At 52.1% G+C, this 138,748-nt stretch overlaps 3 protein-coding genes across 5 annotated transcripts in view; 1 reads left to right on the forward strand and 2 right to left on the reverse strand.

Moving 5' to 3' along the window:
- Positions 1 to 32,993: 32,993 nt before the first annotated feature.
- TMPRSS2 (transmembrane serine protease 2) lies at positions 32,994 to 69,170 on the forward strand. Of its 2 annotated transcripts, none has more exons than XM_034655405.1 (14): positions 32,994 to 33,169; positions 42,318 to 42,388; positions 44,274 to 44,496; positions 49,176 to 49,262; positions 49,987 to 50,106; positions 54,878 to 55,004; positions 56,132 to 56,242; positions 58,917 to 58,960; positions 60,710 to 60,881; positions 62,085 to 62,260; positions 63,300 to 63,395; positions 65,778 to 65,920; positions 66,268 to 66,420; positions 67,791 to 69,170. In XM_034655405.1, exons 2-14 carry the CDS (start codon positions 42,374 to 42,376, stop codon positions 67,800 to 67,802), a joined length of 1,479 nt encoding a protein of 492 aa, XP_034511296.1. In that variant the 5' UTR covers positions 32,994 to 33,169; positions 42,318 to 42,373; the 3' UTR covers positions 67,803 to 69,170. The 2 variants fall into 2 exon arrangements, with proteins under 2 accessions (XP_034511296.1, XP_034511303.1); XM_034655412.1 differs by lacking the exon at positions 32,994 to 33,169 and adding an exon at positions 33,181 to 33,328.
- Positions 69,171 to 73,672: 4,502 nt separating this feature from the next.
- MX1 (MX dynamin like GTPase 1) lies at positions 73,673 to 101,546 on the reverse strand. The gene is made up of 14 exons (XM_002925877.4): positions 101,392 to 101,546; positions 100,178 to 100,294; positions 95,601 to 95,793; positions 94,393 to 94,530; positions 91,755 to 91,909; positions 90,943 to 91,081; positions 90,219 to 90,417; positions 88,641 to 88,719; positions 87,178 to 87,300; positions 86,693 to 86,834; positions 83,610 to 83,768; positions 81,012 to 81,088; positions 79,356 to 79,601; positions 73,673 to 74,354 (listed from the first exon to the last, which is right to left on the reverse strand). The coding sequence occupies exons 2-14, from the start codon at positions 100,274 to 100,276 to the stop codon at positions 74,124 to 74,126; spliced, it is 1,980 nt and encodes a 659-aa protein (XP_002925923.1). The 5' UTR covers positions 100,277 to 100,294; positions 101,392 to 101,546; the 3' UTR covers positions 73,673 to 74,123.
- An 11,302-nt stretch (positions 101,547 to 112,848) lies between these two features.
- Positions 112,849 to 138,748, reverse strand: part of MX2 (MX dynamin like GTPase 2) — a 29,412-nt gene continuing 3,512 nt past the window's right edge. Inside the window, exons 2-14 of one of the 2 annotated variants that reach the window (XM_034655423.1) lie at positions 134,801 to 135,115; positions 134,062 to 134,254; positions 132,432 to 132,569; positions 130,156 to 130,310; positions 128,498 to 128,636; positions 124,589 to 124,787; positions 121,624 to 121,702; positions 119,542 to 119,664; positions 119,072 to 119,213; positions 118,078 to 118,236; positions 117,548 to 117,624; positions 116,060 to 116,314; positions 112,849 to 114,795 (exon numbers count right to left, since the gene is read on the reverse strand). In XM_034655423.1, the coding sequence (XP_034511314.1) occupies positions 114,565 to 114,795; positions 116,060 to 116,314; positions 117,548 to 117,624; positions 118,078 to 118,236; positions 119,072 to 119,213; positions 119,542 to 119,664; positions 121,624 to 121,702; positions 124,589 to 124,787; positions 128,498 to 128,636; positions 130,156 to 130,310; positions 132,432 to 132,569; positions 134,062 to 134,254; positions 134,801 to 135,049 (2,139 nt within the window). In that variant the 5' untranslated portion in view covers positions 135,050 to 135,115 and the 3' untranslated portion in view covers positions 112,849 to 114,564. The remainder of the gene's footprint in view (positions 114,796 to 116,059; positions 116,315 to 117,547; positions 117,625 to 118,077; positions 118,237 to 119,071; positions 119,214 to 119,541; positions 119,665 to 121,623; positions 121,703 to 124,588; positions 124,788 to 128,497; positions 128,637 to 130,155; positions 130,311 to 132,431; positions 132,570 to 134,061; positions 134,255 to 134,800; positions 135,116 to 138,748) is intronic. The other variant, XM_034655432.1, reaches the window with a different exon arrangement.

A 138,748-nucleotide genomic window follows, 5' to 3' on the forward strand; every position in this document is an offset into this window, starting at 1 on the left:
CCCCCCCGCCGCACAGGATCATCGTCCTCTCCTTAGGCATTTGGGTTTGCAACTTCTGTTCCAGGAATGGTTACTCGGGTCAGATTTCAAGTTTCAGGGCAGGGAGGGTGTCTCATTCGTCCCATGTCGGGCAAGAGGCTGTATGCCGTGGGTGCTCCATGTAAATAAATGCCTCTTGAATTAAAAAGAAGTGTTTGGACAAAGGTCACTGGGCTTCCACAGAAGCCCCAGGTAACCACCTTATCTTCCATCACCACCCAGTGCCTTCCCGAGAGCACGGTATCAGGTGACTCCGTAACCGCATGTACACTGGGGACTGGTGGGGCCTCCCCACTTCACTGTTAAGGAAGTAACCCCAGCAAACAATGACTTGATTTGTCCAAAGTCCCGCAAGTAACAGCATCACTGAGAAAAGAGTTTTGAACCCATCATGCTCCCAAGAGCTGACAGAGTTTCCAGATGTGAGATGCAGAATTGGCCCAGAGAAATAGAAGTCAGCAATTCTTTAAATTGGCCACAAATCCTCTAGATATTGCCAGTGTGTCCAAAAGACATTAATTTGGTGAGTGCATGAATTCTTCGTCTAAAATAACTGTGAAAATGAGCCATACTTGTATCTTTTAAAGGACTCGGCAATCCACGAAGTCTAGGTTTCCAGAACAGTCCAGCCCCTGAGTCTGCCTCTTTGCTTGTTGGCAGAGAACCCCTAGCTCAGTGGGTCTCCATCTTGGCTGCCCCTGCGGGGATCTGAGAGCCCCTCATTGTGGCCTCACAGCGTATGTACTAAAGCAGAACGTCAGGACATAAACCCCAAGCATTAAAACATCCCCAGGCGTTTCCGGTATGCTGCAAGACGGCCTCAGCTGCCTTCCTTCGTGGACTCACGCCACTGAACAGACCTTTCTCCTCCAGGCAAAGGTCAATAATGTAACAATCGAGTGAGAAAAATTCACCTGGCATAGAATGAAGCCAGAGAAATTAGATTGTCCAATAACTAGCTCGCCCAAACCAACAAAGTTATTGTGGAGGGTTCCCCCCCACCCAACGAGAGTCCATTGTATTAACTGACCTACTTTACTGATTCCCATGCTCTTGGAAGCCTCTCCTGGATCCATTTTCCTTCTTCCTCAAGTTTTTAGGTAGCATAGTGATTTCAATGCTGGCTGAACGTTGGACCCACCTCGGGAGACATGAATGAGCTGATGCATAGCTCTGGGTGTTGTCTGAGCCCTGAAATGTTTAAATTTCCCCCAGGGTGGTTTAATGGGCATCCAAGGTTGAGAGGAAAGCCACTGATTTTGTCTTTCTTTCATCAAAAGTCTGTGCTAAACTCTTCACTCTTTCTAAGTCTGAAGTCTTTCTTCTGTATTCGATCTTAATAGTAATTTGGTCCCTTGTGGAGGTTTGGATTGGAAGTCATTTTTCTCTGCCTTTTGAAAGTGTTAATTCACCACCTTCCACTATCAGTGTGCAATGTCGGGTGTTAGTGTAAGCATCATTCCCTTGTGTGGGTTGTCTGTCTTTTTTTCCTTCCTGGCACCCCTTAGATGTTCTCTCTGTCCCTGACGTTCTGCATTCTTACTGCAATACATCTGGCTGCATATCCTGCTTGCTCCTCGGTGCTATTTTTTTATTTGGAAAATCATGCCTTTCTTCAATTTTGAGAAATCGGCAGCTATTATAATTTGGATTCTTCCTCCACCCCTTCCTGTCATCTGTCACCCTGGAACTTCTAATAGATGCATGTTTCAGCATCTCATTTCATCCTTCGTATTATTCCATTCTCTTTCACAGTTTTCCTTTATTCGCCTGTCTCATGAGCATGAATTCCCTGGTACAATCTTCTATTTCACTAATTCTCTCTTTAACGGTGTCTATTGTAGAGTTAGTTGTGTTTCACTAAATCTTTTATCTCAATATTCCCAGTTTTTTTTTAAATTTCTAGGCTCTCCAATCAGTCATTTTTCACCCCACTTCTTGATCCCTAGCTGAGCGAGCTGTTTGTTTCTACCGTTACCCTTGCCTCTGTGTCTTTGAAGAGTGCTACAGTGAATTAAAGCCTTTTGATGATGGCTCCAGTGTTTGAATTTCCTCCGAGGCATTGTCTCATTTGTTGTACTTATTGGAAACGCTTTCAAGGCATTTATTTCTCTCCTGTGCTCTGGGACATTATTTTGCAAGCTCCTATTGTTCTGCCATGCAGTGCCTCTACTCTCTCCTATTACTGCTGGTAGGCTTACGATTAACTCCACCTGTGTCTCCACCCCTCCTCAAAGCCAGGAAAACTGTCTTTATCAAGAGCGATCAGTTGTTTGTTCACAAGAGGAAAGCCATAGCCCTGCTCTTTGTCTCCCAGAGTGAGCTGATTGCAGGCTCTTGCCACATGTGGGACACCACTGGTGCCCTTTTCTGCTTAGAAGTTGACATCCCGGTGACACTGCCTGTGTCTAGGCCTGGACACCAGTAGGCAGGTTGCTTTGGGCCCTTCTATGAGTTTGCTCATTCAATGTATAGCCAATATATATTTGTATATTTAGAATAACTGTATACATACAGTATTTTGTATAGGATGCTTTGGGGTGCCAGAAGGAGAAAAGCTAATTCAATGTGACTTTAAAGTAAGGAACTTTGCCATGTCATGCAGGTGCAAGCCTGGTACTACTTGGTCCAGTTGCCCCTCGATGTGTGAGAAAGCTTCCATTCACCCTTCCAGACTGCCTCCCAGCCCTCTCTGGGCTGTCTACCCCAGAAGCCTGCCTGGATGGACTTCCAGTTGAATTTTGCTAAGGACAAGCATCAACAGAAGATCCAAGTGGGAAGTGGTTGTGAGGTTGGGCATTTCATCTCCCAGCTGTCTCCTTGCAGGGACCCCTCAAGCTGGCTGCAGCCCCCACAGATGGACCCAACTCCTCAGAAGGCCGTCTTCACACAGCCTCTCTGCCTCCAAGTTCTGGGAAGGATCGTCTCTCCTTTCAGGACTTCAGGTGCAGAGGGCAGGACGGAACAGCTTCCCTCACTGCTACTAACTCCAAGTGGGCACTGTGCTTACCTCTTGTACACCTTTTAAAATGGATACATTATTAGACTCTCCCACATTATCCCGATTCCAACGTGCCATCTGCTGGGATTTTGCCTGGTTAATAAACAGTCACCGAAGATCAAGGTATTTTTGAGTCTCCAATGAGTCATCTACAGCGTGACCTTCCTCCTAACAGTGATTGGTTGTCAGATGACACCAGCAATAACTGTACATACACGTTAACATTCAGTGAGAAAGAAGAGACCATCCCTTCAAAGACCAAGGAGTCTTTTCCAGGGGCTGCCGACCAACCTCCCTTGATGTTTCATTGGCCAGAACCACTCAGGTGTCCATGCAGGAGCCAATTCTTGGCCACCAGAGAAAAGCCATGTATTGATTGACTTCCACTGTATGTTCAGACCCATTGCTATCAAGGAAGCTGCTATGATTGGCTTAGGTTTTCTAGCCCTGAGATCCATCCTCCAATCACAGGGCTGTTGCTACATAATGGGGCAGGGATGCAATGGGTGACAAGGAGTCATTCACCACATCTCCTAAGTTTGGAGAGAACAGAGGTCGACATGGTGAATCTGAGGGTGTATTTCCATGACAACGGCTTTTGCTTGGCAGTCCATAGAATTTTGAATTTTGTGGTTCTTTTTCTCTTTTTTTTTAAGATTTTATTTATTTGAGTGGGGGGAAGGGTGGAGAGAGAGAAAGAGAGAGAGAGAGAGGGACAGGCAGACTCCCTGCTGAGTGTGGAGCTGAACTTGGGGCTCGATCCCAGGACCCCGAGATCATGACCTGAGCCAAAGGCAGATGCTTAACCAACTGAGCCACCCAGGCACCCAGAATTTTGTGGTTCTTCTGAAGACACTTGTTATTTGAAAGTAATGGCTCCTAAAACATATGTCCTCAAATCCAGGACTACTACCAAGATGCAAAATTCTTTTGGTTTCCTTACCTAAAAGAGAATGACTATCACAGAGCATTGCCTTGAATGAGATCTTGTGTCCCATAAGGACATCCATATCAGGTGGGGAGGCAGCCAGCCAGGTTCAGGTATAGCTCTGGGACTGGCTCTTATCCTGCTCTGTCTGTGATGCAGTCTGACTGTGGCAGCATTCCAGAGGACCATTGTCAAAGGCTCGGGGGGTTGCTCATGATGGGTCCAATGCCAAGTGTCAGGTACCATACCCTCTCTCCCTTTCTGTGAAACCAGACCCGGAGACAGTTTTTATTTCAAGATCCGTCATTTACATAAGTTTCTTCATGAGGAGAGAAATGAGAATTTCCATGAACTACATCTGATCACTACATAAACCTATAAAAGGTGATTATATATATATGTCCAATGAATGAAACTTGTAATGATTCTTCACCCCCCTTCCTTCTTCCTTCCTACCCTTCTCCTGTCGGCAGTAAAATTTGAAGCCAATCCACTCTCTCCGGGTGAATCTTTTTTTTTTTTAAGATTTTATTTATTTATTTTTTTGACAGCGAGAGAGACAGCTAGCGAGAGAGGGAACACAAGCAGGGGGAGTGGGAGAGGAAGAAGCAGGCTCCCAGCGGAGGAGCCTGATGTGGGGCTCAATCCCAGGACTCCGGGATCACGGCCTGAGCCGAAGGCAGACGCTTAACGACTGAGCCACCCAGGCGCCCCTCTCTGGGTGAATCTTGACCTAGAGAATAAAATTGTTTTTTGTGTAAAAAGAAAACAAAAGATGACAGGAGCATGTACGTGTGTGTGCAAGCACACGCGTCTGTGTGCATGTGTGTGTTGTCATGTTTGTGCATATACACATGTGTGAGGCTGTGTGCACGCATATGCATGTGAGTGAGCATGCGTGAGATGGTCATGGGGCACATGCATGCACATGTGAAAGCATATATGTGTGTGTGCACACAAATTGTGCTCTCCACTGTGCGTAGATCTCCTGGGCTCCTAGAAATAAAAGATAATAATAAGATTTAAAGATTAGCTAACTCACAACTTTTTTTTATCTCAATGCACTTAATCAGAGCAGAAGACCCAGAGGTCTGCCATCATCTATCCGTTCACTCTGCAGCAGAGAAGGACTTGTGACCACAAGAGAGGTGAACAGAAGTAGATACTCAACTTGCCCTAGAAATGGATATGAATCCTTTAGTTATGCCTCCATTAGCAAAGAATATCAACCTATATATACTACTTGATATTAGAAACAACGCTCTATAAAACTTCAAATGATCCAATAATTCAGTATGCTTTCCTTGAGAGAATTTTGCAAACACTCTAATCTGTAGATTTGCAGGCAGCACGTTGTCCCCAGCGAGCTCCCCGAGCTTGAGTCTCCATCCATGCCTGCCTGGAAGGGGGTGGGTGACACACATGAACGCCAGTGGTACAGGGCTTAGTTATTAGAAAGTTCTAGACCAAAAATCCAACTGAGGCATTACTGTAACCAACAATCCAAAACCAGTTAAATTAAATTAACAATAAAATTAACCTCACAGCAATTGATAAGCAAAAAGCATAATAGTGACAACTAAAAGCCACTGATGATACCATGACATCAAAATCTTCAGCGATCGCAGTCACTGCTTATATCTCTCAGGGAAGTGGATCCCTCCCAAAAAGTATCATCCCCCAGAAAAGATTAGGTTACCTTCAGTTAAAGTCCGTATAAACTTTCTCATATTATAAGGCACTCTTACGTGCTTTTCAGACAATGTCTGTATTGTGAGGTATAACATCAGCTGCTTTTTTACAAAAGGCAAACTTCTTTTTCCTGGAAGCACAATGGCCTGAAATCACCCCAGTCCATGCTCAGCTGGGATGCTTTGAGTAGCCACCCGGTTGAATCACTGACAGGAGATAAAGAAGAAAAGATATTCAATGCGGATTGAATGATTGCAGAAGGTATGACCTCACACTCAGAGGACCCGGGTGTTAAAAGTAAGCTTTGCTTCAAGGCCACATTAAAAGCCATAGGGTGTCCATGTTACGCCAGCTCACCTGCAGAAGGAATGACAAAGAAAGTTGTTATGTAAGTACAGTTTGGGATAAAGTTTCTAGTGACAACACCTGCTCCCGTCAGCTGGCTGTAGCTCAAAGGAATCAGACAGAACTGAAGACCATAGGATGGAGAGCGGCTCAACCCGCGACTCGCACGCGCATGCGTAGAGCTCAACAGCACGGCTTTGTTCAGCGGGGCGTGGAAAATCAGCCCTACGGTAATTTGGAATTTCTTTGTATGATATCTGATTTTTTAATGAAATTAATAAATGCTATATTTTAAGTAAAGATTCAACTATTTAATCTGTCATTAAATCCTTTATGGATTTGAAAAGTCATATGAAGATGACTTCGGTGGCCCGTGTCCCTTGTCTTCAGGGACATGAGGCAACTTCGTGAATTTAACCAAAGTGGGAGGCACTCCGGGCGTCAGCACTGGTTACTGCTTTTGTATTTTCAGCAAATGAGCAATATGTTAATTGTTTCTAGTGCCTACAAGATATCAGTAATCCTTATTAATTCATTTCATAGGCCACAAGTAAATAGCCCACTGCTTTGCACAAAAATAAAAGTCAACATAATTATGCCTCTTTTTCAGATAAGAACCAAAAAAAAAAAAAAAAGTCTACTTCTTTCCACCCAACTTGGCTCCCCAAGGAGGGCCCCTCCTGTCCTCTGGCTCCTCTCCTTGAGGGACTGACCCCACTGGGGGCAGCTGTCTTCAAATTTTCCCTTGTATAACTTCTAAAGTATGTTTGCAAGATCATGTGTCCATTGTCCTTTCCAAACTGATAGCTAAACACAAGCATACATTTAATCAGTGAAGTATGGAATTCAGCCCATTGTGAATATTGACATTTTTCAGAAAACTTTCATCATCTTTGAAGTGTATCCAGTTGAGGGCACCTGGGTGGCTCGGTTGGTTAAGCGTCTGCCTTCCGCTCAGGCTCAGGTCATGATTTCAGGGTCCTGGGATCGAACCTCTTGTAGGGCTCCCTGCTCAACGGGCAGTCTGCTTCTCCTCCTCCCTCTGCTCTTGCCCCCCACCCCTGCTCTCTGTCTCACTGTCTCTCAAATAAATTAATTAAATCTTTTAAAAAAATATAGTGTATCCAATTGAATCTAAATAACCCAGCGATTTGACACCAAGAACCAGCTCTTCTCGGATCATCAAGAATTTTACGTGGATCCTTTTCTCTCTGAACTTGCATCTCCCCCCTCCCACCCCTAATGATGCCATCCCAGTATAGTATATTAAATACTGACAATGTTGAATTTTGCCTGAAGGTTAAGAAATCCCCTTCCCCTTTTGTGTCCCAATAAACGGTTGACTCCAAGGAATGACCTTCCTCACGTGACTTGGTAGGATCTATAGGGGGCCCCTGGTTTACCTGGGACAAGTTCAGGAACAGACCCCCAAATTCCCATTCTTTGCCTCATAAATAATTAGTTCAACTGCTCGTCCCCACTGATCCACTGAAACAAAATGCTTGTGAACAGAGTTAAGGTCCTTCCCTTCCAGGCCGGCGAACTTTGGGCTGAGTCGGCAGCAACCATCCCGAGAGTAGCAGGTGGGATCTTGCTGTCTCTCCACCACCTGGCTTCCCCATACCCTGTTCCTTCGAGTTTTGTCTACTCCTCTCTAGGAACAACCCCCCCCTTTGCCTGGCCCTTGAGATTCTGCCAAATCTTCAGTCAGCCTGATCTGACGATGGTCATGGTCCCCTCCCCTTGGCCAGGGTCCTTTTCCCTCCCTTGAGACTTTGTTCAAAGTCTCTCCTTACTAAAGTCCGGGTTGGTTTTTGATTTGACAATATATATTTACGGCTTTTTGAGTTAACCTGACATGCTCTCCTAGTAGAAAGTGTAATTTTTAAATTATCTGGGACATAGGGCACTGAGTATGGGATAATGGCCCTTGAATCGTAGTTGTCACCCTGATTAATGCACAGCTGGGGACAGTTATGTAGGTATGTAGTACAAGCTTTGACAGGATTGTAACTTCTAGCTTCCAGCCCGTGCTTCAAGCCCCAGAGTCTGATCCCAGTTCCTCACCTCTCCAAATGGCCCTGGGTGTCCGTGCCCCCCAGGAGCCTGCCCCAGGCCCTGCTGGCCAGGCTGTGGTTGCTGAGTGCTTGGTTTTCAGCCTACGTCTGTCTTCTCTTTACATGCTTCTTCTTTTAAACTTTCATTTATTTATGTATTGAGAAAGAGAGAAAGAGCAGGGGAGGGGCAGAGCAAGAGAAGAGAGGGAGAATCTTGAGCAGACTCCACGCCGAGCACAGAGCCTGACATGGGGCTCGATCTCACGACCCTGAGATCATGACCTGAGCCAAAATCAAGAGTCGGACACTCCACTGACCGAGTCACCCCGGAGCCCCTGTTTACGTACTTCTTGTTATTACCGTGTGCTCGAGACAAGGAAAACGTTTCAAGGTACCGGATACCGTAGCAGCTTCTCATTCCTTCTTATGTATGTATTTTTGCAACATTTGAACTATTTCAAATATTTATCTGCCCCTTTATTATCAGACAAAAATTCAAAATGCAAACTGGGAAGGTCATGGTCAGTCCTCACCTAACTTGACCCCCAACAGCCTCGTGACTGATCACTCCCCCGATGGAGCACGATTTCTCTTGGGTTTCTACGCCCCTCACCCCGGAGGAGTCCTGCTGGGGCTGTCGGCACAGCCCTACAGCCCGGGAGGGTCAAATAACAGGAATCTCTTCTGTTACAATCTGGAGGCTGGAAGCCTGAGACCCAGGTGTGAACAGGACTGGTGTCTCCTGTGGTCTCTCTCCGTGGCAGGCAGACAGCCGCCTCCTCCTGTGTCCTCACATGGTAGTCCTCTGTACATGCACCCCTGTGTGTCTGCATTTCCTCTTCCTCTGACACCAGTCGGCTTGGGCTGGGGCCGCCCTAACGCTCTCACTGTGACTGATCACTTCCTTCAAGGCCCGGTTTCCAAACAGTCACCTGCTCAGGTTCAGGGGCCAGGGTTCCAATGTATGACCTTGGGGGGTGGCTCACATTGCAGCTCAGGACCTCACCCTCGCCCGGTCTCCCCCTGCCCCATTCCGTACCCTCTGCCAACCCTCTGCCGCTACTGGCTTGAGGCTCAGGGACCCCACCCAATCTCAGGCTTTGCATTTGCTGTCTCCACCTCCGAACACAAATGATGCCCACATTTCCAGCTCCCCCCAGCCCTCTCCCCGGGGCTCCAGACTCAAGGCTTCAGTTCCCTCCCTCTCTGCCATCACCCCATGGGCCTCGAGTCCACACTGCAGATAAAACTTGTCCAAGCCTGAACACGTCACCTGCCCGCAGACGCTCTCCTTCTCCTCTAGGTTGATCACGACGCCCTCCCTCCAACAGGTCTGGCCCAAACCCTGCAGTCCAAACACCTGAGCTCCTTGCTCCTTCCTGCTCGCTCATCATTAGGGAAAAGCAATGAGCTACGGGTGCTTTCTTCTCGATTAACCAAATGAGGCTGCACAGAAATCAAGGCAGAGAGGCTTGTTATCGCAGACGGTGCCCAGAGGATGGGGTCTGGGCTCAGTCCTGTCTCCTGTCACCTGCAGAAGCAGACACCAGAAGGGCTTGGGGGGGCCAGGTGGAGGCCCTCCCAACGGGTCCGCACTGGCTCAGCAGCTGTCCTCTGGCAACAAGTTCAGCAGCTCACAGCCCTGCAGAGAGGCCGGCCTTTGCCCCAGAGCCTCGCAGCGGAGCTCAGAGTGGGGTCTTCCCGGGAGCCCTGACAGGGCGCTCACGTGGTCACAGCATTTTGCAAACATGGCAAAAGTGAAATATTTCGAGTGCGATCACGAGGACCGCAGTCTCTTTCTGCTCCCACTTTCCCTTTCTTCCAATTCTCTTGGTGATGCTACAGCCACCTCGGGCGTCTCTGGACGGGTGCTGAGGCGAGACCGGTGGGGGTACATTTCAGCTGGGATGAGTAATTTCTATGTTGTCTGCCGTCATGTGTAGGTCGTTTGTTGGTAACTGGAAGGGGTGGGGATGGCTTCCGGGGATGCTCCTACCACCCACAGCGCTGGTCAGTGATCCGATGGTGCCCGCACCCTACGTTCGTGGGCTCCAGAGGGACGGATCCAGAAGCTACCAGGCTGAGGAACGGCAGAAGGGTCCGTCCATTCCCCCCACAGAAACGCTGGGTTAAAACTGTGGTCATAAGAAGTAAGCAAAGCGTATGCACCCCAAAATGTCGTTAAAATGTTATTACAGAATTAACAAAACTCTTCGGTCGTTTTTCTAGGTTTATGAAGCTGTGTGATTTATGAGGGGTCGCTTTTTAGCATTCATCATTTAAGGTGGTTTCTTGTCTCATTTGAAAGAGATACCTGCTTCTGATCTGCTCTTGTATTTAGAATTTTGTGTCTTTTTTAAATTTTTTTTATTTTTAATGTGTAGAGCAATATTATTTTATTTTTTTAATAATAATTTTTTTAAAGATTTTATTTATTTATTCGACAGAGATAGAGACAGCCAGTGAGAGAGGGAACACAAGCAGGGGGAGTGGGAGAGGAAGAAGCAGGCTTATAGCGGAAGAGCCTGACGTGGGGCTCGATCCCATAACGCCGGGATCACGCCCTGAGCCAAAGGCAGACGCTTAACCACTGTGCCACCCAGGCGCCCCCAATAATAATTTTTTATTATATTCTGTTAGTCACCATACAGTACATCCCTAGTTTTTGATGTAAAGTTCGATGCTTCATTAGTTGCGTATAACACCCAGTGCACCATGCAATACGTGCCCTCCTTACTACCCATCACCAGCCTATCCCATTCCCCACCCCCCTCCCCTCTGAAGACCTCAGTTTGTTTCCCAGAATTTTGTGTCTTACTTCTTGAAGCCGGTCCTCCAGCTTGGATATGCTTTGGTGCCCGCACAATAGGGGCCGGCCCTAGAGGGCCTCTTGCAAACATGCACCGCCCTCTCCAGCGGCAGGAGATGCTCAGGCTTTGCGTAAAACAGGCTGTTTGTTTCTCCGTAGGCCAGTTTAGGCAAGAGCTTGAATACAGCAATATCAAAGAAAACAGCCCCAACTGGCCCCCGGTGGCCATGTCCTGCTGGTTGGGGTTGGGATTTTATGTTTGGGTCTGTGCTTTGGGTCAGCGCTTTCTTCTCTGTTTAAATTGCCTTCAGATCCATCACGACCTGGGACCACTGGGACAGTGAGGTAGGACTGGCAGGTCACAAGTCCCTGCATGACAGAGGGGGACACTGGCCAAGGTGGAGGCTCCCTCATTGGCAATGGGGGCTCAATCCTGGGGGCCTAGAACCCAAACCTGGATACCCCAGTCCTCGCCTGCATGCGTACCCAGTGAACATGGACATAGCCAGGGAGGGTCAGGGTCTGAAATTTCCAGCGACAGCCAAGATGCGTGCAAGGACATAGTCTCTCCTCCAGGCCCAGAGGAGGGTGCTCTCGAGCCCCAGGGGTTAAAGTCCCTCAGCAGGCGATTCTGGTCCAACTGGAAAAACCAGGCCAGGCCCCCGGGATGATTGCAGGCTGCCCAGTGGGAAGAAGAGATGTTTCCCCAAGCCAGTAGTGAGAAAAGGAGGTAAGAAAAGAAGCTGAATCGCTGGGCAAGTAAACACACACTACCCAGATTTCACTAGCAGAACCGGTCCCGGCGGGGGGGGGGGGGGGGGCCTGGGGCCCCCCCCCCGGGCACCCTCCCTGGCTGCCTGCCCTGGCTGAGGAAGGGTCAGGGCTCCCTCAGTCTCTTCTCCCTGCTCCCCTAACTCTTCTTCCTGTCTCCCAGCCGCCCACCCAACTCCCGGAGAGGACCGGTGACCCTGCGCCTCTGCTGTCTCTGGGCCTAGAAGTAAACTAGGGAATGTGAGAAACCCAAGCTCCTGAGTGAGGCTATCTGGGAGTTGGGGAAGGGGGTGACGCAGTCTCCAGGGCTCAGGCCTGGCCATGACTCTGCTGTCACCTGCTCCGGGGGCAGGCTGCTGGCCCAGCCTCGTGCCCACCCCCACATCTCACCCACCTTGATGGTGGTACTGAGGTGGGAAACACAGGCAGAAGGAAAATTATTGAATTTCCTTACTACCTACAGCCCATTGACAAGTCCTCGAAACAGGCAGGTGACCTTCCTCTAGGGACCTAACTGCTTCGATGTTAATACTTCGCTAAGGGCAAAAGGCAGTCTTAGCCCAACACCCCTCCCCCGCCCCCCCAGGATCCTGTAAGCCTACTTTAACGGACAAAAGTTCCTTTAGAAATTTCCTTTATCTCTAAACCCTCCAAGTGTACGGCCCAGGCCCACCGATATACATCTGAAGGGTCTCACGACTCAGGTTCTAAGATGGTAATAAATGACCTTTTCCCAACAACAGCTAGCCCCCTCAAGGTCCTGGAAACCTTGCTTCCAAAATTCCTTCGAGACTTACGCTCTCCCTAACCCCTTCCTGACTTGCAAATATACAGTGGGCCACTCCTCATGACCCGGGTGCAGCTCGTTCTGCCCATGGGTCCCGACCCCGTGCTTTAATAAAACCACCTTTTTGCACCAAAGATGTCTCAAGAATTCTTTCTTGGCCTTTGGCTTCGAACCCTAACGTCTTTCCTACATCAGGACTGCACAGTGCCCAGCCTGCCCATCAGCCCGTGCGGGAGACTTGGACTTCACTCTGCCCCCTCCCCTGCATCCTGGCCCAGCACCTGACCGCCGACGCACTCACGCTTGGCCTCATCTGTAATGACTCCTAGTATCTGCCCAGGATCTAAGGAGGTCACATTCAGGAAGCACCATCGAAGTCCTGAGTACAAGGTAAACCCTCTTACAACTTAAAAAAAAAAAAGATGAAACTTCGTGCCTTTGTCCGTTCAGGCAACTATGACATAGACTGGGCGCTCCAACAACAAACACTTCTCACAGTTCTGGAGGCTGGACAGACTGAGATCAAGGTGCCTGCACGTTCTGTGAGGTCCCTCTTCCCGATTCATAGATGGTCGTCTTCTCCCTGTAACATGGGGCCAGAGGCTGCAGAGCACAGCGGGGGCCTTGGCCATGAGGGCGTTGACCCCATTCATGGGGCTTCATCCTCATGACCTCCTGGCCTCCCAGAGCCCCTGCCTCCTGATACACTGGGGGGTGAGGATTTCTCACCTTGCAAATTTTGAGGGGGGACAGAAATATTTAGTCCATAGCATCTATGTGATTACATTCCCATTACAAATAACAAAATTTTTAATTTGTATATTTATTGTATTTATTTAATATCATTGGCATCACAGATTATATATTCCAAAAATATCGACCGTAAACTCTCCCTTCTCAAGTACTCCTCCTGTTGCTTTGTGCCTTTTGTTTGCTGCCAGTGAACGAGAATCAACATGGCACCCGGAAATTCCTTTATCTTCCCAAACTCCTCCCTGACAAAACGGTGCCTTCCCACTGGAAATTACATTAGTCTAGGGTTTGTAAAAATAAGAATGCACGTGGTTTTCCTTTTACCAGCTCTTCATTAAATTTTGGGAGGAGGGAAGACATTTCACACCTTGACATCAAGCTATCTTTGGCTAGGAGTCAAGCTTCATGTCTCCATCACCAGCGCCACGGTGAGATTATGAGTTTAAAGTTCATAAACAACCAGACGAGAATGCCCAGGTCCTCAGAATTGGACCACAGGCTTCTTTCCAAAGACCAGGACCTGAGTGTTGAGTACTCAGGCAGGCCATCCCGTTTGCTCCCAGCTGTAGTTCTGTGTCAAGCTATTATCACTATTATCCTGTAAAGATAGACTCTTCCCTTTCCTCTTTATCTTCTTGGTGGCCGGGGCCTGGAGAACACCTGTGAAGGAATTCCGACAGTTGCCAGATGCCATCCAAGTGTGGTGACGACAGGCTGGGTACCGTAGAGCCTGGTAAGTGCATGTTCTTGCTTTCTACTCCTGTGTCCCTTGATTGTCCCCATAACCCACTGTGTCAGCCTTGGAGGATTTCAGCCAATTTTCATGATTACATTTCATGAATGATGGTGCCAGGGCTTAAAACCAGTTGTCTGGGGTGCCTGGGTGGCTCAGTCAGTGAAGCGTCTGCCTTCGGCTCAGGTCATGATCTGGTCTGGTCCTGGGATTGAGCCCCACATCGGGCTCCCTGCTCAACAAAGAGCCTGCTTTTCTCTCTCCCTCTGCTGCTCCCCTTGCGTGTACGCTCTCTCTTTCTGTGTCAAATAAATAAATAAAATCCCCTAAAAAAATTAAAACCAGTTGTCTGACTTTAACCAGCTTGACCTGAACGCACCGGTCAGCCAGCCCCTCTCCAGGGAGCACCTAAGCTTCCCAAGCAAGAGTTAATTACCGGGATCAGAAGGCGACTGAGGGGCCACGGTGTGTGGCTTTTAGCTCCAGCGAAAGTGTCTCTCAGGTAAGGAACTGCTCTTTCAAAGACTAGAAATCATCCTGGTCATTCACTTTTCTCAGTTTGTGTCTCTCCCTGCTTCCCTTTCTATCTTCCACTGTTCCAGCCAGCCCAACCCCCACCCCCACGTCCACTGGGAGGCACCACAGGGGATTCTGCTCCCAACCCCTCCCCAAGCCTCCTCCAAATGCTCTCCCCTGCCCAGCACCCCCCCCCCGCCGCACCCCGCAGCCCCCTTAAGTCTGCAACAACGCCCCCAAGTGTCATCCAGGCACCTCGCACAGGTGAGGCTTCTCGAGTACGATCCCCACTCAGTGGTTTCCAATGCTCACATGTGTCATTTAAAAGGAGAGCCCGGGGGCGGGGGGGGGGGGGCGCCTGGGTAGCGCAGTCGTTGGGCGCCTGCCTTCGGTTCAGGGCGTGATCCCGGCGTTCCGGATCGAGTCCCACATCGGGCTCCTCGGCTGGGGGCCTGCTTGTTCCTCTCCCTCTCCCCTGCTGTGTTCCCTCTCTCGCTGGCTGTCTCTCTGTCACATAAATAAATAAAATCTTTAAAAAAAAAAAAAAAGGAGAGCCCGGCTGGCTGTCAGTATGACTTGCAAAATACAAGACTGATTATCAGTGGTGGATGTGGTCCCTTTGGCTACTTACTCATGGGACAGAATCTAAATCCTGTCCTCTCTGCATCTCTGTGCCAGGGGCGTCTCAGAGACAGCAGGCTGGGGACGAGGTGGGGAGATTTGTCAAAATATTGCTTCATGACTTGAAATGTAAACTTCACTGTCACAGTGTCAGTATGAAAGCCAAGTTGCAAACGTGTTGCGTTAAATATGCTATTTTCTTTTCTGATGATTTTAAAGTTTAAATTAAAGAAAAGAAAGCCAGCAAGACAGCAGCCTCAGGGGGCATATTGGTCTAGGTGGTCACCAGGGAGAACAGGAGGCTAGCTCCCGGGGAAGTCATAGTGCAGAGCTGACCCTCACCCTTCCAGACGAAACCCCACTCATCAGACAAGACGTAAAACCCTGCTCGGGGCAGCCTCCCATCTCCCGAGCCCCAGGGCAGCTGGGAGGGGGTGTACAGACTGCGTCTGGACCACCAGCATCAGCCTCACCCCCAAACCACCGGAGAAGGCTCTCAGAGGCAGGGCTCATGCATTTGCATTTTTTTATCGAGCTTTTTAGGTGATTCTCACATAGCATGAGATTGGAGGATGACTGGAGACCTCACACACTCATATGTCCGTGCAGAGGACCTCCACGACAGCACTTTTCCCAGTCTCCATGGGTGAGCAGCCCACTTCTGCTTTGTTTGTTTGTTTCAGCTGTATTCACACGTTTGATCGAATTCAGGTACAGTCTTGCCGGTGCCCAGCTATTTTATCTCCAACATGTGGCACTGGTCCCCTATGCCCTCATCCACTGTGAACTGACTTGCACAGTTTTACTGTCAGAAAGCAGCTGATCGGGGACCCCGAGTGGCTCAGTCGGTGAAGTGTCTGCCTTTGGCTCAGGTCATGATCCTGGGGTCCTGGAGTCGAGCCCTGCATCAGGCTCCCTGCTCAGCGGGGAGTCTGCTTCTCCTGCTGCCCCTTCCCACCACTCCTGCTCTGTTTCTCAAATAAATAAATAAATAAATAAATAAATAAATAAAACCTTAAAGAAAAAAGAAAGAAAGTAAGCAACTGAGCCAGAGGTGGCAGACTAAGGGAAGTAACCACAAGTTCTTATAGTCCAAAAGCCTAAATCCTTAGGAGAATGTTCTAGAAGCACCCTTCTGGAAGGCTGTAAAATGAAGGAGGAAGGGAATTTGCTTCAAGGGGGAGGAAGTTCCCTTTGCCAGAGCAGGCCTTCCTCCCAGCACTGCAGGGCCCATGGGGACAGCGCTGTGCATGCCGTGCTGGTGACGGTTTCACGTCATTCTCAGCAAAACCTGGAGGCTAGACGTGCTACCTAACGGCAGCAACCCCTTATCTCCAGCTATGCTCTGGGTTTGTGCCTTTCTTTCTAAACCATTGCAAGGTATTGAATTATAAGTTTTTGCATTGAAATGAGGAGATTCATTTGGTTTGAAAATTCGAGAATTAACTATCGTCGTCATTGTTGTTGTGATGACAAAACATTACCTTAAAAATAAATCCAGAGTTGGGAATCTTTGGGAGGATATAGAGCAATTCAGACTGAGGAAGGTGTCCATCCCCGGAAGTGCTGGAAGGACCGTTCTGGGAGTGTGTTTGCTGGACTGGTTTATATGCCGCTTGTCTCCATAGTTGGAAGCAAGTGTACAACCGAGAGAAAGAAGACCTAAACAACAAGGTGACTGAAATAAACAAACAGAAGCATGAAGAGGAAGCAAAACAAAGCAACGGACTAGAGAGGCAGACACAGTAAATTTGCTTCTGAGCTTCCTGGACGCCAAGGGCAAGGCAGGAGGAATGCTCTGAGTCCTATGGAGGGAGAAGCAGAGCAGCTCACCGTGGCAGGTGACGGTCCTTTCTGGAAGGACCCGATTCTGCACTGCCCCCCCCCCCGCCACCGGCATAGATAGGGCTGTGTGGGCTCTGGGAGAGCCGGCAGGAATGCCCATTCTCTACGCCGGGTGTTCCTTCTAGAAATAGTGTCTCAGGAAATCCTCTATGGTTGGAGGGGCCTTCAGACTGTGCCTCAGAAGGGCATGAAGTGTCACCTCCTTCTCTCGATCTCTCCAGACTCCAGCAACAGGCTTTTGTCACCAAGGGTCCCCTACAATTGCCTCCACCATGCGCCCCAGATCGAGTCTGGTCCTCCCGCATGCCACGGCCAGCTGCTTTCTTCTCCTTGGACCCTTTTGTCACTCAGCCTCCCAGGCGCTCCCTTCCCTGGGTCGGCCCCCATCCCACCTGATGACGGGCTACCCCTTCTCATTCTCCTTCCGTGGGTCCCCCTCACCCTCACACAGGGACCCCTGGGGCTCTGCCTGGCCTCTGGCTTTCAGTAGCATCTCTTTGCTGACCCCCCAAGTCTGTGTCCACTCTGTCCACTCCAACAGCGTACTGACCATCGACACTTAGAGGGCTAATGGCCATCTGTGTTAATTTCCCAGGGCCGCTATAACTTAATACCGCAGCCCGGGCAGCTCAAACAATTTTCTTTCTCACAGTCTGGAGGCCAAAAGTCCAAGATCAAGGTGTCGGCAGGGTTGGTTTCTCCTGAGGCCTCTCTGTTTGGCTTTTGGGTGGTCTTCTCTCCATGTCCTGAAATGGTCATCCCTCTGTATATCCAAATTCCTCTACTTATAAGGATGTGAGTCAGACAGGATTAGAACTGCCCTAAGGACCTCATTTTAACTGAATCACCCCTTTAAAGGCCCTATCTCCAAGCTCAGTCACTCTGGGGCCCTGGGGTTAGGGCTTCCCTATATGAATGGGGGAGGGACGTAGTGAGACAATTCAGCCCAGAGCAACATCTCAAAACTCAATACCCACGGCCGTGTTCTTGGTTTTATCCCCCAAATCTTCTTTCTGCATCCCAGTCAATGGCACCCCCGTGGCTCTTCAGACCAAAGTTGCTGGGGACCTCTCTGGCTTCTCACTGCAAGGCCCACGTTCATTTGGCTAATCCTGTCAGCTCTATCACCCGTCCCCAGACACCATGATACTCTGGGCACTGCTGGACGCACCGTCTCCAAGGACCCTCCTCACCTGCTCGGCTCCCCAACAATTCGCTCTTATCGCAGCTCTTAGTGCTCGTCCAAACACACGCCCGGTCGCGTGATTTCTCTGCCACCACCCAACTCAGAAACAACCCAAAACTCCTTGTCTTGCCCCAAGGTCCTGCATCGTCCGCCCCACTCCCAGTCTCTTATATTATATGGTTCTTGTCTCGGGCTGCTCCTCCTGGCCCCATGCCTACTCCTGCAGGGGCCTCTGCCTGGAAAGCTTTTCCTCTGGTAGATGCACCTGTTACCTCTCCTGTCCTACTGGGGGACTCCCCTGCCTCCGGTATGAGCAGTAGCCCAGTCCTATCATTACTCTGCCCCCTTGCCCTGGTTTATTTCTCTTTTTAGCCCTTAGCACCACCTGATTCTACGTATTTACTGTTTATGAGTTTCTGTCTTCTCTGATGCATTGAAAGCTGCATGATGACTCACAGTGGGCTCCTTCTGTGCCCCCAGCACAGGGCCTGGCATGCTACAGGTGCCCAGTAAATGTGTGCGGCCACCCCGCAGAGGAGAAGCAGGCATGTGGGAGTGGGCCCCCCCTTTAAGAGGTGAGGAGGGAACACAGAGAAGGCAAAGATGTCTCCTACTTGGCAATAGCTTCTGACCTCAACCTTCCAGGGAGACAGGGACTCTGGGACAGGCCACGAGGCATCAGGGGTTGCCCGGACCCAGCACCTTCTGAAATAGGTCATGATGGTTCCAAGCCTGTCCCATGAGGGCCAGCCCCTCAGAGGCCATCCCTTTTCCCTATGACCGGAGCAAGCTGTCAGGCAGGTCTTCCAAGTTTGAAAGAGAAGCTGGATTTTAATGTGAAGTTTCTCAATTTTAAACTGTTAGTTCAAATGGTTTTAGCATTCTGTTTCCAGTAAGAGACATCATACAGGGTTTAGCCCACTACAACCAACTGCTTTGTTGTAAATCAATCTGAAGTGGCTTGACCCATTTTTATTTATTTATTTATTTATTTATTTATTTATTATTTTATTATTTTTTAATGATTTTTTATTATATTATGTTAGTCACCATACAGTACATCCCCATATTCTGATGTAAAGTTCGATGATTCATTAGTTGCGTATAACACCCAGTGCGCCATGCAATACGTGCCCTCCTTACTACCCATCACCGTTGACCCATTTTTAAAGTGATTAATGCCTATACTTCTGGCCTCTAATCATATATTTAAGTCAAAGAACAATTAAGGTACAAAATCATGATTCAACTTTGCAGACCACATGGAGGAGAGTACTGCTATAGCGTTAGTTTCTCCTGTCTTACAAGACAGTGCGTGGACAGGCAGCCTCACGAGGGGCTCGCACAGCACTTTCATACGAACTGGAATAAATCACATTTTCCACAAGACATTTCCTGGTATCTGCCAGAAACCTGCCATGTTAAAACTGCCATACACATGACTACAAATGTAGAAGGCACTCCCCGGATTTGTGCAGTACGCAACCTGCACAGCCACACAGGACATCCCCAGGTATGGATGTCTTTGTCCAGCCCATCCTAGACCTAAACTGGTTTGAGAGTTGTCTGAATGCTCCCTTTCTTGGAAAAGATGACAACTTTTACTTGCCTAGCTCTCCATGGTTTGCAAAGTCTCTCTTCATTCATTGGCTAATTGAATCCTAAGCAATACAGAAATGTGTTATTATGCCTATTTTATGGATAAAGGAATTAATCTTCAGAGAATTTAAGCAATTTGCCTGTGAGATTCTGCAAGTACTTAGAGGCAAAGTGGAGTGCAAACCCCCATGCTCTTAACTAAGGCGTCCCTGAGGTCTGGGCTGCCTCACCTAGTGAGGTGGGGACGGCTTCGCCCTTTTCCTTTTGGCTGGTGGGCACTCTCACGCCCACTCGGCCCTTTAGCTCACTGAGCGGTGATCTCCAGTCCCTCCCAGGGCACACAGCCAGGGAGATAAGCGGGAGGGGGGGGAGGGGGGGGACGGAAGGTGAACAGTCCTTTTTGAAGTCAGTAAAGAAGGAAGTAGATTTTTGTTTTCTTCCTTCTTTATAGTGGAATAATTTACTGTTTTACAACCCACATTTTGTACCCAGAACTGAAAGACTTTTACAACTGGGAACATGACCACTGTTTTTTTCTTTATTACTTTGCTGAGTAATTTATCACTGTCCATCTACATAAAATTGTCCATTATTGTCAGTAGGCTTTCAGATAACTACCAACACACCAAGACAAAGACCAATTTATCAGTCCTGGTGATAAGGCAGAGCCTGGGAGTGATGTCTGGGAGAGGGGAGGCCAGGCAGGACCTACTGAGGCCTGGAAGTTTAGCTTAAGGCGGGGCCTTCAGGATGGGGTGGGGGATGGTTTGAGCCAAATTGGGTGTGAATCCCGCTACAACATTCAGACGGGTGGAAACAGCTGGGTGAGGAGTTTGAGGCAGGGATTCGAAGAATCTCAAGGTATAAACCGTTGCTACTTACCATTGAAGACTTGGTGGGCCTTCCCAGAGGCTTCAGTAATGAACCATCAAGACATTGGCCTGAGCCAGGGTCTCCTGGAATAGGGAAGTCATGCTACTGAAGACAGCAGAACGGTTAGATCTCATTAATGGAGACAGTGAGCTGTTTAGGGTGTGGGCCTGGGTGGTTTCCATGGTCATTTTTGAAAGGACAGATTCACTAAAGCAGTTACGGTTTCTGAAAACCAGAGAGAAAAAAGAGTATGTATATATATAGGGAGAGAGAGAGCGAGCTTGCACACACACACACGTGTCTATACACATACATACATATGAGCCCGTGTGCGTGCCTATTTAAATTGCGCTTAGCCTGTCCTAGATCCCCGAATGAATAGAAGGAGAAGCATTGAAGTCAAGATAAACTATGCTGTTTGTTGATCGGCTATGGTTCATTTTCTAAGTGGACATCGGTGTGACAACCAAGTTGCAATGTCCTCGCGCCTGAAGAACGGGACGGAGTAGCAGGGCCCGCTGCCAGCTGCTGGCTGCCCCAGACGTTGCTGCTCTGTTTTGGAGCACGTTGACCCATCCCAACACAGCTGTCACCCACTCCACATGTTACAGTGGCTCTCGTGGCTGGACGCTATTTCTCTGGGGAGAGAGATGTAAAGTTTTATGAAACTTTGGGCCAGCCATTACCAGGAAAGAGACAGAGAACAGGTACAGCTCCCTAAGTTGACTTCCTAACTCAGATTAGTGGGTTGGGGGGAGGGTGGGGCAGGAGAGGAGTGGGATGATGGTGGTAAATTCAGCAGCCGTACCACGGCCTTGCTCTGGAGGCTTTGGGAGTCCCAAATGTCCACTCAAAGAAATACCTTTAAAAAAAGAACTCTGAATTTTAGATCTGTAAGAACTTACTGTGGGGACACTTGATGGGCTCAGTTAAGTGATGGACTCTTGGTTTTGCTTCAGGTCATGATCTCAGGGTAGTGAGATGGAGCCCCACGTCAGGCTCTGTGCTCAGCTGGGAGTCTGCTGGAGATTCTCTCTCTTCCTCTGTCTGCCCCTCCCCCTGCTCCCTCACGCCCTCTCTCTCTCTCTCTCTCTCAAAAAAAGAACTTACTATGAAATATTTCTAATTCTTCTTTCTTTCAAAGAAAAAATTTATCCAGATCAACACCCCTTTAAAGACTTCTCTTTGTGAGGTGGGGGTGGCAGGAGGGCAAAGCTTCAGGGATCACATGAGGGGTTTGGTGAGACCCATTTCATCAGAGCAAACTTTCTGGAAATAGAATTGCATTTAGTAGTTAATACGTTTTAATTTCTGTTGATAGACCCTAGGTAATGTGCTGTTGGGGAAGAAAAATTTTCCATGAGCCTTCTGAAGTTCTTGTGGCTGGTGTAAGAATTAAACTGACATGAGACAGATTAACAGGAACAAATAAAATTTAATTTCATAACTATGGAAACCCCCCATATGAGAGATTCCAAGACAGAAAGGTAAGATGAGGTTATCTAGTGCCTCCTGAGCTGAGGAATGGGATAGGGGTCTGGGTTTCTAAGGGGAGGAGGGCACTTCACAGGGAGATGAGATGATGAGCAGATGTTTGGTAATCAGATGTCCGCCCTGCCCACAGACGGCTCACCCAGACAAATTTATCTCTATTTCTCTACTAATAACTCCAATTCTGGGAAAGACCCTCAACTTGTATTCTTCTATGTAGTTACAGGAGGGGCGAAAGTTTCTCTTGAGCCCACAGGGTCTCCGTTGCCCTCAGCTCAAAATAGTCTACATGCCAAAGGAGTGCATTTTGGGGAGACTTACTCTGACCCCCTTCAGTGCATTCTGAGATGAATAATAAAGCCTGCACTATTCATTTAAAAACAAATTTAATGAAATGATTAAAAGAAAATAAGAAGGATGGGAGAATATTTGCTATCCAAATGAAGCTGAACACTATTCCTGGCTTCTAACTGCTCCCCCCAACCCTACAAACTCCGCCCCTCCCTGCCCTGTACCTGAGTGGGGGAAGGGAAGGAGGCAGAAGCCAGAGGTGCAAATTCATCTCACCTTCCCTCTTAAACTTTTAAGGACGCCCCCCGGCCCTGAGGTCAAACCAGGGTCTTGGAGCTCTGATCCAGCCCACTTTCAAATGTTGTCAAATGTTTGTTCTTCCAGTGAAATCTGGTGCACCCAAGCAGAGGACAAAGGAGGGGACTCGGACCTGCCAGTGCCTGTCCTGTCTTGGTGCCCACCGCAGGCATCTCCATGCCCATACAGGAGCAGCCCTGCCCCACGTAGCTTGTCCAAGCACATGCAAAGTGAGGGCACCGTTCTCCCCATCGGGGGAGGGAGGGGAAGCAGCTCCTTTACATTCCCCGTCCCACACTGGAGCCACTCAATGCCTCTCTCTTGCCTCACCTTGAAAAGGCTGCCAGCCTGGCTTTGTACGTGTTTTCTGGTGCAGAGAACTTCCAGCCCCTCCCTGAAGAATCTGGACAAGAAGGGCAGCAGATCTGCTGGGCCTTGGTCTTCTGGAAAGCAGGACGTGTGAAAGAAAAGGTGTTGTGACAGTCATCCCCCCCTTGCCAGGTAGCCCCCGTATGCCTCTCCAGCCCCGACTTCTATCACCTGTCATTCAAAGCTCAAGAGGTGGGCTTGAAATAGAATTCTGAGGCTGACCTTTAACGAAGTTTGTTTAACCATAAATTGTTATTGTTAGAGCCAGTGCTGCATTTAAGACGACACTCTAAAGGGCACTGCAGGTACCCCGCTGGCATCTGCATTTCCTGGGCGCCTACAATGATGCTGTCAGTCACATCCAAAGTGTTGGCATTCAGTAATGTAATGTCAATATTAGTCTTGACACGATGAAAGCAAGTTTTTCATTCACTAACACCAACTGACCATATTCCACTGGGCCCCTGGGAGAGAGTAGATGGAGTGTAGACTGCATGGGCGAGGGCGGCCTTGGACGCTCCAGAGCAGGCATGCGGCTTGACAAGAAGCAGAACTTAGGACTCCCCAGTGGAGGTTGATAGTTCCTCCATCCAGAAGCTAATTCCAGAGTGGATGAATTAGAAATGGATTAATTCACATAGGTAGGAAATGAGTACCTTTATTTTATGGTTTTTAGAGCCACAGGTGCCATCTCGACAGTCTAGACTATGTCCCCATCGAGATGAGGGTGGGTGTTTTGCTAGGCGTGTTTTAGGAGAGGCGGTGAGTTCTGCGCGCTTTTCTAGCGGTGGTAGTGGAAGTGGGCGGGGGGAGGAACTGGGCAGGTGGCAGGTGCGGCGTGCTCTTCGAAACCGTTAACACGCTGTAACTCGCTTAACCAGAGCTGCATCTCTAGGAGACTTTACAGAGGAGACTGGGGCATCAAGAGGTCAAAAGGTTTCTGTCCTGTTCCGGGGTCTCTGGGAAGCAGGAGGTTTCTCAGGGAGTGTTACTGGGGTCGACGCTTCGGGGAGCGAAGATGGCAGAGTCAGGGAGAGCGAAGCATCGAGCTGTCGTGCCGTCACCCCTAAGGCGTCCTCCACCGTCTTGGGCAGCTTTGGCTCCCAGGGCGGCATCCAGGCTCCAGCAGACCAGCCGTTGGAGGCAGGCGGCCTCAGAAAGGGGCTGTGCTCTCAGGCCAGGCAGCTGTCTGCGGGGCAGCTGCGGATTTTGGGGGGGTGGGCAGGTGGGGGGATTAGGAATCAGGGACTGGGCCTCAGTGCAGGGGCCAGGATGAGCGGGCAGGCACGCATAGCCAGGAGCTGACCAGCATTATGTGAGGACCCACCCTCTTGGAGGCACTAGGCCGTGTCCCTGTCCGTTCATCCCTGTGAGGGGGTAAGGGGAGCCGTCCACGAGTACCCCGGCAGCTCAGGAATTCCTAACCTGTGGACGAGAGAAGACACCAAGCAAGAGAAAGGTCACAAAGTCATGCAAAAGGCCGGAGCGTGGCCTCCCCTCTCTGGCCTGGCTGGCCGGGGGGCGGGGGGTCTCCCAGGGAGTTAGTGGGATCCCTTTCCACCACCTCTGCTCTCTGTGACAGGACACTGGCCATCAAGGCCAGAAGACCAGGCTTGAGTCTAGCATGGAGGAGCGTGTCTGACCAGGACTCTGGTGAATGGATACCATACCCCGGCAAGCCTGGTACAGACCTGAGGCCAGAGATGCCCTGGTCTAGCCCAGAGAAGCCTGTCATCCCTCCCCCCAGCACTTCCAGGTGCCTCCCCCAGGTAACAGAGGGGGGCTCGGGCAGCTTGGCAGCAAGGAGAGCCCCCCCTCAACCCACTGGATCAAGGAAGTCCTCTGAGGGCAGAGTTGGGGGCCACCAGGACCTCTCAGGACTGCAGGGCAGGAAGCCTGGTCCTTCCTGCGGGACAGGCTCCAAGGGAAGCCATGGGACCACCAAATGCTGCTTCTTCCCTCCTTCTCAAGTGAAAATTTTTATCATGATTACCCTATGTTCCCTCCATCATTATGACTCAGGTGTGTTGGGGACAGTTAAAGTTATAACTTAACCTCCAGAGCCAGGCTCAAGGAAACTCACTGATCTCAGCGGGTGCACACCAGCCAGCACCCCATCCCACGTCCAGCCACATGGGGTGTCTCCCCCTGGAGGTGAGAACAGCTGGGAAGGAGGACCAAGTTCAGCTGCGTGGGACTCAGGGCATCCGAGGAGGCTGACAAAGGGACGTAGGAGATGAGAGGGGTTCCTCCCTCACTAACAGCTTTTGTGGGCTCCCCGTACTGCCCGGCACACCCCCTTTCTCCGGAACTGCCTGCCTCTGGGTACTGGAGCCAAGGGCCTTTAGGATTTGGGGGCTCTGGTAGCAGAACAGCCTCCCTGGCTGGAGGCCTACTTAGCTGCCCAAGAGACTCCCAGGACCAGAGACCCAGCTGTGGTCTCAGCACACTTGTGTGACCTAGGGAGCTCTGTGTCCTCCCGGAGACCGTGTGTCCTCAGCTGTAAAATGGGGATACCTAGGTGCCCATCTCCTAACGAGGTCACTGGTGATGTTGAATACCAGGTCATTATGATTTTCACTGAGCCGGAGACGCAGTGTGTGCTGAATCTTGGAGCCAAGCCTTGCAACTTCCTTCACTGGCGAGAAAGAACAAATAGTGAACATTTTTTCCTTGTTTGAACAACTGGGATGCGGATTCATCTGAAGAAGTGCTGAGACCAAGGTGTCTGCCTGACGTGGCCCATGGAGTGGGGGTGCTCCCCAGGAGTGGTGTGCAGGTGGGGTCTCACCCGACTCCGCAGGACGCACCCAACGTCCCGTGTGCAGGTTTTGGGTGACTGAGGTGCCTGTCACTCCTCCGACAGCACTTGGCTGCGAATAAATTCTGTGTCCACCTTTTCCCTCCATCTCACTGTGGGTACCAAGGGGTCTCTTGGACCTGGTTAACTCAACAACTAAAGGACAAAACTGGGGCGCCAGGGGGCTCAGTCAGTGAAGTGTCTGCCTTCGGCTCAGGTCATGATCCCAGGGTCCTGGGATGGAGCCCCGCATCGGGCTCCCTGCTCAGTGGGGAGCCTGCTTCTCCCCCTGCCTCCCACTCCCCCTGGTTGTGCTTTCTCTCTCTCTCACTCTCTCTCTGACAAATAAATAAATAAAATCTTTTAAAAAATAATAAAGTACAAAATTATCTTCTCCATCATAAATAGCGTGGGGGCAAGGGGCTTATTACAGGCAGACCACGAATCATTCCCATCCACAGACGTGCTTTCAGGGGAACACATTTAAAACCAGTCAATTTAATGGTTATGCGTACATTACTTTTAAAATTATGAAATATTCTATACATACAACAGAATACAAAACGAAGGTATAAAGAGAAAAGAAAGGGGACGCCTATGTCCTCATGGTCCCAGCTAACAGATTGTCACCAATACTAGACGGTCGGTCCACTCACCTCGTATCCTCTCCTGTTACACGCCCCCCATTCCCACTGGGGAAAACCACAATACCAGATCTGTGTTTGCCCATTTCTTTCTATGTTTCACGGTTTTAGTATGTGTATCGGTATATACTTCTGAGCAGTATACCTTCTAATGTTGAACGTTTAGATATTTATGTAAATGGAATCGTCTGCACGTGTCCTAGGACAACTTGCTTTTTTGCTCAACATTTTGTGGGATTTATTCCTGGTAATGGGTACAGCTGTGGTTTGCCCACTTCCGATCTTTTGAATACACCTGTACATAGGTATCCCCTTTCCTATTAGAAAGAACTGACCGGAGTTTCCTGTCAGTCTTTGGGTGGTTTCCAGGTTTCTGCAGTAGAAACAGTGCTTCTGTGAACATTCCCGTGGAAGTTTCTGGGCACACGTCAAGAGTGTCTTTAGGGTGCACGCGTTAAGTGGAATTTCTGGGTGAAAGGTTTAGCTATCTTCAACATGATACTGAAAAGGTTTTTAAAGTGGATGTAGCAATTTAAACCCTCCTCCTTTCTCGCCCCCTCCCTTCCAGCGGACTCTGTTTGGGCCATACATGGTATTGAGCGACTTTAATTTTTGCTAGTCTGGTGTGTGTGTGCGTGTGCGTGTGTGTGTGTATTTTCCAGGGGAGCGGGTAGACGACTTGAGACCATGCACTGAGGGAGCTGCCAACCAGCCCCTGCGTGCCCCTCATCTCTGCTTGCGATGGTGAAGCTTGAAGAGCCCAGGGCAAGGAAGGGTGTCGTCTTGCTCAGCTGGGGCCGCTCCAGCAATGTATCACAGGCAGGGCCGCTGAAACAACAGACGTTTATTTCTCAGAGTTCCGGAGGCTGAAAGTCCAAGGTGAGGATGCTGCCGGTTTGGTGTCTGGTGAGGACCTTCTTCCTGGCTTGCAAATGGCAGAGCTTCTTACTGTGTCATCATGTGGCCTTTCCTTGGGGCGTGAGCAGGAAGAGAGAGAGACAGAGCCAGTGAGACACACATACAGAGATCTCTCCCCCCTTCTTATACAGGCCATCATCCCTACCAAACACCAAGCCAGCGGTGACCTCATTTCACCTGAATTATCTGAAAGCCCTATCTCCACATACAGTCACATTGGGGATTAGGACTTCAACATATGAATTTGGGGGGGTCATAATTCAGTCAACAACAGATGTAAAGTGGGGGACAGCAAAGACAAGCTGGAACCCATATGCAGGGGCTGGAGCCCATGAGGCCAGATGGTTGCCCGTGACCTTGGTGAGGGTGTCCCTACAGAAGCTGGGGCAAGGGCTCGTTGTTGCAGAGCTAAACACACGCCCCTGGCCCAGGAGCTGGAGAAGCTGGGGACTCCGGGGGGAAAGGCCTGGTGACCGCCTCATGCACCGAGGTGTGTCAGCTGACCGGCAACACAAGACGGGTGCAAAAGCCAGTCCTGCTTCACTTCTGCCCTCCAGGTCCCCCAAGATCCCTCATGGTCCTACCCCAACCCCTTTGTGCACACAAAGTAGGGAGTTCTGATGAAGTCGTGTCATTGCAAAGCTACCACATCTCCTAAAAGTTCTAGCACTTTTATTTTCACATATGGTCTTTAATTCACCCGAGTTGACTTACACGTCCGATGTGACGTAGGATTCGAACTCCATCTTTTCTACATGAGCCTCAGTTTCCGTGAGACTTCTCCACACAGCTGTATGCCCCCTGTTAACACCTCACGTCTCCATACATACGTGCTTCTATGTCTTGGCTCCCTGTCCTTCCCCATTCGTGGTTTCTTCTTTTCCCCAGGCCAGGACCTTGTATAGCTTTTTATAATGAAGTCATCAGACTCAATCTCCTACAACTGGTCTTCTGAGACAGTTTATTTGGGAAGAATCCTGCCACGTCTATGCTTTCGACAGGTGTGCCTTGGCCCTTCGCCCTTTCGAGCTCTTGCATGTACATTTTCGACCAAGTTCATGGAGGAGCTCCAGCACAGTGTCAGAACTCTGGCTGCAATTACGTTAAATGTATGACCTCAGTTTGAGGGGATACCTTGTAATGCTTCAGCTTCTTTACATGAGTTGTATTTCTTTCTATTTGTTTAGTCTTTAATACCTTTCAGTAGAGGCTGATAATTTTCTCCCTAAGAGTTTTCACATATTTGGTAAGATTTATTCAAGATAACTTATTTTTTGTTGCCATTTAAGTGGTATACCTTTGTAGTTTTTTTTTTTCAACTTTTTGTGATGACACATTTCAAAGATGCAAAAAATCTGAAAGATTAGGACAATGAACCCATGTACACACCCCTCCTAGAGTCAACCACTATTAACATTTCCCCATAGGTGGCTTTTTTTTTTTTTGATGAGCCATTTGAAATTAAATTACAGACATCATGACACTTCATGCCTTAATATATCCACATGCCTCTTCTAAGAATGACGTTCTCCTACAAAATCACGCTACCGTTGTTACAGTAAATGATACATTTAAAAAGAACACTTCCAGTGGCTGGGTGGAATCATCTTCAAATAATGACTGACTGGTTTCTTCCCTTGTAATTCTCATCAGGTTAATCTCTCACCTTTGCTAAAATATTCCTTACAATGTTGAGTAGAACCCTAGCCACAATCCTTTCCATTTCACCATTAAGGGTGATAGTTTTGAGATTTTTCTAGATCTCCTTTATCAGGTAAGAAAGCTTCCTCCTATTTCATCTTTGCAAAGGACTTTTATGTTTTTGTTTAAATCACAGAGGCATGTTGAATTTTATTGAATGCTCTTTTCAAATATATTAAGATTGCTTTATGGTTTATGTGACTGTGTTAAATTCTACTAATAGATTTCTAATGTTAAAGCAATATTCTTTTACTGAGATCAATCCAGCTTGGTCATCATCTTTTTTGTAGAGTGCTGGGTTCACTTTGCTAATATTTTTAGGATTTTTACATTTACATTGACGAGTTGGATTGGCTTGTGATTTTCCTTGAACTATCTTTGCTATTTTAGGCATTGATACATAAGTGAATATTTTGTTTTTCGAATCCTTGGAAGAATTTTTGAAAGACTAGAATAATAAGTTTCTTAGCTGTTCCCAGGAATTAACCTAGAAAATCGTCTGGTCAATTATTTGGTGTAAGTGTCTATTTATGCCCATTAATAAAGTCTGCCCCTTGTGTTGATGAGGGAGCAGAAGGCTAGCTGAGGACAAAGCAGACCCCCCCCCACACACACCCCCAGATGGCATAGATGCGATATTCTTCCTGCACTCCTGGGGGTCCTAAAGCTAAGGAAAGGAAAAACAAATAGTTAACTTAGATCACAATCCTGTAAGACAGGAGTCCCCCTCATTTTACAAAAGTCTCAGCAATTTACAAGAACAAAGCATTTCTATCAATAACGTAGCTTTCAGAAGGGAATGTAGATACAATTAAATGTCCTTATAACCTGCAGCCCGTTGACAGATACTTGAATTGGGCAGGGTGTAATGCTCCTCCAGGAAACTCCCAACTATCTTCATGTTAATGTCTTGCTAGAGGCAAAAACAACCTTCACTTGACAATGGCAGGGCCTCGGGTATCCCGGCAGTCCTCTTTAGCATATGAAAATCCTTTTGAAACCTCCCTTTTTCTTACCTTCCCCAACTCCCAAGTATATAATCAGCCACGGCTCACAACCCCGGGGCAGCAGCCCTTTCTGCCCTGGGGTCCCTTCTCCGTGGCTTTCACAGACCACCATTTTGCACCAGACACGTCTCAGAATTCCTTCCTGGTGGTCGGCTCTGGGCCTCACCCCACCGAACCTCCCCTATATTCCAAAACCACATCAGTGTTGTTCACACCTTCTGTATTTTCACTGATTATTTTGTTTGTTCACTTGACCTTTGATGGCCAAGAGAGAAGGTGGTGGGTTTGTAAAGATCTTGGAATTCTATAAACGTCTGCTTTACACTTTTTTGGAAACTGCGTTGTTAGGGATAGGCAAGTCCACAACTACTATATTTATTTACTTTATCATTATAAGTGACTCTCCTTATTCTCAATAAAGCCTTTTCTTCTCGGGCCTATTTTGTCCATTATTAATACAGCCAAACCAGCTTCCCTTTACATATGTCCGTCCCACATATGTCTCATAAATAGCATAGCACACGCGTGTCTTAAAAAACTAGACAGTCTGATAATCTATGTATTTTTTTTCAAATCCATTCATATCAACTGGACAGTTTAGTCCGGTTCAGGGTACTTACAGGTGTCACGGTGGCTAATGTACTTTGCATACACTTCTCCATGTATATTTTGTGCTTTCTTTTTGTCCTGTTTTTTTCTGGGTTGAATCTTACTCCTCTTTCCCTTCAGCCTTTTTTGCTTCATTTTGTTTGTCCTCAGTGAGTTCTTTCCTTCTTATTCCATTTTTTCTTCTTTGGGGTTGGACATCATCAACAAATAACTCCATTTATTTTTAAGATTTTATTTACTTATTTGAGAGAAAGAACGTGTGAGAGAGAGTGTGAGAAGGAGAGAGACAGAGCATGTGCTGGGGTGGGGGAGAGGCAGAGGGAGAAGCAGACTCCCCGCCCGATGTGGGACTCGATCCCAGGACCCTGAGATCATGAGCTGAGCTGAAGGCAGACACTTAACGGACTGTGCCAGCCAGGTGCCTTTCTGCTAAGTATCTTTAAAAATCCTTGCTTCTAGGGGCGCCTGGGTGGCTCAGTCAGTTAAGCGTCCAGCTCCTGGTTTTGGCTCAGGTCATGATCTCAGGTCCTGATCTCAGGGGTCACGAGATCCAGCTCCGTATCAGGCTCTGGGCGGGCCGCTGTGATTCCTTCTTCACTTCCCCAGATACATACTCCCACTTGACTTTTGTGTCTGAGGATTTCCCAGGTTTTCCTGCAAATTCTGCTGTAATTTTAAAGAACGTTAACAATACATAGTCTAGCCAGCCTTTTTGGTTTTGTAGTGGATTTCAGGATATCTACTCTGCCATATGAACAGAACTCTGTTGCCTCTTTGTAACATATAATACTAGTATTTTGTTTTCATTACATCACAGCTACTCCCCTTGGTAAGCAATTCTGATTTTTCACTTGTATTCATGAAAGAAGTGGTAATGTGGGGTTAACTTCAGAGCCAATTTGATTCAGTGGTTCAACGATGCCAGGAAGAACTGGGTTTCTAGTCTTCTCTATGCTGTCATTGTTGATGGAGGAGGCTTCCTTATCTGGAGCTAGCTTCCTGGTGATGGAAAGACAGCGGTCAACAATTCCTAAGACTACTTGCTTCTTCCTTCGAGCACAAGGAAGTGGGTCTCTGCGAGTTCCCTTAGAAGAGGGAGAAAACCCCCCAAACCTCCTTCCCTAAGCCCCACATCTCACTGGCCATAAGCGGGTGGTATGTTTATTCCTGAAGCAGACATTCTGGCGGGAAATGAGATGAAGTTGCTGAGCCAGAGCCTGGCTCCATGCCCTCCTCTAGCGCTGAGGTCACGGGGGCTCCCCAGGGGGCTGGCCAGCTGCCGGGAGGTGTGTGTACTCCAGCAAAAATTCCGTGAAGCTGTCAAGAGAAGGAGAAATGCATGCTAAGCGCATAACCTGCAGAAGAGGGCTGAATATAGAGACACACGTGCCACTGGTGTGAAGGTGGACATCAGGGGGTTGCTGGAAAAACGGTGTCATTCCTAGACAGCTCCAAACACACCACCAGAACAGAAGTAAGAGACGTGCCGGGAGGACACAATCTGACCTCTCAGCTGTACGTGGTCTTCTACTAGGGACGGCCTGGACACCTGTGAAATAGGAGAGATGGGTGGGTCCCGGGCATACTGGGGATGGTCCCCTTTGCGGATCTAAGGGTGGGAGCCAAAAGACAGGGTGGGACAGAAGAAATTACTAGGAAAGCCCAGCTCCCAGGTCAAGGAGGCATGTGATTCGGAATGAATTAGGTTTTCTTCCTCTCCCATTTTATTGCAGAGCAATGCATGTTGCTTTGTGTGTTGCCAACAGCACTGGAAAGAGCTTCTGAAGGGCAGGGAAAAGCCAAGCCTTCTGGGCTAAGGGTTATCTCACCCCTTTCTTTTCCGGCGTCCCTTGCCCGCGGTGCGTGGGAAGACCTCAACCCCCTCCTGGGGGCGTCGGGAGGGTGGGAGGAACTTGGGAGCTGAAGGCAAAGAAAGGCTGGCCCAGGCAGGCTGGAGGGTCCTCGGCGGTGGAGCCGGGCCAGCAGTCCTCGGAGTCTGGGTCTGTGGTCCGGGAGTTCACGGAGCAGCGGGGCTCGCGGGGGACTCAGTCAGGGCTCTCCAGAATTCCCTTCCTTAATCCAAACTCGAAGCGCTCACAACAGGAGCGGTCCAGGGGACGAGGGGAGGGACACACGCTCCTCCCAGCCCTACACTGCCGCCGGGGGGTGGGTGGGGAACGAAGCCCGGGGCGTCACCGGGTCCCCCGAGCCGGCCNCCGCCGCCGCCCCCGCCCCAGCCCGGGGCCGCCCCGCCCGGGGCCGCCGCACCGGCCCGTCCCCTCCCCCTGCCGGAGGTGACCCGGGACTGCGTTTAGGGGTGTCGCCCTGGGCACTTGGATACCGCCTCCCGGGATTAAAGAGAGAGCCAGGGAGCGTCGGGGACTTCGGCGCCGGACAGAGGAAGACGAGCTCGGCGGGAGGAGGAGGAGGCGGAGGAAGAGGAGGAAGGGCAAGGGGCGGAGAGCGCCGGGCTCCGGAGAGCCGCAGGTAAGCGGCGCGCGCGGCCGGTTCTCCGTGCGGAGTCTGGGGTGCGGGTCCCAGGCGCGAAAGGAAGGATCTGGGCGCTGGGGGACACCCCAAGCGGCCCCCGCGCTGGGTGGCGGCGGCTGGACGTGAGGCCAGGTGTGAGCGGCGCGAGCGGAGCAGGTGCGTCCCCCGCCGGCGGAGGCCCTCGGTGGGGCTGGAGGGTGCGCCGCTCCGAACGCCCCTCTCTCCGGCCACCGCGCTGCTCCGGGTCCCTGGCTCTTTGATCCGAGTAGAAGTTGCCTCCGGGTCCCTCGGGGTCGGCCCCCTTGGCCAGAGTCGGCTCTTGGAGCTGCGGCCCGGAGCTGGGGACCAGGGGTGCGCCTCTTCTGGAGGACAAGGACAGAGAGTTGTCTATCCGTTTCTTTGTTTCGGGAAAATCTCTGCAGCGCCGGAGTGTTACCTGGACTCCTTCTGCTTCTTGGTTCCCTCCCGAGGTGGGGAGAAACTGGAAACTCGCTGAGATTCCGGGAGCGATACGGCCGGCGATACGGCCGGCGCGGCGGGGACGGCGGAGAAAGGCTCCCGGAGGGGCCCCGGGCGAGGCGCGAACGGCTCTGCGGTCGCGGGGAGGGACTGTCGGCAGCCCGGACCCCGGCGGTGGCGATCAGAGCCAAGCTTCCTGGGCACCGGGGTTCCGCAGGAGCCCGACCGGGAGGAGCGGCCCTGGCCCCGGGCGCGCGCCCCCAGCCAGGACAAGGCTGGACCCCAGGGCGCTTCCGTCCAACGCACGCCGTCCAGCGGGACTCGGGACGGTGGCTACGCGGCGGAGTGCACCAGCCTGGCAGTGTACGTCCTGCCCACGGCCCCACGGGCCCTGTGGAATAGCCTTACGGCCCCAGAGTTTGTGCGTTCCCGCCCCAGAGGGCGGCACTTGGGTGCCCGGAGCCCTGAGGGCACATCGCGGTGGCCCAGAATTGCGAAGCCCGAATCCCTTTCCAACGCACAGGCGGCGGGCCTGGTCAAGATGAATCCTAGTGGCTCGCAGCCCAAGGTCTACCGGGTGGGCAGGCGCCAGCCAGGGGCTCAGCCCTGAGACTGCGCACTCCTCCATTCCAACTGGCGCGGTGGTCCTGGGACTAAGATGGGGGCACGCAGGGGCTCGCTGTTCGTTGCGTCAGGGAACTGGCAGCTGTTAGAGGGTCACCCGAATCATGGAAAATTACAAAGGCTGCCAAGCGGAGTTTCAAGGTGTTTAGGAAACCCAAAGTGAGAGGAAGCTTGTTGACTTAGCCTGTGAGGTCAGGGAAGGTTCTTCAGGAAGTGAGGCGGGCGCCAGCCTACCCTCAAGGCAGGTGGCCTCTGGGAATGTGGGCAGAGATTACCCAGGCCCAGGAACCTGGGGATGCAGGCACCCAGGCTGCCCCTGCTGAGAGAGGGAAGCCTGGTCAGCCCCCCCTACCCAAGTCACTGGGGAGTTGCTTCTGTTTTCCCAGCTTTTCCAGAGGAGAGGCCTGCCTCCCTGCCCCCAGCGCAGCAGACCTTGTAGGAGGCTGGGGTTATCTGGAAAAGCAAGGGCACCGCCAGGCAAGCACACTTAAGCTCCCCAGTTGGGGGAGCCCCCTCCACCGTTGACTTGTGCGGGGACATCTGTCATTCAACACTTTCCCCTTTGTTTTTGTTTTGTGTTTTGCTTTTAAATATCAATGGGTGGGCCGGGTGGGCCGCATGGGCCTTTGTTCTTGGCCTCAAGCAACTTTCCTCTTTAGCATTTCCAAGGTCAGCCCTCTCCTAGCAAGGTTGTGCTGTTGCCAGAGGCCTGGAGACGGCTTGGAGCTCGGGTCTCACACCCTTGGCTGCTCAGCCTTGGGCTCAGTCACTGGTGTTGTAGGAGAAAATGTGGCCACGGTGGTATTGGAATAACAGCAAACGTGGATGAGACACTTTCTTCCAGCCAGGTGTCATTCCAAACTCTTTATAACATCCTTCACTTCACTGTGAGTCAACTGGGGCAGAGAGGCAAGATGCTTGCCCAGGGTCCTGTAATCCGTGGGAATCCACGGGGGCGAAGCTTGGCCATCTGGCTCCGTGGCCCGTCCTGTGACTGCCTTTTCCTCCAGGAGATTGGAATGTCACAGGTACCACTGTGGAGGGCCAGGGGAGCTGAGAACGGGGCCCAAGGAATCCTCATGCGGCAGGGGCTTGCTGGCGAGCCCGGCTGGTTCCCCCTGCCCACAGGCCCACCTGGGCTCTGTGCTGAATCTTCCAGAGTGACCTGGGCTGGACTGTCTGGGACTCCTTGATGTGGCACTGCAGAGGGCTGAGGTCCCTGGCTAATGGGGCGATGAGGGACGAGACTCGGGTCAAAACGTCCCTGTAGACAGTGCAGCCCAGACACATGCGGGCCTCCCAGGAAGTGAACACCAGGAATCCAGGCTGGTAGCACTCACTCTTTCCCATCCAAACCTGTGGCTGGAGTCCTGGGAGAGTTTTGTGATCATATGGGGTCATTGCCCCGGTTCCAGTCACTGCATCAGACTGACAGTGGAGCTCACTTCTCTGTTTTTCTAAGTCCTCCAGAAAATCTCGGGTTTGGGGGGCTGGGAGCCAAGTCCAAGCCTTGCTAATGGGGGCAGGAAATGGAAAGGAAATTGACTGGGTCGATTTAGTGGCCGGTCAGTTTTGGTTACTTAAGGATTGGAAGCTGGTCTGCTGGTGAGGTGGGTAAAGGGGGATCTGGAGAGGACTTGGGGTCTTCGTGCTTTCCCACCTCTGCTCTGGATGTCCTGGGGTCATCCCACTCCCCACAACTGCTGAGCCGTTGCTGCTCTTCCTTGCCCCCCCTTTCCAGGGCATCTGCAGGGACCCTCTGACATTGGGTCTGCCCCAGGACAAGTTGGTGGCCTCTGGGGATGGAGTGCAAGGGCATCACGTGACTCCCATCCTGGCTTGGTTCTGGGGACCCTAAAGGCCATCTCAGGGAGCCCTGGCTTGCAAGCGTCCAGCAGTAGTGGGCCTGGCTATGGAGGAGGGGGACTCGTATGCTCTGTGCCGTTGACCGTCCTGGTCCCAACTACATGCGGAATCCTGGGGAGTCGCAAAGGGCTTGGCTGATCAAACAGGCCATTTTAGGGGACAACCTAGAGGCAAGGCTTGCGGTCAGGAAGGAGAAGAGCCAGCCTGGGACTTGGTCTGTCCTGGCCACTGGACAGTGGTCGGGAGCAGAGGAACCAGGATGTGTGGAAATGTCACGGTCAGCCTTAGAGGCATCGAGGGAGAAAGACACTGATTTTCTGGTGGGGATGTGGGCAGTTACTTGGATTGTGAACAGTGTGGACTTTGAAGAGGGAAGGTGGCTCAAAGACATGCTTGTAGGGGTGCCCGGGTGGCCCAGTCGGTGAAGCATCTGCCTTTGGCTCAGATCATGATCCCGGAGTCAAGTCCTGGGAGTTCCACGTCCCCTGCTGAGCAGGGAGCCTGCTTCTCCCTCCCCCCACCCCCACCGCTCTCTCTGTTGGCACGCGAGCGCGCTCTCTCTCAAATAAATGAATAAGATCTTAAAAAAGAAAATAAAAGACAAGACATGCTTGTAGAGGTGAGTCCAGGAGGAAGACGATAGAGCTTGCTCTGGGTGAAAACTCTAGGCATTTCGTCGGTGTGGACAGCGCTCGGCGGTGAGGCATCACTGGGGTGTGTGTGCAGGGGCCGAGTGTGCAGAGATAGCACAAGAAAGCACAGAATGTTTGAAGGGCACAAAGTGTTGGCAGGCGCCACGGCTGAAGTCTGGAAGTTCATGGAAGTTCACGCAGGCGCAGAACTGACGAAAGGTTTGGGAGCCCATGTGGAACTTGAAAGAGGCCTCGACAGAGAAATATCTTCAAGTGAGAGCTGAACTGGGAGAAGAGACAGCCCGGGTTTCACGAGACCCAGAGCAGCGTCCCTCACGGCCGCTGCTCCCCAAGGAGCCTTCCTGGCAGGACACCACACCTGACCTCATTTCAACCCTTGTTCAGAACTCGGGGCGCGGAGCCTATGTTTTCTAGGGATGTCGGGTTTGGAGTTCGTTCTGCGAGTGTCTGACCACAGACAATAAATAAAAGATCATCCTGCCTGGCCCCCCAGCCAAAGCCCAGTTCTGTTCTAGAACATGCTTGGATAGCCCACCTTCCAGTATTGGATCAAATGTTTCTCACTTGGAAGAACTCTGTTCTCTCCAAGGTAACTCATCGATATTTAAACTTGCATTGTTGGAAATTTGGTTTTCCCGGGTTGAGTTAAAGCTGCCTTCCTGATCTTGCTGGCCCTATGGATCCTGCTTTCTTTCATCCTTTGGACTTGCACAAAAAAAGCTGAATCTCTTTTGCACGTAACCATCCCTTCGATACCGGCAGGTAAACCTTCGTTGCCATCGTAATGTCATTACTGTGTGCCCATAATGTGTTGGCAGTTGTGCGGGAAACAGACACTCTCGGTCCTCCAAACGACTCTGTTTACTGATTATTCCACAGATGGGCTGGGGTGAAGTCTTTAACCCTTAGCCATGGCCTTTGCACGGTCTCGGGACTCCTCCCTCCCGGAGGGACCTGGACGCCTCTCTAGTGGGCCTGTCACATGAGGTATGCAGTCAGTGTCGCACCTGCTGCTGTCACCCACATCCTTCCTGGGAAGCTGGTTTTGTCCAGGTGCGCGCTTCCCAGCCTGCCCTCTCTCTCAAATTCCATCTTACTCATTTGGCCTCTTGAACTCAAAAAATAGTGGAACACTTTCTTGTATGCTGCAGAGCTTAGCTTGAAAGAAAGCAAGAAAAAAGGACCCGACCCCATTCCTGCCCTAAACAGTTTGCAATCGCACTGGGACAATGAGGCATTCATAGCAAAAGAAACGTGGAAGATGCAGACAGCGCCTCTCCTGAGGTCTCCGTCTCTGTCTCTGTCTGTCTCTGTCTCTGTCTGTCTCTCATTCCGGTGTGAAGCACTGCAGAGGCCTTTCGTCCGATTGTCTTAGACTTGCTTATGTGGAACCGTTACTTAAACCCACCACTGCCCCGTACGGGCGTCTAACCGTGCTTAGTATCTGCAGCAGGATACGAAGGCATCTTTCCGTCTGATGTCATTTTATGCCGTGGTTGAGGCCTAAGGGGCCTCAGTGACCGCTTGTTTATTGGATGGGGAGTTTCTTTCTTTTTTTTTTTTTTTTAAAGATTTTATTTATTTGACAGAGATAGAGACAGCCAGCGAGAGAGGGAACACAAGCAGGGGGAGAGGGAGAGGAAGAAGCAGGCTCATAGCGGAGGAGCCCGATGTGGGGCTCGATCCCATAACGCCGGGATCACGCCCTGAGCCGAAGGCAGATGCTTAACCGCTGTGCCACCCAGGCGCCCCTGGATGGGGAGTTTCTATTGGCGTTGCTTGCTTTGGAGTTTGAAGCAGGGGTGACAGGGGTCAAGGATGGTGGGGCCTCGTCACCCTTTCACATCTCCATCACGCACACACACACACACCCTGCGTCTTGAAGGCGCCCAGTGGGGCTCCGTGCAGCCCTTGCTGGTGGTGTGCGGCGAGCGCAGCAGGGGCTGCGTTTTAAGGACGCAGGGGCTGCGTTATAAGGAAGACCCGGGGCCCCAATCTGTGAGATTGGCCTCATTTGCATCGGTTTGCTGGTTTTCAAAGGACATCTCCAGGACGTGCTTGCTGAGATCCCCACAGAAAAGGCTCTTGTGGTTGGAAAGAGCTTCGTCATGTCATGGGGCGCAGGCAGGTCTCCACTGCTCGGGACTGCTGAGCCGGGCCGGGCAGGTGCCGGGATGACTCAGCTCTGAAAAGAGGCTGGAGTGACTGAAACCGCCGTGTTGTGTTGTGTGACTCAAGTGGGCCGTTCCGTCCGTGTTGGCGCGGGAGCTGGCCAAGCACAAGGAGGGACGAGGAACTTGGTCACACATTTGCTCTTCTGTCATCTGAAGGAAAACGGCTTTGTTATGGCTGGCTTTCCGGAATCAGGGACAGTCATCCGTGTCCTCTAAGTGACAGGAAAGAGCATTTGAGAACCAGTGTCATCTCACTATCCCGGCGGTCTTGCTTTGTTCAAAACCCGGCTGCAGGGACGTACCTCACTGTGGAGATGCCTGTGGTTTTGTGTCTGTGTGATTTGTTTTGTTTTGTGTGTTTTTTTGGACGCACAACCTTATTTATGTAAATGTGTGTGGTTTTTTTTTTTTTAAGATTATTTATTTATTTATTTGGCAGAGAGAGAGAGAGCCAGCGAGAGAGGGAACACAAGCAGGGGGCGTGGGAGAGGAAGAAGCAGGCTCCCGGCAGAGGAGCCTGATGTGGGGCTCGAACCCAGAACGCCGGGATCACTCCCTGAGACGAAGGCAGACGCTTAACGACTGAGCCACCCAGGCGCCCCCAATGTAAATGCGTGTTTTGAACATGAGCCAGACCCAGTGTGGCCCCTGGTCGTGTTGGATGGTGGTCGTCCCTGCAATCCAGTCCCAGAGGAGGCACTTCCCCTTCCCTGCTTTCCGGCCAGAGAAATTACAGGCGGCCCGGCTCCCGTCTCCTGTTCCAAAGTCTGCAGAGGCCCATCTGGGCGCTCTGGGTGTTTCTGGCTCTAAGGTTTTGTGGGCCGTGGGATCTCTGGACGAGATAGGATTATCCCATGATTACTTCTGGGTCCTGTGGCTTTTACTGGACCGTTCATGGCCTCACCTGCCGGAGCGCCTTCCTTCCCTGGCTCCCTGGTCTCCTGCTGTCAGGGACCACGAATGAATAGGAAGCGTGGATTTCGAGCACTGCCCCATCCTTCCTTTCAGAGGGCTCTTAAACTGGGAACGCCGCCAGGGGGATCAAATTCTCATTTCCTGAAACTGCACCCAGACCTCAAACTGGTAGGACAGCTCAGAGGCGCGGGGAGTTGGAGACCAGAGGGCTGAGAATGTTTGCTCGGGCAGGATGCTTCGGAGAGTAACCTCAGGGGCGTGCTGCGATTTTCTGCCCCGCGTGGACTGGAGCGGAGTGGGGGACTGTCCTGACGTCTTTAAGGAGCAGACACAGGACAGGTGTATTAATAGGTGGGGACCACACTATTTAAAGGCTTACATGGTGACCCTCCCACCTGTATTTTGGACAGTTTTCTTTCCTCATACCCAGAAAGGTGTTGACTTTTTATTTAAACTTAAAAAAAAATCTCAAAGCTAGCAATATGAACTCATTCTTGTATTTTTTTTTAATTAAGTAGTCTCCATGCCCAGTCTAGAGCCCGACATGGGGCTTGAACTCACGACCCTGAGACCAAGACCTGAGCTGAGACTGAGAGTCGAATGCTTAACCGACTGAGCCGCCCAGTCCACCCCTTCATGCTTGTATTTTAGCTTTACGTGAAAAGTAAATAAGTGAGCTGGTGCATTTTTATTGTGACCTATTCATTGGAGGTTTCCCAAGATTAAAAAGCCAAACTCACATTTTTTATTTATAGCAAGTTAATGTTTTTTGTGGGTTTTTGTTTTTGGTTTAGCGAGTCCCATCATCATTGTGCTCTGGGGATAGAATGCAGCAAGTGGGCTTAGCTGGTTCTCTCGCGTTTAGCTCCACCGGCTTCTGAGAACTGGTGGACTTGGGACTTTGGGAGAAATACAAGATGCAAATCTGCAAGCCTGCAAATGCATATCAGTCACCCCCACCCCGCCCCCTGGAGGCAACATCTGTCGGCTTTATACTCACTTTTATTTAACAAAAAACATCGGCAGCACTCACCACATCAGGTCATTTCACACCCTGGCAACCCTGTAGTGGCGGCTCCTCTTAGCTCCTTTTGCAGATGAAACCGCTGAGGACCAGGAACACTGATGTGTCCCAGGTCCCAGGTCCCAGAGGTCATGGGCTTCACCACCGCACTGTGCTGCCTGCTGCCGTTTGAGCCCCGACTGGGTGCCCGGCACCTTACAGGTGGTGTGAAGCCCAGCGCTTTCTCATCGGGAATGTGGTCTTGTGGATGCAGGACCCGGAAGGCTGTTTCTTGAACTATTCTTTGATCATTCCAAGACAGCAGGGAGGGGCGGAGAGAAGCTCTTGTGCTCTCAGGAGGGAGAGTGATGCCAGAATGGAGGCATTCCGTGCTGATGGTTTTTCTAGAAATTACTGTTAACTGTTCACAAACATCTGCAAACAGATTTTACCGCAAACCTTAGAAACTGTCAAAATGGTTAGTTCTGGGGGCGCCTGGGTGGCACAGCGGTTAAGCGTCTGCCTTCGGCTCAGGGCGTGATCCCGGCGTTATGGGATCGAGCCCCGCATCAGGCTCCTCTGCTTGGAGCCTGCTTCTTCCTCTCCCACTCCCCCTGCTTGTGTTCCCTCTCTCGCTGGCTGTCTCTCTCTCTGTCAAATAAATAAATAAAATCTTTAAAAAAAAATGGTTAGTTCTGAAATGTTTTCTCTTCTGGGTTTGGGGTAGTACGTGAAGAAATGGGGGCATGTGGGTATTTTATGGAATTTTTCCCCCACGCGTTTGTTAAGAAGTGGGAGATTCCATGTGGCTTATTCAGAAAGTCAGGTGTGGTTTCCATCTGGTGCACAGTTCTGGACCACCTGCTCCACGCTGGGTGCCCACCCCTCCTCCCCGTGGACCGTCTGTAGGAGCGAGCAAGGGGCGTCTCATGGCCTGCTGTGGCTTCCCTGGGCCCCCTCCTTAAATCCTCACCCGAATGGGACCGTGCCCAACGCCACATCCATTTTTGTCCCAGCCTCCAACAGCTGCAGGCGCCGGCCTGATGATGCCACTGGGGCGTGACAGTGCCTTGAGTTAACCCCGGGTCTTTGCCCCCTTTAACTTCCCCCTAACATGAGGGTTGGTGACTAGTCACCTTGTGCCCATTTCTAGTCCCTTCCCTGTGTCCTCCGTTGCCAGAGGCAGCCTGGCAGACGTCTCGGCCGTGGCGAGAGCTCTGTTACCAACAGCCAGCCCTGGACCCCAAGGCAGGCGAGCCCCAAGCTCATTGCGCCTGCGTTGTGTGGGGAAGAGGCGGGCGAAGGTGAATTCCAAGGTGAATGGGGGAAAACTGCTATTTGCTCTGGAGAGAGCTGACTCTCGTCTAGAACGTCTTCTAGTTCTTTCTCCGTGTGTCTCCTAAGAACTAACTGGTATCGAAATCACACAGTCTTATCGTTCTTTCTTCTAGGTCATCTTGGACGTCCCACAGCTTTGCCATTACCTGATGCTGCTGATAAAATCAGGATGGCTTTAAACTCAGTAAGTGGTTAATTATTACCTTCCCAGTCTTTCCTTTGTTCTCTTATTCCCCGCTGTTATTTTCTGAAATGTGTTGGGCAGCATTTTAAGAGCTGGCTGCGGGGAACGCGTGTGCTCTGTGGGTGCTGGTCAGGGCGCTCTTTCTGTTAGAGTGGGTGGGAGCGGGTCAGGGTGCAGACACACAGCGGCTGCGCCCCCAGAGAGTGCCCCAGAACTGTTGGGTGGATATGGGCTATGCCCTGCTTACCTGGGCCTCTTCTCTTCCTGCCCCGTGGGTGAATTTTGGGGTGAGCTGTGGGGACAGCCAGGGGTGCAGGGGTGCTGGGAGGAAGTAAGTCCCAGGGAGGAACAGGAGTGTGGGGGCATCACTGGCTAGCACACCCCTGGGCAGCCCAACTTCCTCTTAAACCGGGGGAGGCCGTGATTGAATGTAGCATTGGGCTGACTGTCCCTCTCCCTGGATGCCCCCCGCCCCCAAAACAACTCTGGAGACAAATGCAGTTATCTTTGTTCCCATTATATCTCACTGGTTCATCTTATCCCTGGGAATGTGTGCATGCAATACAGGGTTGTGGTTAATAACCAACATTTTCCGTATCTTGTATCTGGAAAATAGCCCTTTTGCTTTTCCCTCTTTAGCCGTTGCTGGTTTTTATTTTCACTGGATCCATTTTAAACGTCATATCCCCTGCATAGGACTTTGCCGGGACAGACCGCTATGCCTGCCACCACCTTTTTGGGGTGGGACAGCATGTTCTTAGATGCTTCTGATAGAGACCAAACCCATGTGCTACTTTTCTTTGGCCTTTGGTGCCCTGTTTAGATTAGAGATTACACTGTTTCCCTTTCTGTCCACTGCTGTGGTTCAGAGTTACCATCTTTGGACTTGCGAAGGAGAGCTCCAGAGAGCTCCGGTGAGTTATTAAGCAGAGGTGAACTCTGGCAGCCAGCACTTGGCTCGTTCCTGTATAATCTCGCTTCCCTGGAGGCCTCATTTCAAATGCTAAGCATTGCGTTGCCTGGGCTCAGAATACCAGTCCTGTCTGAGACCACGGTCAACAAGAAGCAGGAGGAGAAATGAATGAGCGGGAAGTTTGAGGGGCACTCAGATAGGAGGGCAAATGTGGCCTCCCCGTGTGGCCTCGCCAGTGGGTGATTGAGGATGGCGGGAGCAGGGGACACGCAGGCTGGCCGGCGGGGTCCAGGGTGGCCAGCTGGGGCCTTGCAGGGGCAGCCAGAGAAAGCAGTGTTTAAGTGGGCAGAGGGCGAGAAGGGCATTCCAAGGAGATGGATGGGCCGGGATAAAAGCTGCCGCTGGGGCCATACCTCCACGGGGTGTGCGCAGAGACCCAGCGGCTACGGTGCCCTGGGAGCACCTCGTCGCAGCTGGACAGCCGTGGCTAACTCTTTAATGTCCCTTAGCAAAGGGTGATGCATGTCCTAAGGGAGGTAGAAAAGGAACTTTTAGAATAACACGTATAGTATGAACCTATCACTCACATTCCTCTCTGCAAAATGGGTCCATGTGTCACACCTGTGCCATCATAGGGGGACTGCTGTCATTATAATCTCCATCTCAGGGTTTGGATGTTGACTCCTGCCCAGACTGCTACACAAGTTTTCTTTAAATTTTTTTCTACTAAATCTCAGTGTTGACCATTTACTCTCTCTTCATTTCAAAAAATGGTCAGTAAACAAACAAATATAAAAACTGTTGACAATTAGTTGAAAGTTCTGGGTAGTTCTTAGTCCAGGTAAGTTCAGTGTTCAGCCCGACAAGAATCTGCAGCAGCGTTTTGGCCCCTTGTCTAAGTGTGACGGACGCACGCCTAACCTCTAGGGTACCTGGGGTTTTACATTGTTCACCTTCTCTTTCATTGTTCAGGGGTCACCGCCAGGAGATGGACCTTACTATGAAAACCACGGATACCAGCCTGAAAGCCTCTATCCCGCGCGGCCCGCCACGGTCCCGAGCGCCTACCCGGTGTATCCGGCCCCGTACTACCCGCCCACGGTGCCCCAGTACACCCCGAGGGTGCCGACGCACACTTCGACACCTGCCGTCCGCGTGCAGCCCAAGTCCCCGTTGGGGACTGCATGCACTGCAAGTAGGACACTTTTGCGTTTCTTTCCTACAGCAGAACTGGCGTGGGGGTCCGTGTTCTCCAGGGGGCTCTGTCGCTCACTGTCCTCCATCTGCTGGGGCTGGCCCCATGCCCTTCCCCTCTCCCTCGATGTCACACCTGTCACTGCCCCTCTCCCTCCTGCCTGGGGCCCTTGGAGAGCTGTCAGGCTGCAAAGCTCCTTCCTTCACTTTCCTTAACTCTCCTGTCCCAGCTTGACCTGTACCACCACCCGGGGTGGTCTTCCCGGCTGGGCCTCTCTACCCTGTGCTTGCCTGTGCAGCTTGTCGATGCATCACCCTGAGTGAATGGTAAGCTCCGATGCGGGAGTCACTTACCCACCCTTTGTTTGTGGCGCTGTTCCCTGGATACAGCAAGTCACATGTAAGATGCTGGACGAGAGCTTCACGCTCAGCGAATGAAGTGTGGTGTGGTTGGCACTTGGAAGTATGTCTGGGCTTTAAGGGTCTCGTGGACAGAGCAGAGAGGGCGTAGAGCAGGGTGAGGGCTCCAAGGACTGATCCCTTCAATGCCATGCACTTCTTTCTAACTCTGTTCAGCTCCTTTCTTCTTGAAGCTCTGCGAGTTTTTGTTTTTTCTTTTAAAGATTTTATTTATTTGAGAGAGAGAGCTTGCGCGCATGGGCAGGGGTCGGGGAGGGGCAGAGGGAGAAGCCGGCTTCATGCTGAGCAAGGTGCCCAAGGTGGGGCTGGATCCCGGGATGCTGGGATCATGACCTGAGCCAAAGGCAGACCTTCGACCGGCTGAGCTGCACAGGTGCCCCTCCCCTCCCAGCTTTGAGTGTAGCACTGGAAGTGTTGAGAACTGCTGGGTAAACTGGTCCGGCAGAGTACTAGTACAGTTAGTACTAGCACAGCTAGTATGAGTACTAGGGGCTAGACAATTAACGTTTTTGCTGACTGTGTTTTCTTCATTTTGGGAGCATGCATGTACACGGAGCGTGGACAGGTAAAGAGTAATATAATAAAGCGAATTTCCATGTGCTCCCAGCACATCAAAAAGCATAGAAGGGAGTTCTTAACATCTGTGCTGCTGGAAGCCCAGCGTGCCCTCCCCAGACCCCGGCAGCCCTTAATCAGCGATGTCACCGTTCTTCACTGATGTGGGCCACTGCGTCCCTCACTCTTCCAGAATGGCTCTCGGTCCTTCCTTCTCCCAGTCAACCTCTACTCTTGTTTATTCCCCCATCTCCTACCCCCCAGTCTCCCTCCTCCTCAGTCATCCCTTCCCCTTTCCTACATGGTTCCCTGTCTCCCTCCTCCACCCGTTCCTCTCTGATCAAGGCAGTCCTCGTCTCTGCGCTTGTGTCTGTCTGGTGGCGGTTGGGGAGGCTGAGACCGGTGGTTCTCAATTGGGGGTGATTTTGACCCCCAGGGAACTTGGCAGCGTCTGGAGACAGTTTGGGTTTGTTAAACCGGGGAGAGGCTGCGACTGGCCGCTCCTGGGTGCCGGGGATGCTGGTAACACCTGCAGGCACAGGACAGCGTCCCACAACCAAAACCACCCGGCTGAGCTGTCAGCAGCGCCGAGCCCCAGGAGCCCTGGTCTGAGGTCGTCATGGTAGTTGGAAGGAAGCCAGGGTGAAGAGGGTTCAGGAACCCGGACAGTGGTACCTGCCTCCCCAAAAAAAGAGAGCAGTGGTCAGAAACCAAGGGTCCCCTCTTGAGGCCAGCACATCCAAACGGCTGAGTTTCATACCCAGGCGGACAAGACGAGCCCACTTGCCTGACACCGACGTCTCCACTTTTCCAGGGGAAAAACCTGGTGATGGCAAGCAATCTATCAATCCCTTATCAGTGACTTCATGTGCCTACATGTATGGTTCTGCGTTCTAAAACTGCCCTTTCTACTCAAAAATTGCTTAGTGAACTTATCTTGCTGTTTTATTTTATTTTATTTTATTTTATTTTATTTTATTTTATTTTATTTTATTTTATTTTATTTTATTTGACAGAGAGAGTGCAAGCAGGGGGAGCAGCAGGCAGAGGGAGAGAGAGAAGCAGGGTCCCTGCTGAGCAGGGAGCCCGTTGTGGGGCTCAATCCCAGGGTCCAGGGGTCATGACCTGAGCTAAAGGCAGACACTTAACCAACTGAGCCACCCAGGTGCCCCCTACCTTGCTACTTTAAAAACCATTTTATTGACTTGTATAGAAATGTGAACATTTTATAAGTTTAATGTTTGGCCTTGGAAGCATTTTTTTAATTAATAAACTGTTTTTTAGAGTAGTTTTTGGCTTACAGAAAAATTGAGTACCACGTTCCCACATACTCCTTTCGCCCCCAAGTGTTTTCCATCATCTTGCGTTAATGTGCTGCACTTGTTACAACCGATGGCCAGTGTGGATACATTTTTATTACCTAAAGTCCATGGTTTTACATTAGGGTCACGCCCTTTTTGTTGTATATTCTGTAGCTTTTGACAGTTGTATAATGACATGTCCGTTGTTACGGTAGAATACAGAATGGTTTCAGTGCCCTCACGATCTCCCGTGCCCCGCCCACTCATCCCCACCTTGTTCCCCCGACACTTGGCAACCGCTGATCTTCTGTCTCCATCGTTCCGCTGTTTCCAGAACGTCGTGCAGCTGGAATCATGTAGTACATAGCCTTGTCGGAGCCCTGATAGTGTTCTGCAAGTTACTTAAAGAGCACGAATCCAGAAGAATCCATCAGGCGTACAAGGGCCACGTGGGCACTCCCTGTATCTATTTGTATAGAAACAGTCCTGAATGTTTCACACGGAGCCCCATGCGTTCACCTTTTCATGTCTGGGGTTTGGAGAACTGAAGGTCAGCGTCTGTGATGCCGATGGCTGGCCAGGGACACGGGGTAGGGCTGAATCAACCACAGATGACATTGGTCATGATGAAGGGACATGATCATACGTTGTAATGAAACGCAACACTGGCGCAGTTGCCAGTCAGCCCCTAAGTCAAGTCTGGACCGACCAGACCCTGACTGCAAGATGCCTGTGCACCAAAGGTAGGATCGGGGGTTCCCACTGCTTACGGGCTCCTTGTGAGAGCTGCTCGGGTTGCCATACGCTCAGTGAGAGGTTCAGAACACTTCATTTAATAGCTTTTAGCTCACCGGGTGCATTATGTTATCACAGACAAAATAACAGGAAAGCCCCCAAAGGAAGAAATTCTTTCATTGTTTAGGGGTCACCGACAGGAGAAATTCTCCTTGGCTCACGAGTCAGATTGGCCGTTTGGAATTTCCCCTGTGACTTTCCTGTGCCACTCGGCCCTGCCCAGCCCTGAGACCTATCCCTGGAGGCCCAGTTCTGATAACGTGGCTTGGTGGCACGTGGCTCTCCTCAGACCAGTGGCCTCCGCCTCCCCTGTGACCCTGTTGGGACTGCAAATTCACGCCTTCCCTCCCTCAGCAGACTGAGTTCCTGGTGATGAGGGCCAGAGACTGGGCAGCAGGCTCCCAGGCGAGTCCTGAGCCTGCCACAGTTTGAGAACATGGTAAAAAGATGAGAGCCGTGGCTTTGAGCCCGGATGGATAGGTCAGCCCCCGTCCACCTGACTCCAAGAAGCACAGAAGTGTACAGGGGGTGCCTGGGCTCCCCCACACTCCGGGACACCTACCTGGGTGTCCTCCTGTAAACTGGGGGGTGGGAGGGTCTGTGAATGCCTTCTCCCCTCCCTCCCCTCTGCCTCTCCCCGTTGAGGAAGGCCGCTCGCACCTGCCGTAGGGACTGCTGGGTGTGGTGTGCCTGGCGCTGGATACGGCTTTTGGCTTACACTCTGACCAGAAGTGACCTGTGGGTTTGTTGTGACTGGAGAACGTTGGTGACTGACTCCGAATGACTTAATTCTTACCTGAGAGTGAGCTCGGACAAGGGCAGATGTCAGCACTGCCCAGTGGCAAGTTCCACAGGGACGGGAATACCCCTGCCTCTCCAGTAGGGCAGCCCCTGGCCACACGGGGCTGCTGAGCATTTGAATTTACATAACTATGAATAAGTATTTAATAAATTTGGTGATAAGGAACTGAAGTGCAGACAGCCACACGTGGCTAGTGGCTGACGATGGGACGCTGTGGGTCCGCGGCGTCCGCTCCCTAAGCTGTCTTGGGTAAGACAATTTATTCTTTGAGCACCACTGCCAGGGAGGTGGTAGTCGGGGACATGATTACTGTTCTCCCCTGCTTGTAATCACCAAAACAAGGTATTTTCCCTCTTTTAGGCAACTTTTTACATGAATCATTTAACTATTCTAAGACCATACCTTTTTTTTTTTTTAAAGATTTATTTATTAATTAGAGAGAGAGCGTGGTGAGGAGGCCAAGGCAGGACTTGATCTCACGACCATGAGATCATGACCTGAGCAAAACCCAAGAGTCAGATAGATGCTTACTGACCGCACCAGCCAGGCACCCCAAGACCATAGCTTTTTAAACTTAACAGAAGTATAAGTTACTGCGTTTCATGGCTTCTGCTTTTGTGCTCCAAACTCAGTGCTCTGGGAGAGGTAAGACCTCCCCAGATACGTTCTTAAAATTTGAAGTCTCATTTTTAAGTGTATAAGAAGTTATGGCTTGACATGCTGTACTCTTAAAAGTAGCACGTAAAATTTGAGAGTGTAATTGCTAAGAAACTTTGTGACTCCATTGTGCGCCCCCCCTTTCCCCAGAGGCCAAGAGAGCCCTGTGCATCACCGTCGCCCTGGGGGCCGTGCTGGCGGGAGCCGCCGTGGCTGCTGTCCTGCTCTGGAGGTTCAGTAAGTGTCGGAGGGGGGCCAAGTCTTCGCAGGTGCCTGCTCTCCGTGGGTGGACCTCCAGCCCTTCCGGCTGTCTTCTCTCTCCTCTTTGGTGATGGGGACACACGAATAACCATTCTCATCTGATCGCGTTCTCCGGGTCATGAGTCACTTTCGTGCTTCATCCTAATCTGCGGGTTGTCAGCCTCGCACGCCGTGAGCGGAGGACTGACACACTCCGGCTATATCCAGTGCTCTGGGGCGCTGGGCGCCGCCCGGCACTGGGGAGCACAGACTCCCCACCTTGGGGCCACACCTGTCCCTGAATCTTGGTGTCGCATCACCTGCTACGTGCTGGGGCGTGCCTTTCCTGTGCCACCTCGTGAGCCACAGCCCGGCCTTTTCCGTCAGCCTGGGGCAGTGCAGACTCATGGTGCGTGACGGAGCACAGAAGTCCCCTGTGTGGCGGAGAGGACGTGGGGATGCTGTCCGAGTCCAAGGCTACAGGCCCCTCCCGTTCCCCCCAGAGATGATGCACCAGGGGCTCCCCTGCTGCTGGCTGCCAGCCCTGTTTCCTGTGCTATCGATGGTGGCAGGGACACACCTGCTCCTTATTAGGATAAAGGGAAAGCTGCTTCTCTCCTGTTGCTGGGGTCCCGAGAGTGGACGCCAGAACTCATGGTGGATGTGTCAGGTTTTCGTGGCCTCCCAGGCTGACTGGGTCTCCCTCCTGTCTCTCTGCCAGTGGAGAGCAAATGCTCAGTGTCCGGGATAGAGTGCAGCTCCTCGGGAACCTGCATCAGCCCCTCTCAGTGGTGCGACGGGGTCCTGCACTGCCCCAGCGGTGAGGACGAGAACCGATGCGGTAAGTCGAGGCCCTGTGTGCACGTACAGAGGCAGCCGCTCTGCCCAGGTGCCCAGACTACGGCCTGGATCAGGCATGATGGCCAGCCCTGTGTCTGGCACGGCCACCCAGTAGGTCACTGAACCGCGACCTGGAGGCTGCACCTTTGGTCTAAGCCCAGATGGGGAGCCAGGCTCAGAGAGGGTACGCTCCTGGCCCAGCATCACACAGCGGTGGGAGGGAGACGGCGGGGCTCGGGCCACTCTGACGGTGTGCTCCACTCGGAGAGTGAGGAGTGAGCCAACTCTCCTTTAAGATGACGTGTATCTCTTGTCACAGAGCAGGCCACTGGCTTTGGCTTTTTCTTTCTTTCCGTTAATTCTTAGGAGTGATTTCAAGTGGTGAAGTGGCTGTCCTGGAAAATGGTGCCTGTGCAGGCGTGGTGCCCGTATCCACCCACAGCCACCCCGGCGGGACCCTGACCCTATCTGGCACCGGCCGGGGGACAGCACGTGGCTGTTTCCCAGCCGCCTCCATGCGGGTGGGTGGAGGTGGGGAAGCCGAGCACCGTCAGCCTCACGTAACTGATCTCTGCCCCGGCATGGAGCTGGCTCATTTCTCCTGACGAGCTTTTAGTCTGTCCTCCCGCAGAATGTGTTAGCCAGCCAGCCCGATGACATGTGGGGCCGTGGCCCTGCGCCCCCGTGTCCTGCTTCCTCTGAGCGCTCTGACACGCTTCCCTGAGAACCTCTTGTTTTCAGACAGACAGTTCAAAATTGTAGCATTGGAGGGACCCCCAGGAATATCACGAGCAGCTTTCCTCTGTTCCCCTCAAGTTTCTCCTAACTCCTCAGGGTTTCATTTACACACAGGAAAGGCTGTGGCAGGTGGAGGGTTCAGGTCCCCTTTTTTGTCCTGCGCCATCCTGCGTGCTGCCCTGCACGTCCTCCCCCCGCCACCCCCAGTCCCGGCACCTGTGTGGGGCACGCTGCTGGCTGTGTCCGGTGGGACTCTCCAGGGAGGAAGGCTGGCCCTGGCCCTGGCTCTGCGCAGCCCCTGGGGTCGCCTGTGTCCGCAGTGGATGCCTTTCTGTCCCACGAGCTGTGCCCGTGTCCCGGGGAGTATCTGCCCTTGGCACTGACCCGCTCCTGCCTTAAACTTCCAACACAGCGCCTTGCCTGTGTGTCGGTGATGATGTATTTGTCACCGTTTTCTTAAGTAGGGGCACTGAGGCTCATAGAGCTCGGTTAAGCTATCATGTGTGATGGCTTTTGGTGTTTTTGTATGTGTGCACGCACGTGTGCAAGGAGAAACTCCAGCAAGACAAACTTGTTATGTTGCCTGCAGACTCTGCCTCCCTCTTTTGTTAATGTTTAGGTTGTATTTATTTAAATACTTTGAATTAATATTCTCAGGTAGAGGAAAATCAGGCAGTACCAAAGGATATACAGGGACAACTCAGTCTCCCCCACTGTGCTCACACACGCACCCATTCACTCACACGCATGCACGCATGCATGCACGTGTGCCCCTTCACCGGCCAATCACGATTCTTTCTCAGGGGCAACAAATAACGCGTTTCTTGCTTCTCCTTCTGGAGAGTTTTTAAGTGAAAAAGCAAATACGTGTGTGCATATTTCCTGCTGTCCTCGTTGCTCAATGGTCACTGCCCAGCTGACTTCGCCAGCCTTGGTGACACATCCTGGGGACCATTTCTGGTTTCCCACGGTGGCACTCCATGCTCCGGTGTGTGGCTGCAGACAGGAAGTCCTCTCTTCCCGGTGGACGTAACACACGTGTCCCAACCGTAGGAACACATCAGTTGGAAACACCCGCAGAAGTAAAAGTGCGGGGGCGGAGTGTTCGCACATTTGTAGTTTGATAGACCCGCCTGAATTGGGGATTGTAGTCTTTCCACATCGATTATTCACCTAAAACAAGAGAGATGAACACGGCATTGTGCGTGTGCTCTGTGTCACATCAGAGCACACGTTTGTGCTTTTAATTTGTCCACCTGTAGAGTGGAAATCCTCCTCGGGGAAGTGCATGTCTTCTGACACTAACGAGCGTCACCCGTCCTGTGGGGAACGTTCACGTGCAGGCGTGGAGAGCTCTCCTTTCCTGAGAGTGTGTCGTGTATATATACACATATGCATGTGTATATAGCGAATTATGCATATCGTTAGCATTAATTCACATTCTACATTTGTTGCTCTGGTTTCTGTGACCATTCAGTGTCATGAGAGGAACTGAAGAACGGCTCGGGGGATGTAGTGAGCACACTGTTTTGTACGTGTGAGATCGGTCGAGAGGGAAGACCTCAGGTGTCCTCACCACAGAGCAAAGTGCTAGCTGTGGGACGATTGGGGCGCCCACTCACAGTGCACGCACGCCTCCAAATGCCAGGTCGTACCCCTCGAGTATGTACCCTTGTTCTTTATCAATTATACCTCAGTGAAGCCGAAAACATTCCTAAGACTTAAAGAAGAAAAGACCTTGAGATCGTCTCCAGCTCTCTCGCGCATTAACTGTCATGTGTTCCCAGTTAGCATTTTTTAAAAGTTTTTTTTAAACTCTGGTTAGTGAACATACAGTGGATTACTAGTTTCAGGGGTACGACACAGCGATGCCACCCTTCGTACGACCCCAGTGCTCATCACAGCGTGCGCCCTCCTGATTCCGTCACCTGTCCTAGTTAGCGTTGGATTGCAGACAGACAGAAGAGAAAAAAAATGTCTTTAAAATGACCACAAATCAAGGCGGCCATGTCTCCTTTACTTTCTGCTGTGCCACGGCATCCGTTTTATTTTAAATTTTGGAATTATGTGTCATTCCAGTGACTTTTTAAAAAATTTAATGGGCTTTATGTTTTAGCAGTGTTGAGTATACAGAAGATTAAGCAGACAGTACGGACTGCCCGTGCCCCCCCCCCACCTGCTGCATGTTTAACACCTTGCATTGGTAGGGGGCTTTCATTTTAATTAATGAGCCAATGATTAATACATTCTTCTTAACGGAAGTTCTTAGTTCACACTAGGGTTCATTCCTGGCATGTGGACAAATGTTTAATGTATTTGCATTCGGACAGTGCATTTGAACAAAGGCGTCATGACCCATATCAACCGTTCAGAGCATTTTCACAGCTCTGAAAACCCTCTGTGCTCTGCCTATTCACCCCTTCCTCCCCCAGCCCGTGGCAACCACCGGTGTTTTTACTCTCTGCATAGTTGTGCCCTTTCCAGAATGTCATGTGTTGGAATCGTGTACTTTGTAGCCTTTTCAGATTGGCAGCTGTCCCTTCGTGATGGGCACTTAAGTTTCCTCCCTGGCTTTTCCTGGCTTGATGGCTCATTTCTTTTTGGCACCGAATAATATTCCTTTTTCTGGATGGCACACAGTGTGTCTGTCCACTCTTGTAGCACATGGCTAGCTCGCACACGGTGCGTGGCATTACTGGTCCCGGAAACATCGGGAAATAATCAGACCACGCCTGCTCACTTCCCAGGGAGTGAGCCCGGGGGTCCAGTGAGCTGTGGCCACAGATGGGGGTCGAGAATGAGGTCTGCGATAACTAGGTCCTCATTTTATATTTTACATCCCGTGTATTCCCCCCAAATCTCAGAGCACGGCTTCACACGCTTTTTGACTTTGCGTAAGTGACATGGTGTGGAACACAACATGTAGCAGCGTGCCCTTTTTCATGGCATGCTGTTCTCGAGGTCGTTGATGTGAGTGCATGACACGGGTCAATCCTCCAGCCACATGGGATCCCGCTCTGTGGCTATGCCCCTCTCTATGCAGCCGCCCACACAAGGAAAATTCTCAGGATTCCGGATTGTGGGAGAAGGTACTGGAATAGATAGAGGCTGAAACTGTGGCTATAATGTTTCATTTCTCTAAACAAAAGAGCTGACGTCGTTTGGGCAAAGCGTGGCTGCATTTAGAGATAGGGCCGTGCACCAGGGGACCTGAACATCTCGGGGTGCTCTGCTAGGATCCGGGGGGTTGGCCAAGAGGAATCAATGTGTTGTTCAAAATGATTGCTTAAAGATCATTTTTAAAAAACCCTTTACCTTATTCATTTATTTAAAAAAAAAATTAGCTTTATCAAGGTATAATTCACATACCATAAAATTCATCCTTTAGATTATACGATTTGGTGGTTTTTACACATCCACGTAAGTGCGGCCATCCCCACGTCAGTTCTGGAATACTTTCATCATCACCTGCTAAGGGAACCCTGAGTGGTCCCCCGCTTGTCCCTCCTTCTGCCCCCAGCCCGACCCCGGGCCCCAAGCAACCACTCGTCTACCCTGTTGCTGTGGGGTCCCTACTCGGGGCAGCTCATAGACACGGGCTGGTGGCGTGCAGGCCTGCGTCCGGCTGCCTGACTTAGCAGAATGTCTTCGTGGCTCACGTGGGCTGTAGTGTGGGCCGGCGCTTGGCTCCTTTCAAGGCTGGACGATAGCCCGCGGTAGAGATGGACCACTCTTTGTCCGTTCATCCACTGCCGGCCGTTTAGGTTCTCCCACCTTTGGGCTGTTGGGCATAATGCTGCTTGCTGAATATCCGCGTGTGTGTCCTTGGCTGACCACCTGCTGTCCGTTCTGGGGGGTAAAGAGCACTTGAGGGCCGGGAAGGGATAGACCGGGGACAACACCCCGGGGGTGGTCAGTGCCTGGGGAACAGGGGACCCAGTGCGGCCACCTCGGAGCCTTTGTGTGGAGGGCTGGGAGAGCTCGGGTGTGCGAGGACAGCCTCCCGGAACTCACAGACCTCTCCCCTGCTGCAGTTCGCCTCTACGGCCCGGACTTCATCCTCCAGGTGTACTCGGCCCAGAGGAAGTCCTGGCACCCCGTGTGTCAGGATGACTGGAATGACAGCTACGGGAGGGCCGCGTGCCAGGACATGGGCTACCGGTGAGTGTGGCCCCTGCCGCAGAAACCCAGGAAGGGTCCTGTTCGCCCCTCCCTGGACGTGCCAGCACACCAATGCTGGGGACAGTTGTCTCCTGGCCAGAGCTGGTTGGGGAAACCAGCAGGTGCCCACCGCATCCCCCCACCTCCCCTGCATCTGGTGATCAACTCATTGCCACCAGTCCTGCCGACTCCAGGGCCTCCATCCATTCCTGGTTACCCGGGGATGTCCTGTGCCATGGTCACCAAGGTCCAAGGTGCTAGCTGAGGGCCTTGGCGGCTCTTTTCTCCAGGAGTGTCTAGGCAGAGGTGAAGCCTCACCTCCCCAGCCTCTCTGGGTGGGGCTGGGTTGTTGCTAGGGGAGGTCAGAGGGAACAGACCGTCCTTGACCTTCACCGTGTGCGTGCTTGGGGAAGGCACTGAAGCCTTTGAATGGGAGAGAAGTGACATCAGATGTATGTGGAAGAGAATTCAGTCCTGCATGGGGCACAGGGAGGGTGGGTGTGGCAGGAGGGCCCCTCCCAGGGGTTCCCAGCCAGGGGCTCCCCGGAGCATCCCTTGGAGTGCATGGCAGCCATCTGGCCCCACGGGGATAGGCTGTGTGATCTTACTGTCCCCACCTCTTCCTTGGGGTATCCCCGTAAGTCTTCTGTGCAATACTAGAGGGGCTGCCATATGTCAGTTTTCAAAATTAATTACTACTTGATAAGAAATTTGGCATCTTAGCTAGTGAAATATTTCAAAATACCGTCCCCGAGTTGCAATTGAATGACATAGTGAGGCCCCCATCACGGTCTGATGGGATTTTAGAGCTGGGGCTGTTTGAACATCTGTACATTTTAAGTTACATGTACTCATACATCCCTAGTCTCATGGTGTCTTTATCTTGACCCAAACCAGACTAGGAAAAAAACAACAGAAAGCTTTTACCTGACACATCTGGGTTATTGGAGGGAAAGATGGGTGAACACAGCGTCACTTGGTTAGAACTCAATGCTTTTGTTTTGCAAATGCTAAGGTGTTCCTCTTAATCCGAGCACCATACAAGAGTCGTATGATGATATGACACGGAGTTTGCCGTTGCTTATGATGAAGCCCTTGTCTTAATTAACACTTTGTGCCTCTTTTAGGAATAGCTTTTATTCTAGCCACGGAGTTATGGATGACAGCGGGGCCACCAGCTTTATGAAGCTGAATATAACTGCTAGCAATATGGACCTCTATAAGAAATTATTCCACAGGTATGTGATTTCCTTTCTGCTTTAGGAAAACCTGTAACAGGAGCGAGTAGGAGACAGCACGGAGGACCAGAGCGCCAAGGCTGATTGCTCTGGGCCGTAATTCCGGGTACATGGCCGAATTTCTCATTGGGAGGAGATGGGACTCTAAGCTGGGCTGCTTGCTCTGGGTTCATTCTCGGGAAACAGTTAAGAGTTATTTGCTATTTTGTTTGTGCCCTTGATGGCACTGGATAACATTGTAAAATGGAGAGTCCTCCTTACTGCTTTTCTTTTCTTTTCTTTTTTAAGATTTTGTTTATTTGAATGAGCGAGAGAGAGCGAGCATAAGCGGAGGTCAGTGGGGGGGCAGAGGCAGAGGGAGAAACAGAGTCCCTGTTGATTTGGAGCCCGATGCAGGGGTCAGTCCCAGGACCCAGGGATCATGACCTGAGCCAAAGGCAGACACTTAACCGACCGAGCCACCTAGGGGCCCTCTTACTGCTTTTCTTTACTCCCTGGCCATTAGAGATGTCCATGCTACGTATCAGGGTGTGTCTCCAGAAATCCCAGAGAAAGCCTCAGGGTCCCAGCCAGGTGACAAACTAATCCTGCTTTGCCCTGGGCTTCGCTAGTTTCAGCCCGGAGGTCCTGCTTCCCAGGGATCCCCTCAGTCCCAAGCAGTAGGGACAGCTGGTGCCCCTGCCCTAAGCCGCCTTGTCAGATGAGTGCCGTGCCAGGGGTCAGCCACATTCTGGGGGCCTGGGAGAGGGTGACTAGTTCAGTTTAGCAGATGTGAAGCCAACTGGTGGCCCTGGGCAGTTCATAGTGTGTCCAGTGGGTGAAAATGAACCTGAGCGACAGATCACATGATTGATGGCTTACCCGGGTAGGAGGGTGGAGCAAAGGGGGGGCTTAAGCTACTTGTTCTGTTTTGCATATGTATAAAGCGTTTGCAGTTTTCCTAGGATCATCGTTATTACCTGCGTATTCTCTAATATAAAAGTCACACAGTGTCTTTTGTGCATGAGCCTTGGTCAGCTCCCAGGTTCCTATCACTCATCCCCAGGTGGCTAGCCAAGCCATCTCTTCCCTGTCGGCCAGGTGCCAGGGGCTGCCCTGGACAGCGGGGTGAAGTAAGCATGCTGCCCCTCCTTACCTTTGAGTGGGAGGCGGGCTGCAGCTTGCATTCCTGGTGGTTGCTGACCTCCGAGGCTAGGGGGCTGACTTCCGCCCAAGCTGCCCAGCCTGGCTGTCCCCAGGAATGTGACAGGGTGAGCCCAGGAGGAGGGCCGTGCTCACCAGGTGCACACAGCAGAACAGCGGGGCTGTGTCCTGCCTGCCCAGGAAGCCAAACACAGCTGCTGCCTGGGCTCTTTGTAAGTGCTGGGTGTTTCTGGTCTTCCTGCTAACAGGCAGCCGCAGGGCTGAGCAGGGACAGAAGGCTGTCTCCTCTCCGCGAGAGCCCTGGGGACTCACAAGGTGGCTGCTGGGTTTGGAAGGAAAACGAGGAGGTCATTGCCCGGCATGGGGTGTCCCGTACATGTAGGTGGGCTGTGGAAGGCTCCTTTCTTTTTGCTCTGGTACCCGAGTTGCAGGCTCCTAGTGGGGCTCCCCTGAGCAGTCTCCGCGTGTCCATGCGCTGGTGGCTGTGCACTGCACCTCCACACACAGGACAGTCAGCTTTGTGATTCCTAGAAAACATCTTCTTTTAATGGGAACGTGTCTTTTCTTGTGCCCCGCAGCCGAAGACCACCCGGACACGCATGTCCGTGGAACCATGGGGCCGCTCAGTGTGAGGGTACACAGGACTTGGGCTTATGTTGGATCATTTTCGGGAGGTTCAAGGAAGCAGGGCTTTGCTCTGGATTGGATGCTGTTAGGAAGCGAGGTGATTTTGTGATTGGTATCTTAACGCTGTTTTTCTGGAAGGGGACTGCCATGAAGCCAGGCTACGGCGGGATTGGCAAATAGGCGCCGTCACTCCTGGTGGCCAGCAGAGGGGGCTGGTGGTCACCGTGCGGCTTGGACACGGCGGTCTGGCTGGTTGCAGACCCTGAAATCGGCTGGCGTTCAGGGGAACACACGGCCAGCCGCGATGCCTGCGTGTTAGGGCTGCTTCTCTCCATCCGGTGTATTAGGGGAAGATTCCCTCTGAGACAGAATGCACTGGTTATTTGCCTTTTAACTGTAACCTTAAACACTTACCTCCCAAACCAGTAACTTTTCTTCGGCTCCCGAGCACATTGTTGTCTCGCTTTCTGTGCAGTACGTTGTAAAGCAGTCATAGGAACCTGGAAATTTCCAGATGGCTTCCGGACAAATCAGAGGGTGATTTCGAGTTCTGGGAATACAAATAGTAGCTCATGTTATTAGGTGTCTACCGTGACAACCCCTCTGACGTGGTACCCTTAGTGTCCCATTCTACAGGTGGGAGACACTGGGGCGCGGGGAGGTGAACTAGCCCAAGGGCACGTGGCCGCGACTTGAAATCCGGGCTTTGACTCGGTGCCTGCTCTTGGCCAGTGTCCGCCGTGTAGATCCACTATCCTTATCTGAGTCTTCAATCGTGGGCCCTTCCACGCCTGGGGAGGCAGGGGAGTGAGAATATTGGAAGAAAATGTTAATTCTAAGTATTTTGAGAGTCAAGCATCTCTTGCTTATCATAGTGACCAGAACGTCCCCTGTTCTTTTGCAGCGACGTCTGTTCTTCGAAAATGGTGGTTTCTTTACGCTGTATCGGTAAGTGATTCTTGCTTACCCCCCCCCCCCAAATCAGGAACCCACTATACCCTCAGAAATGCCTTCCCTGTGTCTGGGGAGGTAGGGTGATGGGTTGGGAAGTGCCCAGAGGCCTTGCGCCCTGTCTGCACCCCAGATCCCCGCAAGGAACAGCTTTCTTGAATTGCGGTGTGCTGGAGGTGCTTCAGCCTTGGTCGGGGAACAGCCGTCCCGTGGGGACAAACTCGGGAAACTGACCGGGCCACTCTCCTGCCATCCCCACGTGGATCTGCAGGCCGTGGCTATTCCCATCTCCATGTTGGGATTACTTACAGCTTCTAAACTTTTATCAGTGTGGAAGGCACCGTCCCCGTGCTCCCCTCTCTGGGGTGGCCCAGTCCTGTTTTCCAACAGGACACTGGTCCCAAAGCTCAGCTTTTCAGTGTGAAGAGGTGAGTCTAACAGCTGCTCCCGGGTGGGCTGCGTGACCCAGCGGTCTCGGCCACCACTTCCCAGCCAGGCTCAGCTCAAGCTTCTTTAGGCCCCAAGAGAGCGTGGTACCCGCCCCACTCGCCAGCCCTTGCCGTCCACCTCGTGCGGCCTGAGACCCACACACCTGAGCAGTTTGCAGGTCCATTGGATGAACACTCATGGAACTCCAGCTCCTTTATGCTGGCGGGGATAGGGACAGGATAGGGGACTGGAGGGGCTCGGAGATCTATCCAGGGAAGCCCCTGAGACTTCAGCACCCCCTTCCAGCCTCCCTTTCATGTTTGGTTCTGGTCCACCCTGAACTTCTCTCCGTGCCTCTGAGGCCCCCTGCACCACCTGCCTCCTGCCACTAGGTGCGTCTGTCCTGTAACTAGGCTCTTTCCCCACCAGCGCTCCTGAGTTCCACAAAGGGAGCCTCATCTCCCTTTCTGACAAAGAACCTGGCACAAGTGGCACCAGGCCAGGCTGGGTTGCGGGTTCACACTCCCTCTCCCTCCTCCCCCTCCTTCCTCTCTCCCCCTCCTTCCTCTTCCTTCTTCCTCTTCTCTCCTCCTTCCCTCTCCCAACTTCCTTCTCCCTCTTCCTCCTCTCTCCTCCTTCCCCCTCTCTTCCCTCCTTCACTCCCTCCTCCTCCTTCCTCCTTCCTTCTCCCTCTCCCTTCCTCCCTCCTTCCTATTCCTCTCCCTCTTCCCTCTCCCTCCTTTCCTTTCTCCCTTTTCCCTCCTTCACTTCCGCCCTCTCCCCCTCCTTCCCCCTCCTTCCTCTTCCTCTCCCACCTTCCTCTTCTTTCCTTTACTCCCTCCTCCCTTCCTCTCCTTCCTCCTTCTCCCTCTTCCCTCTTTCCTCAGTCTTCTCTCCTCCTCCTCCCTCCCTCTCCTTCTTCCTCCCCTTTCCTCCTCCTTCTCCCTCCTCCCTCCTTCCCGCCCTCCTTTGCTTTGTTCAGGAGTCTTGGGGTCTCCCCATGACTCAGGCAGGCCTGGGCCCTTTGTTATCCAGGACCCCCCACCTGGGTACGCAGGAGACAGTGGTGGGGCAGAAGTGTGCTTCCCCGGGGCCCGGGGCGGGGGGGCTGGAGGAACATCCTCTCGTCTCCTTAACCAGAAAGAGACCAGGACACATTCTCTCCAATTCAGACCCTAAATGAATGGGAATGAGACATAGCTCCAGGGGCCCACAAGCCCGGCAGGAGACTTTAGGCGGTGCCGGCCCAGCGCACGCCGCGGGGGACATCGGGATGCCCCTGCTCACGCTCATGGGCACTGTGCTTGTCACTTTCAGAGTGCGGGGTCACGGCGAAGATGAGGCGCCAGAGCCGGATCGTGGGCGGGAGCAGCGCCTCCGAAGGGGACTGGCCCTGGCAGGTCAGCCTGCACGTCCAGGGCACCCACGTCTGCGGAGGCTCTGTTATCACCCCCGAATGGATCGTGACAGCCGCCCACTGTGTGGAGGAGTAAGTCCATGGGGAGGGGGTCTCGGGCCGTGGGGCCCAGCACCCACTTCGTGGTGCTGCTGGAGGGTCAGGTGAGCTCAGCGCCGCGGAAGCCGAGCCCATCCCCCACCCCGTCAGCAGGTGCACGCGGGCATTCCCTGCGTGCAAGGCTCTGGGCGGGCTGCAGTGTGCGAGCGGGTGCTGCTGTGAGCAGGACCCCGGCCAGCCTGCATCCTAGCTGAGTTCTCGGGAGCCCTGCCCTTGTGGGAGGCCTGGTCTCCCCTGGTTGCTCGTCCTGAAGACGGCACACCTGGGGACCTCACGTTGCTCAGCCTGGAGCTTCCCTGGGACCCACAGTTAGGCAGCCTTGGCCACGGTGTTACCCACGTAGGCGGGTAGGGAGCGGGGAGGGTAGCCGTCATTTATAGTGTTGGCTTTTGTGGAAGATACTGTCCCCCTGCCTTTTTCCTTAAACACAGTGTTTTTTTGGGTCACATCCCTATTTTGGGGGAAACTTGACCCAGCAGAGCTGTCTTTCTGATGTAGAGTGAGCTTGTGCCTGGCTTGGGTCCTGGCCTCGCTGTGTGGCCTCGGGCCGTTCATGCCAGGTGTCTGCCCACAGTGTCCCCTCTGCACACCTGTAGGACAGGCGGTCCTGCTCTTCCGAGGGGCTGTGGAGAGGGTGGAAGGAGCGATGCTTTTTCCTTACCTCCTTCCACCTCCTTCCTCCTTCTGATGGCTCCCTGGGATCTGGGATTCTCCGAAAAGGGAAACACCTAGATAAAGCTAATGGCTGGATGGCTGTTAGACCTAGAGTCTAGGCATCTGTACACATTTATTAAGCACCTAATGTGTGCCAGAAGGTGCCCCACCACATAAAGTAGGTAAGACCCAGTCCTGCCAGAAATGGAGTTTGAAACCTCAGGGAGGCATCAGGCCCAAGAGAAAGTGTTCTTCGAACCTGGAGGGTTTGCAGGCTGGTGCCGGAGCACAGGAGGGAGGGGCCGCATGGGGAGGTGGGGGGGAGCAGGGGATGGGGCCCGAGGTGTGGTGCAGAGGGAGGAGAGCCTGAGACCTTGCCAGCCTCGCCCTGTAGCTTCTGGAGGGTACTGTCACCTCTGGGACGCTGGGCTCCGGCTTGAGACTTTTGGATGTCACCAAATGAGTGTTTGACATTGGCGCTTCTGAGACAGACGCTGAGTGGTGTTTGGTTCTGTCTTCCAGACCCCTAAACAGCCCCCGGTATTGGACGGCCTTCGCAGGAATCCTGAGACAATCTTTCATGTTCTACGGACATGGATACCGAGTGGGAAAAGTGATTTCACATCCCAATTACGATTCCAAGACCAAGAACAATGACATCGCTCTTATGAAGTTGCAAACACCTCTGACTTTCAACGGTGCGTACCCATGTCCGTGGGGCTCAGTGCGCGGACGACTTGGACCACATCTTAAGGACAGAGGTGGATTGGATCGAACCCTGGGCTGTGTTAACTAGAGGGAGGGGTTTGCGCAGAGCGAGGGTGGGGTGCGGAGGGCTGGCTCACAGGGTGCCCTGCTCAGCCGAGAACGCGTCTGTGGCTCCTGGGGGAAGCCGTCAGCAGCTCGCTCGTCCTGCACGGTGCAGAGGGATGATTTCATCAACACTCGAAAGTCCAGGAGGGGTTTCCAGCCACAGCTCTCCTGACATTTGGGGTCGGCTGCTCTTGGTGTGGGGCCCTCCTGCGCATGGTAGGACATGGACCAGGAGCCCTGGTGTCCGTCCACCCCCAGATGCCAGCCGTGGCGCCTTTTGGTTGTGACAACAGTGTGTCCCGTTGCTGCGAAACTTCCCCCGGGGGCGACATCGCCTCTAGTTGATAATTGGTCTCAACGTTTGTCAGTACTTTATTTTTTCACACGGATCCTGAAGATAAGATACTTAACAATTTACAACAATAAAAAACACACGTGGCTTGCCTTAGCTTCGCAGTCCGCCCCACGTTCTAGTCCATCCAAGGGTCCCTCTGGAATGTTCCAGCCCACATGGGTACAGACCAAGCAGAGCTTGTCCCTCCCCTCGAGGCGTTTGGATTCCAGTTGGGACACAGTTGAGACCCAGAAGGAGCCGGTCAGTGGGGGTGGTGTCCAGCTGGGCCCTTCGAGGTGCAGGCTGGGAACGCCTGTAATTGTGGGTATTTACAAGCAGAGCTGGCTCATAATCCCACTTCCAAGCAGCATAACTTGCAGAGAAGGGAGCACCCTGCCTGTAAGAGGAAGGGGCCCGCAGGGACGGAAAGTGGGAGCGCCAGCACACGTCAGAATCTGGAATTTTCCTTGAGCGATGGCAGTGGTACCAGGCCCAGCCGCGTACGGATGGGGAAGGTCCGGGTGAAGACTGTCGCGGAAAGCCCTCTGTTAGACCAGACCCGCTCACTGTGCTTTCTCTTCCTGGAACAGACAAAGTGAAACCAGTGTGTCTGCCCAACCCAGGCCTGATGCTAGAGCCGGATCAGTCCTGCTGGATTTCCGGGTGGGGGGCCACCCACGAGAAAGGTGAGGCTCCCGGGCGTGCAGCTCTGCGGGTTCCCCGGGACTCAGCATGGGGTTTGGACCTGGGCGGTCCGGGGTTTAATCCTGGTTCTACTACCACATGGCTAGATGACTTTGGGCAATTCACCCCGTCTCCCTGCCTCAGTTTCTCCACCTGCTAAATGGGAACAGATCGTACCTGCCCTACTTAGCACAGTATTCTGAGTAAGTCCATGGAACAGAGTGTGGAAGCTGCTTTACTGAACGATAAAGGCCATGTAACTATGAGAGGTCTGCAAGACCAGCGTTTGCACCCCCGTGTTGCTAACGGGTTGCCCTGAAGCCTGCCGTGCCCTTGGATGGCTGAGTGGCAGCGGGCTCAGCGAGGATGGGCCTGCGTGCCCCGTGACGGCCAGCGGCAGGCTGCCAGAGCCGTGTGCCTGTGCCCCGACTGCCCAGAGGGGCAGGAGGACATACACTGTCCAGGCGCAGGCCTGCTTCGCTGGCTGCCCTAGAATTTGCTTGCATCTCTGAGAGCACGCTTCGGATCAAGGAGTCCTCGCTGTTTCATGTTTATGAAGTGTTGGAGGTGCCCTGCGGTACACAGAAACATCTTGTGTGTGGTTGTCAGCCTTCTGAAAGGTGTTCAGGGCACACGTACACGCATCCTTCAAAGCGAGGTGGGAAATAGCAGGCGGGGCGATGTGCGGGCGCGTGGGGGAGGCGGCGGCCGGGCTGTGCCTCCAGGCGTCCAGCTGTCCCCAGGCAGCTGAGCCTCTGGGCGTGTGCACGGCTTCACAGCGGCCGAGACACATGCGAAAATGAACCCGGATTTGTGGGGCACCTCCTGTGGGCTGGGAATGCAGCACCGAACAAAATAAGGCAATCTCCACATTTTAAGACAAATAATCTTCACGTTTTCTCGTGGATGTTGGGGGACAGAATGTGGTCAGACAAACAGGAAATAAATAATGGAACTAGGTGCTTTTGAACAGCAGGAGGTTGTGACAGCAGGGGCCTGGCTGCTTTGAAAAGGTGATTGGGGAAGGCTTCTTGGAAGAGGCAACATTTGAGTTGAGATCTGAATGACCAGGCTATTTAAGGAACAGAAGGGGCAGTGTGGCTGGGGCACAGTGAGCCAGGGGTGAGTGTGTAGGCCGTGCGGGGCCTCATCGGCTCTGGGGAGGACGCCGGGCTTTTCTGTGTGAGATAGGGAGCCATCAGGAGGTTGTAAGGAGAATGACAGGGGCAGCTGGGTGGCTCAGTCGGTGAAGCGTCTCAGTTGTGATTTCTTTCTTTTTTTTTTTTTTTAATAAAGGTAAGAGATCTTTTTTTTTTTTAGATGATTTATTTATTTGACAGAGAGAGAGACAGCAAGGGAGGGAACACAAGCAGAAGTGGGAGAGGGAGAAGCAAGCTTCCCGTAGAGCAGGGAGCCCAATGAGGGGCTCGATCCCAGGAGCCCCGGATCATGACCTGAGCCAAGGCAGACACTTCACGACTGAGCCACCCAGGCGCCCTGAGTCCTGATTTCAACTTAGGTCATGATACCAGGGTCGTGAGATCGAGCCCGGCTTTGGGCTCCACGGTCAGAGAGGAGTCTGCTTGAGGACTCTCTCCCTCTGCCCCTCTTCCTGCTCTCTCTCTCTCTCAAAGAAATAAATCTTATTTTTTAAAAAAGGAGAATGACATGATCTGGTGGCCCTTTGGGGAGTCACAGAAAGGATGCCGGCAGGAGGGGGCTGACCCTAAGTGTGGGGAGTATCGCTCGGACCCTCCCTGACAAGTTGGCGGCTCAGCTGGGGGTGGTGGCGTGCAGGTGGGGACACCAGGCGTGTTTGGGGCGGAGCCACCTTGCAGACGGAGTGAATGACAGCGGCGGGGAGAGGGAGGGATCCAGGGAGGACAGCTTCTTGCTTCGTGATCTGAGCCCAGGGTGGGTGGTGGTGCGACTTCCCGAGCGCGGGAGTACAGGGTGGTGAGGATTTGGGGTGGAGGAGAGCAGTGAGAGGCTCCATTCTGGTCCCTGAAGCCCGTGGTGCCTGGAGGACACCCATGTGGAGGCGGCAAGATGGGAGGGAAGCGGTAGAGACGACAAGGGTCCACACTGGTTGAGAGAAGTTTTAATGTGCAGGGGAGCCGAGAGCTGGGGGCGTATGTGGAGGGCCAAACCAAGTCACTGGGTGGTGGGAGAGGAGATTCTAGAACCTGGACGGCGGGAGCAGGGAGGCCTCCCTGAACTCAGTAGCACTGAGCACACAGCACCCATCGTAAGGATGACCCAGCATCTGAGACAAGGCTTGGGAGGAGCAGGGGGCGGGGAGGGGCTGTCCCTCCTGTCACAGGGGCACGCCCCTGGGAGCGGAGGGACGCCCCGCGGCAGCTCCCTGTGGTCCTCTGTCGCAGGGAAGACCTCGGACAAGCTGAATGCGGCCATGGTACCCCTCATCGAGCCCCAGCGCTGCAACAGCAAGTACGTCTACAACAACCTGGTCACGCCAGCCATGGTCTGCGCAGGCTACCTGCAGGGGAGCGTCGACTCCTGCCAGGTGACTGCAAGGGGTGGCCGTGGCCGTGGCCGTGGGGGCACGGTGCTTACTCGGGGGAAGCGCGAGCTGCTTTGGCCCCAGGGGTTTCATTTTGTCAGCTTGTCAATGGGACAGAAGTAAGTTTCTGAACTATTTAAAATACGGTCAGCAATTGGTTGAGTAACTCCTACCTAGTACAGATGAAAACTCGCCACCGGCATAGCCCCTGTGCCTCGCCAGGGAGACACGAAGCCCGCACGCCCACTCGTGACTCCCACGGGGACGCCCACCCCGACCCCACGCTCTGTGCGTGGCCGGTGGTGTGTGCAGGCTGTGGTCTGAACTTCTGCTCTTACTGCGTCCCCCAGGGTGACAGCGGAGGGCCCCTGGTCACTTTGAAGAGCCGCATCTGGTGGCTGATTGGGGACACGAGCTGGGGATCCGGCTGTGCCAAAGCCAACAGACCAGGAGTGTACGGAAACATGACAGTGTTTACGGACTGGATTTACCGACAGATGAGGGTAACTTTCCTGTCCCCCTCCTCAACGAGCACTCCGAGCCTGGTGTCCACGCCCAGATGTCTGCGCGTTGTGGGCTCCCTGCAGGAGGCGGATGGCTGATCCCCCCAGCACCGCACAAACTCTGTCTCCCGGGCCCCGGTTTGCAGTCGGCATCGACCACCCCCCCACCCCGTCCTCCGCGTCCCCCCGCACTGCCGACCGGCCTCTGCGGCCTGCTCCCCAGGGAAGCTCGGGTACAGAAACCGGGGGCGGAGCCTTCCTGAGTCCAGAGCCGGCTGTCCACGGCTTCCCTGTGCTCTGCTGACCATGCTTAGGTCTGGGTCAGCCAGCTCTGCTCACCGCCCCCCCCAAACTCATCCAATCAAATTCCGGTGATGGGCAGAGAGCAGAGCGAGGTAGATCGGCCAGATCCCTGGGTCCCGGGGTGGGGCGAGCAGCTGGAGTTCTCTGGTGCAAGGAAAGGTGGTGAAGGCGGGAAGGGCTCGGGGGTTCCCTGCAATCCTGCGCTCTTGGATTACCCGCCTGACCCTCTCTACTTGGCGGAGTCCTTTCCTCAGGCACTGCCTGGATTCTGGGCTGGAAACACATCTCTCTCCACCCGGGGACTCAGGGTGTGGCACTTTCCCCAGATTTCACCCCATCACCAGGGTGACTGGTGGAAGAGAAGGTTCTGTTGTCTTCTCTTGGCTTCCAAAGGGGCCCGGGAGGAGGAGGAAGGGCAGATCCTGTCCATGCAAAATGAACAAGCCTTTTAGGATTTTTAAAAAAAAAAAGTTGGGGGGGAGTTTTATTTGAGCCCAAGGGAGGACGGCTGCCTGGGATAGAGGGAGTGCTCTGGGGAAGGAATGTGTCCTCCAGGGTTTTACATGGCTTGTGTTGCTTCAAGGATGACAAATCACCACGGTGACGGACATCCTGTAAAGCTACAGACTTTATCTTATGCTTCCAGTGTGTGCAGGGCTGCAGGCTTCGGAGGTATGGGGTGGGAGGAGGGAGATCTTCACTCTTACCTTGAGTCTGAGCTGTTTCTTTTCGGTTACTTGCCCTTAAAGCCGAAGTATAATATGGGTTTGGGGCAGAAATACAGCCCGTGCTTTGAAGTTTGCTTAAATCATCCTGACCGTGGTAAAAATTAGGGTATAGCTTCCCTGGGAACCCAGGAGCAGGGCCCACAAACATGGAAAGTTGAAAATTTCCTATATCAAACCAGAGGGGTGCCCGCCCAACTCCTTGACCTCCGTGCAGTAGCAGAGATATCCCTTGGTCCCACTCAGCTCGCTCATTTGGTTAGAAGTCAGTCTAGGAGAAGAAAACAACTTGCTACCTTTTTATGGCTAAAGAAAATAACATTTCTTTTTTCCTTTTTACAGGCAAACAGCTAACCCATGTGGCCTTTGTCCTTGGCACTGCTCTGCGAGAAAGTCAAGGGGCTCATTCTTCCTTCCCTGAGCATAATGTATTTTTAGAAATGATTCGAAGGTCCTTTCATTGTTATTAAATAGTGAATTTGTCTGTCTTTGGCACTCTCCACAGTTCTGTGCAGGCCGCAGGCCTTTGCTCCCTGACCCCTCGTCTGAAAGGGGTGACCACGCCCAGCTGGGTGCGGGCGCCCAGGGCCAACGCGGAGCAATGGGTTGGAGGCTGCCCGGTGGGGATCTTCCTCCCCAGCCGACTGCGGGGCCCACTTCTCGTGCTCCTGGGGCCGGGGACTTCTCCGCTGCTGGATGGCTGGAGATAGAAAGGGAGAAAGCTGGGTGGGACCGTCAGGGGCAAGCTGCTGGGGTGGCTGCCTGGGAGGGCTGTCCTGGTCAGTCTGCCCACAAGGGTCTTTGCTGATCATTTCTCAGTGCTGTCTTGCACTAGCAGCCCTGGGTGGTGGCTGGAAACAAAGGGACCAGCCCTTCATGGCAGAAGATAAGAACCTTTTCTCCTGTTTCCGAGAGCGAGAACGGAGCCCTCGGGACAAGGAAGCCATTGCAAACACGTCCCCCCTGCGCGCGGCTGGGCTGGCGGCCGCCGCATGTCAGGTGCAGTGCCCGAGGGAGACCCAGCCTCACTCCCCACCCTCTTCCTTGGAGATCGTGGGGTGCCGTGCTCACCCTCTTGGGGCCTGCGAATCACGTGGAAATTGAGGTCACCGCAGGGGAAATCAGGGATGTGTGGTTGAAAGCATGCTGTGTCCGTGTCCGGTTTCTACTTACTGCTACCTCCGTGCTCACCGCGTCTTGGCCCCTGTCTCCAAGTACTGGCTGCATCTGGCTCTTTGGAACTATTGTCCTTGCCAAGTGCAAACAGTGGCCGACCTGAACTGCTCTGCAAAGGTTTCCGTACGCCAGTGTGCTGACGGGCAGCCTGGGCTCTCAGCAAAGAAGACAAAGGGGTGATTTGGCCTCCCCGAGGCCCCTTCGGCCCTCCAGCCTTGCCCTGGAGGGAAGCGCCGTGGTCGAACTGCCACCTGTGGAGTATCCGTGCTCTTGCTGTGAGGACCGTTTTCCGGAGCCTCTGCCTCTATGCGCACCGGTTTCCCAGCGGGAAACGAACGATTCTTCGGCAGGGGGTGGGGTCCCCTTCCTGGGACTTGTGTGCCTTCTCGGGGGCAGCATCCCTGGGGGCCTTCCAAACCCCCGGCACGGCGGGTGCCTGCTCCCCAAGCCAGAGTTAAAAAGCATTGTCCTGGCGAGAACGTGTTCCATCCTTAGCTTCTTGCGCTGTGACCACTGTTTGTCTTCCTTTGTCTCTTCTTTTGTATCTTTTTTAAACTGTAAAATTCAATTGTGAAATATTGTACAAATAAATTATACATTTTTTTCCAAATGTTTATTGAGTCTTTGGAGATCTGCATCTCCTCGCGGGCCGGTGACGCTGGGTAGCTGCTGCATGACGGAGGCAGGGGCGGGCGAGGGGGCCGGGCCGAGGGGAGGCAGGGGGCGCAGGTAGATGGGGTCTCACAGTAGATCCCGTCGGCCCCCAGGGCTGGCCTGTGGGAGGTGACCCACGGTAACTCCTGCATGGGCATCACCCGTGGCTCCCGCGTCCCCCAGACTCAGACCCTGAGACCCAGCTCTCTACCAGACTTCTCTGCCCATTACCCCACATATCCACAGGCCCAGCCTGTCCAAAAATGCATTCGGCATCTTGTCCCCTGACGCAGTCTTCCCGAAGTCCCTGTCAGTTCTTAGGGATAGAGCTACTCCTCAGCTCTCACGGATGCCAGCCCCGAGGAGTCGGGGACCCAGAGCAGGAGAGAAAGACTGCGTGAATTTTTTCCCTGCCTGGGGACAAATCCATTCGGATCCTTTGCATTCTGCAAATCCCGTGGGTCCTACGTACATGACAGGTGATTGTCTTCATTATATCAAGATGTGTTAAAATTATGGGAAAAGTTGTAATAAAAAGGTCAACATGCCCTTTTGTCAGGCAGAACGCCTACATCCAGCTGAGTCTCATTCATGGTAACTACGTACCATAAAACCAGCCCGCACACTGAATTAGCGAATAGCGAATCATTGCTTCTAGGGGACAAACAGGGCCAGGGGTCGGGTGCCTATGAGCCCCCGGTCTTTGTCAGCCAATCAGTTCATGACCTTGTTTTGCGGGTGTTTGTGTGTAAGGACCCCTCAGTGGATATACGTTGTGGATGCGTTACCCCTCAACTCAGGCTGACGGCACCGTCACCCCTGTAGGAGCTTAGCCTCACATGTGCTTTCCCTGTGAAGCGCAGTACCGCCTCGAGCTTCGGACAGCACCCCCACGACACTTGGGGCCATTTTCAACAGCGAGATCACCGGCGAAAATACCAAAATGCTGGGAATGTGGCACTAACTAGACCACGAAGGGACCCGTTGATAGCGAGAGCTGAAACAGGAAGGCGGGTTTCGCCTTGTCTGTCCTCAGCTGGGAACATGCACATGGGGCAACTCACGTTTTTTGCCAGTATGCACACGTCCACCAAAGCACCGTGAGTGTTAGAGTTTGAAAATGCAGATAAATTTTAGCAAGTAGGTGGATTCGCAAATAAAGGATCCGCGAATAACGGATCACAGGTCCTAGAATGTCCACGTGGGCAAGGCAGCTGACAATCTTTTCGTATATTTTCCATGCTGGAGTCGCCTTGTGAGTGGTTTTACTTGTGGATGAGGCTGATTTCACTTAGAAGATCTAGCCAGAATGCTGAAGCTAGGGAGATAGTGATATTTTGTATCAAAATCTTTATAGAGGCACCTGAGTGGCTCAGTCGGTTGGGCATCTTCCTTTAGCTCAGGTCATGATCTCGGGGCCGGAATCTGCTGCTTCTCCCTCTGTTCCCTTCCCCCACTCGTGCTCTCTCTCTCTCTTGCTCTCTGTCTCAAATAAATAAAACCTTTATAAATGATGTAAGTTAGTTTACTTAATATAAATAAACCCAAAATACTAATTAGAGGAAAGTGAGAACACCAGTATTGATAAAAGTGACTAATTTGTGCTGGTCATTATGCTGCCTCTTGCACGTGGCTCTGCGGATAAGTTCCCAGCCTTGAAACCTGTAGCCGCCTCGTTGTGCCTTCCGCTGAGCTGTTAATGGGGGACAGTCCTGCCTTGAACCTGGGCTCCAGGCCAGTTCTCAGCCCTTGCTGTCTGTTCTCCTATGACTTACCTGATCCAGCTCTGATTTCAACCCAGGCCTCACCCTGAGCCTGGCTTTGTCAGGAGCTGCACACGCCCCTGGTTGGAGCCACACCCCACGGCCACCCCAGGGCCCCAGCCCTCTGCCGCTCTGGGCTCAGGGAGGGTGATGTATGATGCGACGCACGCCAGAACTCATTCTCCCAGTAAACCCTGTGTTTTAAGAAAAGTGCCAGAGTATAGTGACAACTAAAAATTCACTAATGTCCCAGCTGCCCCATTTTTCACGAACGAACCCCATAACTGGTGTTTGCTAGAAGCTCGCTGTGACGACAGAGGCTGAGTTTCTAACAAACCGAAATCCCGCAGAACCACTTAGAGCTTTCTTCCCTGGGAGGAAAAGAATAGCTCTGACAAAGGGAAAGCCGAGGTCTGTGTGCCTTTGCCACCTTTGCCGCTACCTGGTGGAGGATTTGCCGCCTGGAGTCCTTCCCTCTGAAACAAAACCTGGCATCTGGGGGACTTTTCTGGCTGCTGGTTGCTTTTTGTCTTTGCTTTTCCTCGAGAAAGACAGTAATAAAAAAAAGGGATCTGAAGCTTCTCAGAAGACAGTCATGGATCCAGAAAGTTCTCTGAACGAATGCCCAATGTGTCCTAGGCCCACTCCCTCTCACAACATTTATTAAGAGCCTACAGCATGTGTCCTGGAAAACCAAGACTTTCTATCTCAGTCAGCTCGGTTCCATCTGGCCCCTCTCCTTGCTCTGCTTCAAACTCAGCCCCATCCTGTGGGGTCAGCAGAGACCCAGACCAGACTTACCCAAAGTGAGGGTTCATGAGAGGACATTGTAGATATTCTAGCATATTCTTCACAGAGCGATGGACCTTCCTATTACTGCTCTAGAGTGGGCGGAAGAATCTGGAGAGGCAGGCTCTGATGCCCGCAGCATCCCTCATGGGTAGGGGGTAGGGATGGTGGATGGGAGAACAGGGAGGCCACTTCATCCCCCGTCTGAGCCCGGCCATCCTCTGAGCGAAGAAGTCACACCGAGTGGACTCCAGAGCTCTCCCTCCCTGGGAGCGGCGACAGTACATGGGAGAAGGGACAGTACACTTCTCCCTTGTTGATGGCTGGTCAGGGCAAGCCTGTTGTTGGGGCCAAAATGAAAGTGATTGCAAGCACCTCGTGAGTCCAAAGCAGGTGTGCTCCCTGGGGAAATTCCATTCCCCAGAGCACGTTCTCTCAGCTTTCTTCCTCTACCTTCTCTTTCAATCTCCAGGGAAATTTTAACCACAGCAAAAGAAGACCCCTGAGCAGCACCGACACCTCCCGGCTGCCTCTGGTCCCGGCAGAATCTTCCTGTGGGGGCAGGGTGCCTGGTGCTGGAGATGTTACTCAAGCTTGCCGGGCTGGGCCCCACCAAAAAGCTGGCCTGCATCTATGTGCTAGAGAGGCACATGCCTCGTACTGCTTGCCATAGGAGCTCCTGCCTTCACTCTTGCAAAAGTCTGTGTGCATTGGTAATAATAATGTTTCCTTTCAGCACCAGGGAAACCAGCCCCTGCGAGTGATCAGCCCTTAGGGGTGTAACTGGCATGAAAGGCATAAGGCGCCATCCCACGCTGGGAGCTGATTCAAACTTGTTGGATGCCCATCGTTCTCCCAGCATCCTCTTGTAAGCAAATTCTCAGATTGTGCCAAAGCGTGGGGGATCGTAGCATCCCCACTGTCAGAAGGGACCTGGGAAACGGGGCTGGTTGGGAGAGGCGGTCGTCTGGCTTGGCCTGAAGAATGCACAGGTCCTGGGGCAGCTACGCCCTTTCTGGACACCCGCTACAAAGTGCTCCCACCACCCACACTGGTTGTGTAGGATGTCTCCCCAGAGAACATTCGTTCCCAGCCCTCCTTCGGACGGCTCTCCTGTAGGCAGCTCGACCCCCTTTACAAGACATGGAGGCAGACCCCTTTGCGCCCCCACCCCCCCGGCCACAGCCCGTCATTCGGGGTTCCTGCGGCTGGGTGTCTGCACGTTCCCCAGCCCTGGCCAGACCAAGGGGAACAGTCGGGACTCTGCCAGGCTCCCCCAGGGCAATTCAAGGTCAATACCCCGCCTTCTCCGCCTCCCAGATCTGCCTGCAAAACCCCGCTGGGCACCCGCATGATGGACTTGTACGTTTCAGCGCTGAGCCGGCCACTGGCTACCGGAAAGCTGGACGCCCGGCCAGGGCACGTGATAAACCACTGATGCTGTTTGCTTGTTTCTTTTTCTCTGAAATAATCGTCACAACGTCTAGCCAATCAACACCCACCACCTCACATACTTACAGCTCTTCTTGTGATCAGAACTTTTAAGAGCTACTGTCTTAGCGACTCTCAAATGCACAATACAGTTTTGTCAACGTGTTTATCTTCTAACTGGAAGCCTGGGCCTTGGACCCCTTTCACCCACTCCTCCTGTTCCATTTGTATCCCATATCTTTACCTTTAGTGCTCGTCTCCCCCCATCCCCCTCCGGCATCTTGTGCACAGCCACGTCCTTTGCTCAGCCGTGGAGGGCAGTGTGAATGTCCCACCGCTTGCCCCACTGGGGTCCCACCCGCTGTCATTTTCAGGCTTCTCCCCCAGAACATACGGCATCAGAGTCCTAGCTGGTAGAAACGAGTTTATTACAAATCAATGAAACACAGCTTCTAAGAGTGCCCACACACGTGGCACTAATGGCTCCCCAAACATCAGCGGCACAAAAGCACGTTACACAAAGCAGGAACGAAGCCGTCTGCGATGCTGCGCATGCACTGGTACCCGGTAGGAGACAGAGGGGGCTCGGGAGGAATACTCCTGAGGGTGGAAAATCATTTTTCCTAACTGGGAAGGCGGCAGTGGCGGCCCTCCAGTCCAAATCCTGTTGTTCATCCTGACCTCCGTTCTCTCACTAGCTCCCTGACCGCTCGGGGACAAGCACGGATAATGACTGGAAACACTGGCCGCTAACTTCTGGAGGATCTGCGACATGGGTTCGGGGGGGGGGTGGAGGAGGGGAGAGCGTGGGTCCCGCTCCTGCAGATATGCCCTGGAGACGGGGGCCCGCAGGGAGCCAGCCTTAACCGGGGAATTTGGCCAGGCGGCGCCGGGCCTGGGTCAGCCGCGCCAGCCGCTCCTTCAGGAACTTCCTCTTGTCGCTGGTGTCGCTGCGTTCCTTGAGGAGCCAGTTGTAGGTGTCCTTGTCCTGGAGCAGCTGCAGCATGCCCTTCTGCAGCTTCTGGCCGAACACTTGCAGGATGAAGTACTGGATGATTAGGGGGATGTGGCTGGAGATGCGGTTGGTGGCCTCCTGGCAGGGAAGAAAAGGTCACGGAGGATTGAGGGGCTGACTGCAGCCTGCGAGCGTCAGGAGGGGCCAGGCAGGTGCACGCCCCACCTGGATCTCCAACCCAGCAGCGTCCTGTGGGCTGGAAGCAGCGAGGAACCCCGGTGCAGGGAGCGCCCCAGCCCTGACTCCACCACCCAGCCGGGGACCCCTGACCACTCGCGTTCCTTCTGATCAGAGAGGGTAAAATGGGCTTGAGAAGGATAAATGGACAGACTGCGTACAAAAACTCCATCTTCAACTGATTAGCAACTCTGCTGAAAAGATTCTGACTTTTTTTATCCACACTACGATTGTTTGGCACTAAAGAGGCTGGGCTATCAAAGCCACAGAAGGGCGCCCTCTGCCGTCTCTGCGTGTCCAACGTCAGTTTCAACCCTCCTTCTCCCTCCCCAGGCCCCAGCTGTTACTGGAAGTGTCTTTCCTGAGACAGGCTGATCTCTCAGGAGGCTCATTCAACCCAGTAAGCTCTGCCACGTCTCTGTGCCTCCGTGCCGTCCCCCAGAAAATAGGGAGACTATGAGCACCTGGCCTCATGAGATGGTTAAAAAGATTAAACAAGCTGCAAGAGAGAAGCTGAAAAAGAGGCCAGGTGTGGGATAAGCGCTTGGTGAGGGCCGCCCGAGAGGCAGTGTGGCAGAGCTGGGACACTGTTCCACACTCCAGGATGACAGCTAGCGAGGGACATGGCCTGCCACCACAGGAGATGGAGGGAAGGGGACGAGAAACCAGCAGGGGATCCCACTATGGGCCGTGTTTGCCGGAAACGATCTCTTTGGTAACAAAGAAGAAATTTCTGAGTGCTGACAGCCAGCTGCCCTGGCCCTCTGCCCTGACCCTCCCCGGGGCCCACAGGGCCATCGTGCCACTTGCTGACCTAGGGACACCTGCCCAGTTTCACAATGAGCGTGCCAGGGAGAGGGACGGCCGCAGGGACGTCCACATCCTGACCACGGAACAGCACATGCCCTCACGCTGCAAAGGGGAGTTGGGGATGCAGGAGGAATTAAGATCGTCAGCTGATGTTAAACTAGGGAGGGTATCCTGCATTATCTGGAGGACCCAGTGCAAAGGAGGGAGGCAGCCGGCGGATTCGGAGGGGGTGTGGTCCCGAAGGAGGTCCCCGATGCAGCATCCCTGGCTTTGAAGACGGAGGAGGGGCCGAGCACCGAGGACCACGGGCGGCCTCCAGGAGCTCCAAGAGGCAAGGAGACAGATTCTCACCTGGAACCTCAAGAACGATCATGGTCCCACTGAAACCTTGAGTTTAGCCAGGGAGGATCATACTTAATGGAGAAAAGTAGCATTCTCGTTAAAGTCAGACAAGACGAGGCTGCCTGTTGGCTCCCCTGTTGTTTCCAGTTGCACTGAAAGGACCAGAGGAGGAAGGTTCGGGGGTAAAACTGGAAAGGGAAGGGGCATGTCAAGCCATGGCTATTTGCAGCACGGTGAGTGTTCACTGGGAAAATGCACAAGAATGGGCTGCAGAAACCAGACCTAACAACAAACAAGACAAAACGGGAGAAAAGACTGCTAGCAAGACGTAGGGACAAACTTCCGAAGTGTGCACAGTCTATGCAGAGAGAACACCGAAACACTTCTGAGGCTCCCCCAGAAGGAGATCTTCAAATGGAGAGACCCTTACGCTCCTGGACAGAAAAATCCCACGTCATAAAGACACAACTCTCCCTGGCAGACGGATAAGTGAATATAATCGCATTAAGGATGCCAACAGCTCCCTTTTCTCATCAGGAACGGGATAAGCTGGGGCGCCTGGGTGGCACAGCAGTTAAGCATCTGCCTTCGGCTCAGGGCGTGATCCCGGCGTTATGGGATCTAACCCCACATCAGGCTCCTCCACTAGGAGCCTACTTCTTCCTCTCCCACTCCCCCTGCTTGTGTTCCCTCTCTCGCTGGCTGTCTCTATCTCTGTCAAATAAATAAATAAAATCTTTAAAAAAAAAAAAAAGGAACGGGATAAGCTAATTCTACAATTCACGCTGAAACTGGAACAAACAAGAATGGGCAGAAAATTTCTGCCCAAAGAGAGGTGGGAGCACAAATAGCGCCCTGCCCACATTCACAGCAGCATCACCCGGAGTAGCCCAAGGGACACACAAGTGAAAGGTACACGCACAGACGAGCGGGTAAACAAAATGCGGTCCATCCATACGACGGAACATCACTCTACAAGGAAGGGCGGTCTGGCACATGTGACAGCAAAGATGAACCTCGAAGGGCGCCTGGGTGGCTCAGTCGGTGAAGCGTCTGCCTTTGGCTCAGGTCATGATCCCAGGGTCCTGGGATCGAGTCCCGAGTCAGGCTCCCTGCTCAGTGGGGAATCTACTTCTCCCTCTCCCTCTGCCTGCTGCTCCTCCTGCTTGTGCTCTCTCTCTCTCTCTCTCTCTCTCTGTGCCAAATAAATTAATAAACTCTTAAAAAAAAAATGAACCTTGAGGACATCATGCTAAGTAAAATAAGCCAGACATGAAAAGGCAGAGATTGCACGAGTCTACTTACACAAGCTACCTAGAACACGAAAATCCACAGAATTAGAAGGTAGAGTGGGGGTCTGGGGGTGTCGGGAGGGGATGGGGACTCAGTGTTTCATGGGGACTGGGGCGGGACAGTCCTGGCGGTGGATGGTGGGGACGGCTGCATGACACTGGGAGAGTGCTTAATGCCGCTGACCTGGACACGTAGAGATGGTTAAGGTGGTAAACGTTATGTGACGTGTGTTTTACCGCACTATAGAAGCTAAGAGTGAAGAAATGGGCAGCATTTGGGAGGATACGAGCCGCACTAAACATTTAAGTCTTGTCTAAAAAGCTGCTAATGTAACCATGTCGATACTGACATATAAAAAGCAGAAGAGAATTCAGGATCTAGAAAAAGACCCCAGGACAGAGAGGAGGAGGGTGATGGATCATGGCCGAGTTACGCATCAGTAGGCCCGGGATGGGGACTTCTGTGACGGTTCTAGACAACCACCAGCCATCTAGAGCAAGCCTCGTTCTTCTTCTTCTTTTTTTTTTTTTAAAGATTTTATTTATTTATTTGACAGAGAGAGAGGCAGCGAGAGAGGGAACACAAGCAGGGGGAGTGGCAGAGGGAGAAGCTGACTCCCAGGGGAGCAGGGAGCCCGATGCGGGGCTCGATTCCAGGACCCCGGGATCACACCCTGAGCCAAAGGCAGACGCTTTAACGACTGAGCCCCCCAGGTGCCCCAAGAGCAAGCCTCATTCTTGACATCAAGTAATTCCAAATGGCTCACAGGTTTAAATATAAACATCAAAATAATACAATACTGATGAAAATATTGTAGTCTTTTGTTTATAAATCTCAGAGACAAAGTCCAATGGTGTTAGTGGAGACGTTGTAAGACAAAAAGCACAGAAGCCCCCACAAGAAAACAACTATTAAGTCCAATCCATAAATCCAGAAAGCTCCAGCATGGTCTAAAACCTCCATAAAGGAAGTCACAAGACACATGACAACCTCCGGAGTGTCTGCACCACGAATCACCAGGATCTGAGACCCCGCCCTACAGAGAATTTCCGCTGGAGGGACAGTTTCCCGAACAGGAAACAGAAATAACTCTTACGCTGTGAAACCATGTCCCACCTCATTGTAATAGAGAAAACACAACAAGAGGTCATGCTCCACCCGTCGTAACCTCAAAAAGCCAGCAATTCAGTGGAGACCAAACTGCCAAGTGTGGGAGGAAACAGGCCATCTGTGGGGACAATTTACCAATGTAATTGAGCATACCCTCTCCCAGGTGTGATACTTTCGTAGATCAGCGTGGCCCAGCTAAAGTGCTCAGTGATTCAATCAAACACTAACTTGGGTATTGCTGTGGAGGTATTTTGTAGATGTGGTTAACATCTCCAGTCAGCTGACTCTGAGTAAGGGAGATTATCTAAGATCATGAGGGTGGGCCTCATCCAATCAGTTGAAGGCTTTAAGTGCCAAAGAGAGATTTTCCTGAGGCAGAAGCAAGGTTTCCCTTGGAGGATGTCACGAAACCAGAGAAGGACCTCTTCTGGGGAGAAGGGCTGGCTCAGGACGGGGGGTGGGTGAGGACCCCTTTCAGCATCAACTCCTCCTCCTCTCGGGATTCTAAGTGTGTGTGCATTACCTCTTCTCCACGCCTCTGTGAGGCACATGGCCAGACCGGTGGTAGGCCTGACTGTGGGAGAAGCCAAGGTGCACACGCGCCTCCTGACTCACCCTTCACAGGCCTGACTCACGTGGGCACATGTCTCAGTGTCTGTGGGCAATGGAGTCTGACCCTCGGTGTAGGGGCTGCCCCCTCAAGCGTGGTCTCTGTCCAGTCATGCAGGCATCCCTTGGGAGCCCGTTAGAGATGCAGAATCCTGGCCCCACCTCAGACCTGCAATCCACATCTGCATTACAGCCAGATCCCAGGAGAGCTGTGTGCATGGTCGAGTTAGAGAAGCCTTCAAGCATCCAAAGAGTGACCTGATGGGGATATCTGGTAAACCAAGAAATGACTATTTGCTTTGCCTGCCCAGATTCTGACCTATCTCGATGGCTCTGAGGTGTGCATCCTTCCCCAGCATGAATGAGGCTGCTTTTCAGACCATTTGAAACGGACAGTAGCCATCGAAGCATGTGTCTCTGTGAGTGGCTTCTACTGGGCGCGTGGCCGTCGCGTCCCGACGCTGAGCTAAGGGCCCCACCCCCACACTCATCTCACTGAAGAGTCACAAGAACTGTGAGGAGATCCCGCTTTATAGAGAAGAAAGCGGAGGCTCAGAAAGGTCAAGTAACTTGTCCAGGGCCACACAGCCTGTCTACACCAGAAGTGAGTGGCTGTGAGCCACAGCCCCTGCTCGCCTCTCTGAGGCTCACAGAGAGGCCTGGGGGTCACCACACAGAGACCGGGAGGCCAAAGGACACGAAATGAAAACCCCCTTTTGGAGACGGCTGCAGACTCACCTGACGGTAAGCCAGCAAATGCTCGAAGATTTCAGACAAGGAGACGTTTACTGAAGAAACTTCTTCGGCGATCATGCTGTTTTTTTTCTTGTTCTTCTCCTGGTCCGACTCCTTCTCCCGGACCCTTTGCAGCGCGTGCTGGTACACCTGGTCCTGGCAGTAAACGATCTGCTCCATTTGGAAGTGAAGGCGGATGGACTTCTCAGCTTCTTTTTCTAGTTCAAATTTAATGTCTTCAATTTTGGACTACGGCAACACAGAAGCACAGCAAAGCTCCCTCAGAAACCAATCACGGGCTCGAGGAAGGAGGTCCTCCGCGGGGCCCGCGGCTAACCGGCTCCCCTGAGCCAAGACAGCACCCTGCCGTGGGACACTGTTCTGCACCCCACGCCGGCTTGTCTGGGATGGGGCTCCCACCCTGGCCGGGGCTCGGAACCTCCTGGAAGCCCCCCCCCCCCCGCGCCTGGGAACCCGTGCAGGCTCTGCATGCGGCCCCATGTCTCAGCTTCTCTCGCTCTCTCCGGGGGGCTTTCCCATCTCATCAGGAGCATACGCCCCACCAGAGAGCTCATGGGGGTGAAAGTGGAGTCAAACTTAAATTCCTTCCATTCTGTACGCTTCACGTTCCTACAGTTTGGAGAAACCAGCTGCCACCAGGCTGGGGAGTAGATCTCTCACAGAAAATATCTGGGCTCCCCAGAGCTCACACTCGGGGCCACCGAGGGTGATGCAAGTGCTAGGTGCACCCCAAACGTTTTCTTCTGTGCTCATTCCAGAGCCCCAGGCAGCGTACGTAGCCCACCCCCAGCCCCCCAGCCTGTGCAAGGCCAAGCCAGTCTTCCCAGCGGTGCTGGGTGCTAGGGGAGCAATGCGTGTGTCCCCCCAAATTCATATGTTGAAAGCTTAATGCCCGGTGTGATGACATTGGGGTGGAGCCGGCCTTTAGGGGGTCAGGCCATGACAGTGAAGCCCTTACCGATGGGGTCAATGCCCTTGTAAGAAGAGACACCCGAGTGCTTTCTTTCTCCTTGACTCTCTCCCTCTCTCCCTCCCTCTCTCTGTCTCTCTCTGTCTCGTGAGGATACAAAGAGAAAGCAGCCACCACAAGCCAGGAATTGGGCCCTCATCAGACACGGGATCTGAACACCTCGATCTGGGACCTCCAGCCTCCAGACCAGGAGCATTAAATGACTACCATGAAAGCTGGCCGGGCCACGCTCTGTACCAGGGACCTGAGCTGAGCCTCAGGGGAGCCCCTGTTTCTAGAGCAGACAAGGCTCTCAACTGCGTGAAGTGGGAGTCTTACTTCCTCCTGACTCTTCACTCTTGGAAGATGCCATTTGCCCATCTGGCTTCCTCAATGAATTTCCAGGTTAGGGCCATTTTCCTCAGAGGTGACAATGTTCCATATGAAATACGGGTCTCCTTCGTTCTCGTGGTTTTGAGGATTTTATTTCTATATTCCGTCTCACTCACTCAGTCTGCCTTACTGCTTCTAACCAGACATCACTGGCGACACCATTAGTAAAGTTAATTAATGAGCTCGACTATTTGCTTCCCCAAATACCCAGGAAAGTCGAGATAGTCTTAATCCAAGAAATTTGTTTTTCAGCATCAGGCTGACATTTTTTTTAAATAACATGTCGTCAGTTTTACCTTGGTAGTTCTGTAGAGGTTGAAAAATTCATCAAAATTTGCTTTCGAAATATCTGTGAAGGCAACTTGGACCATATCTGAGGAAAAAACAAGATTCATTCATAATCGTAGGTTGCAAAAAAAAAAAAAAAAAAAGAGGATGAAATGTCCAGAAATGAAGTTTCCTCCCCTCCCTCCAGCCCCTTCTTCCCACTCAGGGACAGAGGTGTGCCTTTTTTGCTGGAAAGCTTTCTGGAAGAATTTTAAAGTCTAATCATCTCCTGGCATATTTCTTTGACTTTTAAAATTTTCATCCTGGGGCGCCTGGGCGGCAGTCGGTTCAGCCTCTGAATCTCGAATTTGGCTCAGGTCATGATCTCAGGGTTGTGAGATCGAGCCCGGGGTCGGGGCTCCGCGCTCAGCAGGGAGTCTGCTTGAGATTCTCTCTCCCTCTGCCGCTCCCGCTCCCGCCCGTGCTCTCTCTCTCTCTCTCAAGTAAATAAAATCTTTAAAAATTTTTTTTTCATCCTAAGCAGAAATAGTTGCAAAGAATGTAATCTCTGGTAGGTTATAAATACATTAATATTTTATAGTAAGACACTCACAGCACGCTCAAATATATCAATGGGCCCTAAATGTCCATGTTATCCATTTGAAAACAAAATATGAACATGTTCTTATTCAATCAGAAAATTTACATTATTTCTTTTTATTTTTGAAACTCCTCATATTTCTATTTGACTTCCTCACAGAATCGTATCCTAACATGATGTGAAGCATCTTAATGCTTGAAATTTCTTTTCTTAAGTAGGCTCCACACCCAGCGTGGGCTCAACATTGGACTCGAACTCATGACCCTGAGATCAAGATCTGAGCCAGGACCAAGAGTTGGACACTCAACCGACGAAGCCACCCAGGTGCCCTGAAAATCTTTTATTGACTCCATATCACATCTCTCTGAAACAGAAGCAGGTAAATATATATATACATGGGTTTTAAAGTTTTTTCTATGACTATAAGGCTCTAAGCACTACAAATTTTCTTTGGGAGTAAAGAGTACAAAACGGATCACCACGACACAATGATCAATTTTGATACAGAATTATTAAGACTAACGGTAAAACTGTATTCGAATAAAGATGTATTAGAAATACGTCTCTTAAGGTGCTGTCCTGGGACTGTCCCCAACCTCTACGGGTTCATGGGTCCATGAAGGATTACTTCTTGCTGAAATGAGACAGTTGAGGCGGGAGTGACAATATGGTGTCAGCCATGGTGGGGACAAAGAAAGGAGATTCCGTGAGCGTCCTGGAAACCAGAGGGCATGGCAGTTACAGGAGAAGGGAGCAGAGGGCTGCGTCTCTCCTCCGAGGCTGCTGACCCCCTCCCACCTGCCATGACACAGTCAGGCCACCTAGATTCACACGGAGCTCCAGAACGCTCAGCGTGCTCGCACAGTGAAGTTATTTAGCTGTTGACCTCCATCCTTACAGGTTTCAGATAAATGGAGTATTTTGGTCTGTCAAGGAATCACGGCTGTGGAGCCACCTGGAGGTGTGGATGGTAAGAAATAGGTATCTCGTCCGTGCTCCTAGTTCCTGACACGGAGCTCCTAAATCCCTCAGAATCTCCTGGGTGACAGCAGCATCTCTTGTCCTAACGAGGGGATCCTTGGTGGGCCCTGGACAGCTTCAGGATGGGGGCCGGTCACCAGTAAGATCAAGCCTGGACGAGAAGCCTGGAACTTTCAGCCTCACCTCCAACGCACTGTCTCACCTTGCCACCTCTGGGGAGGAGAGAGGGGCTGGAGACGGAGCTCATAATTGGTTATGCCTTCGTGATAACTGATTTTTTTTTTAAAGATTGTATTTATTTATTCGACAGAGATAGAGATAGCCAGCGAGAGGGGGAACACAAGTAGGGGGAGTGGGAGAGGAAGAAGCAGGCTCATAGCAGAGGAGCCTGATGTGGGGCTCGATCCCACAACGCCGGGATCACGCCCTGAGCCGAAGGCAGACGCTTAACCGCTGTGCCACCCAGGCGCCCCCGTGATAACTGATTATGCCTCCTTTAAATCCCCTAAATGACAGGATTCGGAGAGCTTCCAGGTTGGTGAACACACCCACATGCCAAGACGATGGAGCCCCCTCCCCCCAAACTCCACAGGACAAAAGTGCCTGCCCTCGGGACCCTCCCAGACCTCCCCTATGTCTCTCTTTCATTCACATCCTTTAGAATAAACTGGCAAAGGTAAGTACATCCTTCAAAATATACCAGTAGAGATAAGTAAAGTGTGTTCCTGAGTTCTGTGAGCTGTTCTAGCAAATTACAGACCCTAAGGAGGGGGCTGTGGCAACTCCAATTTCTGGCCTGTCCATCTGAAGCATGGTCTAAAGTGGGGGGCAGTCGTGGGGGGGTCGAACCCTTAAGCTGGACGGTGGGTGCTAACTCAGTGTCAGAACTTAATCGAAATGTTGGACACCCAGTTGGTGTCCAGAGAATCAGAGAATTAACTGGGTTCTTGGATGGTGGCAAACCCCCCAGGAGGAGAGCTGTGGAGTTCAGCACTGGTTTGGGCTCAAGCCTTTCCCTGGCCTAAAAGCAAAATCACGAACTCACCAGTGACCGTGTGCAGCATGTCGACAGCGGGCTCCTCCAGCTCTCTGATTTGCTGTTTTACGATAATCTCGAACGTCTTGTAATTGACAAACCCTGGCAGCTCTCTGCCACGATACCGATTTTCAAATTTCTCGATTTGTTTATATATAGCTTTGTAACCTAGAAAAGGAGAGTTCTGAGTTATTTTACAAAAATAACCTTGTGGATCTTTTTAAACACAATACCATCCTGGACTTTCTGAAAACACAGAGAGGCAAGGAAAAAAAAATCAAACCTGATTTGCCAATTGAAAAGAAATCCAGGGACTGCAATAAAAAAACAGATCTCAGGACCATTTTCCGTAAGTCCTCTCCAAATGGTTAGTGTGCAGCCAGGGTGTGGGGCCAGACGGCCGTGAACTGCACAAGCCAGGAGGAAGGAAGGGGAGGCAGGAATTTCTTCTTGGGGAAGAAAGTCTATAGATGCTTACCAAAGAAATTGTATCACCACCCAGAATCAGTGTCACATCATGTATCCACGTATCCACGAACAATAGCAGGAATAGGATACGTTCATAAATCAGACAAGGTAACAGAGTCACCAGGTATGTAAGATCACTGCTCGCTACATGAAACACTTTGTTTTTTCTTTATACTTTCAGAGTTCTTTTTATTCTCAACAAACCGGACTGTGGAGGGTGCCCCTGCTGGGGGAAGTTCAAAGGGCTCTTTTTGAAGAACTAACCAGGAATCGTGGTCTGGGTGTCCTCTTTTGGTCAGGAGACCTTTTCTCATAGGCATTTTTTTTTTTAAAAATCGAGATATAATTCACACACGGTTACACTCACCCTAGTAAAGCGTAAGTTCAGTGATTTTTAGTATAGTAACAACATTGTGCAACCATCCCCCAGTATGAACAACACTGTGCAGCCAGCTAATTCTCAAACCCTTCTATCAGCCCAAGGAACCCTGTGCCCATGAGCACGCACTCTCCATTCCCCGCCCCCGTGGCCCCTGGAAAGCACTCGTCTACTTTCTGTCTCTAGGGATTTGCCCATTCTGGACATTTCGTATCAAGGGAATCACAACTCCTGCCGCTGTTTGTGTCCCACTTCCTTCACTCAGCATGATGACTTCAAGGTTCATGGACATGCGGGCATGCTCAGTGCTCACGCCTTCCCAAGGCTGAATCATCGTCCACTGCCTGCTGTTAAAGGCTGAGTTGCAGCTCCCCGCAATTGATACGTTTGAAGTCCTAATCCCTAGCACCCCAGAAACGTGCTTGCATTTGGAGGTATGACCTTTACAGAGGTGATCAGATCCAACCTGACTGGTGTCCTTATAGGAAGAAAGCAGGACACAGACCCACACAGGAAAGTCCACGGGAAGACACAGGGAGAAGGTGGCGTCCACAAGCCAAGGAGAGTGGCATTGGGAGAATCCAAACCTGCTGGCACCTTGATCTCGGACTTCCAGCCTCCAAAGTTGTAGGAAAATAGGTTTGTGGTTTAAGGCCCCCGGTCCTTGTGATGAGAACCCTAGCTGACCAGTAATGGGTACGTGAGCACATGCTGGCCGCCCCAGGGGTGTGAGCTGGGCTCTCCCGTGGATTTGGTTTCGTTCCCCGATGGCTACTGATGGGGGACATCTATTCCTGCGCCCGTGAGCCATTTGTGTGTCTTCATTTAGAGAAATTCGAATCCTTTGTCCATCTTTGATTTGGATTTGTCTTTTTGTTGTTGAATCCTACGAGTTCTTTGTATAGTCTGGGTTCTGGGCCCTCCTCCGATGAGTGATTTGCAAATATTTTCTCCTGTTCTGTGGCGGGCGGTGCCCTTGGACACACATGGGTTTTTAACCTCGATGAAGCCCACGTCATCTGTTATTCCGTTGGCCGTGCGTGCTGTAGGTCCTGCCTAAAAACCGCCGCCTGATCCAAGGTCGTGGAGATTCGAATCTACATTTTCTTCTAAGAGTTTTATAGTCCTTAGGGCTCGCATTTTGGTTTCTGATCCATTTTGAGTTTGTCTTTGTGTAAGGGGTGATTAGGGGTCCAAATTCATTTTCTTGCATGTGGGTGCCCAGTGGTTTGCAACTGATCATTTGTTGGGAGGAATTTGGCATCTTAAAAAAAGGAGCCATTTTCTCAGGGGCTGTGTGCTGTCACAGGCTTGCTGAGCAATGCATGAGGGGGTTGCCGGAGGTCAGGCCTGTTGTCCTCCCTGAAAGGGACAGTGGTCCTTCCCTGATGGGAGAACACACCACACAGCAAGTGTTCAACAATTGGCTGTGGGTTTAGCTCCAGCAGGCAGCACGCGAGCTGTGTGCACGGGGCAAAGGACCGCCCCATTTTTCCAACAAGGAACGCTGTTATTTATCTCGTCCTGCCCTCCATGCCTCAGCCAAGGGACAAACAGGACTGGGAGATGTGGCCTTTGAATTATGTAAAAAATGGCATGACTTATCCTCCTACGTTCATGACTCAAAGCCAAGGACAGTGGTCCATGGAACGTCGGGTCAGCTGAAAGAAGTTATGGAACCCACCAAGCTGCCTGAAAAAATGCGAAGTTCCTTAAAATGTCCCTCAGCCACTGCAGCTTTATCACTGGTCGGTACAGGATGTACATTAAGCTTCCTGAAATACTAAAAAATAAACCTCAGGTCACACTTCCTACCTTTCTCAGACTCTTGAGAATCTGGCACTGCAAGGTGGTTCCTAGCTGTGTTTCATTTCCTTTGCGTCGCTGCCACAGCTATAAAATCGTTGAGATACACCACACAGGCTTCAAGGCCGTGGCCACCTGACCAAGACCCAGGCAGCCTCATCCCCAGGCCACAGAGAGCACGTGGCAGGTGCCGTGTTGACCCGCTACTGTGGAGGGACGCCTGGGTGGCCCGGGCCGATCCCCAGCGTGTCCTCTCCAGGTGTCCTCTGAAATCTGCAACTGACACCTGCTGGCCCGAGTTCAGCGATGTGGGCCAGAGCACGCGTGGCTTCCATATTCCACACCACTGCGCTGGCATCGTGACCAGCTGCACCCCTGCTCCCCGGCGGCCCCCCACTCCTGCCCGCTCACCAGGTCGATGGTGGCACCTCGGACTCACCTTTTTGGAACCTCTTCTCAATCACAGCACTCCATTTGTGGAACTCGGTTCGGATTTTGGTAAACAGCCGACTCTCGTCCTCTCCCACAGATTCCTCCCCTTCGATTAAGGAGTTGACGTCATGGTTAAAGGCATTAATTTTCTGTCAAGAAGGAGAACATAAGTATAAGTGGAGACATGCCAAACACAAGTGAGGATGTTTGGAGGTCGCAGGGAGGCTGAGGGCGGGCGAGTCACTCCTTGTCACTGTGCAGGGATGACAGACCCCTGCACCTGCCCCAACTGCCTCGGGGTCGCGGGCAGCATGTGTGACACCTGTCAGTCCCTACCCACCATCCCCCCGCCCCAGCCCCTCTTTGATGCTGAGCGGCCAGACTGCGCCTGGGTCAGCTTCTGGGGAGCAAGAAGAAGGTGCACGAGGCACAAGATCTCTTTTTGGACAAAGACGTGTGATTCCCTGACTTGATGTGATGGGCAATACTCACGTCTATCAGAAAAAACATTTTTTCGTGCTCGTCTTCAGGCACATCTGAGCCGTACTTCTGTAACTCCTCCGTTATCTTCTCATGGTTTTCCTTTATCTGATTTTCTAACAGGGGCAGAGTTTTCTAAGGACAGGAGAAAATGCGCAGATGTGAGTACAGACAGGGAAGGAGAAGGAGCTGCCAGGTGTCCTTCTGTAAGGTGTGCCTGACTGCCTGGCTTCCTCTCGAGAGAAGATGGAGGGGGGCATGTTAGCAGGTGCCAGTGCCCCCCAGCCCTCCCCGCATCCCCGCTCCCCAGGGGACAGCCTCGGGGACACCCTGAGGTGACCACTGAGTGGGCTGCCTGCCCCCATCAGAGCAGTGCCGGAACGATTCTTTCTGTGATCACATTACAACCACTCTGCAAGCAGATTAGAATGAGCCACTCGTCTAGTGGGCTTTGAAAAAGTGGCAGTGGGAACAATCTGAGAGTCAACCACTGACTTGGCTGGGGCAAAGAATAAATCTGGGCGGGCTTGCTCGAGGCAGGGAATCTAATGAGCCAGCACCTTCTTTCTATATAAAGCTCGGTCCGCAAAGAGCCACGCTCTATGTGAGTAAGCTAGGAACAACCCTGCCCTTCCTCCCCATTCCTGGGGACTGCATGGGACGCCTGAACCTGGAGCTGAGTGGAAAAACATAAAATCTCGACAGAGAGTCTGTAACCACAAGTCAGCCCTTAAGCAGGTCTCCTGCCCGAATTTGCACACCCTGAGGGGTTCCCCCAAAACCTCAAGCTGAGAATCTAAAGTGGTTTCGGCAGGACGCCCTTCCGAGGGGCTGGCAGAAGCAAAACCTGCCTCTCCCTGGAGAGACTGATTTTTGAATCTGGGCTTCCATGAATACCCACAGAACCAGTTCCAAAACAGACAGGCCCCAAGTCAAAACCCTAACCCAGGTCATTGTAGGGGATGGCCAGCGGAACCCAGCGCACCAAGGGATCGGACACTGGAATTATCAAGCACAAAATACAACAGAGATGTGTCCAAAGAAATCTTTTTTAGGGATCACAGATGGGAAACCGTAAGAGATTCTGTCTAGACAAATTTGGAAAAGAACCACAGAGAGATCCAAAACATGAAAATACATGATCATTACAATTACCAACACCGTATGACAGCGGCTCATAAGGAGAAAGGAAAAGTTGGTGCAGTGCCTGTAAGATTTTAATTTTTAATTAGGTCAAGTGGATATCGTCGATAGGCTCCCACCCAACGTGTGGTCCTCTGACGAGCAGCGTCCACACCATCTGGGAACTTGCTGGAAATGGGGGATTCCAAGCAGCCCTCGAGACCCACGGAACTGGAGCCTGCACCTTCATGCAATCCCCAGGAGATCCGTTAGTGGGTCAGTCAGCCCACATGGTGGAGCTTTGGGTTTGGGGGCGTTCTATTTAGAAAACGGACAGCTCTGCACATGCTTACACAGATGTGCGAGATGAGTTCAGAGGTCAGCTTGTCCGCCAGGCAGGGGACTGTGGCCCTTCCTTCCTCCAGGAGAACCCTGCAGACAGAGAGGAGAAGACAACGCATATGTCCACCTCGGTGCGGCCAGAAAATGCAAGTCAGCTTCTGCGGCGGGAAGTCAAGTGACTTCCAGTTGGATGGGATGTCATGTCACTGGTACACAACAGATGTTTAGAACAGGCTCGCACGGAGTAATGACTGAATTGTCGCTATTTCGGATACTTTGAAAACGGTTCAGAGTTGTATAGAAGTGTTGAATCACTACATCGTACACCTCAAACTAATTAACGTTATATGTTAACTAACTGGAATTTCAGTTAAAAGCTTAATTTAAAAAATGGTGTAGGGGCGCCTGGGTGGCTCCATCGTTTGAGCATACGACTCTTGCTGTCAGCTCAGGTCTTGACCTCAGGGCTGTGAGTTCAAGCCCCATGTTGGGCTCCATGCTGGCCGTGGAGCCTACTTAAAAAAAAAAAAATGGTACAGGTGATCCCTTCCAGCTGATACATTAAGTGTATCTCACGATACCCGACTATAAAACTGGTCCTAATAAAAACACACGTGGTCAACCTACAAATGTGTTTTCATAAAACACACCCCCTTCTGTGTGTAATACACATGCAAGTCTACGCGATACATGGCGGTACAGGGCTTCACAAAAATACACCGATGTCGGGGGCACCCCTTCCCCAAGACGGGAACTTAAACCACGAGCTGCTTGGAGGAAGGAAGGCCTATTCTCGCTCTACCCCAATCTGTGTTCGCCGAGTTACGACACGATTCTTTATATTTTAGAGGACTTTCTTGGATAAGGGGCAGCAGGAACCACGGGTTTACATGGCTATTTGTAAGAGTACACTCGTAGCTAAGCGCCAGTCTCCACATCTGTCAATTTTTTAAGTTGTGGTAAACTGTACATAAAATCGACAATGTCCCCCAGTGCTGCTGATTGATAATCAAACTGATGGGGCCCATGAGTTGAAAGGCCACATGTATCATACATCAAATATATGGATCTGGGTCAATTTCTGGGCTTTCTGATGTTTTTCTTCCATTCTGAGGTATTTATGTTTTTATTCTGGTAGCAGTACCACACCAGAGAAATGACTGTAGCAAATTCCCTCCTTATCTGATCTTTTAAAGGTAGTTTTTTTTTTTTTTTAAGATTTTATTTATTTATGTGACAGAGAGACAGCCAGCGAGAGAGGGAACACAAGCAGGGGGAGTGGGAGAGGAAGAAGCAGGCTCCTAGCCGAGGAGCCTGATGTGGGACTCGATCCCGGAACGCCGGGATCACGCCCTGAGCCGAAGGCAGACGCTTAACGACTGCGCCACCCAGGCGCCCCTAAAGGTAGTTTTTGCTATACTTTGTCAATTCCTCTTCTAGTCTTCAGGCAAACCCCACGGTCATTGTCAAGGTGCAAACACACGCACACATACACTCCGAACGTCTGCTTTTGGACAGCAACCCTTTTCCCCAGGAAAAACCAAGGCCCCAGGTTTCGGTCCACCCTTGCGAAAACGCGGCCAGGGTACCTGAAATGTGGGTGGTCCTCAAAGAAGACTCTCTCTTTCTGCAGAGCCTCGGCCAGGGTCACCTGGTCCTGGATGTCCTGCTGGCCCCGGCACTTGACGATCATGTAGCCCTTCTTCAGGTGACAGACCAGGTTCTGGGCCACGTCCACCACCTTGCTCTCAGTACCTCTGTCCACCAGGTCAGGCTTCGTCAAGATCCCTGCAAGCCAGAGCCTTTGATGAGAGACCGCTGACGGCTCCTTCTCAGCCTGCTAGAGGGCACACAGCAGGCCCCGCAGGACCCCCGTGCGGGCAGAGCCCCTGGCCGGGGACAGAACCACAGCTCGGACTCCACAAAGACTGCATGCTCCTGTGAGCGGCTGTGGGGGTTTGCTGGACCCAGGTCTTGGCCCTCATGCCAGAGACACAGTGACATGTAATGGCCTTTCCATGTCCTTGCTGCCCAGTGGAAGCATTCATGCTCTGTTGTGCTGATTCGCAAACTTCCCCGTGCGGCAGAAGCCCGTTCCCGAGGCAAATCTTAGAATGCATGTTCTCAGGCCCGGCCCTGGAGATTGGTCGAGGGCCTTGCATTGCTAAACACCATCCAGTTCTTTCTGGAGCGGGCGGGGCGTGGCCCACGCTTGGAGAAGCACAGGTCCGGTCAAGACCCCGGCCTCGTTTGCTGAGCCCACCGCAAAGTGCAGGTTACCACCTACGGTTGTTAGGTTCTCCCCCCTCTCACCTATGGTCCTGTCTCCATCGGGGTCCACCTCCTGAGCCATGCTCAGCGCCTCTGTGGTGGCGATGTCCACATTGCAGGGAACCACCACCAAGTTGATGGTCTCCTGCTTAAAGATGTACTTCCTGATAAGTTGCTTGGTCTGCAGGAAAATGAGAGCGTATGAAAGCCGGGACAGGTCCCGACCCCGCCTCGCTGCGGGACCTCAGAGTTCCAGGGGCAGCTCCCCTACAGAAATGCGCCCGGAGCACGAGCCTGGTGGCATTGCCCACGCCGGAGTTACGAGAAACCGAGTTCTCCGTGGCAGGAATGGAGCCCTGGTGGTCAGGGGGTGGAGGGTGGGGGGTGGGAAACCACCCGATCTCAGCTCATGAACTGTCTGCTAAGACTCGGCAGCTGATAGCCACAGGGAAAAGCGAGATGCCAAGGAGTGCTCGACTGTGCCTGAACCTGTAATCCTCTGGGTAACATTCGCCAGGACGAAAATGTCATTATACTTGCTTCTCATACTTCCCCCCCCCACCTAAAACCCCTTCCTAATACACACCGGCCTAGATTTGCCACAAAATGTAACTAATAACCAGAAATGGGTCACCATGCCAATCCCACACACATAAAATCGATTTACAGTTTTGCCTGTTTGCCTCACGCTCCCCAGAACGGCTCCATCTGACTCCCACCAAGTCAGATGGAGGCCACGGAGCCCACCGCGCTCTCCCAACCCCCCTCACACCTCCCGATGTCCACTCTCCCAGCGCAGCCCTGAGTCCGCTGCTGTCTGGGGCACCGCTCCACTGCCCGGACCGAGGCCTTACCTGGCGTCCGATGTCGGCCGGCTGATTGCCCACGGCCACCCTGGTGATGCCAGGGAGGTCAATCAGGGTCAGATCCGGGACATGAGGGGAGCTGACCTCCAGGGTGATTAGCTCATGACTGATCCCCTGTCCTTCCCCGGCAATGGTATCCTGGGCTAAGGAAGGGGGAAATGAGAAAAACTCAATAGAGCTTGGAGTGGAAGCATGTCCCCACAGCAAATCCTCCCTGCGTGAGTCAGGCATTGAGGGCTATCTAGAGCAGACTCCCTTTTCTGGAGCTAAAAGGAACCTCAAAGGAGAACTCAGTATTTTCCTGGCCAGGCCGGAACTGTCTCCAGAGAGAAAACATCTAGTGAAAACATCGCTCAAGATCACCCCCCCTCAACAGCCCAGAGCTGGGCAGACCTGAGTTCTTCCCGCTGTCACACCTACATCTTCCCATTGATGCCATTAGGAAATTAACAACAAAGTAAAATTAAAGCAAATAAAAACACCTGGGAACTCTTGAAACACGATCTGGGAACTCATGGAGGGGAATTTCTCTTGGCGAAGAACTGATGGGCGTTGGTATTCCAATACGGGATTTCATTTTGCTCCTTTCTCCTTAATGATGAACATTTCAAGATATAAATGTATTTTGGGGGCACCCGGGTGGCTCCGTTGGTACGCGTCTGCCTTCGGCTCGGGTCATGATCCTGGGGTCCTGGGATTGAGTCTGAGTCCCAGGTTGGGCTCCCTGCTCAGTGGGGAGTCTGCTTCTCCCTCTGCCCCTCCCCCTGCTCACGCTCTTTCTCTCTCTCTTTCTCTCTCAGATAAATAAATAAAATCTTAAAGATATGAATGTATTTCATCAAATTGTTAGCTAATACCACTGGACTCCTTTCTATACCTAGAATGCCCCTTTGGCCTGTTTTAAAGCAGTCAGGAACTGGGGACGGGAGTGACAACAACAATGGCGTGTATGCCATCATGTGCTACCTGTGCCCCCAAATCCATTTACTGGACATGTGGCCATGAGATTAAGTCCGGCCCATGGGGTAAGTGTGACAAAAGCACAGGCAACCTCCAGAAAGTCTGCTGGAAAGGCAGGAGAAGCCCTGTGCTGGTGTCCGTCTGGCTGGGACGGGGGCTCTCCGACTACAGCAGGCAGCCTTGGGGGTGATGGCCACACACAACGGAGAAACAACGCGGGAGTCTGGTTCCTGACACTGGAACCCCCAAACCAGCTCTGGTCTGCCTGCCTCCAGATGTCTACGCGAGAGACAAATAAAACGGGCAGGTCGCTTAAACCACCCGTGTTAGCAGCCGGCTTCCCCAAATGGCCTCTAGATTCCCTCTATCACTGTATGCACACTCCCCTACAGGGCGACCTTCTCCCCTCCAGACAGTGGCCCCTTGACATTGGGCTCACCCACGTGACCCCCTTTGGCTGACAGGACATCACAGAACGGACCCCAGGAGAGACTGAGAACTTGAGCATGGGCCCCTCCTCCCTTGCTGCCGGGAACCTCCCGCCCCTCGTGTAAAGAGCCCAGCCTGGCCTCCCAGAGGAGGAGGCCCTCCACATGGAGAGAAGGCCTGGTCATTCCAGCTTGGGCTTGGGGAGGTGACCCAGGCCCCCCTAGACTGCCGGCCCCAGCCAAGCCAGCTGGGTGGGAAAGACCTGCCCACTGAGCCATGGAATCACGAGAAACAAACAGATCGAAGCCCTTAGGTTTTGTGATCAGCTATGTAGAAAGGGCCAACTGATACACACCGTGGTTTTGAGTTTTCTGTCCCAGGAGCCAGCCTGACCCCAACAATCACACAGTAACATTCTATCAAACATCCTTCAACTTTGGTCAAACGGTCTATAAATGCGACTCCGTGCCTCTACCTTCAATAAAAGCCAAACTCATTCTTTTCTGCTGCTGAATATGAGGTTATCGCACTTTTGTACCCTCCTCAAATGATTGAACCTCAATTGTGACAAACTAGGAAGAAAGTCAAGTCAACATGGAGAAGGCTATGTATTCACTTCGCTCAGTCCTAGCAAGCCAAGGGGTCACTACGGGTCCTGACCGACGTCAAGTGTTATTTCTCCTTTCAGATGCTACAACTCGGCAGAATGACCCATGTGGTTTGCATTCGCTGGGACCTACCATCCGTCAGCCTAAGCTAGGATTATGCACACACATGCGTTTCACTCGTGGAGGAAAAGGCCCAGGAAAAGTTTCTAAAGAGGGTTTGAGGATAGTTCAGAATGCCTTTTCACCAGGTGAACAGGGAAAGGGCTTCCCCTGCCCCACACCCCATCCTTCCTCCATCGGATCTGTGGAGTGGGAAAGCCCTTGAGCAAGGGACAGATGCTCCTTGTTTAAATTTTAAAATTCACATTACTCTCAGATACTTACTTACAAACTAAGCAATAATTGGCTGAGGTCAGATTTTGTCCCAAGCGCTGGTCTTCAAAGGGGTCAAAGAAGAGAAGCGACAAGGTAGCTGGGTCCTGATGCAGACTCAGGAGGGAGGGTTCCCAGGGGAGCAGCATGGGCCCAGCCAGGGAAGGGGAGACACAGGGACAGACAGACCCCCTCCCACTACACACGGGTGACCAGATGTCCAAGTAGGTGATGACAAGCGAACATGGGGCACTCACCTTTATTGATTTCCACTTCCACCTCCGAAGGGTCTGAAATCTCCATCTCGAAGTCCTGGTAACTGACTTTGCCCCTCCATTCGTCCTCGTTCAGGAGCTTCTTAAGCTTCAGCACCAGAGGACATCTCGTAACAATCCCTGGAGGCCACGTCCACATCAGTCCTATACTCTGCTCTTAAGGGTCCTAGAGGGTGGCCTTCAACTTTTCCATAACCATCTGGGCAGACCACTAAAACTTTCCGGTCTCATTCTCTGAGACGTGGATGCATTATATCCAATGTGGCCTCAGAAACAGGCTTCTTGAGTACGCAGCCCTGGCAATTGTTTGCTCACTAATGCTTGAAAGCCACCCCTCTAGGTTTCTTGCTTCATGTCAGTGTTTGGCCATCCACTCGGGTGGCATGCAATCGTGGGAAACCACCAAACGCAGGCAAATGTCCTCTATTGTCCCCCAGGATACACCGTCCACTACCATCAGGAAGGCACACTGCTCTCACCAGGCCCTCTCACCACACCCCTGCTGTAAACTTCCAGACCCCACCATCCTCTACCTCTGACCTATATTTCAAGGCCCATCTCAGGTCTGTCCCCTTCCCTTGAGCCCTCGTGGAGCCCTTGGCCGTGGCACTCCAACAGCGCCACTAACCACCAGAGCACCAATCTTTACCTCCCACTTGGAGGGTCGCTTCTAGAGAAGGGGCTCAGGAAAGACCCCCACATGCACGTGGTTCGGGGGGTCCCAGTACATTCATTTAGACCTGCCACAAAGTGCAGGTTACATGCAATCCACAAAGATGTGCAACACGAGGGGGCTAGGGACTGAATCATGTCCCCCCTATATTCATGCGTTGAAACCCTAACCCCCAATATGACTGCATTGGCGATGGGGCCTTTCTTTAAAAGGGTAATTAAGGTTAAATAAGGTCCTAAGAGTGGAGTCCAAACCAATACGACTGGGATCCATACAAAAAAAGACAAGAGACCCCAGACGTGTGCATACAGAGTAAAAGTCATGTGAGGACACAATGAGAAGACGGTCACCTGCACGAGGAGAAAGGCCTTGGAAGAAACCAGCCCTGCCAACACCTAGGTCTTGGACTCCCAGCTTCCAGAACTGTGAGAAATAAGATTCTGTTGTTTCAGCCTCCCAGTCTGTGGCATGTTGTTATGGCTGCTTAAGCTGACTAATACAGAGCACAAGTCCTTACCGCTGCCTCTGGGGAGGGCGACTCCCGACAGAGCCTCCAGCACCGAGCTCTTGCCTGAGCTCTGGTCCCCGATGACGGCGATGGCGGGCAGGGCCAGGTCCTGCTCCACGCCCAGCGCCCGCAGGGAGTCAATGAGGTCGATGCAGGGGCGCACCTTCTCCTCGTACTGGCTACACAGGCTGAGCTTGGGCTCCTAAAGAAAGCAGAATCAAAGAATTCTGTCATGATCTGCAGGTCATGTTTCTTCAAAGATGGACAACTTCAGTCAGCCTAATACCATAGGTTCACGGAGCTCACAAAAGAGAATGGGAAAGGAACAGAAAGAAATATTTAAAGAAATAGGGGCGCCTGGGTGGCACAGCGGTTAAGCGTCTGCCTTCAGCTCAGGGCGTGATCCCGGCATTATGGGATCGAGCCCCACATCAGGCTCCTCCGCTATGAGCCTGCTTCTTCCTCTCCCACTCCCCCTGCTTGTGTTCCCTCTCTCGCTGGCTGTCTCTATCTCTGTCGAATAAATAAAAAAAATAAAAAAATCTTTAAAAAAAAAAAAGAAATATTTAAAGAAATAAATATAAAAATTTCCCAAACTTGAACGATGAACCCAAAAACCCAAGAAGCTCAATGAACACAAACGTAAGAAACATAAACTACGTCAAGGCCCATTTTTTTTTAAAGATTTTATTTATTTATTCGACAGAGATAGAGACAGCCAGCGAGAGAGGGAACACAAGCAGGAGGACTGGGAGAGGAAGAAGCAGGCTCCCAGCGGAAGAGCCTGATGTGGGGCTCGATCCCACAACTCTGGGATCGCCCTGAGCCGAAGGCAGATGCTTAACGATTGAGCCACCCAGGTGCCCCGAGGCCCATTTTAATCAAATTGCTCAAAACCAGTGATGGAGAGAAAGTGTTTCAAGCAGCCAGGGTACATGTTACGCATTGAGGAGCAAAGATGAAATTCATAGCAGATTTCTCATCAGAAACAATACAAAGAAGAAGATAGTGGAATAACCTTATATACTAGGGGGAGAAAAATCCATCAACCTAGAATTCTCTACCTAGCTAAAATATCTTTTTAACAAATGAAGGCAAACAAAGACTTTTTCAGACATAAAAAAGTGAACGAATTCATCACCAGCAGATCAGAGCCACAGGGAATATTAAAGAGTCCCTCTGTCAGAAGGAAAATGATACTGAATGGAAATCCAAATCTACACAAAGAAATCTAAGCCAGAAATGGTTACTATACTTTTTTAGAATAATGGACATATCTTTAAAAGACATATGACCAAACAAAAATAATAAGAACAATATGTTTGGGTTTATGATATAAACCAAATAAAAATTCATGACAAAATTTGCACGAAGGAGGGTGCCTCACTCAGTTCTGTCTTCAGCTCAGGTCATGATCCGAGAGCCCTGGGATCGAGCCCTATGTCGGGCTCCCTGCTCAGCGCAGAGTCTGCTTCTCCCTCTCCCTCTGCCCCTCCCCTCACTGCTCATGTGCTCTCTCTGTCTCTCTCAAATAAATAAATAAAAACTTCTAAAAAAGAAAAACAGCATGAAGGCCAGGAGGGGAGAAATGGAAGGATACAGTTTGGAAGCACACAGTTGTGAGGTTCTTGTTTAAACATGAAGTCACATACTACCACTTCAAGGTAGACTTGATTCGTTACAGAGGAATGATATAAACCCTAAAGTAGGCATACTTAAAAAACCAACAAAGGAGATAAATAGAATCATAAAAAAATAATTTGATTACTTCAAAAAAAGGTAGGAACAGAGAAAAGAGGAAATAAAGGACAGATTAGTCAAGCAGAAAACTAGTAGCAAAATGATCTGCTCAGATCATTAGTTATATTAACAATCACAATAAATATAAATGGTCTAAATATGCCTAGAATAGTCAAAGTGATTTTGAAAAAGAAGAACGAAGTTGGAGAGCTAACATTACCTGATTTCAATATTCATTTAAAAAGTTTCAGTAACCAAAACAATGTGATGCTGGTGTAAAAATGGAGAAAGAGATCAACAGAACAGAATATGCATTTCAGAAATAAACTGACATTCTTTATGGCCAACTGATTTTTGACAAAAGCGCAAGGGCAATGCAGTGGAAAGATAAGCTTTTAAACAAATGGTGCTGGGACAACTGGACATACATGTACACACATAAAATAGTTTGTAGCTATATTCCACACCATATAAAAAAATTAACTCACAATGGATCATAAACCTAAATGCAAAACCTACAACCACAGAACTTCAAGAAGAAAACAGGAGAAAAATCTCTGTGGCTGTGGGTTAGGCAATGTTTTCTGAGATATGGCTCCCAAAGCACAATTCCTAAAAGAACCACTGATAAACTAGACTTCATCAAAATTGAAATCATCCAATCTTTCAAAAAGACCATTAAGAGAATAAGAACAAGCCATCATTTGGGAGAAAATGTTTGCAAAACATATATTTGTCAAAGGACTTATGCCCAGAATATATAAAGAACTCTCAACACTTGACAAGAAAACAAACCACCTGATTGAGAAGAAAATATGAGAATGGGCTTTATACTACGCCTAAGTTTTAATAGTTTCTTTATATCATGGTGAGAAGCTATTTATATTTTATTCGACAAGAATCCCATCACTGTTGAGAGCTAATCAAGTTCCTTCCCCTGGCCCCCTTGATGCTAACCTGCTCTTAGTCACTCTCCCTCCTCTCCCTCACCCTTCTGGCTGTCTATACAACCCCACCTGTCCCCCTCATATATTACCCTGACCTCAATCTCTCCCCCTTACAGTGAAAGGCTTGCATAAAGTCCTCCTGGCCATGTTTTCAACAACCACCTGCTGCCATTTTTCTCTATAACAAATTTCAGAAAGATCTGGAGCACACCTCCCCAGGGAGCCCCGGGGTGGTCATTCCAGGAGCCTGGCTACACATTTGTACCTGTTGCCTTCCTCATGGGTTTTTTGTTTTCATTTCTTTATATCGCCCATTCACAGGAGTTTATTAAACATGAATAACAGTGATAGTGCATGAACCAACTACCTGAATTAAGAAAACATAATCCAAAAAAAAAAAAAGAAAAGAAAACACATAATCCTAGTATGCAAGACACTCCATATAACCTCCCGCATCACCTTCCTGCTGTTACCTCTCCCCCCACCGAGGGTCCCTCCATCCTGAGGCTCGTGAGAACCATGTTCTTGTTCCTCTTTACGGTTTTACCACCTACCCATCTTTAAGCAATACATGGCTTCCTGCTGCCTGATTTGGAACTTTATATAAACAGGACCACACCATACATTTCTTCTATGACTTGACTCTTGGTTTCACCACTGATTTTAGATCTCAGTGCCTCAGTTCCCACTCCTCCACAGAATTCTGCCGCATGAGCATTCCACTGTCTACATGTGCGTCCACCATTCCCAGGCACTTGTGTTGATTCTCGGTTTTGCAGTCATAACACCATCATTATGAACATGGCTCTCAGGGGGTACGGGCAAGAGTTTGCATACTGGTTCTCAAACTTGACCACAAACAGGATCGCCTGGAAGGCCTGTTAAAGCACAGATGGTAGGCCCCACCCCTGGAGTTCTAGGTCTTTAGGTCTGGGGGAGGTGGATGTGTGGGGATGACAGATGCATTTCAAACACATTTGCATTTCAAACTTTCCAGACCTTGCAGAGGATGCTGGTCTGCGGACCACACTTTGAGAACCGAGGTCTACACCTAGAAATGGAATTACTGGGTTATAAGTCACACCCATTCTGGAAAAAGGCCAAGCTACAGCCAAACAGGTGGGTGTGGGTGGGGTGGGTTCTAACTGCCCCATATGCTGCTGGTTACAGTCTGGCAAGACATACAGTTATACTAGGGACCTTCTTATCTTTCTATGTCCTTCAATTTCAAATATCATCTGGTGTTGATTTTGAAGATGGGGTCAACTTGAAAGAGGGTGATGATCCACGACTTTAAGACATGTGACAGCAGTCTAGGGGGCTGTCTCTCACAATCACACGAAGCAAATACTATTATCACTCCCACTTGGGAGATGGAAAGCCAGGCTTAGAAACCAGGAAGGAATAGCTATCCTATAAATGAGATCAACGAGCTGCAGACGGACTCCAGAGGCCAAGTGTGGTTCCCACCGAAACTAAGTCTTGATTCTGGGAAAAAAGGCACCCAGGTGAGGGAGTGTCACAGTGACCCCTCGGGGTTGCAGCTAGAGATGGAACCATTCCGTGGGCATGGGACAGCACAGTGGTCCTTGCGCCCGGAGCCCAGGCCAGCTCCTAAGGGAGCCTGTCAGTGTTCAGCGTCTCTCCTGGCTTCCCAGGCTGAAACTGCACCCCATCAATCAGTGTCGGCCAAGGCAAAGCGTTGACACCACACTGGGCGGCCAGATGGGCCCCAGTGGAACAAGTGAGGGATCCCATGGGCAAGCATGGCGGGAGAGCTAAGCAAGCAGCATCTTGGGGGCAGCGGGGGCGGGGGGCAGCATCAGGGTCTGCAGGGGCAGCCCTCCCACAGACTCAGCTCCTGTCCACACAAACAGAGGTTTTCAGGCAGCAACTTACTGTGTCCTGATTTTTCTCTTCCTCATGATCAAGGCCATTTAGTAACAGCTGATTGAATCCAGGATCTGAGTCAGTGATTATTCCTTTAGATTTAACCATTTTCTTTATTGGTGCAACCTAAAATCAAGCACATCAGGATTAACACAATTCAGGGGCAGGGGCACCTTCAGGCCCAGGACCACACCCACGAGACACAGCGGGACACACAAAACTGACAAACAACCAAATGACGGATGGAAACAGACCTGCCTCCCAGCTCAGCCGTCCTCAGGAATGTGCTCCCAGACCCCAAGAGAGTCCTTCCAACTAGGTATTTCCTGTTACAATTTTAGGTTGAACATCTAAAATTTCTTCACCAGAAATTTACATAGTGGCAAAGAATGAAATGACAGATGCGTTTTTTAAGATTCACGTGTAGGGGCGCCTGGGTGGCTCAGTTGGTTAAGCATCTGCCTTCAGCTCGGGTCATGATTTCGGGGTCCCAAGATAGCGTTGGGCTCCCTGCTCAGAAGGGAGCCTGCTTCTCCCTCTCTCTGCCCCCCCCCATGAGGGCTGCATGCAGGCGCTCTCTCTCTCCCTCTCAAATAAATAAATAAAATCTTAAAAAAAATAAAATGAAATAAAACTCACATGCAAAAGTAAAATTATTATATGTGATTCCGACGTAGCTGCGAGATTCTGAATATTGTGGAAATTTGATACTCAAACTTAGAGTTGAAAAAAATACCTGAACTTTAAGTCTTTCACTCTGTTCCCTTTGCTCCTGACTCCATAGTTTTATTCCATTTCCCCCGTCTAAGTGTATCTTAATGTCCTTTACTTTATTCTATTTTTTCCAGTTTTATTGAGAACTAATTGACATCCATCACTGCGTACATCTGAGGCATATAGCACGATGGTTTGATTTATGTACTTGTGTGTTTTGAACCTATCCTGATTACCACAATAGGCTCGGCTAACACCCACCTACTCATATAGATACGATACAGATACCGTATCATTTTGTTTTGAAAGCAGTTAACCAACCACGTAGCATACTTGTCTGTATCCAAAACATACGTACATATATATTTGAAATTCATTTTTAAAAATGTGTGGGGCCACAAGTCTCTAAATATTAAATTTTACACATCTAATAATCTCGGGTAAAAGTAAGTGAAAATTTTTCTATAACTTGAAATAAATGTTATGAAAAATATAAAGCACCTACTTACCTCCAATACACCTTCCTTTTAACTTGACGGTGTAACGTGACTAGTTGGGCAGAAACGCAGAGCTGTTCTCTCACACCTCCTTGAAATCAGGCAAAATTTACAAATTAGACCACAAATGAGGGAATCGATGTGAGCGCTCATCACGGGAAGGTCCCATTGCTGAGAACGGTGGGCAGGGGACGCGCTTTAAAGCAAGGTCATAGTTCTTGAAATCCTTTTGGTAAACCTTAAATATTTTAGTTCTAAGATAGATGGAAAAGGTAGGGAAACTTACTGTAAATTTACTACCTGAATCAATGATTTTTTTTCTGATGCTGTGTTTCTTTACATAAGACCCTCCCCCAAGAGCTATGCAGTCTTCCTTTAATATTGGGGGAGTTGAGGGGTGCCTGGATGGCTCAGTCAGTTGGGCATCAACTCTTCGCTTCCGCTTGGGTCATGATCTCAGGGTCGTGGGATCGAGCCCCGAGTCTGGCTCCTGCTCAGTGCGTGGGGTCTGCTTGAGATCTTTCTCCCTCTGCCCCTTCTGCTCGTGCTCTCTCTCTCTCTCAAATACAGACGATTCTTAATAACTAAATAAATATTGGGGCAGTTGGAAGTGCCAGGTTAAAAAAACAAAAGGGAGAGAGGGATGTATTCCTTTTATCCTAAGTAGGAGAAAGGTTTTTTGAAAGGCAATCAACTGTAAAGAGTATGGAATATGGCAATCTGGAAATTTATTTTCTTACCCCCTTCCTCCCCCACCACGCCTCTGGAAATGCTTTGTGTGCTCAGGGGGTCCCAGACTGGGGCCCCAGGTTGAAGACCAGAGCTGCCTCAGTTGGCCTTAATGAACCCAGTCAGGTGGCATCGGTGGTCCCCAGGGCTTGCGCCCCCCATGATCACGGGTTCGAATTCGGTCAGCAGAGGATTTTGTGAATATATTCCCCTCCTCTGTTTCATGTAATGATATTCCTTGAACACAAAGTCTTATCTGTACATCTTAAATGTTGGCCCCTTTCACAGATAGATCGTCTTTGAAGATCAGTTTGGATCTCAGGAGCAGGCAATCTCAGGAATTAAAATCCGTTTCTTACCTTTCCATTACACTCAGCATCCCGCTGCAGCTGTCAAACCCGTTTTGGCCTTGATGGAGTCAAGCTCTCAGCCCCAAACTGCTCATAAATGTCTAACCCATACTGAGTGCTTACAGCCAAGACTGTAAGCAGGGAGTTCTGAGGCAGGCACACCACCCCCACACCTCTGTCCACGCTCATCTTCCTCACCCCCCAGCAGCCGGGGAGGCCTGTCTCTCACTGCCAAGGTTTGGGGCAGGGGTGGAGAACGTAGCCAGGGCGGGTCTGTGAACACTCCGGTGTCCACTGTCCATTGGAGGCAGCTGTCCGGCTGACCCCTGCACTTTGGATTCCAGAGGGTGGAAGTTTGCCAGCAGCTTCCGGACCCAGACACCATCCACCAGCAGCATCACTGGACAATCTCTGCGGTGGGGGGTGGTGGTGGCATCCAGGGGTGCCCAGTGGGTTGCTCCCTGCGAGAAAGCCTCCTCAGCCCAGACCTCACAGAGGTCCCCCAACCCCTAATCAGAGCCACCTGCCAGGGCAGCCTGCCCAGTGCCTGATTCAAAGTCCAAAACCTACCCAACAAAATTAAGTCCAGTTTTAAAAATAATCCTCAAAGAACTTAAATTTACCTTTTCTCTTGTGAGTGTTTTGCCTTCCAAAAACCCACTGACATGTAAATTTTTTATGATGGAAGGGGAGAACATCTCGTCCATTCGACCTGATGTTGCCTACCTAAATACGCTGAGCTCAGTGCCCGGAGGTGGGGGAGGGAAGCCAAGAAAGAAATGGTGGGGGGGGGGGNGGGGGGGGGGGGGGGTGTCCGGTCACATGACAGGAGTTCCTGGCCATCCTGGCCAGCAGCTCTGTTCCAAAGTGGAAAACTGACACAGTTAGACATTTTAGGAGCTGTTTGGGACTGACAGCTGGGGGTTAGCATTACTTGACCCTAGTTCTGACAAAAACCGGATTTCAAATTTGACCAACTAATTCCAAGAATCCCACAGGCACAGCTCTCCGGGCGCCGGTGGTGGGGAGTGCAGGTCTCAGAGCCTGGTTCTCTTTGTCAGCTCCCAGGACTGTCTTACCTTCCTCCATCCCCCAAAACTAGCATGTCCCCCGCTCAATCCCACCCCACTGCACAAGCCACAGCGAAGGGAGACCCTGGGCAGCCCTCCAGCCCTGGGGTGGGGGTACGCTGGGCAGGGCACCTCCCCAGACGCCTTGGTCCTCCCACCTGCCGCTTGGTCCTACTAGGCAGCTCGGCTACTCAGCACGCCCTCTAGCGGGGACCCTCCATTCTACCCTCCCGGTATTCAGCAGGCTAGTGCAGACCCCGTCGACTACGCGCTCCCACCGCTGACTTGTCTGGTTTGCACTCCTTAGCAGTGTGAAAAGTAATAAAATTAAAACCTCACTAAAGTAGAGGGGAGGCCAGAAGGGGCCTGTACCATTCCTCCTCAATCATAGCAAGGCCTGTCCATTACAGACCCCAACGGAAGAGAATCATCAGTTAGGGGCCCCAAGGAGGAAAGATGCACACAGCATCACCTACAAGAGATGGGCCACTCCTGCAACTCAGCCTACAAGAAACTGCCATCACCCTGAAACCCTTGCATTTCTCCAACGGACTTATGTTCAAACAGCCCCTCCCAACCCCTTTCCAGAAGACAACATTCCTGTCCTTTTGTTTGTTGGACTTGTCTATGGTTTGGCCAGAGTTTGAGGGTCCCCGATTGCAGATCTCGGCTATGCCAAATAAACCCACTTTCGCTGGCAAAATAACTCACTGTTTTTAGGGTTAATAGCAGGAAACATAAAAGGATCCAAGCGATGGTTCACCTTTGAGGTGGGCTTGGAGGCCCCGCAGCGGTGGATGTAAAACTTTCTTAGTGCGCACCCCTTGACTAGCTCCCTGGGAGACCCCCTTGGCCGCCATCCCCTCCGCCTGCCCACCTCCCCCAGCAAAAAAGCCCACAGCATTGGGTGGGGGGCTGTTTCTGATGAGTCATCGGGGGCATTAGCAGCTTGTTGACCAGAAGCAGAATCGGGCGTGCTGGAGCCCATCGCTGTAATAGCCATCGCTATTATCACCATCATCACCGTGCCTAGCTTCTGCAGTCCCCCGTGCCCCCCCGGGGAGCCGGTTTCCGCTGCCATCGCCTCCCGCCCCAGCTCTCTGGAAGGGGCCTGGATCCAGAAGGTGCCGGACCCAGGAGCGCGACACTCACCTGTNGCAGCCTCTGCGCGGCGCTCGGGGTGCGCTCAAGCCCATCCCGGGGCCCGCGCACTCGGATCCCTGGGAGCTGGAAGGGCAAGGCAGGGCCACGACTTGCTGAATCAGAACTCAGGTGCGGGGCCCAGGAAGCCAGTTTGGGAACTGCTGAGCTGGAGGTAGCCTTGAACCCAGGCAGTCCCTTAATGCCTGGTCTTCCGAACAGGTACCCTGATAATTGGGTGTCTTAAATTCCTGCTAGCGGTTCCCGGGGTCATTCCAGCACCCGCAGGGATTCTCAAGCATTCTATGTTAATGACGGACAACCGCCCCCCCTTCCCCTACACTGCCCCCCCAGCCAGCTTTCCCTCCCCATGCAGTCAGTTGTTATCCTTAAAAATAAAAACAATTATTTTGGGTTTATTTGGGAATCGTAGAAAAATTGTAAATTGGGACAAGCAAGCTACAGCAAAACCATAGGCGAGTCCAACAAACAGTTTTATGGAGATGGTGGAGGTGGGGAGGGGATGTTCTGAGCAGAAGTCTGGAGGAGAAACGCAAGCGTTGGGTGGTGGCGGTTTCTGGTGGGCTGAGGTGCAGGTGTGGCAGATCTCTGGTCCCAGATCCCTGTTGGGCCATAACTGATGGCTCTCACCTGTGGGGGAGTCTCCTCCTGGGTCTGTGCTTGATGACCATTCCTGTCGTTGACAGCAGTGGCAGGGCTCCCCACCTGGCACCCAGTATCCACTTCAGTGAGCGTCTCTGTCTTAATTTTCACTAAAGCCACATCATCTTCCTCCTTGCCCACCTCAGGTCCTCTCCGGAGGTGGGCTCATCTGATTTCTCCAGGATGGAGATGGCTGCAAGGTGGAGGCTGAGAACAAACAGGCCTGAGAGTGGCCTTCTGGCAGTGGGGAGGACCATTTCCTTTTGGAAGAGGCTGGCCCCTACCTCCATTCTCCTTAGCTCAGCTCAGAGTCACAGACAACAAGCTCCCCAAAGACCGTGTCAGGAAGGGTCACCCCCACTCCACTCAAAGGCCTAGAACCCGCCTCAGCTCCAAGCCCAGAGTCAGGGAACGCCTGGATGGAAGGGCAGGAGGCCCCACAATACACCTGAAGTCCCCTTGCTCTGCAGGGCCCAGTGCTGGGGGCCGGGCAGGCCCAGCCCAGATGGCCTGGCGGGAGAACACAGGCCCTCCCCATAATAACGAGGAACTTTGGTCCAGCCGCTCATCCCTCTGGGCCTCAGTTACTTTCTAGTCAGACACCATTTCCTGATGGGCATGAGCAGGCTGGAGGAAAGAGCGCACGGATACTTGGGAGAGTGTGAGCAGGCGTGCAGAGAGACAAGACATCGCTCTGAGGAACGACCGTACTTTTTCAAACACAGGACGCTGTCCCCAACCACTCTAGTTGAGGAAGGAAATCAGAAAGGGCCACGGGCAAAAGCGACAACTGGGTGGAACCAGCCAACACCAGGGCCAGGACTAGGGGAGTTAGGGATCGTCTGGTGTGCAAATCGAAGCCATCGCTCACCCCTGGCTCTCAATGGTGTGAGCGCCTCCTTACGTTTGGCGCCCAGACACTCCACAAACCTCCCCCTCGAGACTCCAGGGACTCCTGCTCTGAGATTTTGGTGCCTCGCTGTTTCTAATGTGCTCATTATATGAAGTTCCCTGAAGAGCCTGGGGGCGTGTTGGGGTACAATTCAGAAATAATAGAAGAATGACTCCCATGTGCTCAGTGAGTGCTGCGTGTCAGCCTGTGAGACTAAGTCACCTTCACAACCATCCTGTGAGAGGAGTGGGATTCTCACTCCCTTCTTGACATTTGAGGAGACGGAGACCCAGGAATCAGGTCACTGCAGAGTCCCCTAGCTCGGAAGTGGCCAGGAAGCAGGGAGCTAGGACTGCAATCTTGGGGTTGAGTCCTGGGCTCGGGAGAATCTTCCCTTCTGTCCTCCAGAAGCTCACAGCCTTCCACCTGAATTCCTGATGATTCCTTCTCCAAAAAAAAAAAAAAAGAAAGAAAGAAAGAAAAAAAAGAAAAAAAAAAACCCACGGATTACTCTATATTCTACCAAAGAGTCGTCAAAGTCTTTGCCTTTGAGAATGGTCCTTCAGGCTCCACCCCCTATTCAGACATCCCTACCTGCAGCCCACGGTTCTGTGGCTCTGTGGCCCGGCCTTCCTCCTAGGCTCCCAGAGGCATTCTCCTCCCTGGCCAAGCCTACCCCCCCCCCCGCTACTCCCTGTCTTGCAGCTGCCCTTGGGAGCTCCCTCCAGCCCCCACTCAGCCCCCTATCTTAGCTCAGTCTCAGATGCTCTTGAAGCTGGAGGGATAGTGGGGGATGCAGGGATCACCTCGATGGGGTTGTCATGGCCACAAAGGCAAGCCTGCATCCTTCCAGTGCCTGCCCCCACCGCCAGTAGGTGTTCAGTAAGCATGGGCGGAACTTAACTGGACTGAGGCGCCCAGCCCATTCAGCCCCTGGGGCTCCCAGTACTCCAGCCAGTACAGCTGTCTTTCGGTTTCCTGTGTCTGTTAAAAGGCACCTGGCGAAAACAGCATCCACAGGGAAGCATAGGAGCAGACAATCCCATCGACCCCACCCCCTGCTGCCAGCGCAGTCACAGGTGCCCAGGGCATTCCAGGTCTTGCTGGTCCTTGTCCAGCCCTCTCTTCACCTGCCAGGCCTGACCCTGACGCGCTGAGGACAGCTGTGCTGGGGTTCATGGAAAGCCACGCCTGGGAAGCTTCCGAGCATCGCTCCCCACCTCCAAACCCACGCTCTTTCATGCAGCGTCAATGCTGGAGGGTGCCCCACAGCGGAAGCGGGAGTGCGTGGGGTATTCCTAACTGCTTAATGTGGTGTGCCAGGCCTGCCCGTGCCCAGCCTCACCTGGCTCAGCCCCACGCCCACTGCTTAACGTAACACCGGGCTCACTACACACAGCCCCTCCCGCTCAGGGATCTCCTCCTCGTACCCCTGCACGCTGGCCCTCTTCCCAGCTCACAGCCTCCCGCCATCTTTCCCAGACTTAGTGGACCTGCTTCCTGAGAGCCCCAGGTTCGCTCTCATCCCCCCGTCCCCAGAACGTAGCCTCATCACACTGCCTTGACCTCTGTGAAGGCCCGTTCTGCCACCAGCCTGTCCACAGGGCAACACCAGGCCCTGGGATCTAGCAGAGCTGCGGCACATAGTACTTCAATAGACGTTTCTAGAATGAACTAATGAATGAATGAATGGTGGGTCCAAGGACAGGCTCTGATCCTACAGACAGGGTCCTCAGGTGACCCCTGGGGAATTACGCTAAGCCTCTCCTCCCCGATCTCGCGTTTCCCAGACAACTCGGCTTCGGTTTCAGTTTCCTTTCTCCTTCTGGTATTGCAGAAAGGGGAAGTCTCGAGAGCGGGAGGAGGGGGCGAGGCGGGAGGAGGAGCGGCATAGCCGGGAGCAGGAGGAAAGAGCAGAGGGGGAGGCGGAGGGGCGGCGCGGGTGGAAACTGGCCGGCGCTCCTCTCGGAGGTCCAGCGCATCCTGGACACGGTTTTGCCGGGAAGGGGGTGGGGGTGGGGGGGGAGGGGGTGGCGCTCGCGGGACGTCTGACGCCGTCTGGGCCCAAGGGCAGAGCGGGGCGCCCCTGCGCCGCGTCCCCTCTGTGCTGCCCGGCGCGCGAGTCCGGAGTGTGGTGCCCTTGCCCCATTTTGTTTTCTTCTCCGCAGACCCGTGCCATAGCTTCGTGCTTCTCAAAGGAGGGGCCAGCAGCATTGGCCTCACCTGGAAGCTTGTAAGGACTGCGGGGTCTAGGGCCACCCCCAAACCACTGACTCAATCTGCATTTTAAGGGGATTCTCCAGGCACTTTGTGAAAGTCTGTTTTTCAGATAAGGGAGGCAGTAGCCCTGTGACCCGGCTTCCCAGGACCTTTCCCAAAGGGTGCAATCTGTTCTTTCCGCCAATTCTTAAATTCCAACCCAGGCTGCTTCATTTCTCCTCTGCCTGCAACTGGGCTCAGTGTTTCATACTATAGAAAGTGGGGTGCTTGCTTGGGCAGCCCATATTTAGTGTAGGAAGTGGAGAGACCCCCACACAATCTCTCTATGAAAAATGCCATCGCTTGCCTGTGGAGCATTCATGCGATATTAAGCCTGTCAGATACTGGGCCAATTTCTTTACACGCATGAACTCTGATAGAGCAAGAATCAGTCAAATAGGAAGTGAAGGCTCAGAGAAGTGGACTCCTTCGCCCAAAATCACACAGCTGGTGAGAAATGGAGACTCCTTTCCATGTTTTCACGAGCCATCCTGTTCTCTGTGTTGGCTTTGCAAGCACCGCCAGTCATCACCCGTTGCTCCAAAAAACATTTCTAAAGCGTCCGCCGTGTTCCAGGTACCATGATAGGAACAGACGTCTGCGCGGAAGAGGCATCTCCACACCGCCTGTCATCACACTCACTCGAGCAGCTTTAAGAAAAATCCAATCAATTCTACTTACAAAATGCCATCCTGATCCTGATAATGCTGGAGACCTTTCATTTGGGCTGCCATGTTGTGGCAACGTACCAACATGTGATGTGGCAAAGAACTGATGTCTTTGGCCACGGCCACCAAGGGCTTGAGGCGTGTCCACAGACAGGTGAGTGAGCTTGGAGGCCGGATCAGTTTCCCACAGCTGCGGTAACAAATTGTCACAACTCAGTGGCTTAAACAACAGACACTCTCTTACAGTTTTGAGGCCAGAAGTCCAAGGTCAGTTTCCCATGGGGCTGAAGTCACGGTGTTGACAGGGCCATGCTTCCTCTAGAAACTCTGGACAGAATGCTTCTCCTTGCCTTGTCCAGCCTCAAGAGCTGCTTTCCTTGCTTGCCTTGGCTCCTGGCCCCTTCCTCCTTCTCCAAAGCCAGCAGGGTGCATCTTCCGATCTGCTCCTTCTTTGCATTGACTTCTCTGTAGCCAGCTCTTGCTCCCCTCCCTCTCGTGAGGACACCGGTGATGGCATCTAGGGCCCACCTGGAAAATCCAGGGTCATCTCCCCATCTCGAGGTCTTTAGCTGCCTCAGACCCATAGAGACCTTTTCTCCATTTAAAGTAGCTGCCGCCTGGGGCGCCCGGGTGGCTCAGTCAGTTGAGCGTCCAACTCTTGATTTCAGCTCAGGTCGTGATCTCAGAGTCATGAGATCGAGCCCCATGTTGGGCTCCACACTCAGTGTGGTGTCTGCTTGAGATTCTCTCTCCCTCTTCCTCTGCCCCTCCTACCTCTTGAGCTGCCGAGCCAGCCAGGAGCCTGACGTGGGGCTTGATCCCAGGACCTGGAGATCATGACCTGAGCTGAAGGCAGACGCCTAACTACCCGAGCCACCCAGGCACCCTAAAAATCTTTTTAAAAAATGAATAAAGTACCCGCCAGCTGAGGAAGAAGGGCAAAACTTGGAGAAAGCGAGGGCCTTAATTTGGGGTCTCAGAATTGCAATTCTGGGAGCACATTTTCCAGAGTAACCAAAAGTGTCCCGCTCAGGTAGGGAAAGCAAGGGGGGTTATGAGAAAGTAGAGGAATTTAGATAAGGAAGAAAAGAAACCTGTGAATTCAGTGCTAACCAGCTGAGCCACTTTGGATTACCAGCTAATCAATTCTTTTCTTGGTGCCACGAAACTTCCTGGTATGCATTCGCTAACTCTTCGCCCTCCGGCAAGTTCGCATCAGCAGCTCTGTGGTCCAATGCCAGTCGTTCTGTTGGATTTCATGAGCAACTGCTTGTACAACAATTACGGATTCTGACCCAGTTCAGAGCTCATTAGTTAGAGAGTGAAATGGAGTCTCTCGTGTGCAGAGATCGTATACAATTCTGCTCACATTCACAGGCGCCAGGGATTAGAGCCTGGCTACTTGGGGGGGCCCTTCTTCAGCCCATCACAGAAGTGGATCGTTCCCCGCTGAGCCTGCGGCTAAGAGTGCAGGTGCCTGGCCCGCGCTGGCCCGGCTGCATGACACACCCCCAGGGAGCCTGAGGCACCTGCCATGGAGCGTGGGAATCCCTGATCCCAAGAAACTGAGATAGGACATTTCGGGGACAAAACTTGGGATTATTTGCTATGTAAGGATAGATTACCAACAGGCCACGTCACTGCGCATGGCAAGAGGGGCATCGTAGGGTCTCACGGGATAGAAACAAGACGGGAAATCCAAATTTGTTTATCCCGCTTGTTGATACCTTTTCCTGACTACCCTTCGGTCTCATCGCTGTACCGTTGATTGAAGGGAACACACCTTCCTCCCCACTGCCACCCCACGAGAGCCCCAGCCGCCCCTGAGCAGTATCAGGGTTGCGGAAACACGGGGGCGTGGCTCCGTGCCCGGGTGGCCCCCCTTCGGCGAGGGCAGCAGATCTCACCGGCAAGGGGCAGAGGAGGAGGGAAGGTCCCACAGGGTAAGGGAAGCTGTGAGAGACCCGAGGTACTCACACAGAGGCCACCTGCCCAGGAAACCAACCTGTTCTCTGCAGTAACCAGCACGGGGAGCCAGCACACTTAAGTCAGACGGTAGGAAGCCCGACTGCTCTCTACCAACAATCCAGAAAGTGAGACAATAATCTTCATAACCATTAGCCCCAAGTGACCAGGGTTTGCTTAACAACTAAGATTCCCTAATTTTTTGTCCCTATTCCTGATTTCAGACCAACCAGAGAAAGCCGAATATAGACCCCTAACCAGTCACGTGGGATGTCTGCTTCTAGTTATCCGCCCATGGCCTCCCCGGGCCACAGCCCCATCCAGACGCACCTGGGGACACCTGGAGCCTCCCTGTTTCCCACTTGAAGCCTTGCCACTCCTCTCCCTGCCTGGGAGGCCCTGCCAAGACCTCGGTGATGGCAGCTGACCTGCTTGCAACGATCTGACTGCATAGCTTTGCTCGTTCCCATTTGGGGGGTCTTCCTTCTGCCCTTGTTAGGAATGAACCCCAGCCCCACAGTAGGCCTGGAGGAGGAAACCGTCGTGCGCCTGTGTGTGTGCCTGTGTGTGCATGTGTGTGAATGAGTGAGTGACCTGGGCATAAGGAAGAGTGGGGAACACGTCTATTTCTTTACTCCCGTGTTTTGTTCAAGGAGTGTTCCCGGTGGATGTAGGGACGGGTGTGGCAACATCCAAATCTTGTCTCCCTTTCCTTCTGTCTGCTCCTTTCCCAGCCTGCCTTGCAGTTAGGCATGGCTCGAGGCCTGAGACCTACCCTCGAACGTGGGAGGAAGGGAGCTACACCGTTGCCGAGCTGGCTCCCAGAAAACCTCCCTGCAAATCCCCTACACCCTCTCTCCTCACCTGCAGAGGGTCTGGGGGGTTGCTGCAAGGCCCCGGTGATGGTGGGGCCCCAGGGACCGTGTGGCTCCCCAGGGACCATGTGGCTCAGCTCCCTGCCAGTCGGCCGTGGCCGTGGGTGCCGTGAGTGGGGAGCAGCCTCGGGTTGTGTTCGGCTGTGGAGATGTAGGGGTGCCGAGGCAGCCATCCACTTACTCTGGTGGGTACGCGGCTCACGCTCAGCCCCACGCTGCACCTGCTGGGACATCAGGTGCAGGGCGCCCCGCTGCGGACCCCCTGAAGCTACATGCCAGTGCTACGCCCCAGAGCCTGGAAACGTGGCCTCATTTGCAAGTGGCATCTCTGCAGACGTAGTTACGTCACAGACCCCAAGATGAGGTCATCCTGGCCCAAACCGACGACTGGTGTCTACAAAAGAGAAAGGAGGGCAACGTGGGCCTGAGACACACAGAGAAGGCCGTGGAAGACCGGGCAGAGATGGGGCGGACGCAGCCACCAGGACCCCATGCCCAGGTCGGCTGCAGCCACTGACGGCTGGGGGAGCGGCCTGGACACCTTCTCCCTCCGCTCCAGAAGGCTCCAACCCTGCCCCTGCCTTGGCTCCAGACCTCTAGTCTGCAGAGGAAGAGAACAGACTTCTATGTGAAGCCGTCCCACGTGTGGTACTTTGTGCGGCAGCCCCAGGATGCAGGGACTTCAGGCCCGAGCGCATTCTCTGGGTGCTGGCACCCGGCCTGGGGGTCGGTCCCCAGGTGGCAGATGAGCAGCTTTGGCCGAGGCTGTGTGTGTATGTGTGTGTGTGCACGCATGCACATATGTGTGAAATGGGGAAGCTTTGAATATGCAATTAATGGAACAAATATTAAATATCAGACTATTTTCCCCAGACTTTATTTTCACAACAGCAATTATAATTTAAAGATTAAGAAGACAACAGACACGGGAACAGGGCCCACGGGTCTTCTCAGCACTGCTACTCTTTGCGTGTGACCCAGCTCATCAAACGAGGGGAAAGTCCAAATTACAAAAGAAAAGAAAAGTAAAGGACACCAAAAGTAAGACCACTATTTTCTCTTTCATATGCTCTTTTCATATCTGTTAGCTTCAATATCGTGAGGGCTCTTTAAAACCAGGGACACCCTGCCCTTGTCATTTCTGTTCAAGAAGGGCTCAGAAGACGAATCCAGAAAGATGACCCGAAAGTCACCCAAATTACAAAGGAAGAAGTACAATTATCTCTATTCACAGACTGTGGGGCTTTATATGTGGAAAACCACAAATATTCAGCAAAAAAACCCAAAAAATGAAAAACGAAAACCTGTTGGGAGGGAAGACTAATGAACAAATTCAAGAGGACCAAGACACAAAGTCAGCGCCGCATTTCTCTACCTTAACAACGAACAACCTGAAAAAGAAATGAAGAAAAACAGCCCCACTTACAACAGCATCAAAAAGAATAAACTACTTAGGGATTAACTTGATCCAGGAAATGAAAGACGTGCACACCGAAAGCGATAGAACATTGCTCAAAGACATTAAAGAAGACATAAATAAACGGGAAGACATCCAGTGTTCATGGATTGCAAGATTTAATATTGTTAAGATGCAAATACTATCCAAAGTGACCTCCGGAGTCAATGCCACCCCTGTCCAAATCCCAGTGACGTTTTTTTGTAGAGAGACAAAAACCCACCCAACGATTCACGAGGACTCTCCAGGTACCCTGAAATAGGCAAAATAACCCTGAAAAAGAAGAACGAAGCTAAGAACTCACACTTCCTGATTTCAGAACTTACTACAGCTCCCGTTAGCAAAACGGTGTGGTCCTGGCGCAAAGACAGATGCAGACCAATGGACTAGAACAGGAGCCAGAGATAAATGCTTGCCTACATGACCAGATGATCTCTACTGCAAAAAAATATTTTTCCTTATTAAACTCCTCTTAAGACTTAACATAGCAACGGGAGCTCATCGCAGCCAGGGAAACGGTGCACGTTAAAGTGGGTATCGCTCAGGCTTGTTCCCCTGGGGTCTGGAAACACGGCTACAGTCAACAGTGGGAAGCAGGTGGCCTGGCTGAATTGCTCGGAGAGTGACCAGCCAAGGGACACCATCTCAAACCACCGAAGTGTGCATTTAAGCCACAGCGCCATAGTCGTCCCCATTCGTGTGTTCAGTGAGCTCTCATTTATTAAGGGGCTAGTAGGTAGCAGGTGCCATTCAAGATTCTGGAAATACAAAAGGTCAATATGATCCTGACCTCCCCGCTCTGGGGTCTACAGTCTAACCAAGAAAGAGAGCAGTATTTGAGAATGCTGTGACTGGGGGTTGTGGGGCTCGGGGACTGGAGAGCCACCTCTCTGGGGAGATCAGGGAAGGCTTCCTGGTGGAGGTACCAGCCCCGGGTGTGTGTGGACCTCAGATACAAGCTCTGGTGCTGAGTGCAAGGGCAGTACAGCGAAAGTGGACACAGGCGGCGACAGAAAAGCCTCGTTCCAAATGAGAAGCCCCTTCCTGCATCCCCTTAGAGTGAATGCACGGAAGAAAAAACCCCAAAGCATTGTTGCCCCTCCGCGGATGTGCCCCCTTTAATTGCAGAAGTTATAGAGAGCTTGCCGAGCCTGAGTCAGCCGGTAAATCTTCTCCTTAAGGAATCGCCTCTTGGTGGAGGTATCGCTCTGTTCTTGAAGCAGCCAGCAGTAGTGCTCTCTGTCCTGTAATATCTGCATCATGGCTTTCTGCAAGCAACTGCCGTTCTCTTGGAGTATGAAATACTGAATTATGAATGGGATCTGGTTGGCGAGACGCTTGCTGGTTTCCTGGAAGAGGGGTTAAGAAGGGTCAGCTGGAGGGGTCTTGGCCTGTGGTTGCAGCAAAGCCTGGGAATTCTTGGATCCATGGGTAATGGCCTGGATAGGCCTTGGTGGTCCCGTCCACCCCACTGCAGTGGTCAGCATTAAGCCACGGGAAAGTTCTATTGGACTGCCCGAGTTCCACCACTAGGCAGGTATTCCCTCGGGCACTAAGAACCCCCTTGGCAGGCTAGCAAACCCATAGCGGACTTCAGGACATCCCAGCCTTCCTAGGAGCTCTGTCCCTCTCTTCCTGCACCCCCAACCCCCACTCCGCCTCCCCAGAGAGACCTCCGGGCCCTGTGATCCCCTGGCCCCTTCTGGGAACAGATTGGGACCTGCTTTAGTGCCACCTCATTCCCTGTCTGCACAGGTAAGAACAGGTTTGCCTGGCGACGGGATCTCACATTTGGGTAGCTACTTTCTCTTCTGATTCAGGAGGGGCACCTGGATGGCTCAGTTGGTTAAGTGTCTGACTATTGATTTCAGCTCAGGTCATGCTCTCAGGGCTGTGAGATCGAGCCCTGCATCAAGCTCCCTGCTCAGCGGGGACTCTGCTTCTCTCTCTCTTTCTCTGTCTCCCCCCTCCCTCTGTTCCTCCCTCTGCTCTTGCTCTCTCTCTCTCTCTAAAATAAATAAATCTTTAGAAGGAAGGAAGGAAGGAAAGAAAGAAGGAAAGAAAGAAAGAAAAAGAAGAAAAGGCTTCAGGAGTTGGGCTTCTTTGCAAGTTAAAAGCTATCTTCCTTTCTATGCACCTCACATTTCTGTCCGTGGACAGAGATTTGGAAACTCTGGAGGCAATCGGGTCACAGAATCTAGGAAAAGGAATTTTCATTCCTATTTTGTGGAGCTGGTGAGTTTGAAGCACTTCCAGACCTGAGTGCCTTCTGAACTCAAGGAAAACTAAATGCTCACTAGTAAAGTCAGTGCTTGTTGTATTTTGCTGTAATCTGATAACAGCAATTTTGTAATGCATGCGTAGCATAAAATACAAAGAACTTAGCGGTTTTGAGTACATGCTTTGTCACATTAAAAACCTGATCCCCAAATTCCCAAATTAATTATAAGTTCCTAGACAGGGTTACTGTAAAACTATAAATGAGACAATATGTGAGCATTTATCACTGCACAAGGGGCTTCACACCCGGTAGTGGCCCCTCCCTCCGTCGCCCAGCAGCAGAACGCCCGGGGTCTCTAGGGCAAACACCCTGCCACCAGCCTACGTGCTCACCCAGAAATAGGCATTCAGGTGCGTCCCAATCTCAGTGATGGACGACATCGAAGACTGATCTTTGGAGAAAGACAGTTTTAACTCAGGATCCTGCAAGGACTTCCCCACGGGGTTAAAGAACTCTTTCCGGACTTGGTTCAGAACCTCGCTGTAAATCTCGTCTTGACAATAAACGAGCTGCTCCATTCGGAACTGAAGTCGGATCAGATTTTCTGCTGTTTCTGCTTGTTTCGTTTTTATGCCTTCAATCTTGTTCTGGTTGGATAAGAAAGGGAAAGCACGTGACTTCTTGGCTCCCCTTGTGTTAAAATCGTGGGCAGTACTATTATGTTGAGATGGTATTAAATATAATTTCAGGTCCAAGAAGGCCTGCGATTTTGCATGGAGGCTCTGAGGAGCCTCCCTGCACCCCCGCTGCTATCCTCATCCATCCTGTCTCTCTAGCCCTGCAGGGTCCCACCCACTCCTCCGCCACGGGTCCTCCTCTTTGCCTCGACCTCCCTTCGCTCCCACGTCACCATCTGCCTGCGTCCTCAACGGTGGTCTAGTCTATACTTCCACATCCATCCCTCTGGTCTCTCTAATTGGCTTGAATCCATGAAAGAACACAGTGGGAAAACAGCTTCACATCTGTGTTTCCTAGAAATCCCGTGGCTCCTGCATCGCCCCAGCAGTCAGAGGCATTCTGGGAAGGGAAGGGATGACGTGGTGGAGAAGAGCCCCTTCTGGGGGTCAGGAGCATTGGGGGGGATCAGGGGGCCCCCCGCTGAGGCCTGGGAAGGACGGGCTGCTGGCCTGGAGAAATGGTGGTCCAGGACCAGGTCTGCCCCCATCCCCTGGGGAGGGACCCGAGGCCTCAGATGCAGTCCCTGGGAGAGGTGGAGAGGTCAGAAGTCGGATGGAGTTTATGACAACTGGCCAAAGATGTAAACGGAGACATCCAGTTGTGATGGGAAAATGGCAGAAATTCTCTTTCCCGCTCACCTGAGTTGTGGAACGAGGTTCAGACCCACCGGCCCAGGCCTGGGCAGAGCGGGTATTTACCGAGAGCCCGGGGATGGTGGAAGGGGCTGAAATACCCCTGCTTCTCATCACTGAGAGGGGAGTCAGAGCTGTTTCAGTGGAAACACACAGCTGCGGCAGTATTTTGAAGTCCAACTTAGAAAGATTTTGGAGTAGGACTAGTGGACAATTGTGTCCTTTGTAGTAGAAAGAGATTCAAAGAAGCGGTCAGTCACCAGGTACGCTGAGAGCATCACCACCGAGCCTACAGCCTGCCGCGCCTGCAGACACGGTGACTCCGCCGAGCGCTTTGTTCCCGCTCTCCCAGGGAGTGCAGACTAGCAGCCGCCAGCCCAGCCAGCCCGCAGTTAGAACCCTGGCCTTGAATTTCCAAAGGACAGTAAATATCCGACTTCTTTCAAAGGGTAGACCCAGACAAAAGAGCCAGTAGTACAGGTGACTAGCATGAGGACTGCGGGTGCTTACCTGGGCTGTTTGATTAAGGTTGGAAAATTCACTAAAGTGTTTCTTGGCTGTGTCGGCGAACGTTTCCCAGACAATTTCTGACGGAAGGAAGAACAAAGCATCGATAAATTGCAAGCAGGAATAAGATGAGTTAGAGACACAGGGAAGATAAATCCTGTTACATGGACCCCATTCCAACATTGCGCTCCCCAGCTCTACAGACCAAGAGAGAAGGAGGGGACAGTATATTGTCCCACGGAGACACAAAATCCACCCCCCCACCACCACCCCCTGCCCAGGTCCTGTCAATTTCCTGCCCTTTCACGGAGTATGTGTTCTCTCCAGGACTAGCCCGTGACTGTCCTCACAGGCTGCGTGGAGGGGGAGGGATAACCAGACAATGCTCCCGGGTGCTCTTGTCTTCCCCCAAAAATGGTCAAAGAGGAGCTTCCTGCTTGGTTTGACAAGTGCATCCTGATCCCTCCCTCTGAGCCGTAGGGGAGACACCGGCCGCGCTGAGCACGTGAAAGGCACACACGAGAGCTCCTCACCAACAGCCTTCAGGAGCACGGCGAGTGCGGGGTCTACCAGCTGTTCCAGGTACTGGTGCACGATGGTCTCGAACGTCTTGTAGTTGACAAATCCAAGCAGCTCTTTGCCACGATACTGCTTTTCATATATTGAGACTTCTTTGTGAATAATATTTTTAACTGCAGTATAAAACAGACCACCATGGCGAACTCTAGTAATTCCACAGACATTTTAAAAATAGAAACATTTTTTATTGAAGTCTTGCTTACCCACACTGTACCCTAAGGCAGTATTTCTAAAGGGAGTTCTTGTCATGAGGAAAAAAAATTATGGTCTGATCATGCCAGTTGAAGGAAAACTGACTTTTAAGAAACAGAATTGTTATTCTGTGAAAGCGTGTTTCCATTGAGAGAGTCATCACCCTGAGAGACAAATTTAGTGTTTGTAACTGGTACAAAGTACCGGATTAGTTCCGCAAAAACAGAAACTTAAATTTATTATTCTAGCACTTGCAGATCTCCCAAGAACACGTCCAGACTACAGTTGGAAGAATCCTACTATGGACGCGAACAGTGCTGTTTTTATCAAGCGCCAAAACAAAGATACAAACACACACACACACACACACACACACACACACACACACACCCTCCAGGCATCTGGGCTCTGGCAGAAGGGAAGTTGGAATTTCCCCAGGCAAAGCAAAGAGATTCTTATCCAACCACTGACCTCTGCGGTCTTGCACTAGGGGTGAAGAGAAGATGGCAAATGAGGTAAGTAGAATGGTCTAGTCTCAAAACAAAGAAGCAAGAAGAAAGTTGGAGGTGGTGGAATTGTCTTTTGGTGAGGGCAGTGCTCCCATCGATGGCTGGGAAGTGGTTATCGACCGCTAAGGGGCCCCATGGTGTCTTGTGGGGACATGTTCGGCTGTTTGCACACTTCTGAGCCAGACGTAGCCCGTGGTCTTGGTACATATGACCCCGTGTTTAAGGGGAGCCTTGTCCCAGGACTTACCTTTTTGGGTATTGGCTGTGAGTACGAGCACCCATTTTTCAAACTCCTGCCTGATTTTGTTATATAGGCGCGTCTCTTTCTCCTTTACGGCTTCTTCTCCTTCTATTAACTTTCCAATGTCCTGATTAAACACCTTGATTTTCTGAAAATAAGATAAAGTCGTCAATCTGTGCTGTGATCACTTAAGTAAAGAGCCGGGACCTGCCTGGGGCAGCAACGTGTGGTGTGGAGTGAGGGGGTGCTGCAAGAAACCCGGGCAGCCACCCAACCTCCCCATCTCCCAGGCGAGACAAATGGCAGGCAGCTCCCCGCAAAACAGGGCTCCGGGCACGCCACAGGCAGGGACGCTTGGGGGGCTATCTGAAGAGCTGCTGGGACATCACGGAGGGTGTGGCCATCTGCCGGGATCTGGTGACACAGAAACCGGTTTCTGTGCCTGAGTGTCACGTGGAGTCCCCGGTCATCCTCACCTCGATCAGGAAGAACATTCTATCAGCTTCGTTGCTGGGGATGTCCTCTCCGCACTGGCGCAGCTCCTCCATCGCCCTCTGGTGGCTCTCCCTTATCTGCTTTTCTAACAACGGGAGTGATTTCTGCACAAAGTAACAGCCAACAATGAAACTCTGCAGCTTGATGACGTTGGCCGACAGGTGTCTTAGCTACATGGGCAGAATCCCACATGAAAGCTTTCAAGGGGATCCAGAGCTTCTGTTATTGTGTGGGCTTGTTAACACGGACACCTGTTAAAGAGCCCGAGGATCGTTTTGCCAGCGATGGCTGTGCTTACGGCCTGAATGATCCAGTGTAGAAATTTGCCGTTTTGTTATGTCATTGGAGTGGGGAGGAATCCAGAGGTGGCCAGGTTTGGGGTTGGCTAGGTGCTCTGTATTTAGAGAACGAGTAACGGCACCTGGGTGGCCAACACTTGGTTTTGGCTTGAGTTGTGATCTCAGGGCTGTGAGATCGAGCCCCAGGTCCCGCTCTGCGCTCGGAGGGGAATCTACTTGGAATTCTCTCTCTCCGTCTCCCTCTGCCCCTCCCCCCTGCATGCTCTCTCTCTAGCTCTCTCTAAAATAAATAAAAATCTCTTTAAAAATTTTTAGAGAACAAGTACACTTGCATATAATGGAAGCTTTCTTTAGTAAAATGTTGTGTTGGTGATCATTTGGGTGTTAGAAACTGATAAACGGTGCTAGGGTAGAGGATATGTCTTGAATATCGGTGTCGGGCTGGGTATAGTCCTGACCGATCAACGGTGCCGGTGCTAAGGGAGAGGGGAAGGAAGGACACAGAGAGGCACCGTAAGGGCTGTCTTTGGGCCAAGCACCGTTTTACACCCTCCACATCTCAGCTAAGCCCCCACTACAGTACAAAGCATGTGGCTTTATTGACTCTTTGATTTACAAGAGAGGAACCTAAGGCTCAGAGAGGCAAACTGCCTGATACCGTCACCAAGCGAGGAAGTGGCGGCGTCCCAGCGCACATCCCGCTCCCTGCCTCCCCACCGTGCACAGGCGACAGAGAAGCCTGAGGGGCCAGCGGCCCCAGTGTCTACTTGGTGAATGAGGTCACTGCAGCCAGCTGGGGGGCAGGAGGAGTACGTGGGGCATTAGAGGCACTTTGTGGAACAGCATTCCAAAGCCAGTGAGATGCCGATGAAGGTGATGGCACCAGAAGTAATAGAGTCTTACAGGTGCTTTTTTTGTTTTGTTTTGTTTCAGGCGGTTTGACTCTATAGTCAGAAATGTATTCAATTTTTTCCTGATGTTTCAAATTATCATGATAATTGTTATGAATTTTAAAAATTAACTTAAAATATTACAAATGTAAAATTAATCATCAAAAATAGTTATCAAAATGCAATGTCTTTTCGCAAAAACAAAGTTTTTGTCAATGAGACGGGGGTATGTCTTTTGAAACCCTCTTTGGCAAATGAAGGGGTTTCCCCTGGAATCAGGGCTCCTCGAAGTATGTTCTCTGGATCACCTGGGAAGTTAGAAGTGCAAATTCATTGCCTCACTCCCTCTAGATTTACCGACTCAGAAACTTGGATTGGGACTCAGGAATCTGAATTTAAACAAGCTTTCCAGGTGACTCTTGTGAGCAGTTTGAGAGCCGCTGGTCCCTTTCAACCAAATGTTCTCGGAGTATGTGTTTCCTGGCTCAGAGGAATTCATTGCTTTTGTCTGACAGGCTGGTAAAATAATTGTTTCATTTTCAAGGTCGACAAAGTGTTAACCTCTTGCAAATGATGCATTTGCTAAGTCTGCGTTCCTTCCTTTTACCCTTCTAAACTGGCTTCTAGTGTTCCCCCTTCCCTTGTTGCTTCCCCCGAATTGATGGACGCGGCAATTTGCTTCAACATTGCGCAGTTGTTGCTTCCAGGTCTTGGAAGCTCTGCTGGGGACCTCTGACCAGGAGCGATTTGGTTTTCAGAATGTGCTTGTCTGTTGGCTGGTGTGGGCAGCTCGGTGGGTGTCTCAGCCTCTCACGATGGAGGGACTTGGGTAGGCTGTAATTTTTACAACTCACAACCCAACCCGTTCACTCACATTGATGTGCAAGATGAGCTCATTGGTCAGTCTTTCTGCCAGACAGGGCACCGTGGCCTTTCCTTCCTCCAGGAGAGCTCTGAGACGAGACAGAACACACGGGCATTCAGGAAGGACCCTGGTATTAATTCGGTCAAGGAAACCTGGCTGAAATGGAGGCGGGAGGCCAGAAGGGGGAGCTCCCACGCCATACCATGGTCCAGGAAGTGTCTGTTCCAGACCCAGCAGAGGACTCCTCACCAGGAGAGAATCATCAACTACCCGCCCCTGCAGGAAAGGATGTGCACTGTCTCTCCCACAAGCAATCGACCACCCCTGCAACCTAGCCGAGGAAAAACCGTCAGCACCCTGAACGCTTGCCTTTCTCCAAAGGACTGGGTTCAAAACAACCCAATTTCCTCCTTCTTCTCCATAAAATAAAAAAGAACTCAATGTTTTATTTCTAAGGTCAATAACCTATGTGATCATTTTTCCTATTCTGAGCTTTGTAAGTGTCAGCTCCCTAGGGTGACATAGGCCATCAGAAAGCCAAGTAGTGCATTAGAAAGACAGCTGTTAATTATGGGGTGAGCCCAAACCCAAGTAAGTGGGGTGCTAGAAAGGTTACATCTATTTTCTCTTTTTATCGTCTCAATAACCTCACGTGGTAAGTCATCTTTTTACCTACAGGAAAAGAAAACAAACTTAACTTCATAGAGGATAAGCAACTTGCCCAAACTAGTATTTTCTTTCTTGTAACAAATAATTATTTTCAAATAGCCAAATCAGTCTTGATAAAGAAGAAAAACCTGGAGGCATTATAGTTCCTGATTTCAAGCATATATTACAAAGCTACCATAATTAAAACAATATGGGCTCGCATAAACACAGACATATAGACCAATGGAACAGAACAGTAAGCCCAGAAATAAACCCATGCACGTGCAGTTAGCTGGTCTTTGACGGAGGGTCAAGAATATACGATGGGGAAAGAATCGTCTCTCACCGAATCATGATGGGAAAACCAGACAACCACGTGCAAAATAACACAACTGGACCCTCTTACACTATTACACGAAAGTCTGACTAAAGGCTTGAGTGTAAAAGGTGCCTGGGGGGCTCAGTCAGTTGAGCATCAGACTCTTGATTTTGGCTCAGGTCATGATCTCGGGGTTGTGGGATCGAGCCCTGTGCTCAGCAGGGACAGTGCTTATCCCCTTCCCTCTGCTTCCCCCCTTTCTCGTGCTCTCTCTCAAATAAATAAATAAATAAATAAATAAATAAATAAATAAATAAATAAGTTAAATCTTGGCGGGGGGGGGAACTCCTAGAAGAAAACATTAGGAAAAATCTCATGATATTGGTCTTGGAAAGGATTTCGTGGATATGACACCAAAAGCACAGACAACCAAAGCAAAAACGGATAAATAGGATTCCATCAACTAAAAAGCTTCTCCAGAGCAATGCAGACAACCAGCAAAGGGAAAAGCAACCTGTGGAGTGGGAAAAGATACGTGTGAACTGAATCGCTGATAACGGGCCAATTTCCAAAACATACAAAGAACATAATTCAACAATGACATTTCATTGTAGAAACCCCCAATGAAACCCCCAAAACCCAATTCAAAATGGGCCCAATATTTGAATAGAGATTTCTTCCGAGAAGACACACGAAGGGCCTGCAGGTACATGAGAAAATGCTCAACGCCACCAGTCATCAGGGGACTGCGCGTCAGAAGTACGATGAGACACCACCTCACATCCGTCAGGATGAACGGCATCCAAAATCCCCACAAGTGTCAGCAGAGAGGCGGGAAAACATGAGCCCTCGTGCGCTGTCGGTGGGAATGCAGAATGGCGCAACCTCTACGGAAAGCAGCGCAGAAGTTCCTGAAAAAATTAAAATACGGAACCGCCCTATGATCCAGCAATCCCACTCCTGGGCATTTATCCAGAAGAACTGAAGGCAAGGTCACAAAGAGATATTAGCCCTCCCATGTGTATTGTGACGCCATTCACAGACATGGAAACAACCTAAGTGTCCACGGTGGATGGATGGGTAAAGAAAAGTCACACAAAGGTACAGGACTCGGCTCTTTAAAAGGCCATTCTGACACCGGCTACGCTATGGAAGAATCTTGAGGACATTACGTGGAGTGAAAGAAGCCAGTCCCAGAAGGACAAACACTGTCTGATGACACTTACATGATCTGTCTACACTGGCCAAACTCATAGAACCAGAGAGTGGAGTGGTGGTTGCCAGGGGTCGGGGGACAGGAAACAGGGACTTGCTGATCAACAGAGGCAACATTTCAGTTATGCGAGATGAGTAAATTCTAGAGGTGGCTGGTCCACCCTGTGCCTGTAGTTAACAGGATCGTATTGTGCGTTAAAAATCCGTTGAGAGGGTTGATCTCGTGTGAAGTGTTCTTACCCCAATAAAATTAAAAATTAAAAAACAAACTGCATGGTACTTACTAAGTGGCAGGCACGGTTCTAAGGGTTTTACAAAGACTAACGTATGAATCCGTGAACAACCGATTTTAAAGGCACAGAGAGGCTCAGTAGTTGGCCCAGGGCCACACACCGGGCTGCAGTGTTCGTTATTTACACGGATTCAGGAAGGAGCCCACAAGACCATTTTTCCAGTGCTGCTCTGAGTGTTTCTCATGCAACGGGTGAGTCCCTGCACACGGGCACTCAAGGATTTCCACGCGGAAGCAGGACGACAAAGCACGTCAATGCACTTTCTCATCCAAGACTTCGCTTCCCCAAGGCCCTTGAGTGGTACTGTTCACAGCATGGTCCCTGTGCCGGTAACATTGGCCTCTACCGGGAACGTGATAGAAACACAAACACCTGGGCCCCGGCCCAGACCCGGGGTGAACACGGACGTGGTCTACGTTGATCGCTATCACTTGGCCGCCATCTTGGCCAGTTCCGGAAGGCAGGGGAGTAGTCCTGGGACGGTCCTCAAGAATCTCACCTGAAATGTGGATGTGTCTGGAAGAACGTCGTTTCTTTCATGGTCGCCTCGGCCAGGGTCAGCTTGTTGGTGACCTCCTCCTGGCCCCGGCACCTCACGATCATGTAACCCTTCTGGAGACGGTACGTGAGGTTCTGTGCCACTCGCATGACCACGGGTTCGGTGCCCTTGTCCACGAGATCTGGTTTGGTCAGGACTCCTGGGAGAGGAGTAGCCAAAGACAGTGGAAAAAGTCAGTTTTCCTCCTCACATACGCTTGAATGCTGTTAGGCTCTGGGATCCGTCTTGGATCCCAGGAGGACCCGTGAGGCCTTCCGGAGCTCGGGTGGTGCAGGGCCCGAAACCCCATTCACGCATTGCATCGCCACCCCTCTTATCTACATCTTTATTTGCTCTCCCGCTTGCTCAATTCAGTCATTTCCTTGTGTAATTTACTGAACAAACGTGTCCGGGCCCTGCTGGGTTCCAGACACCAGGGCCGCGCGCATCGTCAGAACAGACGGGCTCCACTGTGCTCCCTGCAATGGCCTGTTCCCTGCTGGACGGAGGGTCTGGGTCCCCCTCTAGTGTTTCCTGTCACAGACTCACTCTGCCTTCTTCTTGCGGGTGGGAGTCTCCTTGGACAGCGTCCTCCCTGCCTCCCTCTCTCCCTGCTGCCCCCACCACCCCCACTTAGATTGGCTGGAACACTTTGAATTCTGAGTATTGATTTCTACTCATGTTCTTAGGGTGTCAAATAGCCACTGCATTTTTTTGTCTGTTTAGGGCGGAAACCCGATGTCAACTTCTCTCTTTGTCCTTGGTTTTAATTTGTGGTTAAGTCTGGCCATTTGGCTTATCATTTCCTGAAACTTTCCTGGTACCTAAGCAGATGAATTTCTTTCTGTTTTGACCTTCCTATTATCAAAGGCGGTCATCAAGAACGTACCATAATTTATACTCGCTAAAAGGCTTGCGTGCGCACAGACCTTCATGTCACTAAGGGAGCCGACAGGTCTCTGAACCCATGCCCAGCACATTCCACCAGTAAAAGAGAGGACCCTCCCTGGGGAGGGGCTGCAGCAGCCACGAAGGCCCCTCCCTGGAGCCCGTGGTCATTCAGGAAAGCCTAGATCACTGTAGTCCGAGAGAAAGTAGGAAGATAAGAAGGAGTGTGGTTTGCCATGAGAACTCTCCCTCGCTGGGCAGAGAGGGCCGTCTCATCCAGGGCCTCAGTGTGAAGCCAGGAGCTCAAGTAGGAAATTCTCATGACTCCAGCGACAGCCCCAGCACACGAGCAACTACTGGGCCACCGAGAAGGGCACAGTCAACAGTGTTTCTTCTTTTTAACTTAACTCCTTCCTGAGCACATTACGTATTCATGTTGAATGTAAACATGCTTATTAAGTCCACTGCTGTAGGTGCTGAGAAAGTGGCCGTGAACGAGACTGCCAAGTCCCTGATTTTGTGACTAGCCCCTCACCTTCTAGTGGGTGGAAGCCAGATAAATTAGTCTAGAGTTGTACAAGCAATAAAGAAAAAGTATCTGATATTGAGGCGTGCGAGGCAGAGAGTGAAAATCCAGTCATGTGCAGGCAGGGGTGGGTGGTCCGCTGTGGGCTTGGGGGGACAAAGAAGGCCTCTGGGAGGGTAGCGTTTGGCCGAGATCCAAATGAGAGGAAGGAGCCAGGCCTGCGAGGATGGAGGAAGAGCATTCCAGGCCCTGGGGTGACAGCTACACAGGAGAGTAGTGGGCAAGGCAGAAGCGATGGGAGCCAGGCTCAGACAGGCATAGGGAACCAGGTCACAGAAGGCTTTGTTGTCCAGGAAAGGGATCTAGGATTTGTGTCGTGAGGTAGGAACGTTAGGTTAGAAGCAGAGGAGAGGCCTGACTTTATTTACCTGCTTAAAGCCAGTGGGGAGTGTGCCACAGTGGGCAAGGTCAGTGCCCGGAGACCCAGTCTCCAGAATGACGTTGGAATCATCCAGGCAAGAGATGGTGGCGGTTTGGTCTGGCGGTGCGCGTGGAGATGGAGGGTAGTGGACGGACTTGGTAGAGGTCTGGAGACAGAGTCACCAGGACTCCAGATGAGTTAGACAGGGAAGCAGGGAAGGAGGAGTCACGTGTGACTCTTAGATGTGGCTCTAGAACTGGACAGGCAGGTGCGGTGCTGTGAGGGAGGTGGAGAAGCCATGGGAAAGAGAAGAGTCGAGATGCAGCAGGGTATCTGGAGCTGTGTTTGGGTCACATTACACTGGAGACGTTCATTAGACATCCAAGTGGAGATGTCGAGTCTAGGGAAAGGTTAGGGTTACAAACTGAGATCTGGGAGTTGCCAGCACGCAGAGACTCAAAGCCACAGACGGCTAAGCTCACCTAAAGAACACACGTGGATAGAAGGGAGATCTCAGAACCAAGTTTTGGGTTTCCAACATTTAGAGGTCAGAGAATGGAAGAAACACCCAGACAAGACTAAGCATGTGACCTCCAGTGGCCAGTGAAGGAGACGGAGTGCGGATGGCAACCCTGAAGCCAGCAGGCTGTGTTACCGCAAAGGAAGGAGAGATTTCCAGAAGGAGGGAGTGGTCCACCGTCGGACTGTGTCTGAGGTGGAGAAAGATGGGGACAGAGAAGTGACTGGATGTGTGTCAGCACGGAGGGCATTGGCGACCTTAACAGATGCCATCTCTGTGCCATGGTGGTGACAGGAGTCCCTCTGGGGCTGGCTGAGTAGACACTGTGTGTCTAGCAGTGGGCGGATGAGGGGACCGGCCTCGAGGACAGCCTGAAAATACAGTGGCCCCCAGTTCTTTCTGAAACTTGGTATTATGGAAACCACTACTCTATTAGTCATTAACCTTGTTCTAGTCTCACCCTTTGCAAGTACTGTATAGAAAGGCATTCAGTTCTCTTTTTTAAAAATTGTGGCAAAGTACACATAACTCATGTGTGCAAGAGAATAACTCAACCAGTGAAAACAGGGTGCTTCCTCTATCACTCCATCTTCGGTTATCCTGTTTTTAAAAATCGCGTATCTTTAAAAATTATGGCAAAATCTACATCACATAGAAGTCACCGTCTTGACCGTTTTAAAGTGGACAGCTCAGCGGTGTCCGGTCCTCATGGTTGTGAAACCCCAGGATTCACTTCATCTTACAGAACTGAAGCTCTGTTCTCATCCACTAACTCCCGGTCGCCCCTGTTCTATAAACATATTAGTATCCAGAGAGCTGACCCTATGGACAGATGATGTTACCTACGGCGGCCATCAGTGAGACATCCTTCCTGATCTAGGATCGAGAGAGGACAACGGGCACGGAGCTACAATGACCCGGGACCCAAACCCAGAGTGTTCTCTCTGGCTCGGTGTGTTTGTGATGCTTGCAGAAGTCGACAGCTAACAGGGCACAAGCATGATCTAACACAGAGTGAAACATTATGCTGGAGGTCTATGGCCCTCATATCCATTTCTATCCTTCCTGGAAAACCAGGCATTTATTTGGGAAGAAACGGGAGCCTGGGAGAATGCTCCCGGAGGCCTTATGAAGGTCCTCTCCATGTGCCAGCAGGTCCCAAGAACTTTACCTGTGGAATGGCACAACGGAAGCGCCAGTCGCTTTCTCCCTTCCAGACCGTTGTGGGAGAGCAGATAAGGCAGTTCTTGTCCCCCCCGCGCCCAGAATGGTTTGGGAACGCAAATGAGGGCCAAGAGGAAGGAGGACGGAGAACCTCCAGATTCTGGCCACACCCCTCACCCTGACCGTGAGCGGAGATGGCCATGCGCAGGGTGGCACTGCGCCCTGAGCCCACCGAGCTTCTGCGGGGAATAGCACGGGTCTCTAAGAGCGCTGCCTTCCGGGACCACCTAAATATAGAAGAAGTCTCCCCCTTCCTCCCAGTCCTCTGGAAGCTTGGTTCTGTCTTCTCACCTATGGTCCTGTCTCCTTCGGGGTCCACTTCCTGAGCCATGCTCAGCGCCTCCGTGGTGGCGATGTCCACGTTGCAGGGGACCACCACCAAGTTGATGGTCTGCTGCCTCTGAATGTACTTCTTGATGAGTGCCTTGATCTGACGCAAAAAAAATCTCATGAAGGAAGAGCAGGTCTCTGGTCAACCAACAGCACAGCTAGACAGGTGTGATTGTCAAAAGCCAGTTTCCAAGAGCGTGACCCAGTTCTCACTCTTCCGGGCGTTGACGTGGCCAATCCCCTTTCACGGGCATGCCTGCCCCATCTACCCTGACTAGGTTCTCTGCTGCTTTCCTGCTTCCCTTCAAACCCCACCACTGGGATTTCTTCTTTCCCGCGGACTCTCTGATTCCTGTAGCCAGACTAAACCTCTCCTTCTCCAAATCTCTCCTGAGATGCCTCCGAGAGTCCGCCTTTTCTTACAGTGTTTGCGTATGTGTCCTACTTGCCCTGCATAGCCACAAATAGGAAATTTGCATCACGTAAGCACAAGCTGGCACCATATAAACAGTTAAGTGCTGGGGTCAAATAAAAATGACAAATACAAACGGGCCCAGTTAGATCCTAGCCATGGGAACATTTCACTGAGTAAAGTTATAATCAACTTCTGCAACTGAGTTTATAGAATAAACTCGTGTTCTAGAATAACCTTAGAGAATAAATTCACGTTAAATGTGAATTGTCCTGAAGTTAAAAGTCGTCTTCTTGTCGGCCTTCATCCCCTCTGCTGCCCACGTGTAAGACCTGTTCTGCCGACGTCTGTACATGAACAGACCATCCAGGGTTCTCTGCCTCTGCACCGTGGACAGTTCAGGATGGACAGCTCTTTGCTGCGGGCGCCAGCCGGCTCATTACAGAAAATTTAGCTGCCTCTCTGGTCTCTACCCACCGGATGCAGGTAGCAACCCCTCTTTCCCAAGTTGTGAGAACCATAAATGTCCCAGACATTGCGGATGTCCCTGGGGGGAAAATAGGCTTGGGGTAGGAACCACTACGGGAAACACGCTTCTTTACCTTCTGTTCATGCAACAAACATTACGGGCACCCCCAGGTGCTAGGTCCATTCCAGGATCTAGGGATTCAGCCCTGAACACACAGGCGATGTCCCTCGGGGGTTTTCGTCCCAGGAGGGAACGCAGACGCTCAACAAGGATGGTAAATAGAAGTGGAAGGACCAGGTGCAGGGTATTGGGTATCAGGGAGGGAATCCCGGACAAGGTGGCATTTGGGAGAACTTGGGAGGAAGTATGGGAGTGTGGAAATCTGGGCAGAGAGAGGGATGGGAGAGAAGATGCAAGGCTGGCGTGCTCAGGGACTGTTGAGGATTCGGGTGTGGCTGGAGCAGGTGAGGAATGGAGCCCAGGGAGAGATGTGGCCCATGAGCTCGTGGGGCCAGAGCACATTAGACATTTAAAGCTTTCATGCTGATGGACGTGGAGCCACTGGAGAGCGCTGGGGAGTGACAGCCTCTGCCCTGTGCCCTAGGCACTGCTCCCCCAGTCTCCTCCCCAACCACTCGGGCGGGGGGAGGCACTCCAGAGCCCCTGGGGCTGCCCGCAGAGACCCAGAAGTCCCCCTATCTTCAGCTTGGTCCATTCCCAAGTTCCAGAAAAGTTCACCTGCAATCCGATGTCCTGGGGCTGGTTTCCCACAGGCACCCTGGTGATGCCGGGGAGGTCAATGAGGGTCAGATCCGGAACCTCAGGGGAGGTGATCTCCAGACTGATGAGCTCATGGCTGATGCTAAGTCCGTTCCCAGCTATGGTGTTCTGGGCTGTAGAGGCCGAGAGAGGGGAAACCCAGAGTCCAGATTAATGACCCATCCAAGCAAAAGCAGTTGTAAGAGCCTCTGAGAGGCCCTGTGCTTAGGAAACATGTCACGGAGGCCTGACGAGTGGTCTCTGAGGCCACTCAGGGCGCCGTTGAACACACAGACCGCCCGAAAGCCTGGAGGGAAACACCACATGCTCACAATGGGGTTACGATGGGTTCTGTTCTTTTTATGCTTTTTTAACATTTCCCAGTGAGTGTTGTAGTGTCTTCAAATACCTCCCCAAATTCTTCCACGCTCTTCCCTCCAAAAGGTGAACCCCTGCGCCAGGGCTGGACGTAGGGACCTCTGTCTAAAGACAGACATGGCGGAAGTGACAGTGTGTGACCAGCAATAACGACACAGGGACCGCCACCTGCTCTCTTTCACGTGGCTCACTCTGGGGGACGCGCCAGCCTGTCCCAAGAACACCAAGTACCCCCACCCAGGTGACAGGTTCAAAGACAGAAGAAATGTTTCTTTTTGAGCTGGACTCGAGCTCTGCTGGTGCGGCAGGACGGTTTCCGACCCCCTGGAGGGTGGCCAAAGGACTGACAGGCTCTGGGTCAGAAACGGAAGGTGCACACAGTTGTCACGAAAACCAAGTGTCAATAAAGATGGCCCCTCCGTGCCACGGACGGGAGCTCCCATCACATCCGCAAGCTAAGACTGGCATGGGGAGGGAGGACAGGCATGCGGATGTGGGCATGAGAGCTCCGCAGAGCAAATCTCCCGGCCGGACGAAGGTCGTGCGGCAGAGCTGAGAGAGTACCCCCCCACACCCCCACTTCCACCATCACGCCCAGCTCCCTGCTGCACATGCTCCTGGCTTGCCTGTCACCCACAGTGATGTCCAGATGCCCTTGGGCAGGCAGGGGCCACCACACATGCCAAGGGGATCTCGCCCCTTCCTAGGAGCACCCCTGTAGGCGAGCTGGAAAAAAGCAGTCCTCCCACAGGCTGTTCATGTCACAACCAGAACACGGACCAACTAAGATGTCTCATGCCTATGTGCACGTGGGGCCCGAGCCGTCACAGGGAGCCCCATGTTCGGAGGCCCCCCCCACTCCGGTTTACTAATCTGCTTTCACAGTCTTGAAATTCTGAGTCATTCTGAATGGGGGGTGGGGTCTGGGAGCCTGACTTTGCGCTGAGGCCCCGAGTCACGTAGCTGGCCCTGCTCGGCGCGTAGTGTCGTGCACTCTGAGCGCAGAGGACCCATCGTGGAGCCTGGTTCAAGTCCGGATGCTGACTGGGCGGGTCTGGGGTGTCTCCCTGAGACTCTGCAGGGCCAACAAGCCCCCAGACAGAGTCGCTGCTGCAGACCAGGTGCCACCCTGAGGGGCCAGGGGCCGGATGGCCTAGGGAATCCAGAAAGGAGAGGAAGCTTGGATGGTCTGGGGGAGGGGGAGGGGGGTACCAACGGCAAACATCGTGGGACACGCATGCCAAGGACAAGGACACAGAGGCCGCTGGTCACCGGCTCAAGGGGAAGCATAGAGACATAAGGACGATGCTCCCCCATCACCTGGCCTTGTCCCCAAGGGTGGCCTCTCCCCTCAACACCTCCCTTCCTCCTCCTCCTCCTTCTCTTGGAATTAGCCACGGAGTCACCATGCAACAGAAAGCGAGTCCTGGCGCATCAGGGCTGGAGGACACTTCTCTCTCCAGCAGCCTGGTTGGGTGGTCGTCAGGGGTGAGCATAAGAACTGGGGGCGAGACTTCTCCGTTCTGGAGGAGACCCCTCTGCTGAGCCATTTGAGGCCTGCAGACACGAGGTTCTCGGGGAGCTGCGCCCGGGAAGTCACGGAGAGAGGCTGTGTTTGTTATAAGTCACATGGAGCCCCCCACGTCCCGAATCTGCTTTAATAATCTGCAGAGCAGGGGCTCAGGACAGCGGTGACCGGGACGGCAGGGGGTCCTGCAAGGGGCACTTCCCGGAGGAGGGGACAGTGTGCAGCAGGAGGACAGGCACAAGAAGAGCCTGGGAGGAAGAGGCCCGACGACCAGGAGGCCGAGAAGGAGCCAGGATGGGGAGGGGAGCGGCCCCCAGAGCCGCACCGGCGGGAACCCGGGGCCTCCTACCTTTGAGGATCTCCGTCTCCACCTGGGATGGGTCCTGGAGCTGGAGCGCCGTCTTGCGGTAGCTGACCCGCCCCCTCCACGTGCCCTCGTGCCGCTGTTTCTTCAGCTTCAACACCAGCGGGCACCTGGTCACGGTTCCTGAGAGCGCCCCACACATCCTCAGTTCCCTTGAAAAGGAGGGGTCGCGGGTGCCTTTCCCCTCGCCCCTCCATGGAGCTGCCCCAGGGCCCTGTGCTTCGTGGTCACTGAGCCTCCAGGCTGACCACGGCCGCTGTCCCCGCCGTGCTGCTCTGGAAGCCACACCAGCCCGAGCCGAGGCTCTGCGTGTCTGAGGGCTCCCTGGGACACCTGGGCTGGAGTCCCACCTCCGGCTTTGGCCGTGGGACTGGCCTTTGTCCAGGTGGCCGCAGAGGGCAGAGGTCAGATGGACGTGTGGAGCGGTGAGATCTGTCCCACCCCCTCCCAGCCCCTCACACTTGGGGGTGGAGGGTGTGGAGAGAAGGCAGCTAGAGGCAGGGCAAGAGTCGGGACATCCTAGGGAGGGGGTTCAAGGGCATTCTTTGGGTGCCGTTGGCGCAGCCAGAGCTCAGACAGCCTGGAACCGCCCTGAGCTTCTTGGGGCGGGGCGCTCCTGTTGCGAAGCCCCGAGCACTACACGTGTCCTCTCTATTGCTGGCCCTATGAGGGCAGCATCATCTCCTCGCCCAGCCTGGGGACAGGCCCAGAGTCACAAACACGCCACTGGCACCTGGACCCTCCACCATGCTGCACCTCTCCCCAGAATGCGGAGCCCAGGGCAGAGCAGACGAGCGACTGCTCCAGACCCTTCCTCCCTCGTGCGCCAGGTGCCCGGCGGGGCTGACCGGGACCTCACAGGACACCCTGGAGTCTAGGACTGGGCTGCCAGGGGCCGGGAGAGGGCGCAGGCCGGGGTGCCTGGTGTGGCAGCTGCTGGCAGGGGCTGTGCAGGACCTGGGCAGCCCTCTGGGGTCCCCACACCCTCCTCTGTGCCTGGGGGCAGCCCAGCTGAGCCGGTATGGGTGGCCCCCAACCCCTGGGGTGCAGTCGGGTCTGGGCTACGGCAGCACTGGCAGGACAGGGAGCAGGGGGAGGGACCCGGACGCAGCCTCCCCCACCAGGCCTGGAGGGCGCTGTCTCTTCCCTTCCCCCTTTCCTTTATTTTATTCAATCGCAAACGTATAGCAACCTCTTAACTCTACACACATTTTATATATTTTTTTTAAAGGAAAACAGTGTGTCTTATCACACTATGATCCTGGCTAATCACTTTTCCAAACATTGAGAAAAATTTTTCACACATCCCCTGAGACTTAGAAATTCAATGTGATCAAAGAAAAGTTTCTGCGCTCTTAACAGAGACTGCTAGAAAAACATGCAAGGTCCTCGGGCCTCGACTTACCCAGGCCCAACGAGAGCTACTGATGTGAAAGGGGGTCAGAAACCTGGGGGCCGTGGGGGACCCCCCCCCCAGCTACCTGCCAGACCAGGCCACACACGGCAGACTTAAGCCTTCCAGGGCCTGTCTCTGAAGCCCTGGCCCCCCAGGGATGCTTTGCGGCCCACGGGCAGCCCAGCTGGTTGTGCAGCGAAGCTGGGCCAGGGTCCTTACCGCTGCCTCTGGGGAGGGCGACCCCTGACAGAGCCTCCAGCACCGAGCTCTTGCCCGAGCTCTGGTCCCCGATGACGGCGATGGCGGGCAGGGCCAGGTCCTGCTCCACGCCCAGCGCCCGCAGGGAGTCGATGAGGTCGAGGCAGGGGCGCACCTTCTCCTCGTACTGGCTAGCCAGGCTGAGCTCGAGGCCCTGGAAGAGGCAGGATTCCCATCATCATCGGGAATTTGGGGGCAGAACGTGTGACGCCACTGATGTTGGGGCACAGACAGGAGGTGGGAGGGCCTCAGGGAGGTCCTCACGCTCTCTTCCTGCAGAGGCTTTGCTTCTGCTGCTGTGGGGCTAGCTGGCTGGGGAGGCGCCTCACTGAGCAGGGAGAAAGCACGCAGGGGTGGGAGTTCCCGGCCAGAGGGAGGAAAGGAGCCAGGTCCTGGGCCCCGGGGAGGGATGATATGGGGAGTGGGGTGGGTTACCAATGGCGGCAGTGACCATAGCAGCTGCAGGAAATCTCCCCTGGGAGGGAGGGAGACCTCAGCACCTGGAAGAGAAGTCCCAGGCTTGCTGCCCCCAAGATCGGGTACGTCCCAGGGGCTTGCTGGAGGTGCCTGGGAAACCATGGGGCACCGGCTTTGCTGGTGGGATTGGACCAGACTTGTGGGTTTATGGCCGTGATTGGGGAGCTCACCTCTGGCCAGCAGCTGGAACGCACCCTTCCTGAAATCCCTCTGCATGACTTACCTTTGCCCTCTGTTGGCCCCTGCTTCCTTCTAGCTGCTGAGGGTTCAGTGCCAGCGAGAAGAACTCCTTGGTGAGGGAAACGGGATCCTGCCCTCTGACCTGATGGTTTGGGGGACACATCATGTGTCCTGCTCCCTCACCAGATGGCGGTGGCTGCTGCTGGAAGAAATTCAGTTCTTTTTTTGGTTGCTGTTGAGGAAGAAACATCTTCCGCTTCTGGTATGGCCAAGACCCTGGTGGCTTTGACATTAGTCACTGAGTCAGAACTGGTGGCAGTGCTCGCCGATGCTCAGCACGTCGTCTTCTTAACAAGCTCTGCAAAGACACAGGACGGCGGAGTGGCCCACTGTCCTTGGGCAGCCCCTCCCAGGCCGGACCTTCACCAGCCCCGCCTTGCCCAACCCCACACCACGCACCCGCATGCAGACCTGGGGGAGACCTCGAGAATAAATCCGCTGACTTATTTAATCTCCTTAAATAAGGAAATTGTGTTAGTTACATTAACCTCCATGATAGAAACACACAATAAATTACTTCTCAGGGGGCTGAGCTGGAGGAGTTTGCTCTCCCGGTGAGTCAAGGGCTCCCTTTTGTCAAAGAGTAAAGGACACAGTCAGTCTGTGCACCCTTCTCCCTTGGCGGCAAGGAGGCTTGCAAGCAAATCATGGGGAGTCGTAGGGTCGTGGGCCTTGCCATGCTCCTTGGCTCCCATCCCCAGAGTCTTATCAGGCCTTATTCTTGTTTTAAGATTTTGCAAGCAAAGGGGGTGCCTGGGTGGCTCAGTCGTTAAGCGTCTGCCTTTGGCCCAGGGCCTGATCCCAGGGTCCTGGGATCGAGCTCCGCATCGTGCTCCCTGCTCTGCTGGGAGCCTGCTTCTTCCTCTCCCACTCCCCCTGCTTGTGTTCCCTCTCTCATTGGCTGTGTCTCTTTCTGTCAAATAAATAAATAAAATCTTCAAAAAAAAAAAAAAAGATTTTGCAAGCAGAAAGAATTAGGGGTCCCCAGGAAAAGAACGATGAGATACAGCTTTCTTGACATAAGAAGGGTCATTTTAGGCCCCGGCCATCCTGGGATCTGTGCCTGACCAGCACTACTTGCCCAAAGCACATTTCTTGCAGAACCTCCGGGGATATGTCAAAATTGCGGAAGAACAGAGCCCCGTAGTTAAGGACTTTAAGGGAAGAAAAGAATGTAAGAATGAACAGCCACCATCGGGCCAGGAGATAGCCTGATGGTGTCAGGGACAATCAATCAGTGATGAAACTCCCAGGGCTGGTTCAAAAGTAAAGATTGGCCCGACACACTCTTGAGTTCTCATTGCAAGATCTAAACCCCATGAGCTCGGAGATTCCAGACCAACTGGACCCAGAGAACTGATGGTGTCGTCCTGGCTGGCCCTGTGGCTTCCGTCACTGGGGACCTGGACTCTGTCACTTAAGATGGCTTTTGCCCCAAGCCCGCACTGTGATTGCCACTGCACAAGCCCCGTCATGAATGTGCACGTGCCCTTAGCGTAAAGCTTTCCCGGTTCTGTGGTTTGAGGAGACCCGACTTTGGGAAATAGCCCCGGCGTTCTTCTTTGGTTGTTCCAAGTACCACCTTCCCCATCCTATTCTCGGGCTTGGTTGGTTATGCCCTTTGGCTCACGACTGCCAACAAGAGGCGAACCCAGTTTCGGGTAACTGTTATACAAGCAATTTACAGCAGCACATGAGAGAGATGGTCTTTAGGGGTCCACACATTCTCTGCCTTTCCTGGTGGGAGCTCGCGGACCCTGGGAGGAAGGGTTGCAGCCGCAGACACGGAGGTGCCACAGAGGCGCCCCGGGGAAGTGAGCATGGAGAAACACCTGCTCTTGGGATTCGCACGCGGCAGGATGGGGCAGCAGGATCTGATCAAGTTAGGAGCACAGAATTGTCTTTGAAAAGATGGGGACCATAAAGGGTGGTGCACAGGACAGGAGCAGACAGGAGGGACAGGAGGAGCGTGCCAGGGGAGAAGCACAGGCAGGGGAAAGATGGCTGGTCCTGCGCCGGGATCACCGGGGCTGCCCCCAGAAGAGAGGGTTTCCTTCCTTCCTTCCCTCTCATTGGGACCCTGCCGGGCCCCACTCCCAACTAGACCCTGCAGGGCCAACGGGCTGGAATCCGCTTACAGGAGCTGAGCCAGCAACCCAGAGGAAGAAGGAGCCCCAAGGGTACGCAAAGAGTAGGACGCAGGGAAGATCACGGCCGAGCACAGAAGGAGGCAGACCAGAGGCGAGGGTCCCTGGCTCCTGAAGGAGGTGTCGTCTGGACTGAGGGACAGTGGATGGGGAAGGGAGGGAGTTGTTTTGCATCGTCCCTGGGCCTCTGCCTGCATCCTTGATCACTTCCAGGGAATCCTCATTGGATGGACGATGTTGCTTGTCTCCTTCCCAGCACGGGACAGAGCAGGGGTGTGGCTGGACCCGAGGACGAGTCAGAAAGCCCGGGCCATAGACAGCGCAAGCTCAGAACGGTAGCCTGAGCTCAGTCCCCACACCACCCCCCACAGCCTCTGTCCACCGTCCACCCAGTCCTAGAGCAGCCGGGGTAGAGGGACCCGAGAAAGCGACCTCATCCCATTAGGACTGCCTTGCTGCTGGGTCCATGGAGACAGTGCCCCCCCCCCCCCGTTGAAGGCACCCTGAAGTTGTGACGAGGTTACCTACATCACAGGTAAGCCTCTGAGTGACATGCAGGTGAAGAAAAGGCATTACCCAGAATTGTCAGGCGATGGTTCCCAAACTGTGTGTCAGGGCACCCTGAGGAACCTCAGCAAACTTGCAGGGGCATTTGTGGTGTATTTAAAATTTCTCAGGGGTTCACAGAGACACCTGTTGGACACCACACAACCTGCTATTACTGAGTTTTTGGACCTCACAGCAACAATTGATGGATAGGCTATTGGTCAGGGGTGAAGGGGTTAGACTCCCCCCTCCGCCCCCCCCAGTCAAGAATGCACCACTTTGGCTCGCGGATTATCTTGGGCTGAAGGCAACTGAGACCATGCGGCTCAGGAAAAACTGTGCCCCTCCCTGCACTCCATAGGGGAATCCAAACTGGGGGTCTTTCCAGAATAAGGGCGCTCAGCAGAGATACATTTTATCTATATGTCGAGGCAACCATCTAATCAGCAAACAGCTGCTCTTGTTGCCCCGTGAAGTGCGTCCCTTCCCTCCGAAGTCCCAGACCCCCGGCCCTTCTCCTTCGTTCAGGATGCCATGTGTGCCCCCTGTCGCCTGACCTTCTGGAACGTCCATGCCTGTGGATTCCCCGTACACACGCTGTTAAATTAGATTTTCTCCTGTTGATCCGTCTCATGGAGACATGATTCTTAGTCCAGCTACAAGGACATTAAAGGGGCAGGAGTTCTTGCTCCCCCAAAAGGGGGCACCACCAATGAATCACGGAGACACTCAGGGTACCCTAGACAGAGAAAGTTTGGGAATCTCCACTATGAGACTGAACCCAGACCGGGGGATACCGAGGCCGGGTGAGGCTACGTGTGCCCTGAGAGGCGAGGAAGGAGTAGGGAGGGGGTGGTAGGGGAGATGGACAGACAGATGGGCTGGGCGGGAAAGGGTCCGTGATGCTGCTCATGTGCCCTGCGGTCCCGGGAACCCTATGATCTCACTTACAGCGTCCTGTGTTTATCAGACATGGGAAGTGAAATTCAGACAGGCTGAACAGCTGGGGTTCCATCCCTGCCTCGAAAGTAACAGACTCGGGATTCCAACAGTGGATTATTTTGACAATGAGGAAACAGTGAAGTTATTCACATTTTGAAAACACGTCACAGGGGCACCTGGGGGGCTTCCGTCGATTAAGCGCCTGCCTTCGGCTCAGGTCATGATCCGGGGGTCCTGGGATTGAGTGCTGTGGTAGGCTTCCTGCTGGGTGAGGAGCCTACTTCTCCCTCTGCCCC

Source organism: Ailuropoda melanoleuca, chromosome 1 (assembly GCF_002007445.2).
Source record: "Ailuropoda melanoleuca isolate Jingjing chromosome 1, ASM200744v2, whole genome shotgun sequence".
In the NCBI taxonomy this organism is placed as follows: domain Eukaryota; kingdom Metazoa; phylum Chordata; class Mammalia; order Carnivora; family Ursidae; genus Ailuropoda; species Ailuropoda melanoleuca.

Bases quoted from the DNA above. Each gene is read 5' to 3' on its own strand.
- TMPRSS2 (XM_034655405.1), top strand. The intron at 49,263-49,986 runs GTAAGTGTCGGA...TCTCTCTGCCAG, and splicing joins TGTCCTGCTCTGGAGGTTCA to TGGAGAGCAAATGCTCAGTG. The intron at 50,107-54,877 runs GTAAGTCGAGGC...CCCCTGCTGCAG, and splicing joins TGAGGACGAGAACCGATGCG to TTCGCCTCTACGGCCCGGAC.
- MX1 (XM_002925877.4), bottom strand. From the start codon at position 100,276: ATGGTTAAATCTAAAGGAATAATCACTGACTCAGATCCTGGATTCAAT. The intron at 88,720-90,218 runs GTACCCTGGCCG...CTCTGTCTGCAG, and splicing joins GAGGACCACCCACATTTCAG to GGTTCTCCTGGAGGAAGGAA. The intron at 74,355-79,355 runs GTGAGTCTGCAG...CTTCCCTGCCAG, and splicing joins ATTTGCTGGCTTACCGTCAG to GAGGCCACCAACCGCATCTC.